We start from the raw sequence: 116,270 nt of genomic DNA, 5'->3' as shown, positions 1-116,270 counted from the left end.
AATGTGGGAGGAAACAGGAGTATTTGGACGGAACCCACACAGTCCTGGGCAGAATGTACAATCTCCGTACCGACAACGGCAGGAATTAATTATTTTGGTTTTTTTTGATTGCCTCTGTTTTTGAATGAAAATATCCACTCTGATATTGTCCGCAGAGTGGGTGTAACCAGAAGCTAGAACACCCTGATTCCCTTCTATAATGATGGGAGATCATTTTTCTACTCCTGCTATCAATTACCGCTGTCTATTGGTTAGATGGACAATGCGTTGAGTTTACAAAGATTCTGTGGCTCTCTATCCATTTCATTATCAATGGTGCATATATAAAGCTTCATTTCCTGTGTATAATACCTTGCTCCACATTGATTTTCACCTGCGATTAATCTGCAGCTTCCCTTATTTGCTCAGCTCGCTTTAATTCTGAGCTGCTCTGGCCTCTTGTGCTTTGAAGTACGGCAAGCAAGGCAATCACTGGCTTTGAGTCATGAACAAACAGCTGCCATTCCAGCATCCAGCGCTGGACTCTCCACCCTGTCACTCCCATCGCCTTCAACAACTGTACTTTCCACGTGTAGTCCATGCCCGTGGGGTAGCAGAGCAGCTTTGCAGAGACAGTTGTAAGATCGGTGTTCAGCTTCTGCTGCTGTCGGTAAGGAGTTTGTGCATTCTCCCTGTGACCGCGTGGGTTTCCTCCTGGTGCTCTGGTTTCCTCCCACATTCCGAAGACGTATGGTTAGGGTTCGTGACTTGTGGGCAGGCTACGTTAGTGCCAGAAGCTTGGCAACACTTGCGGGCTGCCCAGTACCATCCTCGCTGATTTGATTTGATGCAGGACGATGCATTTCTCTGTATGTTTCATTGCACATCTGACAAATAAAGCTCATCTTAAATTAAGTTTTTTAGTCATTTCCCCCTCCTCCTGTACTATTTCAATACCAAGGGAGTAAGCGTGCTGTACAGTGACCTATAGCACCTCACACTGGTTTGAATTCCATCAGTCTACGTGCATGTAAGGTACAGTTCTGCCAGATGACAGAGAGATAAGGTCTCTCTGATGTTCTTGCATGAGCGGTTGTACACGGTTAAAGTGGGTAAGATCTTGTTGTTGGAAAAAGGAAAGCACAACAATGTACCAGAAATCTGAAATAAAAACCACTCACCACTTTTGTGGAGAATTAGCATTTCAGGCTGAACCGGCAGGGGAAAGTTAGAGAGAAATGGCTTAAAACCTAGTGGAAGAGAGAGAACTAAAAGGAAAGAGCACAAAAGCGAGGAAGCAGAAGTTCAAGGGTCTGGATAGGAACATGGATGGTAGGGGTATGGAGGGCTATGGTCCTGGTGCAGGTCGATGGGAGTGGGCAGTTTCGATCATTCAGCATGGAGTAGATGGGCCGAAGGGCCGTTTCTGTGCTGTACTTTTCTACAAGTCTGTCACTCTAACAAAAGGAAGATGGTTCAAGGTGACAGAGGCTGATAATAGGACAAGACACAAAAGGTTGGTTACAAAGACGTTTAAATAGAGAAAGCAAAATTAATCTCTGAAAGTACTGAAGGAAAATACCATGAATGCTGAAAATCTGAAATTAAAGTGCCATTGACGGTGAGAATTACTTGTAGAAAGTAAAGTAAGGTCCAGAATGGAGAAAATGGCCAGTGAAAAAACGAGGTACTATATAATAACGAATGATGAAATGTCCTCTGAACCATCAACAGTTCCTCTCTTCACAGATGCTGTCTGACTAGCTGAGTATTGTAGAATTGTACAGCATGGAAACAGGCCATTCAGCTCGACAATAACGGCACCATGGTTAGCACAAAGCCTTACAGTACCAGCGACCCGGGTTCAATCCCCGCCACTGCCTGTAAGGAGTTTGTATGTACTCCCACAGTCCAAAGACATACCGGTTGGCAGGTTAATTGGTCATTGTAGATTGTTCTGGGATTAGGCTCGGGTTAAATTGGGGGTTGCTGGGCAGCAGGGTTCGAAGGGTTGGAAGAGCCTGTTCCATGCTGTTTTTCAAAAAAATAAAATATTAACCACATCACCAGGCACTTGGTCCACAGCCTCCATGTTTAAGCTGTTCAAGAGTTCATCTCAACATTTTAGAGATTAGCTTTACTTGTCACAGGTACATCAAAACACTGAGGTGTGTTGTTTGCGTCAATGACCAACACAATCTGAGGAAGTGCAGCCCACAAGTGTCACCCTGCCTCTGGCACCAACGTAGCATGCCCACAGCTTACCAACCCGTACGACTTTGGAACGTGAGAGGAGCCCGGCACATCGTGGGGATAACGTACAAACTCCTTACACACAGTGGTGGCAATCGAACTTGTGCCACTGGGGCTGTAAAAGGTTGTGCTAACCACGACGCCACTGTGCCGCCCATTTCTTAAATGCGGTCAATAACTCAGCTTCAATTGCTTTCTCAGGCAGGGCATTCCAGGAGCTTGCCACTCTCTGGTCAAAGTTGGCCCCTCTCGTAAACCTGTGCCCTCTAGTTTTCTCTGTACTGTGATGGCGGCGTTTCTTACAGACTACCCTAGCTATTCACCTTATAATTGGAATAAAACTCAACCATGCCCTCTCTTAACTTCCTCCAGGGGAAAAAAAAAGATCTAAAGACATAGATCTCCAATTTCTCTTTTGAACTGCTCCATCCCACATAATGTCCTTGTGAGTCTCTTCTGTACCCTCTCTGGCACTGCCACAGCCTTCCCATACTTTGTGATAAGAATTGCACACAGAAATCCAGCTGAGGTCTGACCAGGGTTTTATAAAGTTGACAATAATCTCCCTATTTCTGTATAGTATGCCCTGACGAATGAAGGCCAGCATTCCACATGCCTTCCTAACCACATTGTAGAGCACGGAACCGATAAACAGTATCCGTGTTCCCACCCTCAAGGATCCATGAACCTGTTCTTCAAGGTTGCCCTGTTCCTCAGACCCTTCTGTCCATGGTGCATCATTCTAGCCTCATTAATATTCCCAAAATGCATCACCTCACATTTGTCTGAGGTAAGCTTTATCTGATATTTCACTAAAACATGAGGAAAGGTTGAGCAAACTAGGGCTTTTTTCTGTGGAGCGAAAGAGGAGACTCCATCATCATCATCAGGTGCCATGCCCAGTTTGAGCTTTGACTGCCATGGCCCACACACTCCTGTTTCGGGTCAAGTGGATCAATTCATTGGTATTCATTTCCAGTTCTCTGGCTGCTGTCTCCATCATCATTTGTCTTTGTCTTCCTCTTGCTTTCTTCCCTTCAATCTTTCCCATAATTACCGTGCATTCTAACTCCTCTTCCCTAATCACATGTCCAATGAAGTTATGTTGCCTTTTCATGATCTCATACATTATTTCTCTTTTTGTCTTTACTCTGTTCATAATATCCTTGTTAGATATTTGTTTCGTCCATGATATCCTTCGCATCTTCCTCAAAAACCACATTTCTGCTGCTACAATTCATTTCCTCATGTTACTAGATATTGTCCAACATTCTGAGCCATATAACATAACTGAATAAACGTAACATTTCTGTACTCTGAGGCGGGTTGTCATGCCTAGTTTAGTATTGGTCAGTATACTCTTCATTCTCGTAAAGGTGTCTTTTGCCATCTCTATTCTTCCTTTGATGTCCATGCCACACGTCCCATCTGATGTCACCCAGCTTCCTAAGTAGCAAAAGTTCTGTACTTACTTGTTTTATGTCTTCCCATTTATTCTCAGCCTGCAGATAGGATTCTCCTTCTTTTTGGATATCAACATACATTCTGTCTTTTTGCAGTTGACAGATAGACCCATTTTTGCACTTTCTTCAACAATTATATTAATTAAGTTTTGTAGTTCTTCCTCCGTACTTGCAATGAACACAGTGTCATCTGCATATCTGAAATTATTGATGTTTTCACCGCCAACTTTGATTCTCAAGATGTCTCTTATTTTTTGTAATATTGTTTCATTGTACATATTAAATAAATCAGGGGAGAAAACACGCCCTCGACTAACGCCCCATAGACTTGATAGAGATGATAAAAGTGGGCAGCAAGTACCTTTTACCCAGGGCGGAAATGGTTCATACCAAGAGGCAAAATTTTAAAGTAATTGGAGGAAAGTATGGGGGCGGGGGATGTCAGGTAGGTTTTTTTTAACGTGGAGAGTGGTGAGTGCTTGGATTGCAATACAGTACTAGGAGTGGAGGTAGAGGCAGATATGTTAGGGACATTTGAAAGACTCTTAGATAGGCACGTGGATGAAAGAAAACTGGATGGCTGTGTATGTGAGGGAAGGGTTAGATTGATCTTAGTGTAGATTAAAAAGTCAGCACCAGATTATGAGCCATAGGGACTGTACTGTTCTATGTTCTAAAACATCAATATATATTTCTAGATTACTTTCCACACTGTCAACAACTCCATCGACCTCTGTGTCATCTGTGAACTTAGTGATCTACCTCCCACATCAACATCCAAGTGTAACAACACAACTGAACTCCTCCACTTATGGACACCTGCACTAGACTTTCACCTAACCCGTCGCCATCTAGAGGCTTACTTTATGTATAAATGCTTACAGTTCTGATAAAATTCATCCTTCTGAAATAATAACCCCTGTTCTCTCTCCAAACATTGACTAGTATCTCCAGTACTGGCTGGGCCCAGCAAGCATTACATTTGAAGAAATTCTGGAAGGATGATAGAGGGAAAAAAATGAATACGTCCTCTCACTTCCAGTTTAGGGGCAGTCTGCGAGCTTTTGCCAGCATCCAGAATATTACGGTCCAGCGGCGTAGTCAGTAGTTCCGCCCGCATGAAATATGGCGCAGAGCACGTGGCGACCCACAAGCGATGATGTCATCCAGCGGCGCCGGGTCGCGGGGAATTGGTGTGAGGCAGAGGCAATGGCAATGGCGAGGTCCGGGCTGACGGCGCTAGGACTTCAAGCTTGGCTTTCGGAGCAGGGAGAGCGGCTCGGCATCCGGCAGCCCACGCCGGTACAGGAGAACTGCATCCCCGCCATCCTCCGGGGTGAGCTCCCCTGCCAGACACCCTCGGCCTTCCCATCGTAACCTCTCACCCCCCTTCCCCGATCCTCGCCACAGCATTCCCCTCCCGTCGTGCCCCCTTGTCCCCCCGTTCTCTTCTATCCCCTTGTCCCCCCGTTCTCTTCTACCCCCTTGTCCCCCCGTTCTCTTCTATCCCCTTGTCCCCCCGTTCTCTTCTACCCCCTTGTCCCCCCGTTCTCTTCTACCCCCTTGTCCCCCCGTTCTCTTCTACCCCCTTGTCCCCCCGTTCTCTTCTACCCCCTTGTCCCCCCGTTCTCTTCTACCCCCTTGTCCCCCCGTTCTCTTCTACCCCCTTGTCCCCCCGTTCTCTTTTACCCCCTTGTCCCCCCGTTCTCTTCTACCCCCTTGTCCCCCCGTTCTCTTCTACCCCCTTGTCCCCCCGTTCTCTTCTACCCCCTTGTCCCCCCGTTCTCTTCTACCCCCTTGTCCCCCCGTTCTCTTCTACCCCCTTGTCCCCCCGTTCTCTTCTACCCCCTTGTCCCCCCGTTCTCTTCTACCCCCTTGTCCCCCCGTTCTCTTCTACCCCCTTGTCCCCCCGTTCTCTTCTACCCCCTTGTCCCCCCGTTCTCTTCTACCCCCTTGTCCCCCCGTTCTCTTCTACCCCCTTGTCCCCCCGTTCTCTTCTACCCCCTTGTCCCTCCCCGTTCTCTTTTACCCCTTGTCCCCCCGTTCTCTTTTACCCCCTTGTCCCCCCGTTCTCTTCTACCCCCTTGTCCCCCCGTTCTCTTCTACCCCCTTGTCCCCCCGTTCTCTTCTACCCCCTTGTCCCCCCGTTCTCTTCTACCCCCTTGTCCCCCCGTTCTCTTTTACCCCCTTGTCCCCCCGTTCTCTTTTACCCCCTTGTCCCCCCGTTCTCTTTTACCCCTTGTCCCCCCGTTCTCTTTTACCCCTTGTCCCCCCGTTCTCTTCTACCCCCTTGTCCCCCGTTCTCTTCTACCCCCTTGTCCCCCCGTTCTCTTCTACCCCCTTGTCCCCCCGTTCTCTTCTACCCCCTTGTCCCCCCGTTCTCTTCTACCCCCTTGTCCCCCCGTTCTCTTCTACCCCCTTGTCCCCCCGTTCTCTTCTACCCCCTTGTCCCCCCGTTCTCTTCTACCCCCTTGTCCCCCCGTTCTCTTCTACCCCCTTGTCCCCCCGTTCTCTTCTACCCCCTTGTCCCCCCGTTCTCTTCTACCCCCTTGTCCCCCCGTTCTCTTCTACCCCCTTGTCCCCCCGTTCTCTTCTACCCCCTTGTCCCCCCGTTCTCTTCTACCCCCTTGTCCCCCCGTTCTCTTCTACCCCCTTGTCCCCCGTTCTCTTCTACCCCCTTGTCCCCCCGTTCTCTTCTACCCCCTTGTCCCCCCGTTCTCTTCTACCCCCTTGTCCCCCCGTTCTCTTCTACCCCCTTGTCCCCCCGTTCTCTTCTACCCCCTTGTCCCCCCGTTCTCTTCTACCCCCTTGTCCCTCCCCGTTCTCTTCTACCCCCTTGTCCCTCCCCGTTCTCTTCTACCCCCTTGTCCCTCCCCGTTCTCTTTTACCCCTTGTCCCTCCCCGTTCTCTTTTACCCCCTTGTCCCTCCCCGTTCTCTTTTACCCCTTGTCCCTCCCCGTTCTCTTTTACCCCTGACTCTCCCCGTTCTCTTTTACCCCTGACTCTCCCCGTTCTCTTTTACCCCTGACCCTCCCCGTTCTCTTTTACCCCTGACCCTCCCCGTTCTCTTTTACTCCTGACCCTCCCCGTTCTCTTTTACTCCCTCGTCCTTCCCCGTTCTCTTTTACTCCTGACCCTCCCCGTTCTCTTTTACTCCCTCGTCCTTCCCCGTTCTCTTTTCCCTCTTGTCCTTCCCCGTTCTCTTTTACCCCCTTGTCCCTCCCCGTTCTCTTTTACCCCCTTGTCCCTCCCCGTTCTCTTTTACCCCTTGTCCCTCCCCGTTCTCTTTTCCCCCTTGTCCCTCCCCGTTCTCTTTTCCCTCTTGTCCCTCCCCGTTCTCTTTTACCCCTTGTCCCTCCCCGTTCTCTTTTACCCCTTGTCCCTCCCCGTTCTCTTTTACCCCTTGTCCCTCCCCGTTCTCTTTTACCCCTTGTCCCTCCCCGTTCTCTTTTACCCCTTGTCCCTCCCCGTTCTCTTTTACCCCTTGTCCCTCCCCGTTCTCTTTTACCCCCTTGTCCCTCCCCGTTCTCTTTTACCCCCTTGTCCCTCCCCGTTCTCTTTTCCCTCTTGTCCCTCCCCGTTCTCTTTTACCCCCTTGTCCCTCCCCGTTCTCTTTTACCCCCTTGCCCCTCCCTGTTCTCTTTTACTCCCTTGTCCCTCCCCATTCTCTTCTACCCCCCTTCTCTTCCATTTGAGTCTAACCTAGGCTTGCGTGCTTCTATCTCAGGACAGGACTGTCTCGGCTGTGCTAAAACTGGCAGTGGCAAAACAGCAGCTTTCGTGCTGCCCATCCTCCAGAAGTTGTCCGAGGATCCATATGGAATATTCTGCTTGGTACTGGCTCCGACCAGGTAACTGTCTCTAATTCATCACTGGGAGCCCGTGCACTCTATTCCTTTTACTGCGCGGAAAGCCGGAATCTGGAACAAACAGCACAGAACGCCAGGAGAACTCGGGGCCAAAAAGAATCAGTGCAGGCAGAAGTTGTAGGTTGACGTTGCAGATCGAGATCCTGCATCGGTTCTGTTGAGGAGTCTCAAAGTCTGAAACGTTGACTTTGTTTTTCTTCTCACATTCGCAGCCTGACCTGCTAAGGATTTCTGGCCTTTTCTGTTTTTGTTTTAGAAAGCTCAACCACTATTGAACTTGGGACTGATTCTTCCTTTGAAGGCCCCTTCTCAACTCTCAGGGGAGGTTGCGTATTGTTAGTTCTGCCCAGGAGTGTTGGGTACAAGGTTCCCAGGGCCTTCTGCAGGTGAAGGGGTAGGTGTGGGTCCTACCCCATGGCAGTGGGTGGGTGGGAGTGCTGGGCATTTGCTACCCAGGGAGAGTGTGTTCAGGACTGGCTGCTGTTGTGGGAAATGTCCACAGTCATCAATTAGGATTCCCCATATCCAGGAGTGATCCGTCCCAATACTTGCCACGTTCAGTAAAGTGTAGTCTGGCTTTTTTAAAATGGCAGAATCTGTGGCCAGGCAACAGTCAAGGAGATGGTAGAGACCAGAAGTGTTAATTCCCACTGAAGCTAACTAACACTAACCACAGTCTGCGGTTTGCCTCTTGCAGAGAATTGGTCTATCAGATCGCAGAACAGTTCCGAGTCCTGGGGAAGCCACTGTCCTTGAAGGATTGTGTAATTGTTGGAGGAATGGGTGAGTATATGACACATGGTGTGCACCGTGCTCTGTCTTGCTTACTTGTCAAGCATATTTCAATGCAAGAGTATTGTAGGAAAGGCAGATGAGCTCAGGGCGTGGATCAACAACTCCTCCCTTGGAGGGTCAGACACCCTGAGCCAATAGACTGGTCCTGGACTTATTTCCTGGCATAATTTACATATTACTATTTAATTATTTATGGTTTTATTACTATTTAATTACTTATGGTGCAACTGTAACGAAAACCAATTTCCCCCGGGATCAATAAAGTATGACTATGACTAACACATGGACTTATGATATTGTTACCATTAGTGAGACTTGGTTGCAGGAAGGGCAGGACTGGCAACTCAATATTCTGGGGGTTTTGGACACAAAAGATCCGGAGGAATTAAGGAGATGTGACATTACTAGTCAGAGAAAATGTCACGGCAGTGCTCAGTCAGGACAGACTGGAGAACACATCTACTGAGGCTTTATAGGGTGGAACTGAGGAATAAGAAAGATACGACCTTGTTAGTGGACTATATTACAGACCACCCGCACAGCAGCCCTAAGGATCCAGAGGAACACATTTGCAGAGAGATTGCAGACTGATGCAAGAAACAAAAGGTTGTTATAGTAGGCGATTTTAACTTTCCACATATTGACTGGGACTCCCATACTGTGGAAGAACTAGATTGGATTGAGTTTGTTAAATGTGTTCAGAAACGTTTTCTTAATCAGTACTTAGAAGTCCCAAAGAGAGAGTGTGATTCTTGATCTCCTAATAGGGAATGAGACAGGGCAGGTGACAGAAGTTTGTTAGTGAACATTTTGCCCCTAGTTGAAATTCTAAGTTGGGGAAAGGCCAATTTTGACGGTATCAGGAAGGAATGGGCAAGTGTAGATGGGGACAGGTTGTCTTCTGGTAAAGGTGTACTGGGTAAGTGGGAGACCTTCAAAAGTGAAATTTTGAGAGTACAAAGCTTGTATGTGCCAGTCAGAATAAAAGGTAAAGATAACCCAAGTGTGGAGAACCTTGGTTTTCAAGAGATATTGAAGAGATAGGAGTTGCTCAATAGGTGTAGGCAGGTAGGAACAAATGAGATACTAATGGAGTGTAAGAAATGCAAGAGAACACTTGAATCAATCAGGAAGGCTAAGAGAAGGCACAAAGTTGCCTTAGCAGACAAGGTGAAGAGGAATCCTAAGCAATTCTACAGATATGTTGAGAACAAAAGGATTACAAGGGACAAAATCGGTGCTCTGGAAGATCAGAACCCATGCATGAAGTCAGAAGAGATGGAGGAGAACTTAAACACATCTGTATTTACTCAGGAGATGGATACAGAGTCTACAGAAGTGAGGCAAAACAGCATCCTTAGCAACAGGTGTGGTACCAGAGGACTGGAAGATAGCCAATGTTGTTCCACTGTTTAGGAAAGGGTCTAAAAATAAACCAGGAATTTGTAGGCCAGTGAGCCTGACATCAGTTGTGGGAAAATTACTGGAAGGTATTCTAAGGGACTGGATATATAAGTATTTGGATAGACAGGGACTGATTAAGGATAGTCAACATGGCTTCGTGCGTGGCACTTCATCTCTAACCAATCTTATAGAGTTTTTCAAGGAAGTTACCAGGAAAGTGGATGTAGGCAAGGCAGTGGATGTTGCCTGCATGGACTTTAGCAAGATCCCACATGGGGGTTAGTTAAGAAGTTTCAGTCACTCGGCAATCAGGATGAGGTAGTAAATTGGATTAGATGTTGGCTTTGTGGGTGAAGCCAGAGAGTGGTAGTAGATGGTTGCGCCTCTGGCCCATGACTAGTGGAGTGCCGCAGGGATCGGCGCTGGGTCCGTTGTTTGTCATCTGTATCAATGATCTGGATGATAACGTGGTGAACTGAATCAGCAAATTTGCGGGTGACACCAAGATAGGGGGTGTAGTGGTCAGCAGCGGGATCAGGACCAGCTGGAAAAATGGGCTGAAAAATGGCAAATGGAACTTACTGCAGACAGTGCGAGGTGTTGTACTTCGGTCGGACCAACCAGGGTAGGTTTTACACAGTGAACGTTAGGGCACTGAGCAGTGCAATGGAACAGAGGGATCTGCGAATACAGGTCCATGATTCATGGAAAGTGGCATCACAGAAAGATAGGGAAAGCCTTTGGCACATTGACCTTCATATTCTTGGAGATAGGATCTCTGGGCGTTTAGACAATCATGGTCTGATCAGGGACAGTCAGCATGGCTTTGTGAAGGGCAGATTGTGTCTAACAAGCCTGATAGAGTTCTTTGAGGAGGTGACCAGGCATATAGATGAGGGCAGTGCAGTGGATGTGATCTATATGGCATTTGACAAGGTCCCACACGGTAGGCTTATTCAGAAAGTTAGAAGACATGGGATCGAGGGAAGTTTGGCCAGGTGGATTCAGAATTGGCTTGCCTGCAGAGGGTGGTGGTGGTGGAGGGAGTACATTCAGATTGGAGGATTGTGACTAGTGGTGTCCCACAAGGATCTGTTCTGGGACCTCTACTTTTCGTGATTTTTATTAACGACCTGGATGTGGGGGTAGAAGGGTGGGTTAGCAAGTTTGCAGACAATACAAAGGTTGGTGGTGTTGTAGATAGTGTAGAGGATTGTCAAAGATTGCAGAGAGACGTTGATAGGATGCAGAAGTGGGCTGAGAAGTGGCAGATGGAGTTCAGCCCGGAGAAGTGTGAGGTGGTACACTTTGGAAGGAGAAACTCCAAGGCAGAGTAGAAAGTAAATGGCAGGATACTTGGTAGTGTTGAGGAGCAGAGGGATCTGGGGGTACATGTCCACAGATCCCTGAAAGTTGCCTCACAGGTGGATAGGGTAGTTAAGAAAGCTTATGGGGTGTTAGCTTTCATAAATTGAGGGATAGAGTTTAGGAGTGGCGATGTAATGATGCAGCTCTATAAAACTCCGGTTAGGCCACACTTGGAGTGCTGTGACCATTTCTGGTTGCCTCACTATAGGAAGGATGTAGAAGTATTGGAAAGGGTACAGAGGAGAATTACCAGGATGCTGCCTGGTTTAGAGAGTATGGATTATGATCAGAGATTAAGGGAGATTAAGGCTTTACTCTTTGGAGAGAAGGAGGATGAGAAGAGACATGATAGAGGTGTACAAGACAATACGAGGAATAGATAGAGTGGATAGCCAGCGCCTCTTCCCCAGGGCACCACTGCTCAAAACAAGAGGAGATGGCTTTAAGGTAAGGGGTGGGAAGTTCAAGGGGGATATTAGAGGAAGGTTTTTTACTCAGAGAGTGGTTGGTGCGTGGAATGCACTGCCTGAGTCAGTGGTGGAGGCAGATACACTAGTGAAGTTTAAGAGACTACTAGACAGTTTGTCTTAACTGTTCTACTTTTTTTATTCTTTTACTGTTTTATAACTAGCTGATCTTTTTTATATTTACACTTTTTTTAGTGAGCGTCTATCGGAAGTCATGCGGGTAGTTTTAGTGCTTCTTTCTGGTGGGTCTGCTTCAGATTTAGCCTTGGGGTTATGGGGTGGGTGGGGGGTGGTGGGAGGGGCTTCACGTTTTTAGTTTTTTTCTTCTTGGGCTATTTACATTACTGAAGCTTTGGTTGTGTTCTCCTACCCGTTATCTCTGGTTTGTTCTGTTCCCTTTCCCAGTTCGTGGGTCGAACCTATCGTCAATCCTCTTTTTTGCGGGTTAACTTTAGGGTTTATGGAGTCTATTATTAATTTTGTCTCCTGGAATACTAATGGTCTTAATCATCCTATTAAAAGGAAAAAAGTTTTTAAAGTATTCCGGAGACTTAAAGCACATGTTCTATTTTTACAAGAGACCCATGTGCGGAGGGGGGACAGACTACGTTTTTTTAAATTCTGGAAGGGAAAAACAGTTTCATTCGAATTCTAACGCTAAGGTTCGAGGCGTCTCTATTTTTATAGACTCCTCAGTTACTTTTGTACAATATGATACTATCTCTGATCCGAATGGTAGATTTCTACTGGTTAGTGGTCTACTATTTAATAAAAAGGTAGTTTTGGTTAACGTTTATGCTCGCAATATGGACTGTCCGGAATTTAATCGGTTCCCGAATTTGAATGAGTTTTCATTGATCTGGGGCGGAGATCTTAATACCTGTTTATCTCCAGCTTTGGACCGTTCGGCTCCTCTACTGACCTTACCTAATAAATCTGCAACTTTGATTAACTCATTCCTCTCTGATTCTGGATCGACGGACATTTGGCGTTTTTTGCATCCTCAGGAAAAAGAATTTTCTTTTTTTTCACATGTTCACCATTCCTATTCAAGAATTGATTATTTTTTTATTGACTCTCGGTTTATCTCTTCAGTGATTAAATGTGATTATGATTCAATAACCATTTCGGATCATGCTCCACTTAAGCTTTCTATTAAAATTCAGGTCAATACACAAAATAACAGACAATGGCGTTTTAACTCGTTGCTGCTTCAGGACTCGGATTTTGTTAACTTTATGAATGAACAGATTGATCTCTTTTTTTTACAATCAACTACACAGAGGATATTTCTGTGAACATTCTTTGGGATACTTTTAAAGCTTATATTCGTGGTCAGATTATCTCGTATTCTGCTGCTTTGAGGAAGAAGTTGAAGCAGGAGGAGTTGGTAATTGTGGACAAGATTAAGGAAATTGATAAGAAATATGTTACAGCTCCCTCTGAGGAGCTGTATAAACAAAGAACTAAACTTCAAATGGAGCACAGCTTATTACTTTCGTCCTCGATTGTAAACCAACTAAAGAAAACAAGAAGTGAATTTTATGTACACAGTGACAAAGTTGGTAAACTGTTGGCTAACCAACTGAAGTCTAATTATACTAAATCTCAAATTAATCAGATTTATAATCAAAATGATCGACTGATATTTGATCATGTGGAGATCAATCAAACCTCCTTTGATTTTTATTCTTCCTTATATCAATCTGAGTCTTTACGAGACTCTAAATATATGAATGACTTTTTAGATAACCTAGATTTCCCTGAGATTTCACAGGATATGTCTTCTATGCTTGATACTCCCATTACTACTGATGAGATTAAGAATGTTATTTCTTCTATGAACCTGGGGAAAGCTCCTGGCCCTGATGGGTTTACCGTGGAAATTTATAAGTTTTTTGCACCTTCATTAATCCCTTGGTTCTGTAGGGTTTTGGAGGCTTCATTAAAACTTGGTAAACTTCCCGAATCCTTTTATAGAGCGTCAATCTCTCTAATATTAAAGAATGATAAAGATCCTGCTCAATGTGCATCTTATAGACCAATATCTTTATTAAATGTTGATTCTAAAATTTTTTCTAAGTTATTAGCAAACAGATTAGAAAAAGTACTCCCTTTTATTATTTCGGAAGACCAGACGGGTTTTATTAAAGGTCGTTACTCTTTCTATAACATTCGCACACTGTTAAATATTGTTTATACCCCCTCAGAAAATGTTCCTGAGTGTGTTATCTCTTTAGATGCTGAAAAAGCTTTTGATAGAGTAGAATGGCCTTACATATTTAAGGTGCTTGAAATGTTTAATTTTAGCTCGAAATTTATATCCTGGATTAAACTGTTATATCATTCTCCTATGGCCTCGGTCTGTACTAACTCTTTAAGCTCACCTTTTTTCCCTCTTTTTCGAGGTACTCGACAAGGTTGTCCTCTTAGTCCTTTATTATTTGATATTGCATTAGAACCTCTTGCAATTGCCATTCGAGAATCTCCAAATATTATTGGGATAACTCAGGGCTTAAAGTCCCATAAAATATCACTCTAAGCTGATGACTTACTTTTATATATTTCTAATCCTCAAAAATCTATCCCTGCTGCTTTAGATTTATTAGCACAACTTGGCCTCTTTTCAGGTTATAAATTAAATCTTAGTAAGAGTGAACTTTTTCCGATTAATAAACAACTTCCCTTGTATCATAACTTTCCGTTTAAATTGATTAATAATTATTTCTCATATCTTGGGATTAAAATTACTTGTAAATACAAAGATTTATTTAAGACTAATTTTTTACCCTTAATTGATCATATTACTCAACTTTCATCTAAATGGTTTCCTTTATATTTAACTTTGATTGGTCGTATTAATGCAGTTAAGATGTTTATTCTGCCAAAATTTTTATATATATTTCAGGCATTACCGATTTTTGTTCCAAAATCTTTTTTTGATAAAGTTGACTCTAAAATTTCTTCATTTATTTGGCAAAATAAAAACCCGAGATTGGGTAAAATACATTTACAGAAAGCTAAGAGAGATGGAGGTTTAGCATTACCTAACCTTAGATTCTATTATTGGGCAATTAATATTCGACATATGAAATTTTGGTTACTTGACCAAGATACACTATCCATCCCTAAATGGGTAGTTTTGGAATTACAATCTGCTCAGGGCTATGCACTTGGCTCTATTTTAGGTTCCTCTCTTCCTTTTGATTTGAAACGCCTCAAACTGGTCTCTAACCCGATAGTTAAATATACCTTGCATATTTGGTTTCAATTCAGAAAATTTTTTGATCTCAACCAATTTGGGCTAGCGATTCCTATTTTAGGTAACATATTTTTTCCTCCCTCTTTCACGGATCGTGCTTTTCAAATTTGGAAGACTAAGGGTATTTCACGGTTTTTGGATTTATTTTTAGATGGTTCCCTTATGTCTTTTGAACAATTATCTAATAAATATAATTTATCAAGAATACATTTTTTTAGATATCTTCAAGTTAGAAATTTCCTAAGTACTATACTTTCTTCCTTTCCAATGCTCCCTCCTACATATATTTTAGGTATTATAATTAACCTTAATCCATGTCAGAAAGGTGCAACGGCTATTATTTATAATATTATTATGAAACTTAGGAAAGCTGCATTTGATAAGATTAGGTCAGATTGGGAACAAGAATTGGGTTCTATTATTTCCGTGGATGACTGGGGGCAGATTTTACAATTAGTCAATACTTCCTCTATCTGTGCTAAACATTCCCTAATTCAATTTAAAGTTGTTCATAGAGCACATATGTCCAAAGATAAATTAGCTTGTTTTTATTCTCATATTAATGCTTTTTGTGATAGATATCCGGGGCAGATAGCCTCTTTAACTCATATGTTTTGGTCTTGTCCTACTCTGGAAACTTTTTGGAGAGACATTTTTAATATTATCTCAAAGATATTGAATATAGATATCTCTCCTCACCCTATTACTGCTATCTTTGGATTACCTAAAATTTCCAGTAATCTTTCTCCTTCAGCCCGTAGAATGATTGCATTTCTTACTTTAATGGGGAAAAGATGTATTTTACAACATTGGAAAGAGCCTAATGCTCCAACTACCTTTTTTTGGTTTTCTCAGACGATATTATGCTTAAATTTGGAGAAAATTAGAAGTAATCTTTATGATTCCTCACTTAAATTTGAACAGACCTGGAGATCTTTTATTCAATGTTTTCATTTAATGTAATTTTTTTTCTCTTTTGCTTCATATTTATATACCCTTCTTGCCTTTTTTAAACTGTTTTTAATGGAGGTCGGGTTTGAGGACGTGATTTTAAGTTCTTTAACTCTACCTGTTTCCAAGTTAGCCCATTGCTTTGCTTTGCTTTTAGTTTAGTTGCATGGTGGGTTTTTTTTTGGTTTTTTTTTCCTTTTCTCTATTGATATATATATATAAATTAGTATACTATTATGTTACCATATTATTTTATGTTTAAATTGCACTGTTTGTATCAATTTTTTCTTCTGTATTAATATCTCCTGTAATTTGTAACAGTGTATTAGTGCCTTTATGGTTTACCCTTTGTATACTTATTCAATAAAAAGATTTAAAAAGAAAGAGACTACTAGATAGGTATATGGGAGTCAGAGTTTGAGGGTCAGCACAACATTGTGGGCCGAAGGGCCTGTACTGTGCTGTACTATTCTATGTTCTATAAATCAGAGTACAGGAGAAGGGATGTTTTGCTGAAGTTGTGTAAGATATTGGTGAGGCCTAATTGGAGTATCATGTACAGTTCTGGTCACCTACCTGCAGGGTAGATCTAAATGAGGTTGAAAGAGTACAGAGAAAATTTACAAGGATGTTGCTGGGTCTGGAGAACCTGAGTTATATGGAACGATTGAATAGGTTAGGACTTTATTCCTTGGTATATAGACGATTGAGAGGAGATTTGATAGAGGTATACAAAATTATGGGGGAATAGATCGGGTAAATGCAAGCAGGCTTCTTCCACTGAGCTTGCGTGGGAGTACAACGAGAGGTCATGGGTTGAGGGTGAAAGGCAAAATGTTTAAGGGGAACACGAGGGGAAACTTCTTCACTCAGAGGGTCGTGAGAGTGTGGAACGAGCTGCCAGTGCCAGTGGTGCATGTGAGCTCGATTTCAATGTTGAAGAGAAGTTTGGATAGGTAGGGGTAAGAAGGCTGTAATTCCAATGCAGGTGGATGGGAGTAGGCAGTTTAAATGGCTCAGCACAGATTAGATGGGCCGAAGAGCCTGTTTCTGTGCTGTACTTTTCTATGACTCTAAGACAAATCCCCTTACTGTCTTGCTGTTCGCTCTTTAGACATGGTCAAACAGGCAGTCGAACTTGCCAGAAAACCTCATGTTGTTATTGCAACTCCAGGCCGCCTGGCGGATCACATCCGGAGTTCCAACACCTTCAGCCTGAAGAAAATTAAGTTTCTGGTAGGTAAGAGTTTGACGAAATGTGGCTGGGGTTTGCCAAGTACTGCCTGCTTTGATTGGAGTTAGACATGTTGGAGCTGGTGGGTGTGGGGAGTTCCTGGGGTTCGTGGGGAGGTTAGGAGCTAGGATCGAGTTCCCGCTTGCAGTGACCTGCTTAGGGCCTCGTGGTGAAATTGATGTAGTTTATTTATTTCATTTGGAGATACGGCATGGGGACCAGTCCTTCCAGCCCCTCGAGCCTGTGCTGCCCGATTTCACCCACGTGACCTGGATATCTTCGGAATTAGGGAGAAAACCAGACCACCCCAAGGAATCCCACACCATCACAGGGAGAACGTACAAACTCCTTCCAGACGGTGGTGGGACTGAACCCAAGTCACTAAACAGCTAGGCTGCCCATTTTCTGGGTTATGCTCACGTTCTGATAACCAGCTGTTAAAAGGGGCCATTGATCAAATCCCAGACAGATCTTTGCTCTCTCCCAAAGCCCTGTATCAACTCAAAACCAATTGCAGAAAATATAATCCTGAGTCAGACTTCAACAAAATTGGTCATTGGATGATTATTGTCACATGTACTGCGATACAGTGAAATGCTTTGTTGTGCTTCCCAATTAAAGTTCAAAGTAAATTTATTACCAAAGCACAAGTACAACCTTGAGATGCGCAACTATAGAAAAACAAAAAGAAAGAAATAATAGTAATAAATAAGCAATAAATACTGAGAACATGAGATGAAGAGTCCTGGAAAGTGAGTCCATAGGTTATGGGAACATTTCTATGATGGGGCAAGTGAAGTTAAGTGAGGTTATCTTTCGCCTTTTGTTCAAGAGCCTGATGGCTGAGGGGTAGTAACTGTTCTTGAACTTGGTGGTGTCAGTATTAAGGCCCCTGTACCACCTTCCTGATGGCAGCAGCGAGAAGAGAGCATAGACTGGGTCCCTGACGACTGGTCATTCCCAATATAAATGCATTGAGGTTGTACAAAGGGAAAAATAACAGGATACAAAGAGTGTTACAGTTCCAGAAGTTGGGCAGCACAGGTAGACAATGAGGTACAAGGGTCTTGACGTGGTAAACAATGAGTTCATTTCAGAAGCTGTCCTTGAGCCTGGATGTACACGTTTCAGCTTTTTGTATCTTCCTCCCACTGGGAGGGGGGAGAAGAGGCAGAGACTGGCGTGGGAGGGGACTTTGTATAACAAAAATATTTTAAAATCCGTTCCTTGTTCTTGCCTGATTCAGCAGCAAGAGGTATCTTCAAATAAGAGAGCCATGTTAAAGTTTTTAAGTTATTACTTAAAGTTACATAAAGAGTAAAATCCAAAAAGATAGAATACTAAAACAGTAAAAGACACAAATAATACTTATCAGCCAGTCACTAATCTACACAATATGCTGCTGGAGGGAACTCAAGTGTCCAACAGTTTTTCCCTCCAAGTGTCCTTGTCTCTGTATCCAGCTCTGAATTCTAGTCATGACCCTGCCAAAAAGATTCTCATTTGCACAACAAAATCGCCCCTTTTTATACCCTTCAAAAATATAACATAACTTTTACCCCAGAGCTTTTCCATCCCTTCATGATACCATCCTGTACTCCCTTATCCCTGCGACCTTCGATCTAGGCACAAAACTTAGAAACAGAGACAACAGGTTTGTAAGGAGAAAAATGTTCTCCGCCAGTATCTAATCTCAAGGATGTATGTTCGTGCACATCCGCAGAGTGTCACCACATTCAGAGATTAAAACATTTTGTCTTACAAACTTACATTTTGTGTTTTATATCCCAGCATGTACAAGGGAGGAATGAAATTGTAACTCATTCCTTACAATTGGCTGCTTTCCCAAGGCTGCGGGAGTACCCCAAGGTTGTTCAGAAAGGCGTATGGTGTGTTGGCCTTCTTTAGTTGAGGGATTGAGTTCAAGAGCTGTGAGGTAATGTAGATCTGTAAAATCGTGGTGCAGTATTGTGTTCACTTCTGGTTGTCCCATTATAGGATGAATATGGAACCTTAGAGAGAGTGCAGCGGAGATTTGCCAGAATGCTGCCTGGATTGGAGAGCATGTTTAATGAGGTTAGGGTGAGAGAGAGACCTGGTGCTTTTTGGAGCGAGGGAAGATGAGAGGTGATTTGATAGAGGTGTGCAAGATCAGAACCAGGTTTAATATCCCTGGCATACGTCGTGGAATTTGTTGTTTTGCTGCTGCAGTACAGTGCAAGTCATAAGATAAGAAAAAACATATAAATTACAATTTTATATATATATATATAAAGAATAAATTAAATAGCTCAAAGGTGGCATCCATCAATAACTCAAAAATAGAGCAAAAAATAGCAAGGTAGGGTTTATGGTTTTGTTCATTGTCTGGTTAGAAATCTGATGGTGGAGCGGAAGAAGCTATTTCCCCCTCCCCTCCCAACCCCTGCCATTTTGGACACAGCTCTACATAAGATATAGGAGCAGAAATAGGCCATTTGGCCCATTGAATCTGCTCCACCGTTCAATCATGGGCTGATCCAATTCTTCCAGTCATTCCCACTCCCCCACCTTCTCCCCACATCCTTTGATGCCCTGGCTAATCAAGAACCTATCTATCTCTGCCTTAAATGCACCCAATGACTTGGCCTCCACAACCACTCGTGGCAACAAATTCCACAGATTTACCACCCTCTGACTAAAGTAATTTCTTTGCATCTCTGCTCTAAATGGACGTCCTTCAATCCTGAAGTCATGCCCTCTTTGTCCTGGACTCCCCGACCATGGGAAATATCTTTGACATATCTAATCTGTTCAGACCTTTTAACATTGGGAATGTTTCTATGAGATCCCCCATCATTCTCCTGAACTTCAGGAAATACAGCCCCAGAGCTGCCAGACGTTCCTCATACAGTAACCCTTTCATTCCTGGAACCTTTCTGTGAATCTTCTCTGAACCCTCTCCAATGTCAGTATATCCTTTCTAAAATAAGGAGCCCAAAACTGCACACAATACTCCAAGTGTGGTCTCACAAGTGCCTTATAGAGCCTCAATATCACATCCCTGCTCTTATATTCTATATTCAAGATTATTGTCAATATTAAACCGGTCCGCAGTGCAAAAAAGGTTGGGGACCCCTGATCTAAGTGTCTCTGCAGGCTCTCTGTTTCCTCAACACTGCCTGCTCCTCCACCTGTCTTTGTATCATTGGCAAATTTAGCCACAAATCCATTGATCTCATAGTCCAAATCATTGACCTACATTGTAAAAAGTAGCGGTCCCGACACCGATCCCTGTGGAACTTCGGTGGTAACTGGCAGCCAGCCAGAATAGGATCCCTTTATTCCCACTCTGTTTTCTGTTGATCAGCCAATGCTCCACCCATGCTAGTAACTTCCTTGTAATTCCGTGGGATCTTATCTTGCTAAGCAGCCTCATGTGCGGCACCTTGTAAAAGGTCTTCTGAAAATCCAAGTACACCACATCTACTGCATTTTTGTCTCCCTGCTTGTAATTTCCTCAAAAAATTGCAGCAGGTTAGTCAGGCAGGATTTTCCTTTCAGGAAACCATGCTGGCTTTGGCCTATCTTGTCATGTGCCTCCAGGTATTCCGTAATCTCATCCCTAACAATCTATTCCAACAACTTCCCAACCACTGGTGTCAGGCTAACAGGTCTATAGTTTCCTTTCTGCTGCCTCCCACCCTTCTTAAATAGCAGAGTAACATTTGCAGTTTTCCAGTCATCCGGTACAATGCCAGAATCTATGGATTCTTGAAAGATCATTGTTAATACCTCCACAATCTCTCCAGCTACTTCCTTCAGTACCCGAGGGTGCATTCCATCAGGTCCAGGAGATTTATTCCCCCTCAGACCATTCAGCTGCCTGAGCACCTTCTCATTCGTAATTGTCACTGCACATACTTCACTTCCCTGACACTCTTGAATGTCCGGTACATGGCAGATGTTTTCCACTGTGAAGACTGAAGCAAAATACATTCAGTTCCTCTGCCATCTCTGCATCTCTCATTACAATATCTCCAGCTTCATTTTCTATTGGTCCTATATCTACCCTCAACTCTTTTACCCTTTATATACTTAAAAAGCTTTTAGTATACTCTTCGAAATTAGTCGCCAGCTTCCTTTCATAATTTATCTTTCCTTCCTAATGACCTTCTTAGTTTCCTTCTGCAAGTTTTTAAAAGCTTCCCAATCCTCTATCTTCCCACTAGCTTTGGCTTCCTTGTATGCCCTCCCTTTAGCTTTTACTTTGGCTCTGACTTCACTTGTCAGCCACGGTAGTGTCCTTCTTCCCTTTGAAAATTTTTCTTATTTGGAATATATCTGTCTTGCACTTCCCTCATTTTTCACAGAAACTCCAGCCATTGCTGCTCTGCTGTCCTTCCTGCTAGTGTCTCTTTCCAGTCAACTTTAGTCAGTTCCCCTCTCATGCCATTGTAATTTCCTTTATTCTACTGAAATAATGACACATTGGAACTTAGTTTCTCCTTCTCAAATTTCAAAGTGAACTTGATCATATTGTGATCACTGTTCCCTAAGGGTTCCTTAACTTTAAGCTCTCTTATCATCTCTGGATCATTGCACAACAGCCAATCCAGTACAGCCGATCCCCTAGTGGGCTCAACAACAAGCTGTTCTAAAAAGCCATCCCTTAGACATTCTACAAATTCTCTCTCTTGAGGTCCAGTATTGGCCTGGTTTTCCCAATCCACTTTCATGTTAAAATCACCGACGATTATCATGACTTTTGCCCTTCTGACACACCTTTTCTATCTCCTGTTGTAATTTGTAATCCGCATCCCGACTGCTGTTTGGAGGCCTGTATACAACTGCCATTAGAGTCCTTTTACCCTTGCCTTTTCTTAACTCAATCCATAGAGACTCTACACCTTCTGATCCTATGTCATCTCTTTCCAATGATTTAATATTATTTCTTATTCTCAGGGTCACACCACCCCCTCTGCCTACTAACCTATCTTTCCGACACACCGTATATCCTTGGACATTCAGCTCCCAATGACAGCCATCCTTCAGCCAAGTTTCAGAGTTGGCCACAACGTCATACTTGCCAATCTGTAGCTTAATTTCAAGATCGTCCATTCTCTTGTTATGCTGCGTGCTGCATTCAAATATAACATTTTCAGTCCAGTATTTGTTGCTTTGTGTTTTAACTGCACCACGCCTCTATTGTCCTGTAACTCATCCCACTGGCTGTGATTATGCCTCATCTCCTGCCTGTCCTTTCTATCATCTCTGTTGCATGCTATCTTTGATTTATTTTTGTTTTCCCCTTCCTCAACCCTATCACTCTGGTTTCCATCCCCCTGCCAAATTAGTTTAAACCCTCCCTAACAGCTGTATTAAACCTGCCTACTGGGGTATTGGACCCCTTTGGGTTCAGGTGTAACCCGTCATTTTTGTACAGGTCGTACCTCCACAGAAGAGGCCCCAATGATCCAGGAACCCAAAGCCCTGCCCCCTACACCAGTCTCTCAGCCAGGCATTAATATGCCTGATTATGCTATTCTTACAACACACATCAAAGTTGCTGGTGAATGCAGCAGGCCAGGCAGCCTCTCTAGGAAGAGGTACAGTCGACGTTTCAGGCCGAGACCCTTCAGCCAGGCATTAATATGTCTGATCATGCTATTCTTGCACTCGTTAGCACGTGGCACAGGCAGCAATCCTGAGATTACTATCCCCGAGGTCCTGCTTTTCAGCTTTCTACCCAACTCCCTGAATTCTTTCTTCAGGACCTCCTGCCCAATCCAGAATAGCTGATCCCATCATGGGCTCAACCACAAGCTACTCATAAAAGCCATCTTGTAGGCATTCTAGAAATTCCCCCCTCTTGGGATCCAGTACCAACATGATTTTCCCAATCTACCTGCTTATTGAAATTCCCCATGACTAATGTAACATTGCCCTTTTGACATATATTTTCTCTATCACCCATTGTAATTTGTAGACCACATCTTTAGTTCTATTTGGGGTTATGTATATAACTTCCACCAGGGTCTTTTTATCCTTGCCGTTCCTTATGTTTACCCACGATTCAACACCTTCCTGTCTCACCTCTTTCTAATGATTTGATTCCATCTTTTACCAACAGAGCCACTCCACCCCCTCGGCCTACCTGCCTGTCCTTTCGATACAATGTATAGCCTTGGGTGCTAAGATCTCAGCTATAATCTTTTGGCCGCAATTCAGTGATGCCCACAATGTCATACATCCCTATCTATAACTGTGCTACAGGTTAATCTGCCTTATTCCATACACTGTGCATTCAACTAGAACAACTCAGTCCTGTATTCAACTTTTTTGATCTTGCCCACCTTCTGCATTGCAACTCATCCTGTTGACTGCAACTTTGCCTTATCACCAGCCTCTCCTTGTTAGCAGTCTCATTGCACACTGCCTCTGTTTGTAAACTGACTATCTCACCATCAGTACTCTCTCTCTAGTTCCCACCCCCCTGGCAAACTAGTCTAAATCCTCCCAAACAATAGCAAACCTGCCCATAAAGATATTGGTCCCCTTCCATCTCGGGTGTAACTGGTCCCTTTTGTAAGACCAGTTCCTTGGACTTACTGATGTTGAGTGCAAGGCTGCTGTTGCGACACCACTCAACCAGCTGATCTGTCTCACTCCTGTACGCCTCCTCGTCGAGTGGACAGCCAGAAAATTTTTCCCCTAGGGTGGAAATGGCTAATACGAGGTGATTGGAGGAAAGTATAGGAGGATGCCAGAGGGAGGTTTTAGAGTGGTGGGTTCATGGGTCAATTAGTTGAGGCAGATACATTGGGGACATTTAAGAAGCTTTTACATAGGAACATGAATGTAAGAACATTATTGCAATATTGAAGCAGAGGGGCCTGTACTATGCTGTAATTTCTATATTCCATTGACGGAATCAGTGGACGAGAGGCTGATTTTCAGGATTGACGGGACAAGTGAGTGCAGGAGGTTGCTGAGACTGAGGATGAGAGAGGGGACTTGATGCTTATTTTGTCTGTGAATTGGTTGTTTCATTTGATTAACTGTGTACCTTTGATCTAGGTACTGGACGAAGCCGATCGGTTGTTAGAGCAAGGTTGTACTGATTTCACACAAGACCTGGAGGTGATTCTAGGTGCCGTTCCAGCACAGCGACAGACTTTGCTCTTCAGCGCCACCCTCACCGACACTTTGCAGGAGCTCAAAGCGATTGCAATGAACAAGCCCTTCTTCTGGGAGGCAAAGACTGAGTTAGTACAGATACCATTCGGCTAAGATACAGAGTAAAGCTCCCTCAACACTGTCTCACAAGACAATTCCAGGGCAGGGAAAGCACAGATTAAATTTTTAAAAAATGCTCCTTTTCATCGTCCTCACTTTGCTTCATGACATGTTGGTATTTTGAGTAATTGCTGTGTGAATTCAGCAGTTTTACGGTGTTTTTTTCAGGTTGGGTGGTGGAGGTCCAGGGAATTTTATCTGATTTATTTATTTATCTCTTAATCTTGCCAATCTGACCAGTGTGATGTTGTCATAAAGCTGGAGGTTTGCCCCGAACAGGATGTTGCTGGGTGGATGGATTTAGGCTGTGGGGAATATGGGCTGGATACTTTGGGATTGGGGGAAGTTGTTGGGATAGGGCTGGGGAAAAGGGGCGAGTGTTTGGGCCATTTGACACATCTGACCCTCCCCTGCCTAGAGTTCGCACAGTGGCGGAGCTCGAACAGCGGTACCTCCTGATACCAGAGCGAGTGAAGGAAGCTTACCTTGTGCACATTGTCCAGAAGTTCCACGATGAACATGACGACTGGTCCATTATTATTTTCACAAGCACCTGCAAGTAAGTTCCATAAATACATGCACCGATGTATTATTGTCAGAGGCTGGATAGACTCCAGTGAGAACGAGACCTCAGTGGATTACTCTTGGTGGCTCAGTGTTTGCTACTGTAATCTCCACTCCTGTTTTGCAGAATGTGTCAGATTCTGACCATGATGCTCCGGAGATTCAACTTCCCATGTGGAGCACTTCACTCGATGATGAAGCAGGTGAGTTAGAGATTGCAGTACACGTTTAGATACAGAATAAAACTCCCTGCGTGGTGGACGGAGGCCAGTTGTCTCAAGTCAAAGACATTGATGCACGATTACCTTAGGGCATTGTCTGAGCCCAGCCACCGAAATCTCTTCCATCAATAGTCCTCCTTCACCTCAAGGTCTGAAGTAAGGATGTTTGCTAAAATTAGGTAAAATATTCATACAATTAAAAACAAAGCCGATCTTACCTGAACAGGTTACGCTACAGAATTTCCCCAAGGCTTCCTTGTCAGCAGCTCTTGAACCTAGAGCGACTGGTTAATGGGAACAAGTTCTCCGAGTTGCCTACCACCTTATCTGCTGTTTCTTCTTCGTCATGGGGTCAAAATCCTGGAGATTCCATGTCTCTCGTAGTGGTAACACTGAATGGACTACATGGTTCATGAAGGCAAACTTGCCATTGACTGAAGGGGTAGTTAGAGACTAACAACAAATGCTGGCCCTCACCTCATGAATGAATGAAAGAAAATAACATCAACAAACCAGACACTTGCAGGGCAGGTAAGTGGATATGGCCCAGTCCATACCAGGTAAAGGTCTCCCCACCACTGAGTATATCTGCATGGAGCGCTGTCACAGGAAAGCAGCATCCATCATCAAGGACCCCCACCAGCCGGGCCATGTTCTCTTCTCGCTACTGCCATCAGGAAGGATTGACAGGAGCCTCAGGACCCATAACCGGGTTCAAGAACAGTTACTACCCATCAATCATCAGATTCTTGAACCACCCTGACACTGAACTGTTCCCACAACCTATTGATTCACTTTCAAGGACTCTTCATCTCATGTTTTCAATAGCTATTATTTTTTTCTCTCTCTGCACATTGGCTGTTTGTCTAACTATGTGTGGTCTTTCATTGATTCTATTGTTTTTGTATTTACTGTAAATGCCCACAAGAAAATGAATCTAATGGCTGTAATAGTGATGTATATGTACCTTGATAATAAATTTTCTTTGAACTTTGTAAGGGAAATTGCCAGGACTTTGGGATATTTTGGGGATGACTAAAACTGGTGTGAGCTGTGGTCTGATTGGTTGTTTTCCCTTTACAGAAGGACAGGTTTTCCACACTCTCCAAGTTCAAGTCGAGTATCTTCAAGATCCTCGTGGCCACAGATGTTGCTTCTCGGTATTGAATCCTGGGTCCATTTCTTGTGCTTGGTGGTGGGGTTTGCGCAGGAGGCTGTGGTTGTCATAGTGGAGTTCTGTTCTCGGAGAAGCAGCTGTGACTGACCACTGATGTTTGTACTCTATCCTTGCAGAGGACTTGATATTCCCACAGTCCAGGTTGTCATTAACCACAACACACCTGGGTTGCCCAAAATCTACATCCATCGGGTGGGCCGCACAGCAAGAGCAGGTACGCAAGGCCCTCCACTGCCTAAAACTCACCGTGTTCTCTGGAGCAAACTGGACAGTCAATGTTTCAGGTCAAGTCTTGAGTGAAGAGAAAGGAGGGGGACTAATGTATAAACATCCAATTATTTTCCTCCATAGATGCTGCCTTATTCACCGAGTTCTTCCAACACTTTTTTGTTATTCCGGATTCCAGTATCTACGGCTTGGTCTCCATCTATACTATTATCCTTCCCCTTCCCAAGCTGCTGTAATGGAGCATAAAACAAACTGTGGAAGAACTCAATGTATTTGAGGATCTTGGCCCAAAACATTGACCATCTCTGTGGCCTTACAGAGAGGACTTGCTGTATCCTTGCAGCAGTCTGTTTAATTTTCTTAGATTCTAGCACATATGGTCTCTTGAATCTTTATGCTGTAGTGGTTTGTTTTCCTTCTGCAGGTCGAAATGGTATCTCTGTTACTCTCGTCACCCAGTATGACATTCACCTTGTTCATGCAATCGAGGAGGAAATAAGTGAGTTTAACCTGGTGCTGGGGTATCAGTTCCCGATTTGAGTGCAGGATGGAAGGGGTACTTCAGTCCTTAATATAAAACGTGTAACTATTTTGTTAACAGAGACCAAATTGCAGGAGTTTCCTGTGGTTGAAGATGAGGTGCTGAAGATTCTTACCCACGTCAATGTAACCCGGCGACAGTGTGAGAGTGTGAGTAGTGGGAGCACCTCCTGGGGCTTTGGGTTTGTGTTTAGTGGGTTGAGGGTTGTAGGAGCTAGAGGGACCCAGAATCAGCTTCCTGTGGGGGGATGCACTGTTGCTTAACCAAGGTCATGCACCTTCAATGATCCCAGCCTACTGTATTTTGCATTGCTCATTTCAGTAATGAAACTGTTTTATTTGCAGGAACTTGAGTCAACTAACTTTGACGAAAAGAAAGAAATCAATAAACGGAAGCAAATGATTCTTGAAGGACGGGTAAATAGGGCAATGCTTTCAAATGTTTCCTTCAGTGGAGTCTATAACATGGTATTTGACACCCCTTGTCTCCAACTGTTTATACTGTCTTTCTTGTTCGAAGGACCCAGACCTGGAGGCGAAGAGGAGAAAGGAACTGGAAAAGCTAAAGGAGAAGCAGCGAAAATTTCAGCAGAGAATGCATGAAACTCTAGAGAGAGAGGCAGCCGCACGACTCAAACACAGACTGCTGAAAAAGCGAAGAAAACAAGAAAAGAATTCACTGAGGGGCTCTGGTCCAGAACAAGATCAAATGTAGAATTATTTATACTTGCCATTCAAAATGGGACTGTTCTCTTTCATCCAAGCAGGAGTGTGCTTGTATGAAAATCTTGTGCATTGTAAAATACCAGTTGTATAGACATTTGTTTGTTATGCTCACCCACTTTCCAGAAACATCCTTTTGTTACCACAGTGACTGTTTGATACAGTATAAATTGAATTATGGAGTTTCATATTATACCGTTCTTGTCTGTCCTTGAACTAAGAAGTTCCTTCATGTCACCCTAACCATTTGGACCCATTCTTGTGTTGTAGCCTATTGTGTACGATGGAGGTGATGACAGGAATATCAATTATTTTTGCATTTAATCAAGACAGTATAAGTGGAAGAGAAATTCCCTCACCTGTTGGTAGCAACCAGAAGTAAAATGGACAGGTATTGATGCCAGACAGTGGAAGGACTTCAGTGTTCAGAAAGGAAACAGAGCAAACCCAGAAATTTCAAGTTCATGGTAAGGAAGCTGCTGGAAACTATAGCAGGGACAATAACTTAAGTAGTTTTTGATTTCTTCGCCATTGAGTATGCAACAAGGATTCAAATTTTTATGATGGCTGGACTACTACAGATTAAAATGGGTCAGTTAAACACAAATTTAGAATGTGAAGGGATCCAATTGAAATACACAAAACTGACTGTAGAGGGGATAAGGCCCTGGAAGGGTGGGTCTCAAGATTCACAGTAGTAATTTGATTAGGTGGAAGAGGCAATAGAATGCTTTGGCAGGAGAACAATTGCAGGCCAAATGCTAAATATTTGGGGTATGTGAATAGATTTTTAAACCATGTTTGTGTGTGTGTGTATATATATATATATATATATATATATATACATAGAGAGAGAGAGAGAGAAATCAGGAATATGGTATTGGAATAATCATTGATTTGACAAAGGCTGAGGGCTGTACAACCTCTTGTTTTTCCATTGCCCTCGCAATGCAAGGATTAAAATATGAAAGTCAGCAAGAATTTATTGAAGTTTGTCCATAAATCAGACATTTGCAACGTGAAATGTACCCAGACTTTTAAAAAAAGGTGTTTCATTAAATGAAGTCTAGTGATATAGCTCAAGGAGTGAGACTTATTTTACTGATGGTATTTTCCAAAACCTCTAGAATTTTTTTTGATTATAAACTAGAAGTTTAAAATGTGCAGCTGAGTAAGCAATAAATATATTGATAAGACTTCTGGACCACCTGGAAAGACTGGTGGTAAAGGTGTAGAGAGAATTGATGAAATTAAATTCCCCAAAATGTGAAGGTATAAATTTTAGCAGAAATGAAGCAAAATATGAACAATTCAGACAGACACACAAACATCTTTCTCATTGGCAGGACAGTCAGTGAGAGGTATACAAGACCAGCCGTTCACACAAATTATATAAATTACAGGAAATAAAATTACATCAATGGGAATGATGTAAGTAGGTCAAAGGTCTTGTATCTACACTGTGACTCCATTAGACAATGGAACTATTTTAGCCTGTTCTTGCCAACTCAAATGTTAAGCCAACTACACCAATGCTTTGTCAAGGTTGGCCAAGTTCAGATGTTATATTTTCTGGCCACTCAGCTGTATGTACAGAATAGCTCAAGTATCGGCAAGGCACCTTTTCTATATATAAAAAAAGGATCCTGAACCGTGGAGACAGAACTTATCAACTGAAACTATGATGGAGAGTGTTAATTCTCCATTTTTTTAATTGGTAAAGTCTGACACAATTGTTTAAAAGGGAACTGATACACATTTGATTGAATGACTGTTACAGATGGCCTCCTTTATTATGGTTGTAATATTTGAAGACAGCACTGGTAGGATCATCAGCAGGACAGGTGGCTTTGATGGAACAATTTGTGGATGGAAACTAAATGGCTAAAGAATGCTGGAACATGTAATGAAATTAATTTGAATGCATAGCTAATGCATCCCATGTGGTATTGAGGTACCCCCTCACCCATGACTGAAGAGTCACAAGCAGATCCTCCGGAATGGGGAGCAAAATGAAAGGTGCAAATACTTCAACTCTTGTCTGGAGCTCAAGGCATTGCTCCATTTCCAATAATGGCACATAACTAATTGTGCAGTTTAGTTATTGACAGATTAGATGTATTTGGTTTAAACGATGGCAAAAAGTGTATAGTTTGATGTTGACAATGTACAATTACCTTCTTGATGTCACGAGGATAAAACAAGCAGCCATTAACTAGCTCCTCACATCAATCGAGTAAAATGTTTTCTCTGCAAGTATTTCATTTACTAAACTCAGTATTAGTTTATTTAATTTGGGGGCTGAGGGGCTCCAATTTTCCCACCCTTCTTAGTCTTGGCTATTCAATTGAACTGATGGCAAGTTCAGTATAACACTTTGCATGATGAAACCAAAAACAGGTTGAAACTGAGTTACAGGTTGAATCTGATCCAAAGTGTAAATATTTCAAAGTTAAGAGGCACAATTTTCCTTTCATGATACGAGACAAACTGAAAACAGTGTGTGCAGAGCTAATTTTATTAATGGTGCATGTTACAGAGGCAAAATAGATTAAAATAAAAATCCAGACAGGATTAGAAAAAAACACTATTTTCCACTCAACAGATGCAGAACCAGCACCAGGTTTGTAAAGGATTTAAAAATCAGAAATTCCTCTTCCTGCTACATAAAATTAAACAGCACAAAGCAGAAGTCAGTCATTGAGGGGAGGGTGAATGAAAGTGATCTCCAATATTCATCTTTAATGGAGGACTCACAGGTGGATAGAATGAACTACCAGAAACAAATGCAACTATGAACTTTTAACAATTCTGCCAGGAAGCCAAATAAAAAAAAAGTTTCTTAAAGGAGAAGTCCCGTCAGCCAGACCCTGTGCCTTAAAACATCGACCATTTGACAGGAGGGTCTGCAGTACTTGCCCCCGTCCTGAGCCCACAGTAGCTGGCGTCAGACCGTTGGCCATCAGCAAGGTTGGCACTGCTGAGTAATGAGATCACTGCAGGAGGCAGAGCTGCCCAAACCTGCACTTCAACTTGTGGCCAGTGGACATAACCAGCTAAACCCAACGCATTCCTCAGCCACGGAGCCTTAGTCTTCACATCATTGCTGTTCATACCACAGAACTAATGGGATCGAGGCCTAGCAAAAAGGAGTTGGGTAGTGAGGGGTGAGGACAGTGTGGGACAGGCATCACTCCCATGCAGCTGTTGCCATCAGTGGATCAGAGGTCAATGAAAGTGAGACAATGGCCAAAAGTCAAGGCCTGTGGTCACACTTAAATCAGTTCTGCCTTTGGCAGTAAAACTGAATTTCTGGACAGCTGCAAGAGTTCTCCACATTCTGCAACACAGCACTCTCAGAATTAATTGCAAGGCTCGCTCAAATTGCTGGTGATGTTCTGCAGATAGCTTTGCCTGTGCTGCTCCACCTGGTAGTTTTTTTTTGCTTGAATTTCGTGGGACAGAATTTGTAGACTTTCTCTGTACAACAGCAACTTGGCAGTGTAATACCCACAGTGGCACAGAGAATATGTTCAGGAACAATACACCCTCTCCAGGCTGATCCAAATGCTGTTGGTGTAAAATCCCAGCATTTATTATTCAGTGTTTTAGACTGTAATCTGAAGCATCATACACCAGCTGAAGAGAATCATACACATTTTCTGCCATTAGCTATCTGCTTTCTGCTTGTGGTGGAATTCCCTGACCCCCCCCCCCAAGAAAAACTTTGGTTTACTTTAAGTGAGCTTCTGTTAGACTGGGGTCCAGTAGGAGCCACTGCCAGTTTCTGCCCTGGCACCAATGTCTAAACAAAAGCCTCTCTAAATGCTCATTTGAAATAATCGAGGAATCAATAGAGTGCCCTCAAAACTAACAAAAATCAGTATTCTAAAAAGTTTTTCTATCTGATTATAGTTTAACAAATAGACAAGACTTAAACAGACACCCATTCCTCTTCATCCTCCTTCACTTAGATCCATGGAGTCAGCACACCGAGCCCAACCCAGCACCACAGTGTATGAAAACATCCTTGCAGCCTCTCCTGCCACTGACTGCTTCACTAAAGCCACTTCCTACCAAATAGAATAGTGCAAACACCATCAACCCCCATCACCCAGCTCACTTTCTGTATCAGGGAATCTGGAGTCTGTGCCAATGAGCCACTGGTCAATGCCTTTATGGTTTTTTCATTGTGACAGGCAGTAGCTAAAACAAGCTGTTTGGAAGCAGGTTATAAAAACAGAACACCGGGTGAATGGGGAAGAAGAACATCAAGTAGCTGCTGACGTGGGTTCAATCACCTCTTTGCACTGACTTGAGAACTCTATCGGGAGAGGTGATCTACATGAGCTTTCCCCAAATTCTGGGCGTTTCTAATTAAAGTACAAACTTTGCAGAAAGAATACTGAGAGGCAGAATTCTCTCACAGCCCAGTGCTGGAATCTGACAGATAGTCCACAGTTAACCCTTCACAAACCCCAACTCTGCATGCATATGCATTTAAACCAATTACTGTGAAAGATTTGAGAAAGCGTGTGAAATGATAGCATTAGGCAGAAAGCCTACACTTCAGGATCAACCTTCAAGTGAACAAAGGGGGTGGAGGCAGAAGGCAGCTGTGTGTCAACTGGGTTTTGCCAGAAATTAATCTTCACTTCGATGCTCTAACTGCTGGAATTTACAGTTTAATCGCTAATTGTAGCGTCCAGAGAACAACTGAGAGATATAATGTTCCCCTTTTATTCCCAAAACCAAGGTCTCCCACTTCCTCCAGGAAGCAGGCAGTTCAGATGTAGCAGGTAACTTATTTGAGTGCGAGCCCCTCCTCTCTCTCTCCCTTGTTCGACGAGGTGGGAGCAGGGTCTCAGCGGCGTGGGCGAGTTGCGTGGTAACAGCAATAGAGTTTAGTAGATGTGTGAGACCAGGCCTGGCCTGGCTGACAAGGCACACAAGTGCCCTCTATTACTTCATTCCTCCAGACAATCTCCTCGTCTCAAACTGCTAGCAGTGGTCTCTCTCTTTCTCTCTTTTTCCTCCTTCTACTCTCTCCCTTTTCTCTTCTCTTCCTCTGGTTTGGTTGGTTTCTCTCTCCTGTTGCTCTCTCACAGTTGATGCCTCAGTAGTCGCAGTGGAAACAGGTATCCATTTATGTTTTTTTTCCCCAGATTGAATTACTGTTGAACTAAGCTTGGCTCAAGCCTAGCTCTCCTCTCCTTAACCTGGCAAGATAAAGGACAAACATTAATCAACAACTCGCAACCCTCACTTCACATTCAACTTTCATCCTTTAGCAGCAAGATTCATTGGTTAAAAAAAATACAAGTAATCAGTTAGGTCCAATCTAACTCTTCTTCTCCCAAGCAAAACTACCTGACACCCACCCCAAAATCCAACCTAACCTTCCATCCCAATATTGTGCCAATTCTCCTCCAAACCTAACACACTAATCAAGATGCCACCAACCCCAATGACATGCCACTGTCCATGCCACTCTCTCTCTCTCTCAGCCTAGAACCGATATAATACCCTAGCTTTCCTCTGCTCCATTCCTAATCTTAGCCATTGCTCTGGCTTCCATTCCCTCTATCTAATGTTACTTTCATTCCCAATCCCATTACCACACTTCCTGACCTCCAACTTATTCCACAGCCCACCATATCCTTCCATTTAATTCTGCCCTTCATTAACATGATAAATGCCCCAGAAACTCAATTAGCACAGTTTCAACAGCAACTATCTGGAGCCAGCTTAAGCTAGCTGAAGATGAAAGCTTTATGTGAATGGGCAGACACCAGTCCCCAGTACCGTTTATGATCAATAATGAGAAACTTGCTCACGTTCTAATACTGTGACAGCCCGGTCACTCCATGTTGATACGCACGTTCTCCCTGGTAAGTGGAATCCTGCGACAAGGCCACATCGATCTGAGACTTGAATTCATCTCCCAGATAACTGTCCTGCAATTAGAGTTAATTACAAAATACAAATAAAAACTAGGAACAATATTGTGCCAAATAATTAAAAACAGAGCCATGAATAAAAGATCCCAGAGGATCTTGACAGTTCTGACCCAAAGTGCACCAATAAGACTATACAGTGCCTATACTATAAAAAGTATTCAACCCCCCCCCCAAAGTTTTCATGTTTTATTATTTTACAACAATGAACCACAGTGGATTTAATTTGGCTTTTTGACACCGATTTAAAAAAATCTCGTCTCAAAATGAAAACAGATCTCTACAAAGTGATCTAAATTAATTTCAAATATGAAACACAAAATAATTGATTGCTTAAGTGTTCAATATGATACATGAAATCATCACTGGTGTAGCCAATTGGTTTTAGAAGTCACATTAATTAGTTAAATGAAGATCTGGTTTTGAAGACCTGTGCACAGCCAAGGTGTTTCAATTGACTGCAGTAAAAATACACTTCAATAGCAGTTGGAAGGTCCAACTGCTGGTGAGTCAGTATCCTGGCAAAATCTACAGCACGAAGACAAAAGAACACTCCAAGCAATTCTGCAAAAAGGTTACTGAAAAGCACAGGTCAAGAAATGGATACAAGAAAATTTCCAAGCCACCGAATATCCCTTGTCAGCCCTCAGGAAATGGAAAGAATATGGCACAGCTGTCTATCTGCCTAAAGCAGGTCGTCCTCAAAAACTGGGGCAGCGTGCAAGAAGGGGACTAACGATGAAGGCCAGCAAGAGACCTATGACACCTCTGGAGGAGTTTACTAGCTTCAGTGGCTGAGATGTGAGAGTGCGCATACAACTGTTGCCCGGGTGCTTCACCAGTTGCAGCTTCATGGGAGAGCGGCAAAGAGAAAGCCACTGTTGAAAACACAACTCACATGAAACCTCGGCTAGAGTTTGCCAGAAGTCATGTGGGAGACTCTAAAGTCAGCTGGAAGAAAATTCTATGGTCTGATGAAACCAAAATTGAGCTTTTTGGCTATCGGACTAAACACTATGTTTGGCATAAGCCAAACACTGCACATGATCAAAAACACACCATTCCTACCGTGAAGCATCATGCACCAGACCCTGGAAGGCTTCTGAAGGTAGAGGGCAAAATGAATGCAGCAAAATACAGGGAAATCCTGATGCAGTCTGCAAGAGAACTGCAACTTGGGAGATATGTTTTCCAGCAAGATAATGAACCCAAGCATAAAGCCAAAGTTACACAGGAATTGCTTAAAGACGACAAAGTTAATGTCCTGGAGTGGTCAAGTCAGAGTCCAGACCTCAATCCAATTGAGAATTCGTGGCTGAACTTGAAAAGGGCTGTTCACTCATGATCCCCATGCAATCTGACAGAGCTTGAGCAGTTTTGAAAAGAAAAAGAGAAAAAATTGCAGTGTCCAGATGTAGAAAACTGATAGAAACCTATTCATACACACTCAAAGTTGTAACTGCTGTCAAAGATGCATCCACTGAATACTGATTTGGAGAGTGAAAATTTGTTCAATGAATTATTTTGTGTTTAATATTTGTATTTACTTTAGATCACTTTGCACTTTTTCACAAGTCTTTTTCTGTTTATCAGTGTCAAACAAAACCCGATGTGCTTCAATGTTGTAAAACAATAAAACATGAAAAGTTCCAAGGAGGAGGAGTTAATTAAGATGGCTATGGTGCTTGTAAGGGAGATGAGGAGATGGAAGTTTGCTACGCTTTGAGGAAGTTTCTCATACAGGACGTGGTTCACAATCCAGCCTGCAGCACAAAATTGTTCTCCTCTACAAGTTTCCATTATCAGTGTAAGCTGAGTTGAGATTTACCTGTGAGAGTTCTGGCTGAGACAGGCCTGGCTGGCTCATTTGTGAAGGCTGGCTCATGGAGATGTATCCCTGGGTAAGCGGGCCCTGAGAGAAAGGCTGCGACACCACATCTTGACTGGCCTGGCTATTGGGTAGGTTGGCCTGGTTGTTCAGCTGATTCCCCAGGCCACGGTTTCTCTGACGAGCCCCACGGCTCAGCTTCCCTTTTGCAATTCCACGACCTTCAAACAACAGTAAGTTTTAATACTGGTTGAGCGCGGAAGACTGATACAAAAACCATCATCCCTCTGTGACCCAGTTTCTTTGTGATATCCCCATGGTTAGATAAAGGAACAAGCTGCATTTACCTGCTGCAGGACCATTTGCCTGTCCAAAATAGCCAGGTGGAGGCATTGGAGGCATCATCAGGTTGAAGGGGATAGGGATGTTCATTGCAGCAACGTGGCTGGGACTGGCTCCAATCATTCCAATCTGATCATGGGTCTGGAAGTACATGTTGGAAGGGCGACCCGCTGGTGGTAGTGGAGATGAGAGATGAAAATATGAGAAATATGACAGACACTCAAAAATCTTAGTGACCTGACAAACAAATACATCCCTTTGCAAGATTTAATTTAATCTAGCCTCTGCAACACTCCTTCTGATCCTGCACTCCTCTCTTAATCCCATTCTGGAAGTGTACCATTTTCACATCGGCACAGAAAACACAAATAAAAGAAAGCAGCCACATGGCCCTCCAGCAGTGTCTCAATCTTCTCCCCATTCTCTTTTGCTTCCGATCCTCACATCCTTTTGGATATTGAAATCAATCACCCATGGCCTTCCATCCTTCCGAATTGGAAAATTTCAAAGATCTACAAATCAGCTCATCCACTTCCAAACAGATGACCTTTACTCAAAATTTCTAGATTCACTAGCAAAAGGAAATCGCCTTTTGCAATCTTTTATGTCTCACTGAAATCAGCTCATTAAACTTCAGGGAATTTAGTCTATCACCATATTTCATCTTACACAGCCCCTTCATTCCTGGATTCAAACAGGTAAATCTGCAATGCAGTAGCAATATAGAATACTATAACATACAGTTTTTAGTGTGTGGTTACAGTCTGAAGCAAAGGGATGAGAAACTCTTCAGCTAATTACAGGAAAATGTTACGATAGTGGTTGCCAAACTTTTTAAGCCCAAGATCCCCTACCTCAGCCTCAGTGAAAGGCAAGATCGACCTACTAAATTGTTCAGTCACACGCATGCGCACCAGGCAGAAAAAACCCCACAACCCAGAAACAACCTCTCTCCACAAAAAGCCTTCCTTCCGCAGCGGGAGCACCACTATATTACTATTATCTTAATTAGTATTACTTATTTTTATAATGCTCACATTACAACACCTTTAATTTTATGTTTCATTATTTAATTTTATTTCAAAACAAAAAATAAATGAATAAAAATTGACTATTGCACTCAGTGTGATGACTGGGGCTGAACACTTTCTGCTAGTTCCCCGAAATTTGGCTCATAACTACAGACAGCCAGTTTGAGACAGTCTGTGAGGTGTAAGTCAGCTCCCGTACTTAGATTTCATAATTTTCATCTGTTGCAGCACAACGGTCTCGCAAACCTCCTGACAGACTGAATATTTGAATGGACAGTTTCCTTCGTTAGACTGAATGTTGAATCTGCCACGTTTTTCAGGTGTCTTGTATTGGTAAGCTTTTATTGAGACACTAGTATAACTTTCAGAGGTATGCAAGATAATAACGCCACTGTTTTTTGTTTCCCAGTTATTTACATTTGGGGAATGTTGGAATTTAAAGGGGGAGAAGTGTTGTAATGTGAACATTATAAAGATAAGTTAACAGACATCCCGCCCTGCAAAAACTCATTTCAGGGAGGTAGCACCATCAATTTGCGGGAGACTCCCAGAACTTCCAGGAGAGGTGGGATGTCTGCAATACAGTAGCTCCTTAGCAGCTAGCCAGCTAGTTTAAATAACGTTAGCTATGCTAATGAACGAATGACACCTGTTAAGCTCACCTCAACATGTCTTTTACAGTCTTAACCCACCATGGGCAATAGAAAAGTCACTGTTGCAAACAGCGCAGCGAGCAACACTCATTATCTTTGACCCCTATTAGGCAGGGGTACACTTTAGTGTAGTCTGGGGTAACGTACGTTTTATATTTTCTTCTTTTGGAACACTCTGGCATGGCGCTCTCTCTCTCACTCGCTCTCTTGCTCTCTCTCAAAAAAATCGATTTCCAGGATATTGTATATAATTTGCGAGCACCAGGGAGCCACTATCAATATGCGGGAGACTCCCGGAACTTCCAGGAGAGGTGGGACGTCTGAGCTAATACAAATTAGGATAATGGCAATACAGCAACATTCCCACCACGGAAAGCCACCTGCAAAGAGAGGCTGCCCCCGGGCCACGGGGCCCCACCTCCGGTCCCTCCTACCATGGTGCATGGCGGGGGAGCTATACACACACGCACACTCCGCAGAAAGAACGGAAGCAAAACCCCGCAACCCAGAACCCCCCCCCCCGCAAACAGCCCTCAGCAGTGGGAGCACTACCACACCATCATCATCCTAATTCGCATTACTTATTTTTATAATGCTCACATTACAACAGTATTTGTGTATTTATTTTTCATTTTTTTCAGGATCTACTGGGAAAGTCTCAAAGATCGACTGGTTGGCGACCACTATGTTACGAGATCATACTTTGACTTCACAATCGTGAATCCCATGATCACAGTTAAGAAGTCAACCAACTTGAGCCAAGCTTTGATTAGTTGAACATTCATATTAATCAAGCTTTCAATGCCAACAGTTCTGAATTCAAACAAAATTACCTTGGCCACTCCGATCATACACAGAGCCTGGGATGATGGCTTCTCGAGCATCATACATGGCCGTGGTCATGAATCTAGCTCCCTGAAACACAGGAATATTCATTAATACAAATCACATCCCACTAAAAAACTAGTTTCAGTTTGAAGAACACTATTTAACTCCAGACCCAAAAATAATGATGAGTTTGAGTACAGAGAGGAAATTAAAAACCTGGTGGCATGGTGCAAAGACAATAACCTATCCCTCAATGTCAGCAAGACGAAGGAATTGGTTGTTGACTTCAGAAGGAGTAGCGGACCGCACGACTCCATTTACATCAGTGGTGTGCAAGTGGAACAGGTCAAAAGCTTTAAGTTCCTCGGGGTCAATATTACAAATGACCTGACTTGGTCCAACCAAGCAGAGTCCACTGCCAAGAAGGCCCACCAGCGCCTTTACTTCCTGAGAAAGCTAAAGAAATTTGGCCTGTCCCCTAAAACCCTCGCTAATTTTTATAGATGCACCGTAGAAAGCATTCTTCTAGAGTGCATCACAACCTGGTATGGAAGTTGTCCTGTCCAAGACCGGAAGAAGCTGCAGAAAATCATGAATACAGCGCAGCACATCACACAAACCAATCTTCTGTCCTTGGACTCACTTTACACCGCATGCTGTCGGAGCAGTGCTGCCAGGATAATCAAGGACACGACCCACCCAGCCAACACACTTTTCATCCCTCTTCCCTCCGGGAGAAGGCTCAGGAGCTTGAAAACTCGTACGGCCAGATTTGGGAACAGCTTCTTTCCAACTGTGATAAGATTGCTGAACGGATCCTGACCCGGATCTGGGTTGTATCCTCCAAGTATCTGGACCTGCCTCTCGGTTTTTTTGCACTACCTTACTTTCCCTTTTCTATTTATGATCTATAATTTAAATTTTTAATATTTACTATCAATTTGTACTCCAGGGAGCGGGAAGCACAGAATCAAATATTGCTGTGATGATTGTACGCTCTAGTATCAATTGTTTGGCGACAATAAAGTAACACCATTAGAAATACATACAACAGCCAACAGTTAAGCAGCATATAGACAGGTACACGAACAGGCAAGGAAGAGAGGGATACAGACCTTTTACAGGCAGGTGGAATCAGTTTAAACTGGCATCATGGTCAGCACAGACATGGTGGCTGAAGGACCATTACCGTGCTGTTTGCATAAGCAAACTGACAGTTTGCCAGAAGGGACCAGAGTGCCGTCTCTCTAATCAGACTCAGACATCACCCAAGTACAGACAACACTGCTTGTAAGCTGCCAGTTGCCTGCAGAAATTTCACACAAAGAAATGGAACCAACAAAATTGTACATAGGGAAGCTTTATAAAACTCCAGTTTAAAACAACAGTGGTCAAAGAAACCAGCTGCGAGGAGTTTAACTGTTTCAGACCACTTCTGTGTAAACAACCTGCCACAACCATCTGCCCATGTCAAGAGAAATTGCTGTGTCTACATCACAGATGGGTGAGGACAGAGCGACACCGTCCTTACCGGGTTGATGGTATTGACCAGCTTCCGTGGTTTGCTGAACTGCATCAAGCTCTCACGTAGATTATTCAGTGGTCCCTCCACCAGCACTTTCTGCTCCTTGTAATAGTTCAGCAGGTGATTCCACAGCGGCTGTTTAGACAGAGCCTTTGGATTCCCCACAATAATTACACCATATCTGTATACCAGAGGGTTACATAAAACCTTTTGATTACATTTCAAAAGGAACTGAAAAAATTACCAACAGAATTCCCCACCTTACAAAGTTCCCATCCATCCCACAAACTTAATTTTCCTATCTGTCCACACCTCCCCAGATCTTTTCTGCTACAGAAACTAAATGGCTACTTGTTTCTCCCAAATTATATTATTTACAGACCTTGGATATTAGGCAAGAATGAGCAGCTGTATGACACCCAATCTTAGCATTTAACATGGAACAGGAATGCAAAGGGTGTGATGCAAATGCCTACATAATAGCACATTATAGACTTGTGACATACCATTGCATAACACAATACAATACAAACTCAACCTCACATACGCCTAATTCTGAGAGCCATCAGAACAAATATATTCCCTCTCAAGAGCTCATTTAGCCACATAATGCTACCAAATACCTCTACTTGATTATGCACTCTGCTTTTAATATCTTTTTGCAATACCACCTCTTCCCATAACTTCTCACCTTGCTCTTGTCAGGGCCACATTCAGACGGCGAGGGTCATTGAGAAATCCAATGCCCTGATGTTCATTTGCTCGAACACACGATAGGATAATGAAATCCTTTTCTCGACCCTGGAACGCATCCACACTTGCAATCTCCACCTCCTAGAAGATGCACACATAATTTTACAACACAGCGATTCTAACTACCGAACGAATAGAGAAACTCTATGTACTCAACTTTGCCATGATAAAATGTTCTACTGATTTTTACCGTAGCGATTCCCTGCTGCTAAGAAACCCTCAACTCTATTTTGCTAATTTGTGACAGACCATAGCCTTGAAGGCATTGCCTAAACTACCACAAAGGTGTTAGTAAACAGTACCTGATAGAGCTTGGTGTGCAGAGAACCACTGAACTGCATGTACTGCACCAGGTATGACCGCTGCCCCTCATACGGAGTAATGATGCCAATCTGATCTGGTTTGGCACCTGCTTTCAGAAGTTTGGTGGTGATCTTCTCTACATTGGCTGCCTCAGTCCTGAAAATAGAAGAAATTTCAGCTTTGAGGTACTAGATGTGACAAATGTTGGTGGTAAATCCCTGGCCATCATTCCAATGTTATAATATTGTTTAGCACAGCCCCTACATTCCTGCTTCATTGCCAAGATGAACAAATAATTTTTGATGCCCAGATATGTATATGCTTACTCAAATTATTGCTGTGCTTTGCCATTATAATAGCAATTGCACTAAACACAGCTAATAGATTGGTTTTGTCTCCTGTTCCTGCCAAAACAAAAGCTCAAGAAATCAAAAATATTAAAGAATTGCCTTTAAAAGATCTAAAGTAGCTGAAAGAAAGTGTATGATTTGGCAAAGATCTATTAACTCTGTACTCACCTATTAAGGTATGAAGTGCCTGAACTGGCGATTTCCTCCTGTCCTTGAGTCACATAGAAGAACATTGGCTTGTCAGGCTGTGGCCACTGGAAGTCGAAACCTTTCTTGATACGATCCGCTGTGAACCAGAAATAAACCATCAAAGAAACAAACCCACAATGCAGAATGATCTCTCATTGCCTATCTATACACCTATCAGCATACACTGTATTTCTACACATATTGAGTGACAATTCTTTCTTGAGATTTTAGTACACTACCAACTAGGCAATAAACAACTTTGCTGAGTGAATCTACTGGACATTAATCTACTTTCAGATCTGTTAACTATACAAAGTCAACAGGGAGTGAGTTAGTGCCAACCATTAAAAGCCAAGATTAACTCTAACCTAATAAGGATATAGAGATAGACAGCTAGGCTTAATTCTGAACCAAATGTGATCCACTGGTATATTTATGACTGATTAGTTTTTGGGGAAATTAGATTTTTGTTTTCACCAGGTCACCTGCATCTTTCACTAATCATAATAATACAGGAATAACACTGAGAAATTACATATAATATTAACATATATTTAAAAACTCAGAAGGTTTTTTGTTTGAAAGTGGTAATGAAACTTCTACTAATAGTCATACTCGCTGTGACCAATGTACCATGTTCTAAAAATCACACAAACAAAACAAAATTCTAGAGAATAGGCCTGACTGCAGAAACTGTCACTACACACACTACTGAAAATGCCACATTAAAGTAAAATCAATGACAGACCCTTGGGTTCAAGAAAACGGATGTTATTTTGTAAACTGTCTTTTCCTCCAATAATTTTACCTGCAGTAACACCATTTTGCAGTGAGCCCTCATAGAAAATGTTGGATGGAAAGGCACTGAGGGCTGGGTGCATCCGGTACTGGACTTGCAGACGTATTGGCCGAATCCCCAGAACAACCAGGCGCTCAAACAGTGACTGAGACAGACCAGCTTTTGCAGCTTTCTTGCACATAACCACTGGACCTAGTTGGCAATGATCGCCAACCAAGATCAGCTATAAAGAGAAACAAATCAAATTCAAAATTGGACCCACTTACTTTGTGGTTGATTCCCAAAAAAATCAAGTAACCTCACTTGGTTCGGCTCAATTTGGTTGTCTTACCCAATGGTAACTAGCTGATTTGCTCCAAATGGTTAAGCAATGTTTGTTCACACAATGCAAGAAACAAAATGCACATCTAATTTGAAAAAAAATCAGCCACTTGAGGTGAGTCAATGACATCAATGAATTGGTATTGCCTGCCTTGAGCTGAAGTTTATTATAGTTCCACCCTCTCAAGTTCAAGAAAATTACTTGGAAGGACCCAAAGAAAATCAGTTCATCAACAGCATTACGTCTAATTTCAGCCCAAATAAAATCTTTCCCACACTTCCAAACTCAAGATGGATCATAACCAATAAACGAAATTATTAGTCTTCACAGGAAAATTCAGTGTTAGGCTCACTCATCTTTTAGAGAGTCTCAGTCCTGAACTTTATGATATGGTCTTTAGTATTCTTCATTATACAAAGTCTTCACTTCAATTTGCAAATCAAAAAAAAAAAGACTGCACAAACTGTCAATGCACATAACATACCTGCTTTGCTCCCAAGACCACAGGGACCATACATTCTGGCTCTGTGGCCTGGGTGCTCTCATCAATTAGAATGGAACGAAACTGCATCTTAGCCAAACGAGGATCGCCAGCTCCCACACAAGTGCAGCAAATAACATCCGCATTCTATAAAAGAACATAACACAATTGTTTACAGGCAAAAAAAACAGTGGCTTTGAGTAGAACTGCAACAGAGCAAACAAAATTAATATTACATTTATCCACATTTAATTCTAGAGCAAGGGCAGTCAATAATCTTCTGCTGGGATTTGCTAAGCAGGGACATTCAGACATTGCTGTCAACCTCAACACTATTGCCATCCATGAGATCTTCAATGACTTGTCTCCCAAATAATAACAAATTCATTAACATGCAGTATAACGTTTACAAGTACCATTTCACCAGCAGGTATGTAAGTAGGTGATCTTTGAGAACTATGAAGCACATGATTCAATGCAATAAAATGATGAGCTTCTTACCATCAACAGCTCACGCTCTGCTGTCCTTTTAAGGGCACGGTAGCGTTTTTCATCTGCGGATGACAGCTCACCAGTCTCGTCCTTCAGCTGCTGCAGCTTCTGCAATTCAGGCATGCTGGAGAGCAGAGCAAATGGATATTACGTGCCATAAATGCACTGCTGACCACAGCAAGAACTACATGCACAAGCCAGAGAGGTGAGCCACCTTAAGTTACAGCAAAGCTCCAAGCATTGGATGCTAATGCACATGGCCAATATGGTTGGCCATTTTAGTTACTGGTGGGTCCCTCAGGAGCAGATAACCACAAGCAGCCATCCTTCAACTTTTACTGAAACCAGGACCACCCGTACTCCATAGATAATCCTTATCTGGACACTGATGCTGGTTTAGCTCAGTGTCTAAATTCTCAAATGCAAGAACCTAAACCATGCAGGTCAGGAATGACCCAGGAATACTCTAAACCAGTTTAAAATATGCACCAAGATCTCAGTATTTATTGCCATTCAAAGGGGCAAGGAAAGGACAGAGTTTGTAGTCAAATACTGTATTAGACCTACACCAGATGTAGTAACTGGGTAGACAATGGTATTTAAGCAAACGGACACAAGCCTACCACCTTCTAACTGGCTTTGGTTAGAAACCATTTCAGTTCACTGTTTGAGCTTTGAAAATTAATGGAAGGAACCATATTATTTTTAGTGCATTCACCATTCTCATAACACCAAAAAAAAAAGCGCCCAGGTTCTAGAAAATGTTAGCAGGAAAAATGGGTTCTGTGTTCAGTCTTAAAATTTGAAACAAATAGAACTTGATTAAAACCAGCAGTTGTAAACCATAAGCGTCTGTAAATGACAGAATTTGCAAACCATGGACAGGTCAATGCCTACATCTCAACTAGCTTCCTGATGTTTCAGCTCCAATCGAGAAGCCAACATCAGTGCACAGTTGAGGGTGTTGTCTCCTCAGTATCAGTTTATACACTCCTCTGGGGTCCGAAAAAAAAAGATATAATACTGGGAAAAAAAAGATAATACTTTTGTTGGGAGGTATTCTGGAGCACAGATGTTGAAAGGCAGAATCAATTAGTCTTTATTTATTTAGAGATATAACACAGTAACAAGCTCTTCTGTCAGGGCACTTCACCCTGCATTGTAAGTTCACACAACTGCAATGCAAACACAGGACGGTATACAGTGCCTTGCACTTTGCATGACCAATAAATTGGTGCACCATGCAATAGCTACTTACCTGTCCATGTTACGGATCTGATTATGCAAAGCCAAGAACGAGACTGGTGAATCAATAGCCTCACGACTCTTGGCGCATAACCGCACCACTTTCAAGCCCGTGTGGTGGATCTTCTCAGTCAACTGGTCCACTGCAATGTTACTTGGAGCACACACTAGAACAGGGCTACAAGTAAAGAAAAGCATATTAAAGCTGCATAGCAGTACTCCAACCAACTGAATCTATAGTACAAGTGCACCTAGTACAAAATTCAGATCACACTAATTAAAAGAAACCATTAAGTAGCTTGCACAAACAGCACCCCCCCCCGAAGTAAATTTTTAGGAAGTCTTCCATTTCAACATTAGACACTCATGAACAATTAAACCCTTTGTTAGCTAAGTTAATATATCTTTGAAATGGCCCATTTTATTGGGAACCCTGTATATGGATCCAATTTCTTAAATTCATGATTATAAAGCAAGAGAAGCAGTAAAAGAATATTGCAGAGTGATCACAGGACAATTTCATATCTGCAAACAAAATAACAGTATCATCTTGTGTAATTGTGAATTTTATTGCATTACTATGCCTTCAGCAGTGAATGCTTTAAGTTTGGTAACTAGCTCTAAAATTTTCTGGTTCTGTTCTGCTCCTTCTCCCTAAGATATCTTAAGTTTATGTTCATGCATCCTATTAATTGTACAATTATTTGATCAAAAGAGTTGATAAAGTGATTAATGCTGTAGTCGAAGTCTACCAATTGTTTAAAATAAGGAAAAATCTCAAGTGCTTATACAAGTGTTGCTATGGACAGTAAAAAAAAAATTGATTAAACAGCCGTGCTTAAAATAAGAAAAAATGACAGATAATATATTTTCTCATGGTATAGGTGGTCATTAGGTCTATATGCCAGCTCACAACTGCCGCATTCCCCATGTCTCCAACATCCTATTCTCTCCTAATATGCCCATCAATTCACCCCTATTCTCCTATCACCTACTAATACCAAGGGCAATATATATAGTAGGCATTATATCAATATTGAATTGTTGAACCCTTGTAGAAACCCACAGACATATGGAACACACGCAGACTCCTGGATGCTGCTACTTCTGTTGGAGGGTATAGTAAAACAGAATGTGCAACAAAATGTTAAAAATAGAGAAAGACAAGAAATAGATTATGCTGACTCTAATCATCTCTAAGTAGTAATCAGTACAGAACCTAAACCTGTCCTCCCTGAACCAAAAGCTATAATATTACTACTAGTATCAGAAGTAGCACAGCATCTCAAAATGTTTCCCCAGTTTTGTACAAGCTCAGATGCCGGCAATACTTACCCATTGCCCTGTCTAGCCAAGTGGTAGACTATAGTGGCAGAGGTGACAGTTTTGCCAGTGCCTGGTGGTCCCTGGATCAGGCTGAGGGGGCGCTGAAGAACAGTCTTCACAGCATAGACCTGTTGGAGAGATTACAAAGAATCTCAGTGATCTTTCAAGATTTATATTGCAGCTTTGCCAAGACAACTCAATGCACTAATTACATACCACTTTCAGTACATCACTTCAAAAAGCAGTATTTAGTTTACTAGTGTTTCACGGTTCAAGTGAGCAGAATATCACCTGCACAATATTTACATAGGACTTAAAACACTAAATATTGTTGTAAACAGAGTTTAAGTGGACTGCAAACACACGTCTTACTGCCGTGAGTCACTTAATGTAAAATTTTGTACTATTCTTCATAGAGAGTTTCACTGGCCAACTACCATACACAGGAAAATTTTGAAGTTTAAAACTTGCAATGTGAAGCAGATTGGGAAAACCACTGTTCATAAAATACAGTAGCCATAAAATGCACAAGGTCAAATCACTGCCTGCTCTTGCTGCAACAACAGATATCTTTTTGGTGTTTAAACTGATCAGAGACCAGAGGAACTCATGCTACTGCACAAATGTACACCAGGTACCGTGGAGTTGAAAGACCAGAACATACTTGAAGCAAAGCTACCAATTTCCTCCCAGCAGCAACATCAAAAGTGAACTATGACATTTGCTGGTAACTGGCAGATCAGAAGTTTTATTTTGTGAATACAGAACAAAAAACACATTCTTGGTTGCCTTGGTGTCGGCCTCAATTCCAGTAAATACTGCAAATCAGAACATAGCAAAACTGCCTTCTTCCCCTCTATTCTGGAACCTGTGAAGCATGTAAGGGACACTACCAAGAGATTCTGAATATCATATAGTGGCAATGCAATACATTGACAAAGCATCTGCAGCAGGCTTGTGATGAATATGTTATGGAATTGCTTCATCTCCAGGTCAAATGGCCTTTAAAGCCATCAGATACAATTTACAATTGGAGCAGATTAATACACACAGCCTGAAACAATCTGAGGGACTGCTACCTTGATATGCTTTAATACCAAATTAAGTAGCAACTATATACAAGTCTATTTTAGCGAAAAGGGAATTAACAAGCCAGGTACAATTTTAAAGGAAAATTACTCAAAACATCTACCTGTGAGTGATTGAGATCAGGCAGCCCATGAGCGGTGAAACGTTTGGGTAGCTGGCATTTAATAATCACATCCTCAACCTCGTGACCAAGCAACTTGTGGTAAATGTAGCCAGAGACAGAGGTCTCATCCACAGCAAAGGTTTTCAGTGCACTCTGCATTCTGTAATGGGCAAAATGCACAAGTGAATACGAACATCTGAAAGGAAGATCTTGTAAAGAATGACAAAACAAAAAATACAGGTGGAGTTCTATTTCTGTGGGACTATTGTTGGACTGATATTTTAGCTTTTTTGAACTCGACCCAACAGTGGCCACATTGCAGTAAATGATGTCATTCTGTATTATTAAAATTTGTTGTTTTTTTTAGATGTGAGGCCCTGTATTTTCAACAGAGAACTTTCATTATCACACAGTAAAAACAGCATTCACTTCAAATTACAAAGTAAGCATTCTATGGCTTCACATACTTCATCTTATAGAATGAATTTTTCTTCCACACTATCAGCACTGGGATCAGGTGCTGACAGCTAACAGTCTATAAAGGAGAACTCTGTTTCACAGGCAACATTCTGACAGCTTGGGGCTAACCTTACTAAGGGTATGTCAGTGTCTTTTTGATTCCAGCATCACTTTCATTGTACAACTGAAATGTCCATACTTTTTTTTTAAAAAAAGCAGTTTATAATTTTTATACAAATCAAAAAACCATTGATAAAAATATTGGTTATCCTCACCAGTTGCATGGAAACAGAAGTGATTAAACTAAAGCTATCCTGCGACACTGTATTTGCACTTGTTACTACTGGAGTGGGGCAGCTTTACTGCTGCAGCCTTCACACCCAAGGCAGAAAGGTTCATTATGCTACTTTTAAGAGATTAAGAGAAGAGGGCAGGCAAATTGGCAGCTTACCGATCAAATGAAGTTGATTTCCAGACAAAATCCACCTGGAAGTTGTGAGTGACTTCAACTGGGGCTCCAACACTGCTGCGAAGTTCAATGGCGATCTCATCCCCATAATCTGCATAGGCAAGTTAGAGACAACTCCCAGCCTGATCAGGTCAGTCCTAACAACGTCACTCATACTGCCTACAACTGGTTTCATTTTAAAATGGCCTGAATCATACAAGTTACAGGTGCTTGAAAGGAATATGCGAAGCCCAAAGCAAACAGTTTGAAGCCAGATGCAACAAAGGATAGAGAATAGACAATAGTGAAACTTGATTACTCTTAATGAACGAAAGGCAAAGTCACACACGGGAAGGGTGATAATCCAGCTATTATTGAAACATGTCTTAGAGCAGCATAAAAACAAAAGTCCAAATTATTTCAGTGTTTACAGACCAGCCAGATTGGCACAAAATGTGATGGGATCTCAACACTGGTTAAAAACATATTGTAATAGCAAGGGATTATGTGTTATAAAAATTAACCGTTGAAATGAGGGCCACATTGCTAGGAGCATACCATTGGGGTCTGAAACAGGAGGCAGCAAATATGAAGGGAAATCTGAGCAGTGCTAAAGTATGGCAATAAAACTAAGATTCCAGACGCAGAATTTGTAAAATGCAGTGAGAACTCAGAACACAGTAGTGGGGCTAGGGACAAATTAGTTCTGCACACATTTAGGCTTTGACGATGGGTAGGCGATTATAGAAGGTCAGTATGCGGCAGAGATCGTTATTCACTTTTACTATTTAAAAAGGAATAACGGGTGAACAAAGCGGCACACAAGATAATTAGAGGTCTATTAGGTCATCAGTGGGGAAAATTGATAAGACTGTACTAATTTACATTAAAATAGGGAGAAATCAAGGTGTCACTATGAAATTATCAGGGAAGGTCACGTCTAATTTGAGAGTGAATTACTTAAGACGATGATGAGGAAGCTTAAAAAAAGTGTTGGAAACTGCCTACACCAAGGTTCACCAGGGGTTAGTGCCAGTTCCAGTACATTTGATTTGCTATCAAGCCATAGTTAGGTACCAGAGGCAGTTTTAGTGACTTAAATGCAGGTCCACTCGCATCAACAAGGATGCTTGTAGTATGATAAAATATAAGATGGGGAGAAACTGAACCTTTCCCCTCCTTATTTGCTTGATAAGGATACAATACAATTTTAAGGATAAGCTTCCAGCAATTGTGGGGGGTGGGGAAGGAGCAGTGAAGAGTCATTGAACAAAGAATAGACAAATGTTCTATTTTCCATCTTCTTAAAAAAGAGATGAGAGTTGGGGAGAATACACAAAAAATATATCAATGATTAACCCCCCCCCACAGCTGATAGGCTGTGTAGGATGCTCGACTGAATATGCCTTTGTGTTACAAGTTTCAATTGAAATTGGATAAAAAGGACCTCAAAAGTAATAAACTACTCCCATTGCCCCTTGCAGACAAATTCACAGATGGTAGTGAGCCCTTCACAATAATAGGATAAGCCAGTGAAATACTGAACTTAATATTTTGATTTGTAATGTAGGGAATTGCAAACTCAACTTGTGCAACCAGGTGTCAAAAGCAGTCACATAATAAATGGTCTGATCTGTTTTAAGGATACATATTCATTTGGGACACAAGGGAGAATATTGTTGTTCTTATTTCATTGATATGACAGGCAGAATGAGAAGGTGTGAGCCAAACTTAAACTGTGTGCTCTTCATATCTCTCCCTAATCTTGAATCTGCTTAACCCTCCACCTTGTCAAACTGTGTATATTCATTTATCCAATTTCCCACTGAAAGTTATGATTGAATTAGCTTCCACCATTCTCAAGAGTAGATTTTTTGAAAGGACCATGAGACTTATTGCTCCACAAGATACCTGACAGAACCAAGCACATTTAATCTAAAAGCTGGCATTTCTGATACTTAGCAGAGCAGGATTCAGCAGACAGAGGTTAGAGGCAGTATTGTGGAAACTTCAGTAGTACAACGTCCATAAATTAAATTAGTAAGATACAAAGGATACTGTCCGGGACTTTGATCACGTGTCCAATTCCTTTCCAGAGAGGTGCAAGGTCACCCTTGTAGCGTAAACAGATCTCATCTCCTTGCATCAGGCGCATATCTGAAGAGTAAGTGATGGGAATCAGATTATGACCACAGCATACAAGAGTATACCTCCAAACTGTCTTCAGTGTTCATTAGCTGCTCTAACTGATCCACACATATTTAAAGGCTGCCAAGATCATGGCTAAGTATTCTGAGTGAGTGTGTACCAACTTAAAATAATTTTGTTAATACATAGTTTCTTGTTCTAGAGATCCAGGCCATCCAAGCACATGCCTATGATTTGTGTGGTATGAGCTTTGACTTTGAATCTAATGAGTATAGATTACCAAACTACAGAAGCATTCATTAAAATAAGATTTCCACCTGGAAAATCTGAACAGCAAGGATAATGAAGCTAAACATTCTTCTCCAGATTGAGCCAGCGCCCATTGTTCTCATGCCACTACCAGATTGGGAGGGGGTGTGGGAGTTAGTTATCCTCTTCGAAACTACTTTTTTGGCCTGGGCAACTCAATGAATAAATTCATGCATTTCAATCAGAGGCATCTTTAGAGATTATTTAACAATAAAGCTAACATTGTCACTCAGTTAACTTCCCACATATTTATTATCCCTTTATTTCATAAAACTGAAACTTTACAAACAGTTGCAAGAAAAAGTTTGTGAATTCTTTGCAATTACCTGGTTTTCTGCATGAATTACTCATAAAGTGTGGTCTGATCTTCATCCGTCACAATAACAAACACAATCTGCCCAAACTAATAACACAAACGACTGTACTTCTCGTCAATACTTAGTACACCATATAACCAATTACAGTCTAGGTACAAAAAAGCATGTGAACCTCTGGGTTAATGCCTTCTATAGAAGCTATTTGGAGTCATGAGTTCCAATCAACGAATGTTGAAAGAGGTGAAAAATAACCCAAGGGTAACAGCAAAAGACTTGCAGAAATTTCTAGAACTTTCTAAAGTCTCTGTTCATGTGTCAATAGACAATAGATGCAGGAGTAGGCCATTCAACCCTTCAAGCCAGCACTGGCATTCACTGTGATCATGGCTGATCACCCACAATCAGTACCCCGTTCCTGCCTTCTCCCTATATCCCTTCACTCCGCTATCATTAAGAGCTCTATCTCACTTTTTCTTGAAAGCATCCAGAGAATTGGCCTCCACTGCCTTCTGAGTCCACTATAAGAAAAACACTAAACAAGAATGGTGTTCATGGAAGGACAGCAGAGGAAACCACTGTTCTCCAAAAATAAAAGACAACAGAACAAAACATTGTTTCACGTCTCAAGTTCGCAAAAGACCACCAGATGTTCCATAACACTTCTGGAACATTCTGGGGACAGTTGAGATAAAAGTTCATTTTTTTGGGCAGAAATGAACTCTGCTATACTTGGAGGAAAAAGGACACTGCACACCAACACCTCATCTCAACTGTGAGGTATGGTGAAGGGAGCATCATGGTTTGGGGCTGCTTTGCCGCCTCAGGACCTGGACAACTTACAATCGTTGAGGGAACAATGATTTCAAAATTGTAACAAAATAGTTTACAGGAGAATGTCAGGGTAGTCTGTCACCTGAAGCTTAATAGAAGTTAGATGATGCAACAAGACAAGGTTGAAACAGACGACAATCTGTGTTTCGGAATAGCCAGGTCAGAGTCCAAACCCAATTAAATGGTATGGTATTGGCATGACCTGAAGAGGGCTGTTCATGCAAGGCATCCCAGAAATACTGATGGACTAAAACAGTTTTATATGGAGAAATGGTTTAAAATTCCTCCTTGCCTTTGTGCAGAGTCTGATCAACAGGTACAAGAATAATCTGGTGGAGGTTATTGCCCAAAAAGGAGGTTCTAACAGTGATTAAATACAAGGGTTCACATACCTTTTCCCAGCCTGGACTGTGAATGATTAAATAATGTGTGAAATAAAGTTATGAAAAGTACAACCATGTGTTATTAGTTTAGGCAGTTTGTGTTTGTCTATTATTGTGACTTAGATGAAGATCAGACCATTTTATGAGTAATTATTGCAGTAAGTCATGTAATTGCATGGAAGTCACAAACTTATTCTTGCAACTGTAAGCTGGCACCCGATTCAGTAAATATGTAAGCTTCACAATATTTACTTTGAACAACTTCAAAGAATGACTGGCTTGGGAATTACCCATCTTTGAATGGAGAGCGGTTGTGTTCAGCAGCAAACAACACCTATGCAATGCAAAAAACAGTCAAGCTTTTACATTACACAAAGCATTTCTCATTAGCCTCAGAATTGACTACAACTTACTGATATTATAAGGACTTTGTACTCGTCATTACTCTCTGGCGTAGAGAACTTTTGTATTTCTACACTAGTGCCCTTTGCATAAGGTGCAATACATTCAGAATACAAACGCTTACTTACAGCATCTGATGCCCATTAATAAAGGAGATCCAAACATTAATCAGGTCCACACTTACCAGAGTCTGTTTTGGGAAGAGTAAAATAAGCAATCCGTTTCTTGTTGAGACCCAAGTCCCATCTGACAGTGATGTTGTCTTGAGTCTAAAGTCAGAAACATAAATGGACTCATTAACAAAAATCAAGTCATGGAATCACTGTGTCAATGAAAAGGTCACTCCATGTGAAATAAATAAAAAGAGAAACTATCAGTTAACTCCAGATACATTATGATTTCATGTGTCTTAAGAGCCTTAACCAACTCACTCTTATGGGGAACGCAACAGGAACCTTTTGTAATCTTTGTCATTGAAACACTGGAATGCGGGTGTCGCTGTGATAAATACATGCTACAGGATCTCCAGGTTTTATACCTTGAGTTAATTAGAATGGTCTAACCATGAATTTATACCAGTGGTCACACAATATCCATTCCCTTGTCTTCAGATCCTCTAGATGCAAAGGTCAAAATTCCTATAAATTTTGACCGTGTACCCACCCAAATAATTTTAATGACCCACATATAATTATCACTGTATTCATAAAACCATCAAACTAGATCAGCCTAATCAGCAAAAAAAAACTAACCAGAGACCCACTGGGCTGCATGAATATTTGGCTCAGTTAAGTATACTTAGTGCCACAGACACCACTCTCTTCATAGCCACTTGAGAAAGAGATGGAATGAGCAAAGCCTGATAGCACAAATGATTTTAAAAAATTCTTTGGGGCAGAGGTTTATTCTGTACAATACCTGTGATTCCTTCAGCTTTTTGTCATAATCAGCCTCCAATTTGACCAGTGGCCCAAAGATGTTCTGATACTGATAAGCATCTTCATACCGAAGGAGAACATGCTGGGGTTCTTCATCTACTCCGGGCTTCTCCAAATCCTCAAGGGTTGCAGATGGATTATCCTAAACACAAAGAGTAATATACAAACATTAAAGAGTGTGAATGAAGTGATTTGAAGCATAACTAGGATATTTTATCCATTCTGATATTTCATTTTCTAACATAAGAATAAATTATTCTAATGAAGCAGCAAATTTGTAGTCAATGTTTTAGATAAATAGATACAGATAGATACTGCAGTGCATATCAAATGCACGCCATGCCCATATTTGCATATCCTGCAATGGGTACTTTACTTTTAGGTTTTAGTGGTTTAAATTACAGTAAAGAAAGAAAGGTACATCACATCCGGAATTTTCTGGTTAGCGGGCGATTTCCTTCCACGCCACTCTGACGTATTGGGAAATCGTGTACGAAGCAAGTTACAGCAGTGGTTTGCCATTGCCTTCTGCCCGGTGAGTTTTTAAAAAAAAAAAAAAGACATCACCAGCTCCTAACCCAGCACAGATGGAGAGCGTGCAAGGGTGCCAGCCGGATTCAAACTCGGGACCTCTCGCCCCAAAGTCCAGCGCTGATGCCACTACGCCACCAGCCGGCACACAGTACCGCACTCAAATTCCTTTATGTTCCCTCAAGTCTGGAAAGCTGGCTACACATTCTCACTTTAGCAGACTGCTCAATACCGTTTCAACAATGTACCAGGCAATGGTCCTAGACTACATTCTCTATATCTAGATAGTCAGCATCAGTATCTGGCGCATGGTTGGAATGACAATGAACTCTTTGTTTGCATCTGTGTACTGAAAACAAAAATCAGGATGCACACCTAGTTAACATTTCATCTGGATGTTCTCATTCCAGTAATTACAAATTATTTTGGAATGCAACATTGGGAGTCCATTGTATCAAATGGCACAATACATATACCTTCCAGAGTTCCTCCAGCTTGTTGATCTGCTGTGCTGTGATCTGACGGGCTCGTAATTGTTCCTGCTCAGAAGGAATCTTCACCAGCCAGGATAAAAAGCAACGATCCTGGATTAATGGCTGCCATTGTGAACTATCCCAATTTATGTCCTTCAGGCTGCTCTGACTGGCACATGGTTGCCTGTGGAAGAAAAGTGTGTACACCATTTTAGAAATTATTTCTGCTCCCTTTTAAAGACACTAAGAAACAAGAATGAGATTATACACAATTCTTCAGGAAGAGTTAACTGAATTAAACTATCCTTCAATCATGGTAAACTTTTATTACAATTCTTGTTAAAAACACCCTAATTGGTTTGACGAATATGTTACGTTGCAAATTCTAAGATTACATCATATGCACAAACTATTGCTTCAACAGCTTCTTTCGTGAAAATGAGTCCTACTTCCCAATAACCATATAACAATTACAACACGGAAACAGGCCATCTCAGTCTTTCTAGTCCGTGCCGAACTCTTACTCTCACTTAGTCCCACCAACCTGCACTCAGCCCATAACCCTCCATTCCTTTCCTGTCCATATATCTATCTAATTTAACTTTAAGCGACAACATCGAACCTGCCTCAACCACTTCTGCTGGAAGCTCGTTCCATACAGCTAACCACTCTCTGAGTAAAGAAGTTCCCCCTCATGTTACCCCTAAACTTTTGCCCTTTAACTCTCAACTCATGTCCTCTTGTTTGAATCTCCCCCATGCTCAATGGAAAAAGCCTATCCACGTCAACTCTATCAATCCCCCTCATAATTTTAAATACCTCTATCAAGTCCCCCCTGTACTCTCTCAATTTTATTGACATCTTTCCTATAATTCTGTGACCAGAACTGTACACAACACTTCAAATTTGGCCTTACCAATACTACAGCAACATTAAAGCTCTGCTGGAAGTTATTAGATGTTAATTTTCTGAGAAACATTTTATTATAAAACTTAACATTCCATGGGCAAAAGTTAATTTTAATTTTAGTTTACAAATGCCATACAAATAGCTTTATCCCCAAGTATTGGAAAGTGAGATGTCTTCATTACTCAAAAGATAAGGAAATTTACTTTCCATTTCAATTGTAATTTGTCTGCCTTTTACAACAGCATTCCACCACAGACACAAATTCATGTGGAACCCATTTGATAAAGGACTAAAAGAGGTCAAATCTAAGCTAACAATCAGTCACAGGCTTATCAGCTGGACTACACCGGCATGCGAGTCCAGCAAATCATAAACACAAGAGATTCTGCAGATGCTGGAAATTCAGAGTCTTGATGAAGGGCCTCGGCCCGAAATGCTGATTATTCCTTTCCACACATGCTGAGTTTCTCCAACATTTTGTGTGTTATGCAGGTTTCAGCATGTCTTGAAGATGCAAAGTGCAAAGTAAATTTATTATCAAAATACATATGTCACCATATACAATCCTGAGATTCATTTTCCTGCAGGGGTACACAATACATCCATAATAGAACAGCTCCAACTTGGGCGTTCAACTAGTGTACAAAACTTGTGCAAATACAAAAAGAAAGTAGTAATAATAATCAGTAAATAAGCAATAACTAGAGAACATGATTGAAGAGTGCAGATCGGTGGGACTAGGTGAGAGTAAGAGTTCAGCACGGACTAGAAGGGCCGAGATGGCCTGTTTCCGTGCTGTAATTGTTATACGGTTATAAGAGCACTGTATGGAAAAAGGCATTCTTTACTTGATAAAGCAGTGATCTTACAAAGCTTGCAATTTTAATGGAAAAAGTGCTTAAAGCCAGAGTGCAAATTACTGGTGCTATGGACATTTAAAATACATAAATAAGGAAAAGGGGAGCAGTGCTGATAGTTAGAGACAGAGAGAAGCCAAGGAAGGGAATTTAAAATGAACTGCGAGGAACAACGAGCTATAAAGCAAACTCGGCAACCAAAATTAGTGCGGTATAAGATTTGAACAGCAAAGTTTTAAAAGTACTGCAATTTTGTGAAAGATAAAGATACTCAGGTGAACTTGAATAGAGACAGATATAAAGATTTCAGTGTCAGATATCTGCAGGTGAAGCAGTCAAGACGATGCAGCAGTGCAGGAAACAGACCGATTTTATAAAGAGAAGAAAAAAACATAGGAAAAGCAGGACACATTTAAAAGTGTGACAGCCAGGGGAATTTCTGGTATCGGCTTAAAGACCGTAGCTTCAGTACTCCCACTATTTAGCAGAAGTAATTATGGCTCATTCACAACAAACCATCTAAACAACCAGAGAATATTAAACATGACCACAGAACTACTGGTCAAGGAAAGCCACTAGTATGTTGGGATCAGTCTGTGTCCAATGAATATGGAGTGATTAGGTGGATTAATTTATTTACAGATTGATCTTTCAAACCCAGAACAGAATGAAGGGATAGCACGTCAAATGACATCTACCAAAGATGTTTATCACTCTCGGGTTGCAGATTATTAAATGGACTTCAGAGTTTCTTTCTACACTTTTCATTCTACACAGAAGCAATGTATGTAAACACAAGATGGCCAAGTTTCTCTCTCCCCAGATGCCACATGATTTGAGTATTTCCAGTATTTTCTTTATTTGTAAATGTGAAATACAAATATAAAACAGTTAGGAAGGAAGCAACTGCTATTTTAATTGACTTCACCTGTCCAATAACACCAGTACCTGGGAAATTTGGCCCTTCCATTGCTGAAATAATCATTCCCAATTTAGATAAAGTTTCAACAGTTAACACTGGTTTCACAGTAGCATAATCAGTAGCTAGTTTGTAAGAGTGAATCCTGCTGGCAGTCCTTGTTCATAATCTATTCATGCATATCATGCATGATTTCCCCAAAATGCATCGGCTCAATACCCTGACAAAACTGGCTTGGCTCCCTGATGAGAATATTTTCCCATAAGAAAAATAAGCAAATTCAGGATAGCCATACTTAAACCTAAGGTCATATTACAGACTTTACAGATATAAAACAAATTGTCTACATTAACACACCAGAATACTTCTTAATGTTTATTTCATCCCATGCTCACTAATTTCCTTTTGCTGAACTGCGGAGACCCACCAGCATTATTTGTTTGTTTATTTATTGATACAGAACAGAGTGGCCATTTTGGCCCTTCGAGCTACAATGCCCCAGCAACATCTCAACCCCAATTACCCCTAAACTAATTACAGGACAATTTACAATAAACCTACCTGGTATATCTCTGCACTATGTGAGCAAACTGGAGCACATGGGGAAAATCCATGCATTTTACGGGAAGGACAAAGAATCCTTACAGAACGGCATCAGAGCTGAACTCTGAAACACCCCGAGCTACAATGGTCCCCAAATTATTGTAGTGTATGTGTTATTCTGAATTTCCGGCGTCTGCAGAATTCGTGTGTTTGGTTTCCTCTTAAACAAACCCAGATTATTAGCCTCAACCATGCCATAAGGTAGACATTTTCACCTTGTCACTGTTCTGTTTTCTGTTGAATTCTGACTTCTATCCCATGCTATTTTCAAGGATTGCTTTCTACAAATGGAAATGTGATGGCTTTTATGGAATAGACTTTCATCACTTAAAAGGTTTATACTGAAAGAATTAGAAAATTTGTAACACCAAAGGCCATTTGATCCATCAGCTCTGTACTGCTATCAACTCAATATCAATTATCCCAGTTGATGCCATCTACAACATCAGAAACTGTATTTTGATTTTGTAATTGAAATTCTGAATATAAATTTTAAACAGAATCACCGCCAATTCTGGCAAGACCTTATTTTCACCTTCTCTATAGCTGAATAATAGTTTTTGCCATCCTCTGCTGTCTTAAAATCAGATGGCTATCCTCTCTAGTAACTAGCATTCCCAGAACGTTCTCGACTCCAGGTTTGTTTAACGATCTTTCTTAAACACTGTTATAACATTAGCTATCTGTCAGTCCTCCCCCACTACATTTTTTAAAATTAGTTACTAATTTACAAAGTATAATAGTGCACGTTATTTCTGCTCCAGATGTTTTTTTTAAAACCTGCAATTAATCAAAGGCAGGTTCTTTATCTTCTTAGTTTAATTAATATTCACCTCTGACCAAATTCTAGTTTGTCAGTCTCAACTATTAATGTCATTCTCACCTGTTCATTCTCCTGGAATTTCTCCACATCCACCACAACCCCAAGATTAAGTCTGAACATTTTTATCAGCTGACTCTTAAATTTTCTATTCTCTGTAGCCTCACACCAAACTCACTCACCTGCAGAGTAGCACAACTACAGAATCAGCCTTGGCAGGGATAAAACCAAGAAGAAATACATTCCTGCAGCCACAGTTGTAGCACTCCAGGACAGTCTCCCCGAGCGGTCCATCTTTATGGAGAGTCACCTCCTTACATTTGGCTCTCACCAGGTGGTTTACAATATGACTGTAAAAGAACAAGGTTAGAATGAAAAGAACAGTTACAAAACTTCAGAACTGAAAGGCAGGCTTTTACCCAACAAATTAAACTCAATGTTTCTTAACACCAAGACTAAAAATGATTTCAACTTTAATTCACAGAGCAACCTTCACATCTTCTGGAAGTCTCAAGGGGCCACAATTAATCAAATATTTTTTTCCGGGCAAATAGTTCAACCAGTTTACAAACAGACAGCTTTTAGACAAACTAGTTAAACTGTTTTGATGATGTTGGTTGAGAGATAAATATTAGCCTGGGCACAAGGGAAAACACTCTGTTCATTTTCCAAATGTGACATGGGATTAGTTACCAGACAGATGGGCTTTGCTTCAGTATTGCAACTGAAAGCTGGCATCACAGCATGCAGCATCTCCCCAGTATTGTATGGAAATGTCACTAGATTATGCACTCAAATCTCTTTTGACTCGAATCAGAGTGCTACTGATGTCACAGTGGCCTACAAGAACATAAGAAACGTCAGTAACTACTGGGCCCCTAGCCCTTGTTCCACGATTCATTATGATGACAGATCTATAACCTTAGCATCCCTATCCTATACCAACCCCAGAATCATGTGATTCCCTTAATATTCAATATATACAAAGATGTTTTCAAATGTACTTCACAATTTAATATATAGTATTTCTGTTTTTTGCACAATTTTTAATCTATTCAGTATATGTATACTGTATAAAGTATACTGAATAAGATTTGTTTATTATTACTATTTTTTTTTCTCCTATATTATGTATTGCATGTAACTGCTGCTACTAAGTTAACAAATTTCATGTCACATGCTGGAGATAATGGACCTGATTTTGATGAGCAATATTTAATAAAACTCTGAAGCCTCGAAGTTGCTTGGACACAAACTTAGTACAGAGATTTAATCTCATGAATTATTTACTCAATGCTGTAAGCATCCCACAACAGCAAGTTTGCCAACTCCAAGGCATATAGAATAAAGCTAAACTTATTTATATCCTTTCATTACAATTTTGAAAAATCCTTCAAGAAGAAAGTTCATCATTCTTAGTTTAGTTCTCCTCCTCCACTGTCCTATCAGTCACTGCTCCCACAGCTGATATGACAGCATACACTCCCCTCACCATCTGCCACACAATCACCATCACCCAACACCTTGAAGCAATGCAGCAATACCAGTGATCTATATTAGATTAACCATTAAATGCTAATGTCTTAATTTCATGACACTTTAGCTGTCAAATGAAAATATTAAAATAAAGGAATGCTTTTGTGAACAAACCAAACTGTGGATGGATTTTTTTTATTGTAATCAAAAGATAAATAAATTTAGCTTTATTCCATTCTATGTACCTTGGAGTTGCCAAACAAGCTGCAGTGGGACGCTTACAGCATTGATTAACACTTTGTTCAGTATAAATATTTAGTATATAAAAAATAAGGCACATAGGAAGCAGAACTTTAAAATGTCAAAATGCAAACAGTGTACTCATTATACATGATCGTAAAAGGCAAGCTTGTCACAATAAGATAAAACATAGCATGGTTAAATCCAGGGGAAATTAGTTGATGCCACTGTACAAAATGCCTCATTAATTCTGTTTTTCACTGGCATGACAGCAATCTACCTATATAAATTCCAACAGATGGGTGTGACTAATTTAGCTTTAGTAGTTGGGACCAACCAGTAAACAGCAATTCCCTACTCCTACAGGATAGTCAAACCTCAAACCATTGAGTTAGGCCTGAATTCAAACCACTGACTCAAACTCAAGAGTTGCTCAATGTGCCAAGTGGACTAACATTTCCTTCGGAAACCAGTTCAAGTTGTTTAAAAACAAAACTCCCAACTCACCTGCCAGAAGTGTTTCCACGGCCATTACAGAACCATTTCTTGCTGGTATTGCAATAAACTACACAGGCTGGGTCATGAATCCCACAGTAACTGAAAACAAAAGAATGAATGAAATTAACTGTGTTCAAAAGATCTATAATTATAGGGGTCCGCACATTTCTGAATGATTAAAAAAAAATCTGAAGAGGATTGGGTGCTTGTGTGGAAGAGAAAACTGGAGGCACATGGTCACCTCATTAATTTAGAAGCCAACAAGGAAACATTTTATTAAAACTGCTCATTTAAACAGCTTTCTCCCCACTCAACCAATGAGTCTGATGTATTAGGATTAACTTCTGCTTAAGAATTAGTTCAGGGGAATGCTTTCTTGTTTAGGGCAGTGGAGTTCTTTATTCTTCTAATATCACAATCTCTACACAGATTGGAAAAATATACTAATAACATACCAGATATGAAGTTTATACCCAGCAAAATATTATATTCAGACAAACTTAGAAAATCACACAATTTAGCTGTTACAACAACAGGACATTTATTGAATGCATCCAATAGTATCAACGGACCACTTTTCAACTGGAGTTGGTTAAATCCTAGAGGGAGAGCCACATACTGGGCTACACCCCGTAGGGAATTTGACTATAAATACAAACTGGTTACTTTGACCTCACATAGTTATAAGTGAAGGTACAGCATGTACCAAGATGTTCCTTTAGAAACACTGCAGGTGACTGATGCATGAAATTCAGAAACAAATTGATAAATTTGTGTAGTAACCTTTTGCCAAGTTCAAACCTTAAAGCAGATTATAGGTATAGAGGGACCACAGTGCAAATTTCTAAATTTGTTTTGATGAAACTTCATCTAGATTCAACTAAAGCCCTTCAGCAATTAAAAACTGGAATTTAAAATTCTTTTGTAATAAAAATAATCACATTCATTGTTAATTTCTTAACAAACTATCCAAACATCCAAGTGCACATTAACCTATTTTCTTGGTGCTAGCCAGGAGAAGATATGGCAATAAGCCAGGGGTTCCTTATGATTAACCAAGCAGTCTGGGAACCCCAGTACTAAGTTGAGTGTTCAACAAACTGCAAATGCAAAATGACAAACCATAAATTAGGTTCAGAATTCGCAAAGTAACTGACTGTTTCACAGTAGATGATTACATGGAATGGAGCAGGGTAAACAAGAAATTAGTTTGAGCTTCCATGGTCAGATTGCAGTTGGCATTACTAAAATTATGGATATGATCTGTGGGATGTATCAGGACATTACATTGATCAGGAAAATTAATTAATAGTTTGTAACTACCTTGACTTCTCTGAAGTTTAGTCAAAGCCTCCTAACAAAATGCTCAGAATTGCCTGACTGACTAGAGGATAAAAGGCTCATTTTCATCCAACACCACAAAATGAATTAAACAATTTATGGCATCTACATGCTGAACTATGCAAAGTAGAGGTCAATTAGCAGATTCATTCTGTCTCAGTGCATAATTCTACCAAATGTTTAAATTATTAACTGAAGAATCAGATTATGGCACCTGCAGGCATGCAGAGGCAGATCCTTGGTGTAGTATGTATCCTCTTCATCCTCTTCAAAGTTCAGTTCTGGTAATAACTGACTTGCTTTGGCGACTGCATCATCAACTGCTCCATTTTGGAGAACACCATCTGGTCCATTCACCTGAGTGAAGATGAAGAATCATTATCAAAATACAATCTATAGGCCAAAAGGTTTTCATTCACAATGATCAATGAGGAAAATGAAAATGAAATTTGCTTCTATTTTACATGTAACTTGTTTCATGTTGTAGTCACCTCTCCAGTCAGGATGTTTCCACAGCACAAAAGTGAGCCCGATTATTGTTCGGTACAGTTTCTTTAACTATTCCACCACATTTGACTAAGTCAGAAATAGGAAATGGTTCCAGTGAGATGGCTGGCAAACCAGCAGTGTATATACAATCTCAAATCCTTCAAGAACATGCCAGCAACAGGTACTTGGACAACTGTCATCACCCTTACAATCAAAACAAGTGCACAGCTCATCAGAACAAGATGGAAAATTGCCAGTCAGAAACTGCACTCCCTAACTATAACATAAATGCATTTAACTAACAATCTCTATTAATCTGAAACCTTTTACATCATTGACTGAAAGCAATCAATGTTCAAATTAATTTGAGAAAACAGAGATGATCACCTAAATAGTCACTAGTTTCTCACATAAGAGTGCCTGCTTTAGGTCTCTGCAATTCACAACAGAATGAAGGTTCTTCGAAACCAAGTTAAAACAATACAAGTTAATAAGTCCAGGTAAATCAGAAATATACCTTTTGGGGCATTTAAGAACAAAATTTATTCTGCATAAGTAAACAACACATGACTAAATGTCTGCCTGATCACAAGAAGGTCTCTGCAGTAACTGAACTCCCTTCTCAGTCAGACCACATGGTTGTTATGACAACCATTACTGATGCAACGGAACTCTCACAAAATTCTGACAGCTTTTCATTTGCTCTGAGTTAATGAACCAACTGGTAATTTATAAGATATAATGGTGTGTACCAGTAACTATATACTTGCAAGTTCTTCACAGAAATAATTTTAAAATGCCCCAGTCACTAATGAAAATAATTATGCCAATTTCTCTATCATAGCACCATGGTTTAGAAGTACAAAAATATCTGGTCATTCACAAAAGTTTCTTCCCCTTAGCCAATACTAGTGTCCTTGGCAATAATCTATTGCCAACTGAACAAATACTCAAGTTGTACAAAGTACAACTGGTAATTCAAGCATTCTGCACCACCTTTCAAAGCCGTATATGGAGTCTTAATTCACTTCACATTTAAAGCTCAAAGTTCAGCAGAAATAAGGCCTATTGCTAGTAGTACTCTAGTTAAAAACCAGTTCTAAGAATGAGAAGTTAGAAAAGCTGTCCTAACACTGCCAAAGAGCAGATGGCACCTAAAAGATAGTTTTCAGTTTTCCAGATGTTTTGTCATATTATTTTAAATGACTAACAATGACTTCCATCAGAAAGTAAAAATAGTCTAGAGACAGAAAAAAGGAACAGAAAATGCTAGAATAAATCTAACAATCAGATAGGACAAAAACATAGTACAGGCCCTTCAGACCACAATGTTTTGCTGACCTTTAAACTAACTCCAAGATCAATCTAACTCTTCCATCTCACATAAACCACCACCATTTTTTTTTCATCTATGTGCCTATCTGAGTCTCTTAAATGCTCCTAATGTATCTGCTTTTACCACCAACCCTGGCAGTGCATTCAATGCACTCACCACTGTGTAAAAACAATCTGACAACCCCAACCATACTTTCCTCCTTTCACCTTGAAATTATGCCCTTTTATATTAGCCATTACCACCTTGTGAAAAAGGTTCTGGCTATCCACTCTATCAATGCCTCTTATCATCTTACACACCTCTATCAAGTCATCTCTCATCCACCTTTACTTCAAAGAGAAAAGCTCTAGCTCACTCAACCTTCACCCAATAAGACACGCTCTGTAATCCAGGCAGCATCCTGGTAAAACTCCTCTGCACCCTAAAGCGTCCACATCCTTCCTATAATACCGGGGTTCCCAAACTTTATGCATGGACCAATGTCATTAAGCATGGGGTTCTTGGACCCCAAGCTGGGAATCCCTGCTAATTAAACAACCAAATAAAAACTTGTTTGCTTGCTATCTAGGGTGATCATGCCATATTAAGTACATAGAGGTAGTAAAAAAGAAAACAGTGCAGAATATAGTGCAGCAGCAGCAGAGAAAGAGCAGTGCAGGTAAACAAATGAAGTGTAATAGTCACACCAGGAACCAATAGGTTAGTTATTACCTGGGAGGGTGTGAGCTGTGAGGATTAGAGATCTAGAACAAGTACATCAATAAAAGTTGCACAAAACTATCAAGGCCAAAACCAAATCACACACAAGGGTTTATTTTTAGAGGGATAGAAAAGTAACAAGTTATCTACATCTGTTTTGAACTTTGGTAATGTATGCCAAATAGTTTTGGTTGTCACGGTGCAAAAATATGGAGCCAGTGGAGAGTGGACAGATACCAGAAAAGAAAGTATATGCATATCCTGGAATTGATTAACAGACTGAGTCTCTTCTGTGGAGGAAAGGCTGAAGGGCATCTGACATATTAGGAGTGTGAAGCTTTTGGTAAAATGGATGCAAGGTGAATGCTTTCACTCGTGGAGAATAAGCTAATTATCAATCATCAATTTAAGACAGTCATTCAGAAATCCAGTAAGAAATTCAGAAGAAACTTCTTCACCCAAAGAATAGCGAGAAAGTAGAATGCATGTCATTACTACAGGTAGCGGTTGAAGTCAACAGTAGAGATGCAATTTAAGCATCTCCATTAGCACTCAGGATGTTTCCCAGGAATTAAATGTTAATGGAGTTCACTGCAATGCTCCAAGCGATTTGCTGATTACCAAAAACAATTCCTAAATATTCCATTTCTGTTGTGTTATAATCTGTAGAGGTTAGATTTACAGCTTGGTACCTAGCAATACGCCAAAACCCAACACATTTTGCACGTTAACCTCATTTAGCATTGGAAAGGATGGTCCTTTGAAACTCATGGCGCTCATCCTCGGTGATCACCACCACCTCAATCAATACAGCATCTGTTACAACTTTAAGATTAACACCAGTGCAAAAACAGGCAAACTACAACACAATTTTTCAAACAAAAGCAACCAGAAACAATAGGGGCAATGTGGCTGAAAGCAGAATGGATGTCACAAAAGAGCTTGCATACCAGAACTAGTATCACATGAACTCCGGGATATTTACTACAGATTAATACAAAACAGTATCTGAACACATTGCATAGTAATATCTGGCTGTTTGAGGAATTATTTGACAGAGACTTCAATCCTTAGATGACACAAGAATACAGTAACTAAATGCACCAAGCTCAACATATTCTTAATACTTGTAGCACTGAAAAGCAAACTATCCAAGCATTTTTTGCAAATTACAGAGCCACAGATCTAAAAGCGACAACCAAATAATCTAATTTAGTTATGCAGACTGGGTTAACAGAGTCACAATACTTGAACTGTGTCACCTTCAGCTGGGCAGCACTCCTTCAGAGTCACATCAGATTTAGAGCTTGACCATAACTCTACAACAGATGCAACAGTGCAACTATTAAACAGTACGTTCTTGTGTTCATAATTGCAAGCCCTTTCTCAATTAAAGGTAAAATATTGCCAGAGGGTTTACTGAGATCTTCAAAAGACCTTGGTTTACACTGAAAAATAACAAACGTTGCAGGTCTGTTAAAGGCAAACTGCCATAACAAGCTCCTGTCAAATAAAACAGAAAAAACTCTGGTAAGGCAGCACTTGGCAGAAAGAAGAATCTGACTTAAAAGTTTCAAGTTAATGTCCTCTCTGAAGCTTTCTTTCTTTAAAGATGCTGTTGAGAATGAGTACTTCAGCAGCATGGATTATAAACTGGCAAGAAATAAAAAGTTTGAATAATAGGCATTTCAAAGTTGCTGGTGAACGCAGCAGGCCAGGCAGCATCTCTGTTGCTTGAATTTCCAGCATCTGCAGAATTCCTCGTGCTTGCGTTTTTAAATAATAGGCATTGCTAGGATTATATATGAGCTGATTTTCAATATACAAATGGACAGTGGAGGTTATTTGGTGGAGATAATGAGGTTCACACTAATAGCATGACTAGCATTGGGTAAACAATGGAAGGGATGTGGTGCACAAAAACCTTTTTTGAATTTCAGAGTCCTCTGGATTTGACAGAACAGACAATACGATACAAGCTTTATAAATGAGTACATGTACAATATTTGCAATTTTTATACAAAATAGGCTCCAGTAAAGGTGCTATGATTCAGGTACCAAAGAGGGATTAAAAATAGATAGAGACAGACATTCCAATTCTGCAATTTGATGTTATCAAGAGGACATTGCCTACCCATCCCATCCCAAAACAAACACTGAAGATACCCAAATCTAGTCAAAGCATTCCCAGATACTTAGCTTGTTCCAACAGCTATACTTTTAGGCCTAAATATTACTATCATGCACATAGTATACCACCTTCTACTATCGTTACTCATTTTGTCCTCATATTAAGCAAATACAAGGCCTTTAGATCCACATTACAGCTCCAATAGCTGATGTTTCTACAAGATAGCTGACAGGAACAAAGTTCATCGCAAAGAGGTGATCGAATCATCAAGCACACACCTGATTTTATGATATTGAGATCCGATACACCATACAATCAGCTACCTAGCAATATTGAATAAATGAACTTACAATAATTGCTGGTTCTTGCTTTATGATTTATAGTTGTTGCTGAACAATATGATTCAGCCCATGCATTGCTTTTGACCTTGTATGATGCCTGTAGGGAGCTTGCATATTGTCCCAGTAACTTCATGGGTTTCTAATAAATGCTTTGGTTCCTTCTCAATCTCTTAATCCCAAAGATACATTGACAGATTAATCATTTCAGTATAGGGAGGATGTAAAATTAAATCAAAAGGGATTTGAGTCATGAGGGAATAAGCTACAGGGGAACAGGGAAACAAGGAGAGGCAATAGGACAAAATTGCAATGCTCTGCTGGGTACTACCCTGGGTTGAATGACCTCCATAAAAATGATTAGTGAATTTAACATAAATACAAACAATTGTACTAATAGTTTGATTTTTCACTCCTTGGCTTCCATTAAATATTATTTCCCATATTGCCATAATATACTAGATGACTGAATACTTGGCATAGTAAATAATGAAAGCAATACCTGTGCCGTACCTCAGTAAGGCCCCACTATTCCTGCTATTATCAGCACTGTACAAAGAGGATTTTTGTCAGCTTTAGTGCACTTTGTCCAATGTTGATAGGCAAGAATGCGTAATCAAACTCTAAGCAGAAGACAGGAATCACCAAGCCAAACTATTATTTAAGGTACACAAACACAAGAGATTCTGCATATCTGGAAATCCAGAGTAACACACAAAATGCTGCAGGAACTCAGCAGGTCAGGCAGCATATATGGAAATGATGCTATGCAATGTTTCATGCCAAGATCCTTCTTCTGGACCGGAAAGGGGAAGGAGCCTGAATAAAAAGGTGGGGGGGAAGGGAAGGAGGACCAGCTATAAGGTGATAAGTCAAGACAGGTGGGTGAGAAGAGACAGGGCTGGAGAAAATGGATGGGGAAAAAGGAAGAAAGGATGGGCACCAGAGGGAGGTGACAGACAGGTGAGGAGAAGATTCAAGGATTCAGAGTGGGGAATATAAGAGGGAAAAGGGAGAATGGGAAGGAGAAATTGATATTCATGTAATCAGGTTGGAGGCTACCCAGAATAAGAGGTGTTGCTCCTCCACCGAGTGGCATCATCATGGCAAAAGAGAAGGCTATGTCAGAATGGGAATGAGGATAGGAATAGGAATAGGAATTGGAATTAAGATGGTTGGCCATTGGGAAAATCAACTTCTGGTGATAGAGCAGAGGTGCTCGACCAAGCACTATTTACTACCCCCGCCCCCAACTTCGTGCTTTCAGTAACAATTGTTCCCTCCATGATTTGCTTGTCCATTCATCCCTCCCCACTAACCTTCCTGCTGGCATACATCTCCACAAGCAAGAGAAATACTACAGCTGTCCATTCACCTCCTCCCTTACCTCCATTCAGGGCCCCAAACCGCCCTTCCAGGTGAGGCAACACTTCACCTGAAAATTTGTTGGGGTCGTCTATTCTATCCGGTGTTCTTGATATGGCCTCCTCTACATTGGTGAAACCGGACATAAATTGGGGGACCACTTTTATCAAGCACCTTCACTCCATCTGCCAAAAGCAGAATTTCTCAGTGGCCAACCACTTTAATTCCCATCCCTATTCTTGTTCAAGATGTCAGCTCATGACCTCCTCTTTAGCCACTCTCAGGATAGAGGAACAATACCCCAATCTGCCTAGGTGGCCACCAACTTGATTGCATGAACGCCAATTTTTCTTCCAGTATTGTTCCCCTCCTCTTCTGTTCCCCATTCTGGCATCTTATCTTTTCTTGTCTGCCATCACCTCCCTCTAGTGCCCCTGCTTCTTCCTTTTCTCCCATGGTCCACTATGCTCTATTACATTCCTTCTTCTCCAGCGCTTTACTTTTCTCACCCACCTGGCTTCACCTGTTACCTTGCAAATCCCCCTTCCCTCCTCCCACCTTTCTATTCTGGCACCTTCCCCCTTCCTTTCCAGTCCTGAAGAAAGGTGGCAGCCCGAAACATCGACAGTTTATTCATTTCCATAGAAGCTGCCTGACCTGCTGAGCTCCTCCGTTTTGTGTATGCTACTTAAGTTACACAAGGCTTATTATAGATCTTAAAAAACAAGCTTGCAGCCAAATGGTAAAACCTGTAATACAATACGAGTAACAAGAACTACATTTTACTCTTCAGAACCTCTGCTACATAACAGCTTTAACATTGTGCTAGACCATGTAAAATGAGAATTGCGCAACAGTTCCAAGGGGTCAAATATAACCAATCTAAAAACCACAAGGCTATTAGATCATATAGCTGCTGTTCATTCAGTAACATCTTTAAGTATGAATGTCCAAAGGGCTCATTGATATAAAAGATAGATTCTAATATTGTAAAGAACTAACATAAAATTGAATCTAGATAACAGAACATAGCGACTGTGATTCAATAGCTAGAGTTTCAATTTCTTTTGACCCACTGGTACTTTGACGTCATTGGAACTTGGCCAAGGCAAACAGAAACGTTACTCTGAGGATCATTTGTAAAACTGCAGTGAGAAAGTTCATCCTTCAATTACTCTAACCGCTTCACAAGATTTTCAGAACTCGCTGTTCAATCAAAATAAATTTAATGGGTTTATTTCTACAAACTGGAAACATAAAACATGGCTTTATTCCACAGTACCCACTATGTTCACACCTGCTATATGTGTCACTGTCTGTGGTCAGGATTTTGATTAGCGTCCTTCCATCTGTTCCTTCAAAGTGGCTTAGAGCATAAAGAATAGATGGATTATTTGATCTGGAATATGTTGTGATGGTATAACATGTTGATTAAGTATACAATAAGGTCATGTGACAATTATAGTCAGAATACAGTGCATGAAGATGTAGTCTGTAATGTAGTGCCCAGCTTCTGACTAAACACAACAGTCATTTTGTTTGGAGCCAAAACTGGCACCAGTTTTCTTCTTTCACCTGAAATGGCAAGCAGATTTTCATCTACCAGCTACTTAAAACAAAATTACCATTGACCAATTCAGTCAATCAAGACTGGAACACTAACTTTTAATGATCAAAACTTAGCATTCAAAGATCAAATGGTCAAAATTTCTTAAAATGTGAAGTTGTCAAGATATTTGCTCCTCAAACTGAGAGAACATAAAACATTTCTTGTATTAAAGCCACAATATATACTCAAGAGACTTCATGCCCAATTTTTAAAACAAAGGTCTGCCTTTCAAAGATCAAACAAGCCATAGGTAAAAAGCGAATATGATAAACTCATTAGCAGCAGTCCAGATGAAAGAACAACAATGCACTAAACTAGGAATCTTTTCAAATTTCTAGATTCAACAGGGGAACATGTTTAAATGTCTTCACAAAGGGTGTAGAACATCCATGAAAGGCAACAGATTGTAGTTCAGATAACAACTTTATTTTAACCCAGACAAGAAAATTGTTAATATGGAACTGAAGCAGGCTGATGGAGTTAAGATATACATCAGCAAAAACTGTGCCTTAGCAATCATGAACAGAAAGTGCACAAGGTTTATTTACATTCCTGAAGTCAAATGACTGAATAATTGGCGGCTTTGTGTTTTATTTGGTGGCGCTAGGAAGTTTGTGACCCTGTAAAATTTTCTCTATTTCTGCATAAATATGACCCAACATGTGATCAGATCTTCGCACAAGTCCAAAAATTAGATAGAGAACTCAATTAAATAACAAAAAACATTATACTTGCTCAGTTATTTATTGAGGAAAAATTATCCAATATTACATGTATTTGTTGGGAAGAAGTATGTGAACCTCTGGGGTAATGTCTTCTACAAAAGCTATTTGGAGTCAGGTATTCCCATCAATGAGATGAGACTGGAGGTGTGGGTTGTCGAGGTGCCCTGCCCTATTTAAAAAAACACACAAAGTCAGGTTACTGAGAGAGCCTGCTCTTCTGAAGAAAGATATATCTATGTGCACCACGTCTCAATCAAAACAACTTTAAAGACATAGGAAGAAGAATTGTAGAGACGCACCAAACTGGAAAAGGCTACAAAGGCATTTCCAAAGACCTGAGTGTTCATCAATCCACAGTAAGAGAAATTGTCTACAAATTGAGGAAACTCAGTACTGTTGCTACTCTCCCTAGGAGTGGGCATCCTGCAAGTATCACACCAACAGCATAACATGTAATGCTGAATGAAGTGAAAAGAACCCAAGGGTAACAGCAAAAGACCTGCAGAAATCTCTAGAACTTGCTGAAGTCTTTGTTCATGTGTCAACTATAAGAAAAACACTGAACAAGAATGGTTTTCATGGAAGGACACCATGGAGGAAACCACCGCTCTCCCATAAAAAAACATTGCTGTACATCAAGTTTATAAGAGACTACTGAATGTTCCATAACGCTTCTGGGCTATTGTTCAATGGACAGATGAAATAAAAGTTAAACTTTTTGGAAGAAATGCACTCTGCTATGCTTTGAGGAAAAAAGGCACTGCACATCAACACGAAAACCTCAAACCAACTGTGAAGCATGGTAGAAGGAGCATCATGGTTTGGGGCTCCTTTGCTGCTTCAGGACCTGGACAGTTGAAGTAACAATGAATTCAAAATTGTATCAAGACATTTTACAGGAGAATGTCAGGGTAGCAGTCCATCACCTGAAGCTTAATAGAAGTTAGATAATGCAACAAGACAATCTGAAAAAAAAAGAGTAAATCAACCGAGTTTAAAAAGAAGAAAATTTGTGTTTTGTAATGGCTAGTCAAAGTCCTGGCTTTAATCCTATAGAAATGTTGTGGGAGGACCTGAAGCGAGCAGTTCATGCAAGGAAGCCAACCAACATCCCAGAATTGAAGCAGTTTTGTAAGGAGGATTGGCATAAAATTCCTCCAAGGCAATGTGCAGGACTGATCAACAGTTCCGGAAATGTTTGGTTGAAGTTATTGCCATACAAGGGAGTCACATCAGTTACTGAAAGCAAAGGTTCACATATTTTTTCTAAAAATTACATGAAATATTGCATCATTTTTCTCAGTAAATAAATGAACAAGTATAATGTTTTTGTGATATTTAATTGTGTTTTCTTTACCTAGTTTTAGGACTTACGAGAAGATAGAACACAGAAATCTACAGCACATTACAGGTCCTTCAGCCCACAATGTTGTGCTGACCATGTAATCTACTCTAGAAACTGCCTAGAATTTCCCTAGTGCATAGCCCTCTATTTTTCTAAGCTCCATGTACCTATCTAGGAGACTCTTAGAAGACCCTATTGTATCCGTTTCCACCACCGCCACCCACCACTCCTCTGTGTGAAAAACTTACCCCTGACACCCCCCCCCCGCCCGGTATCTATTTCTAAGCACCTTAAAACTATGCCCCTCGTGTTAGCCATTTCAGCCTTGGAAAAAAAGCCTCTAGCTATCCACACAATCAATGCTCCTCATCATCTTATACACCTCCATCAAGTCAACTGTCATCCTCCATCGCTCCAACAAGAAAAGGCCAAGTTCACTCAACCTATTCTTATAAGGTACCATCCTGGTACTATCTTTGTAAATCTCCTCTGCACTCTCTCTATATATCCACATCCTTCCTATAATGAGGTAACCAGAACTGAACACAGTACTCCATGTGGGGTCTGACCAAGATCTTATATAGCTGTAACATTACCTCACGGCTCTTGAACTTAATCCAGGGATATCAACATAGACCCCAAGATCTCTCAGATCCTCCACACTGCCAAGAGTCTTATCATTCATATTATATTCTGTCTTCAAATTTGACCTACCAAAATGAACCAACTCACACTTATCTGGGTTGAAGTCTATCTGTCACTTCTCAGCCCATTTCTGCATCCTATCAATGTTCCACTGTAACCTCTGACAACCCTCTAGACTACCCACAACACCCTCAACCCTTGTGTCATCAGCAAATTTACTAACAACCCCTTCTACTTCTTCTTCCAGGTTAATAATAAAAATCACAACGAGGAGGGGTCCCAGAAAAAATCCCTGCAGAACACCACTGGTCACCGACCTCCATGTAGAATCCAAACCATCTACAACCACACTTTGCCTTCTGTGGGCAAGCCAATCTAGATCCACAAAGCAAGGTCTCCTTGGATCCCATGCCTCCTTACTTTCTGGAGAAGGCTTGAATGGGGAACCGTATCAAATGCCTTAATGAAATCCATATACACTACATCCACTGCTCTACCTTCAACGTGTTTTGTTACATCCTCAAATAATTCAATTAGGCTCGTAAGGCATGACCTGCCCTTGACAAAGCCACGTTGACTATCCCTAATCAGATTACGTTTCACCAAATGCTCATAAATCCCACCTCTTGGGATCTTCTCCAACAACTTGCCCACCAATGAAGTCAGACTCACTGGTCTATAATTTCCTGGGCTATCTCTACTCCCTTTCTTGAACAAGGGAACAACATTTGAAACCCTCCAATCCTCCGGTACTTCCACCGTCCTTATTAATGACGCAAAGATCATCTCGAGACTCAGAAATCTCCTCCCTCACTTCCCACAGTCCCAGGGGTATATCTCATCTGGTCCCAGTGACTTATCTAACTTAATGCTTTTCAAAAGCTCCATCACATCCTCTTTCTTTGTCTATATGCCCAAGCATTTCAGTCCACTGTAGTCATCCACACAATTGCCAAGTTCTTTTCCCCCAGTGAATACTGAAGCAAAGTATTCATTAAGTACCTCCAGTACCTCCTCTGACTCCATGCACAAATTTCCACTATGGCACCTTATTGGTTGCATTCTCATATGGCTCATCCTCTTGCTCATCACATACTTGTAGAATGCCTTGGGATTTTCCTTAATCCTGCTCATTAAGGCCTTCTCATGGCCTCTTCTGGCTTTCCTAAATCCATTCTTAAGCTCCTTCCTAGCAACCTTGTAATTTTCTAGAGCTCTAACAGTACCTAGTTTCTTGAACGTTTTGTAAGCATTTCTTTTATTCTTAACTGGATTTTCTACATCCTTTGTATACCATGGTTCTTTAATCCTACCACCCTTTCCCTGCCTCAATGGAACATACCAATGCAGAACTCCATGCAAATGTTCCCTGAACATGTGCCCCATTTCCGCCGTGCATTTCCCTGAGAACATCTATTCCCGATTCATGCTCCTAAGTTCCTGCCTAATAGCATTATTTCCCCCACCCCAATTAAATATTTTCCCATATTGTCTGCTCCTATCCCTCTCCAGCGCTACGGTGAAGGAGATAATGAGTTGTGGTCACTACCTCCAAAATGCTCTCCCACTGAGAGACCTGACACCTGACCAGGTTCATTTCCAATACCAGATCAAGTACAGTCTCTCCTCTAGTTGGCTTATCGACATATGGTGTCAGGAAATCTTCCCGAGCAGACCTAAAAAACTCCACCCCATCTAAACCCTTTGCACTAAGGAGATGCTAATCAACTATTAGAAAAGTTAAAATCTCCCATCACAACACCCTATTATTATTGCACCGATCCAGAATCTGTCTCCCTGTCTGCTCCTCAATATCCCTGTTACTATGGGGGATCTATAAAAACCACCCAGTAGAGTTACTGCCCCTTTCCTGTTTCTGACTTCCACTCACACTGAGTAGACCATCCCTTCATGACTTCCTCCTTTTCTGCAGCCGTGACACTAAGCGTAATTAGCAATGCCATGCCCCCACCTCTTTTGCCTCCCTCTGTTCTTTCTGAAACATCTAAAGCCTGGCACACTCAGCAGCCTTTCCTACTCCCGAGACACCCAAGTCTCTGTAATGGCCACAACGTCATAGTTTCACATATTGATCCACGCTCTAAGTTCATCTGCCTTGTTTATGATACTCCTTGTATTAAAATAGACACATCTCAAACCATCAGGCTGAGAGCATCTTTGCTCTAACATCTGCCTATCCTTCCTTACAAACTCCCTACAAGCTGTCTCTACTTGTGCTCCAACCTCCCCATCCTCTGCCTCTTCACTTAGGTTCCCACCCCACTGCATATCTAGTTTAAACCCTTCCCAACAGCATCAGCAAACCTCCCCACCAGGATATTGGACCCCCTCAGATTCAAGTGCAACCCACCCTTTTTGTACAGGTCACACCTGCCCCAATGATCCAAAGATCTGAATCCCTGTCCCCTGCTCCAATCCTTCAGCCACACATTCATCCTCCACCTCATTCTACTCCTATACTCACTGTTATGTGGCACAGGCAGCAATCCTGAGATTACTATACCTTTGAGGTCCTGCTTCTCAGCTTCCTTCCTAACTCCCTGTATTCTGCTTTCAGGACCTCCACCCTTTTTCTACCCACATCATTGGTACCAATAGGTGTCACAACCTCTGGCTGCTCACCTTCCCATTTCAGGATATTGTGGACGCACTCAGAAACATCACGAAACCTGGCACCTGGGAGGGAGCAAACTACCATCCTCATTTCTTTTTCTTACCCACAGAATCGCCTATCTGTCCCTCCAACTATACAGTCCCCTATTACCGCTGCCATCCTCTTCCGTTCCTTACCCTTCTGAGCTACAGGGCCAGAGGCACAGCCACTGTTGCATCTCCCAGGTACGTCATCCCCCCCCCCCCCCAAAACAGGACTCAAAATGGAGTACTATTGTTAAGGGGGACAGACACAGGGATGCTCTCCACTACCTGGCGCCCTCCCTTCCTTCTCCTGACGGTCACCCACTTACCTGTCGCCTGTGGCCCCGGGATGACTACTTCTGTCTATCACCTCCTCACTCTCCCTAACAAGCCAAAGGTAATCAAGGTGTAGCTCCAGTTCTCTAACTCTTTCTTTAAGGAGCTGCAGATAGATGCACCTGGCACAGATATAACCATCAGGGAGGCTGGAAATCTGGCATCTGACATTCAGAACAGAAAACTGGCCTCGCAGTCATACCCACTATTCTTGTTCGGGGGGGAGGAGGAGGAGTAACCTACTTCACCTAGGCTCGTCCTTGCCGAAGCCCCGATGAACCTAAGCCCAACTACTCTGACTTACACTACTCTGACAGCTGCTCCACTAGACAGTCTCTCTCTCTTATTTCGGAACTTTCTCAGCATCCTGCACACTTCTCCCCGACCTGTGCGAAGGTCACTGTCTCTTCAAATTGATTGGTCTGCCACTAATCTGATCACATTTTAGGTCATATTTATGCAGAAATAGAAAATTCTACAGGGTTCAGAAACTGTCTAGCACCAATTTATTTATTCATTTTTCAGGATCTAGATATCACTGACAATTTCTCATCATTAATTGCCCTTGCGAGGATGCTGATTAGCCACCTTGAACTGCTGCAACTTTTCTGAGCATATTATTCTCTGAATACAGTCAGATGGAAAGTTCCAGCATTTAGACCTAATGATATCCAATCTATCAAAAGCATAACTGATGTTCTAATGCCATTACTGCATAACTACCAGAGTTCAAAACAAGGACCTTCAGGCACAGGGCAGAAAACAGTTCAGTAGGCTGGTTCAATTGGTAACATTCATTCCTTGGAGTTTCAAAGCCTTCAAGATGAGTAAAGAAGACTGCTCATGCATAGCGAAGGAAAAACACATTAAGAGCTATCAATTCAACTACCACAGCACTGGAAGGCAGAAATTCTATTTTCAAGGTATGAATTCACGAGAAGAATAAACCAATTTCCAGGGTATTACTGCCCAATAATGGATGACCATTGTAAATGCTCCACTGCACTAAAGTCACCCCCAGCCCCTCAATAAACTGACATGTATGAACTCTATCCTACTGCATAAAAAGAATGATCTGGGTCCAGCACAAAAGTGCAATTATGAAGAAAGCACATCGGTGTTCTACTTCCTTAGAGTTTGCAGGAATTCAGCATGGCATCTAAAACTTTGACAAACTTCTATAGATGTGTAGTGGAGAGTATATTGACTGGTTGCATCACAGCCTGGAATACCAATGCTCTTGAATGGAAAATCCTACAAACGAAGTGGATACGACCCAGTCCATCATGACCCCCCCCCGCAAACATTGAGCACATCTAAATGAAATGCAGTCCCAGAAAAGCAGCCCCTATCATCAGGAACCCACCATGACCCCCAGGACACACTCTCTTCTCACTGCCATCAGGCAGGTGATACAAGAGCCTCAGGGCACACACCACCAGATTGAGGAACAGTTACTACCCCTCAACCATTGGACTCTTGAACCAAAAAATAAACTTTACTCAATTTCACTTGCCCTGTCATTGAAATGTTCGCACAACCAATTGACTTTCAAGGACTTTCATCTCATTCTCGATATGAATTGCTTATTTATTATTTTTTTTTATATCTGCACAGTTTGTCGTCTTCTGCACTCTGGTTAAACGCCACAGTTGGCTAGCCTTTCATTGATTCTGTTATGGTTATTATTCTATAGATTTATTGAGTATTCCAACAAGAAAATGAATCTTAAGGTTGTATGTGGTGATATACATGCACTTTAATAATAAAATTTACTTTGACTTTGAAGGCAACAGTAACTCAGCCACGTGTTAAAATAGTGTTGTGGAGAAGAGCATCTCTGAACGTACAACACATCGAACCTTGTAGTACATTGGCTACAGAAGCAGAAGACCTCCAACACACTCAGTGATCACTTTATTAGGTACAACAAGTATACCGTATACCGCATTGGATACTGTTGGGGGGGATGACTTACCTGGGACTAGCTGCAGTAGCCAGATCTCTGGCACTGAGTCTGGCTCTGCAGTGCAGAAGGGAGGGGGGAGAAAGAGGAGAGCGGTAATGATAGGGGACTCGATAGTTAGAGGTGCAGATAGAAGGTTCTGTGGTCGTGAAAGAGAACCCAGGATGGTTTGTTGCCTCCCAGGTGCCAGGGTCAAGGATGTCTCTGATCGATTGCATGACATTCTGAAGTGGGAGGGTGATCAGCCAGATGTCGTGGTGCACATTGGTACCAATGACATAGCAAGGAAGAGTGAAGAGGTCCTGGACAATGAGTATAGAGAGCTTGGTAGGAAGTTGAAAAGCAGGACCTCAAGGGTGGTAATCTCAGGATTGCTACCTGTGCTAGCTGCCAGTGAGGGTAGGAATAGGATGCTCTGGAGGAGGAACAAGTAGCTGAGGAACTGGTGTAGGGAGCAGGGTTTCAGATTTCAGGATCATTGGGACCTCTTCTGGGGCAGGTGGGACCTGTACAAGAGAGACGGGTTACACTTGAACCACAGGGGGACCAATATCCTTTCAGGGAGGTTTGTTAGTGCTATTGGGGAGGCTTTAAACTAGATTTGCAGGGGGATGGGAACCAGAGTGCCAGAGCTGACAGTGTGGCTGGGGTGAAATGATATTGCAAGTTTAAGCAAATCCGCTGATAGAAAGGTTGTGAGTGGTGGTAAAAATCTTCTGAGGTGTATATATTTCAATGATAGGAGTATTGCGGGGAAGGCAGATGAGCTGAGGGCGTGGATTGACACGTGGAATTATGATGTTGTAGCAATTAGTGAAACTTGGCTACAGGAGGGGCAGGACTGGCAGCTTAATATTCCAGGGTTCCGATGTTTCAGATGTGATCGAGGCAGAGGAATGAAAGGTGGGGGAGTAGCATTGCTTGTTAGGGAAAATATTACAGCAGTGCTCAGGCAGGACAGATTACAGGGCTTGTCTACTGAGTCCTTATGGGTGGAGCTGAGAAACAGGAAAGGTATGGCCACATTAGTGGGATTGTATTACAGACCACCCAATAGTCAACGAGACTTGGAGGAGTAAATCTGCAGAGAGATAGCAGGCAACTGCAGGAAACGAAGTTGTGGTGGTAGGGGATTTTAATTTTCCATACATTGATTGGGACTCCCATACTGTTAGGGATCTAGATGGTTTAGAGTTTGTAAAATGTGTTCAGGAAAGTTTTCTAAATCAACATATAGAGGGACCAACTAGAGGGGATGCAATATTGGATCTCCTGTTAGGAAAAGAATTAGGGCAAGTGACAGAAGTCTGTGTAGGGGAGCACTTTGGTTCCAGTGATCATAACACCATTAGTTTCAATTTGATCATGGACAAGGATAGATCTGGTCCTAGGGTTGAGGTTCTGAACTGGAAGAAGGCCAAATTTGAAGAAATGAGAAAGGATCTAAAAAGCGTGGATTGGGAAAGGTTGTTCTCTGGCAAAGATGTGATTGGTAGGTGGGAAGCCTTCAAAGGGGAAATTTTGAGAGTGCAGAGTTTGTATGTTCCTGTCAGGATTAAAGGCAAATTGAATAGGAATAAGGAATCTTGGTTCTCAAGGGATATTGCAACTCTGATAAAGAAGAAGAGGGAGTTGTATGAAATGTATAGGAAACAGGGGGTAAATCAGGTGCTTGAGGAGTATAAGAAGTGCAAGAAAATACTTAAGAAAGAAATCAGGAGGGCTAAAAGAAGACATGAGGTTGCCTTGGCAGTCAAAGTGAAGGATAATCCAAAGAACTTTTACAAGTATATTAAGAGCAAAAGGATTGTAAGGGATAAAATTGGTCCTCTTGAAGATCAGAGTGGTCGGCTTTGTGCGGAACCAAAAGAAATGGGGGAGATCTTAAATAGGTTTTTTGCATCTGTATTTACTAAGGAAGCTGGCATGAAGTCTATGGAATTGAGGGAATCAAGTAGTGAGACCATGGAAACTGTACAGATTGAAAAGGAGGAGGTGCTTGCTGTCTTGAGGAAAATTAAAGTGGATAAATCCCTGGGACCTGACAGTGTCCCCTCAGACCTTGAAGGAGACTAGTGTTGAAATTGCGGGGGCCCTGGCAGAAATATTTAAAATGTCGCTGTCTACGGGTGAAGTGCCGGAGGATTGGAGGGTGGCTCATGTTGTTCCGTTGTTTAAAAAAGGATCGAAAAGTAATCCGGGAAATTATAGGCCAGTGAGTTTAACGTCAGTAGTAGGTAAATTATTGGAGGGAGTACTAAGAGACAGAATCTACAAGCATTTGGATAGACAGGGGCTTATTAGGGAGAGTCAACATGGCTTTGTGCGTGGTAGGTCATGTTTGACCAATCTGTTGGAGTTTTTCGAGGAGGTTACCAGGAAAGTGGATGAAGGGAAGGCAGTGGATATTGTCTACATGGACTTCAGTAAGGCCTTTGACAAGGTCCCACATGGGAGGTTAGTTAGGAAAATTCAGTCGCTAGGTATACATGAAGAGGTGGTAAATTGGATTAGACATTGGCTCGATGGAAGAAGCCAGAGAGTGGTCGTAGAGAATTGCTTCTCTGAGTGGAGGCCTGTGACTAGTGGTGTGCCACAGGGTCCATTGTCATTTGTCATCTATATCAATGATCTGGATGATAATGTGGTAAATTGGATCAGCAAGTTTGCTGATGATACAAAGATTGGAGGTGTAGTAGACAGTGAGGAAGGTTTTCAGAGCCTGCAGAGGGACTTGGACCAGCTGGAAAAATGGGCTAAAAAATAGCAGATGGAGTTTAATACTGACAAGTGTGAGGTATTGCACGTTGGAAGGACAAACCAACGTAGAACATACAGGGTTAATGGTAAGGCACTGAGGAGTGCAGTGGAACAGAGGGATCTGGGAATACAGATACAAAATTCCCTAAAAGTGTCGTCACAGGTAGATAGGGTCGTAAAGAGAGCTTTTGGTACATTGGCCTTTATTAATCAAAGTATTGAGTATAAGAGCTGGAATGTTATGATGAGGTTGTATAAGGCATTGGTGAGGCCGAATCTGGAGTATTGTGTTCAGTTTTGGTCACCAAATTACAGGAAGGATATAAATAAGGTTGAAAGAGTGCAGAGAAGGTTTACAAGGATGTTGCCGGGACTTGAGAAACCCAGTCACAGAGAAAGGTTGAATAGGTTAGGACTTTATTCCCTGGAGCGTAGAAGAATGAAGGGAGATTTGATAGAGGTATATAAAATTATGATGGGTATAGATAGAGTGAATGCAAGCAGGCTTTTTCCACTGAGGCAAGGGGAGAAAAAAAACCAGAGGACATGGGTTAAGGGTGAGGGGGGAAAGTTTAAAGGGAACATTAGGGGGGGCTTCTTCACACAGAGAGTGGTGGGAGTATGGAATGAGCTGCCAGACGAGGTGGTAAATGCGGGTTCTTTTTTAACATTTAAGAATAAATTGGACAAATACATGGATGGGAGGTGCATGGAGGGATATGGTCCGTGTGCAGGTCAGTGGGACTAGGCAGAAGATGGTTCGGCACAGCCAAGAAGGGCCAAAGGGCCTGTTTCTGTGCTGTAGTTTCTATGGTTCTATGGTACAAGAGTTACCTAATAAAAGCGTCCATTGAGTGTATGTCTCATTCACTTTGAAAATGAACATTGATTTTGTTTGTGTCTTTCAAAGGTTGAGGCGGACCCTCATGGCCACAAATACTAACACAGCTTGCCTATCTGCTTCCATTCATGTTGTTTTTCTGATTCTGACCATCTTTATCCAATTGCACTCTCCTGCAATATGAGCTCTTAGTTGTTAAAACTCATGTATTACCTAAGAGGTCATTGAAAATACATACATGTACATTCATTCTTGTTATTTCTCCTGTTGGTACAGATTTCAGTAGTTCTGCTCCTAATGAGAGCAGTTTCCCCATCTTCTCTCAGATAATGAGACATATCTATTATCTTCTAAACTGCAATGACTTTACAAAACTTAAGGAATGCTCAACTTTGTCACCTCAAAATCCCAAAACAAAAGCTATCAGAATTGTTTACCTTCTAATTATTTTTTTCTTAAACTAATACATAAGCACATCCTTCACTTCACCATAATTTATAGAAAACTTGTATCAAGCTGTGGAGATGCAATTAATGTCTCTGCCATTTCCTTATTCACAATATTTGTCTTCCTGCAAATTACCCATGTTTATTTTTGCAAATATCCAAACCAAAGATCAGTTTATAATCAGTTCTTATTGTATTCATTTTTGAAGGGGTTCTGTGCACCACTGGCAAAGCTGACATTTGCTGTTCCATCCCTACTATCCTTGAACTGCGTGGCTTCTTGGAGACTTCAGAAGTAATGTTAAGAGTTAGTCACACTGGTCGTAGAGAGTAAGACAGTCACAGGCTCTCCAACGTAAATGATATGACCATCTATGTTATTCCCATACCCCTCAATTCCATACGCTTATCCAATGTGTCTTAACCAGTGACTGTATTGGCTTCTTACACCACCTCCGGCAAGTGATACTATAAACCCCATGTGGGAAGAACTTGCCCCCCCCCCCATCTCCTTTAAATATTTTACCTCTGCCCTCAAGCCCATATCTTCTCACTTTAGACTCTACCATTGGAAAAAGACTACCTACCATATCTACACCACTCAGTTCTGCAAATCATTTGGTCACCCCTCAGCTTCCTGCACTCCAGTAAGAATAATCCTAACCTTTCCAATCTCCCCTTGTAACTACTGCCCTCCACCGCAGGTGCCATCCTGGTGAATCTCTTCAGCACTTCTTCTAGCTACCACATCCTTTCTAATGTGATCAGAACACACAAAATATTCCAAATGTGACCCAACCGAATTCTTCTACACTACAGCACAATTACCTGAATCTTTTACTACACGCTTCCTTCACCACCCTATCTGCCCATGTCACCATTTCCAGGGAGCTATGAACCTGCACCTCTAAGCTCCTCTGAATATCAATCCTTGTAAGTTTCCTGCTGTTTACTGTACATACACTGCCAGTATTAAATGACCTAAAACACATTACCTCATGCTCGTCTGGATTAAATTCCACCTGCACTGCTCCGCCCAACTTTCCAGTTCAACTATATCTATCTGTATACTTGGGCAATCACCCTCCATCTACTACTCCAGCAACCTTTCTCTCATAAGCAAACGCAAGTGACATTCTCAACCAAGTCACTTTTATATAAAAGCAGTCCCTGGGATATTCAAAGGATCTGCTGCTGAGAGCTGTCTATTACCTAATTTTTTTGTAAGTCAGAAGTGTCCATTTTCTATAATCTGTTGAATTTTATTCAAATTATATTCATTCTAGTACTACCCAGAATACAATTTAACATAGTTGATACATGTGCAGTTATTAACGAATGCAGAACATTACTACCCTGAAAAAATTCTTCTAAAATGCAAGTTGTACTTCCACTAGTGAAGTCTTCCATAACCCAGGTAGACCTATAAGAAACAAAGTTTCCAGCACCAACTCGCCGCAATATAGTACTTATTAAAGATCTGGCCTGATAAACAACCCACCACCACTACCCTCTGCATCTTATCACCAATTTTGGACCCAGATTCCCTTGTATCCCACTACTCTAACTTTCCAGTGAGCAGAACTTCAAAAAGCCTTACCAAATAAAGCTCGTGGACTTCTTCATACGTCTGTCTTATATTCATTTGGTTTCTTCGAAACCTCAACAAAACAATCAGATTTGTGAGGTAGAACTTCACATGTACAAAATCATGCAGATATCCCTTAATCAATCGCTACATTACCATGGAATTATAGATTCTATCCTTTAAGAATTTTTCCAATAGTTTCCCTACTGCTGATTCAAGACTGATTGATTTGTAGTTTTTAGGCTTTTATGAATATAAGAACATCAATTCTCTCCAGTCTTCCGGTACATAACCCATGCCTAAAGATGATGCAGAAACCTTCACTGTGGTCCAGCAAGTTCCTCCTATGCTTCCTATCACAATTTTATCAGGCCTTGGGGATCCATCCACCTTAAAGAGAATCAAAAGCTCTAACACTTCTTCATTCCTGATGCACACATGTTCAGCACTATCCCAACTAGGTGAGAAACCTGCCCTAATTTTCCATTCTTCTCATTTTATCTCCTGAATACTCTTCTCTTCACTGCACTGAGGCCGTGGCCTGCTCAGAGCTTTGTATCCGCAGGCTCTACATGTTTACTCTGCTACGTGCTGAACTGAGGCTGCAGCTGTGGTGGGCTCTAGGCTTCGTGTCTGAGGACTCACTTTTGTTCTAAATGCTATTTGCTTACTTCTATTGGTTACAGAGTTTGCTTTCTTTCTCCCTCATATTTGGTGTCTGTCGGTCATTTTTTATGGGTTCTTTTGGGTTTCTTGTTGTGTGGCTGCCTGTAAAGAGACAAATCTAAAGGTTGTATAATGTATACATACTTTGAACTTTAAAATATTAATTTAGGACAACACACAAAGAGAATTCCAAAATATTTTATAAATTTTTTGGAAGATAATAGCTACTAAAAGATTAGGTCCTGGGTTCCACACCAAGATTTTCTTTTAGCCTCTGAGAAAGCAGTCTTTACCCAACTTTCATCTTAATTCTAATACATTTCTAAAGGGCTTTGGAATTCTCATTCTGTTGACCAGTGCACTTCACATCCTTTTTGCTCTACTGCTTTAAGATTTTTCCTATATGCTCCATGAATCTCAATTCACTTGGTAACAACTTCCCATACCTGACATCCACTTCCTGAAGATCTGCAGTCACATACAGTTCACTCGAGAGTGGAAAATTCAAAAGCCTGGAAACTACAAATCAATAAGCCTTGAATCAGTAGTAGGGAAATTACTGGAAAAATTCTTAAGAATGGAATTTATAATTCCATGGTAATGTATCAATTGATATGGGGAATCAGTATGTTTTCAGACAGTATGTCTTATCTCATGAATCTGTTTTTTGGACAGCAAATTTGTCCCAATTCAGATCATTAATGAACAGAATGTTTTCTATGACAATACTGTAGCTATTTACCCGCATATTTTCTTATTTTATTCTGTTAATCACTTGGAATTACAAACCAACAACTGGAAGATTTGAAATTTCAGATGTGAACACTGTCCTCTCAGTTGTTAGTCCAGGCCTCTGGATAAACAGCATGGTCATTTCACCATATCGCTATCATACCTCTATCATACCTCTTGTTAGTTCTTCTCTTGAACATTCTTTTCCAAACTGAAATGCTTCCAATGCTCAGGTTAATCACACTTCTTGAAATATTTATAAATACTTTCCTTAATCCAGCATTTTTATTTACTCTTAAATGGTCAGACGAGGTTTTCTTTGCAAAATCATATTGATCGCAAACTATAAATAAATTGTGTGAGACAACTTACAACACAACACTGAAAGGCCTGAAATAAGATGAATATCAGAGAATGTTCATGAAATAGAGAGCAATGGACATACCATTGACAAAGGGACTTAAAGAAGCAAAACATAAAAATTAATAGATTTTAAACAGTACAGCTCAAGTAGTTAATAACAATGTTTGAAAATCATGTACATCCGGTTGACCAGCCAGAAGCCAAAAGCTGCTGCACATCACATTCTCGGCACTGTCACAAATCAAACATTTTTGCAACTTTAAACCAAGAAATCTTCCAATTGACAAACATGTTATAATCAATCAATAAAGACTGAATATAAAAGTTACAGTTTCCCTAACAGTTAGTGATATGACACAGATGAAATTTGTGATAAACGAGAGCAATGGATACATACTATCGGCAGAGGGAGGTACAAGTGGTTAATGAACTTCAGGAAAGTACACTGAAGCAACTCACCTATAGATTACAATAACCATATGCACTACAATTCCTTGCATACAAGTATTAGTCATTCATAACATTGTGCTTGTTCAGACACCAAGTTTTTACTTGATAGCACAGACATATCCTGGAATGAGCTGCTATTTCTCAGAACATGCCACTACTTTTGTTTGAAAACAGTTGAGATTTGTTCGACATAACGTGGACCCTCCACAAGAACAATTAGATTAGCCATAGGCAGTCTGCTTCTGGGAATCTTTATAAATCTAGCTCAACTATGGGTTGAATATTAGTGGCAATCTTTCAGTGAGGTGACACCATGGGCATACCTTGACACAAACTGACAGCGTCACAAGTACCAATGTAGAAGGTAGAAACTTTGCTGGGTAGGAAAACACAAGTTTTATTAAACTGGATTTTCAAAGAGCAAGCAGGAAAACTAAGTAAATATATCAAAAAGGAACCTATACTGCAAACCAGAGGTCCTTTAGCATTGCTCTGCTATCATAGTACCTGTCACACGACAAGTCAAACACACTCACAGCTCTGAGCATACACTTGAGACAAGCTTTACAATTCCCAGCACTGTAATATGTTAAGTGTGTTATATGGTATTTGTGTTTGTCTGCTTAATAGTAATTCATAAAATCACAACCACAACTGCAAATTACCATGGTCTACAACAACTAATGATCACCTGGGAAGGAGTCATGGTTCCTTCAAGTCTGCATGTCACTGTTGGAGTAAAGTGTAACTTTGAAACCAGGTGTGACAGTAGCCTAATCTTTGCCTTGTCTGGAGAGTCCAATACCCTAACATTTTGAATGATTAAAATCCAAATAAAAAAACCTTCCATATCGTTAGTACATATTCCAATAGCCTCACCAAAATGCTAAATCTATCAAGAGAACTTTCAATTACTCCAGCAAATCCACTGCTAAATTTCCATGCAGTACTCCCTCACCTCAGTTACTTCGTGCTCACTCCTGTACTACCACCCACTCTCCTGTATTTCCAGGAGGCACATGGAAAAAGACATAGTATGGTAACGATGAGGCCTGATTCACACCAATTAAATTAGCCACCTAAAGCTATGGCGCTATCATAACAGCTAAAATAAATGTTCAGTTAACTTCCCACCTGTATGTTGATACCACGTGCTACTAGAATGTACAATACCCAAGACAACTACGGTACTGATTCAGCTAATCGTCCAGAATCTTTACATGGAATTTTAATTTTTCTTCTACTCTTACCGCTAATGCAACTAACCGTCACTTTTAAACATTAACAGGCATTTAGTAACTTTCCTTGCACAATGTTTGATTTGGATGAGAGAAACGTTCATGGAAATGCACAATTCCTAAGCCTTCAGCCAAAACTTAACTCACTTAAATCATGACCTGGACGATATGTAGGCATATGCCAAATAGCAAGCAACTTTTCACAAACATTTCTGCTGAGCTCCTCCAGCCCATAAAACATTCCTCACAAGACCATCATCACGATTGCACCCTCCTACAACAAATGAGAACTGCAGCCGTCCGGGGGCAAAAGTCAGAGGAAAGAGGAAGGACGGGGAAGATCATCCAATGAGGAAGGGGTGAATAGAAAGCGTGCGTGGGGAGATGGAGCAGAAACAGCCGGGGCTTGGGGGGGGGGTGAAAGAAAGTTCGCATGCAGTTTAGGGCGAAGGAGAGGAAGAATGTACACCACACGCCCTTTTTGTAAACCCGTTCCAACCCTTCGATCCTTTCTCCGGCCCAGGACCGCTTCCTGCTGCCATGTGCGTCTCCTCCGGGCGCCGAGGCCCAGGCCACGCTGTAAGCCAGGAAACGCTGGGCGGTGGTGCCAGGGCTCGGCGTGAGATCACACCGCCTCGGGTTGTTGGCGTGCGAAACACCCCCCCTCCCCCAACCACTCGCTCTCACCCAATCACCAGCGCTCTCCTCACCTGTCCGTCGCTGGGGCCCTGGCTCTGGCCTTGAGTCTGCGTTTGGGACGGCAAAGTGAAGTCGGTGAACTCGAACTCGGAGCCCTGCGTGTCGGCCCCGAGCAGCTCGGCCTCCTCGGTGTCCAGGAAGGTCAGCGTCTGCGAGCTGGGCCCGTACGCGTCCACACTCATGGCGGCCACGGCGCGGGAGCGCGCACTCGCCCCCGGCGCGATTCAAACTCACGGGGGGCAACAACCGCTGCGCAGCGCGGCGCGCGCCGGCCGAGGAACAGGCGAAGAGTTCGCGCTGGGGTGGACGTCCGCGGGTTCGAGGCCAGCTGCTGGGCCTCGGGCTTGGGCCGGGCGAAGGGCCGTGGGGTTTTGTATCCGTCCGAGCGCCTTCGTGGCTAGGCGAGAGACCTTGAGATCGGGGCCGGATGAATGACCAGAGAACCGGGGGCCAGATTGAGCGGGTGGGCGGCAATCGATCACCAGACACACAAACCCAGCAACAGCGCGAGAGCCGCAACTCCCCCGCAGCACTGACGTACTGCACAGAACGCCCTGACGTAGAAACGCAGTTGGGTTCGCGGTGACGTAATTCACCGGCAAGGAGAGGTGACGTAATACACAGGAGAGCGGCGGAGCGGAGGCAGGGAGCCGAGAGTCTCCGGATTCGCGCTTCCGCCTCCTCCTTCACCGCCAGCCTTCTCCATGCCTCAGCGGCACTGCAACTGTTGGCGGGCTGCGATGGGAGGAGGAAGTAAGGCCACTCGAGGCCGCCTGCTGTCCTTGGCGTGCGGGTTGCCATTTTAGACCCAGTGCTGACACGTCCATTAAGTACCATTGCCTTCCTGTCACATCACGGCTGTTGGCCTTGATTATTACAGTCCCTGAGGCGGTTACACAGGATCAGTGTACTTTTCTGAAATTGCCTGCCCCGGTCAGTGCAAATCAATGCTGTTCTGAGAGGCCATCTCCATCGGACCAACATTACTGCTGGCTAATCCCAGCTCTGTTCGAATCTGGATGCTATACACTGTCCAAAAGGGAGAGAGGATGGATCAGATATCCACGGCAAATGAAAATTTTAAAAAAATGTAGATGCTGGAAAGGTGAAAAAGGGGATCTTTCTCATGCAACAAACACAGAATGTTGGAGGAACTCAGGAGGTCAGGCAGCATCTATGGAAAAGAGTAAACAGTCGACGTTTTGGGCTGAGATCCTTCAGGACTGAGAGGGAAGGGGTGAGATGTCTGAATTAAACATGGGGGGGGGGCTGGAGGAGGCTGGCTGGAAGGAGCTAGGTGAAGCCAGGTGAGTGGGAAAGGTCAAGGGCTAGAGAAGAAAGAATGGGATAGGAGAGGAGAATGGTCAATAGGAGGAGGGGACCCAGGAGAAAGTAATAGGCAGGTGAGAAGAAGTAACGGGTTTTGTTCACCAGAGGGAGAAATCGATATTCATACTATCAGGTTGGAGGATACCCAGACAGAATATAAGGTAGAATCACAAACACAAGAAAATCTGCAGATGCCAGAAATCCAGGGCCACACACACATCTTCTCATCTTTGTTTCCAGTCCCGATGAGGGGTCTCGGCCAGAAGCATCGAATGTTTATTCCTTTTCATAGGTGCTGCCTTGTCTGCTAAGTACCTCCAGCATTTTGTGTGTGAATATAATGTGTTGCTGCTCCACCCTGGGGGTGGCCTCATTTTGGCACAAGAAGAGGCCATGGATCAACGTGTTGGAATGGAAATTGGAATTTAAATGCTTGGCCACTGGGAAGCCCCACCTGTGGCGGATGTGCAGAGGCCCCCGACAAAGCAGTCCCCCAATGTACAACGGGTCTCACCAGTGTAAAGGAGACCGCACTGGGAGCATTGGACACAATAGACAACCCCTGCAGATCCGCAGTGAAGTGTTGCCTCCCCTGGAAGAACTGTCTAGGGCCCTAAATGGAGGTGAGGGAGGAAGTGTATGGGCAGATGTAGCACTAAGGCCACCTGCAGGGATAAGTGCCTGGAGGGAGATTAGTGGGGAGGAACGAACGGACAAGGGAATCTTTCTCATGTTCTGATGAAGGAACATGAGCTTGAAATGTTAACTGCTTCTCTCACAGAAGCTATCTGATTTGTTTTTGCCAGCATTTTCTGTTTTATTTTAGACACTCAAAGAACAGAGATATGGATTGTGAGAAAATTAATGTAATACCAACAGGGGTAGCAAACCCATGGCGTGCATGCCCGAGGTGGCACGTGCAAAATTTTAGTTGCCACACAGAATGTAGGGCCAACCTTAATTCTTTGAACCTCCACCTACTATTTACCTTATTATCTTATTTTTCCAATTGCCTTTTTAATGGATTAATACTAATTTTGAACAGTTTGTTTAATTTTTAAATCCTTCCCAGCATTTTTCCCTGCAAGCAGCCCAAGTGTTACACCTACCCATCCACCTCCTCCCCAACTCCATTCAAAGCCCCAAACGGTACTTCCAGGTCAGGCAACACTTCACTGTGGATCTGCTGGTGTCATCTATTGTGGCCAGTTCTCCCAACGCAGCCTCCTCCACATTGGTGAGACTTGAATGGCAAGTTAGGGAACTGCTTTGTTTTACCTTTATTGATGGCAAAACAATGTAAAGAAGCAACAAGACTCATCCTTTTTTCCTTAAGGAAGTCCATAAGTATCGTTACTCATTAATTAATGATAAATCTCTGCTCAAAATTAATGTGAGAGAATTTTTTTTAGAAGAATTTTTCCAATTTGGGCAGACTCTCAAAAAGGTTCACCACCCTTGGACTAGAACATAAACTAAAACCAGAGTAGACAATATTGTCCCTAATCCACTATTCAATACAATCACAGAGGTCCTTTATTTCAAATCCACCTTCCTGCACAATCCACATACACAGATTATCTGCGGAGAGCAAATTTTTAAAATCAATGTTAGTCTTGAATATATTCAAATATTGAGCATCTACATCAATCTGGGGTAGAGAATGGAAAGGATGTACAACCTTCTGAAAAAAAATTCTTTGTCCTAAATAATTTACCTCTTAAAAGACCATCAGACATAGGAGCAGAATTCAGCCATTAGGCCCATCAAGTTTGCTCTGCCATTCAATCTTGGCTGATCCATTTTTTTCCCCTTCTCCCCATAACCTTTGATGCCATGTCCAATCAAGAACCTGTCAAGCTCTGCCTTAAATACATCCAACAATCTGGCCTCCACAGCTGCCTGTGGTAATAAAATAAGACCATAAGATATAGGAACAGAATTAGGCCATTTGGCCCATCGAGTCAGCTTAAGATGAGCCTCTGCCTTCTAGTTTGGGACTCTCCAGTCTAAAGAAACAAGCTCTTAGCGTCTACCCTGTCTCTCCCAGAATCATATGCGTTTATCTGAGGTCTCCTCTTTTCAAACCTTATGAGTGTAGGCCTTGCTACCCAATGTTTCCTCCCATCACCTTGTCCCAAATATTAAAATAATGAATGTCTGCTGCTCTCCCTCCAAGACAAGTATATCAAGAGCCATAGAGAAGTACAGCACTGAAACAGGCCCTTTGGCCCAACTAGTCCAAGCAAAAAAACCACTTAAACTGCCCGCTCCCAAAGACCGGCACCTGGAACATTGCACTCCATATCCCTACTATCCATGTACCTATATAAACTTCTCTTAAACGTTGAAATTGAGCTCAGATGAAGCACTTGTGCTGGCAGCTCGTTCCGCACTCTCACAACCCTCTGAGTGATGAGGTTTCCCCTCGTGTTTCCCTTAACCTCTCATTCCTTTGGTACAGAGACCAAAACTGCATAGTATAGTCAGGTATAGTCTCACTGTATCTTAAAGTAGCAATGCTTTAAGATACGCATTGAACAACTTCTCCTTCAACTTCACTCATGATTTCCAGATCAAATTTGTATCTAGGGAAACGTGTGAAGGCCCAGGCTATGTCTCTGGGCTATGTGGACTATTGGTTACTCCTAATCGGGTCTCTAATGAAGGATATTTGACCTGCAATGTTAACTGTTTTTTTTCCTTTCTCTAGATAGTGTCTGAGTGTTTTCAGCATTTTCTGTGTTCGCTTTTTCATATTTCCTGTATCTGCAGTCTTTTTTAAATTTCTAGTTAATCAAATTGTGTAGTGCAGAGGGAAGCTTTGGATCATGAGACTCAAGTGTGCGACATCTCTGCACGTGAAGCAGACTGGGAATGATGTGAATCCTGGTGCAAAGCATGTTTCATGCTCCTTTTGCTATTTGAGAATGTACATTTGCTGCAAAGAAAGCAGGCCCAAATAGAAAGAAATGGAACCTATTGAACATGTATTCTATTTACAAACACAAGAAAATCTGCAGATGCTGGAGATCCAAAGCAACACACACAAAGTGCCGGAGGAACTCAGCAGGCCAGGCGGCATCTATGGAAAAGAGTAAACAGTCAATGTTTCGGGCCGAGACCCTTCTTATAGAAAAGAGTAAACAGTCGACGTTTCAGGCAGAGGCCCCTCTGTATTTACGTTAGGTTTGGCTGAAGTATCTGTAACAGAAGACACAAATAGGAGCATCCCAGATTAAATAATGGACGGGAATTCCATTTACTGTTCGGGTGAAACCTTATTTTTTTCTGGTGGAGGGTGTTGATGTTTATCCCCGGGCATTCGAGTTTACCCGGTGATGGCCCTCTGCACCAACTTCAGGCTGAGCTGCAGAGTGGTGTGATTGTTTTCAGGTCTGCCCTGAACCTTCACACCATTACTTCCAGCAGAGATTCCAGTCAACAAGCTGCACTTTAAGAACTCCAGCTACAGCAAGAGATCGCACTTTTTGCTCTCCTGCTCATGCTGACATTGGCATTACATACATTTAATGTGCATGAGATTATGAATCGCTCTGATTGCATGTACAAATAGCTTTCATGTCTGGCTTTGCTAAAAATTGTCATCCTCTGTGGATCTGTATGATCTCACAGAAGTATTCTACCACAGGTGAACCAGAATTTTTTAGGCCATAGACGTTATGGAATCAAATGATGATGGAATTGTAGTAGATATCAAACATGATGTCCCTTCAGAAATAGAAGTTGGACATTCTGTCCCTTGTGCCTTCTTTGCCATTTAATAATATCATGGCTGATTATTTTCACCTCAGCTTCACCAATCCCTTGTTCCCTTTATATCCAAACATCACTCCATTTCCATCTTAGCCATAGACATCAAATCAGCTTCTACATCCCCCGTGGGTACAGAATTCTGAAGCTTCACTTACGTTTAGACTGTGACCTCCCGCCCAGGTAAACATTATTCCTGCATCTACCTGTCAAACCTCAGAAGATGTTTGTACATTTCCATGATATCACTCACCATTCTTTTAAACTCAGGAGGGTGTAGGACTAGGTAGATTAATCTCTTCTCATAAAATAATTCCACCCCGCCCCCCACCATTCCAAGAATCAGTTTGACAAAGGGGTGGGGGAGCTGAGTTTCCTCCAGTTAATCCTTTTTCCAGCATTCTTGTTTCTTGTCTTTCACATCAGCAAATGACAAGAGCACTTTGCAGCTGGTGAAGTCCTTGTTTGAAATATGGCAACTATTATACCACAAGGAAATGCTGCAGCTAATTTGTCCTCAACAGTGTGATAATGCGTTAAGACAATAGGAATGCAATGTTTACACCACTGGACCAGTAATTAGAAGCTGGGGTTAATGATGCTGCAACATGTTTGAATCCTACCACAGCAGATGGGGAATTTAAATTAAATAAATCTGGAATAAAAGCTAGTATCAGTGATACTATTACCACAAGACTGGCTTGAGGTGGGAAAAGTGCTATTCTTATCTGGTCTGGCCTCCATTAACTCCTAACCCAGATCAATATTGTTGTCTCCTCCTGCTCCCTGAAATGATTTAGCAAGCCAATCACTTGTATCAAACTTACAGCACAAATAATAATAATACTGATTGACCAACCAGCATCAACCTTTGTCCAAGGTTCAAGCCCACTTTGATGCTGCAATGTCCCCCTCGTGGCCATCTGGAGATGTGTCAATGTTTAAAGAGCTGTCCCAGGAGGTGTAGTTACAAGCACCTGATATAATTCTACTCACAGAATCGTATGCTTCAATATCACAGGCTGTGGTTCTGTCCTGTTCCGTTGGAGTCTGTGATATTGTGGTGTACAGTAGGAGTCATCAGTTCTGACTGCACTCTCCATGTCGAATGGAATCAAATCAAAGAAGTATCAAGAAATCTGTTGCACCCACCTACTGCTGTCCTTCAACTGATAAATCAGTAATAATCCATTTTGAATATTGTTTGGGAAAACACTAACAGAATATGTTTAAATATTTATCTTTAAGTGGGACTATTTGAGTTCTAAGAGATAACACTGTGAGAAGGGGTAACAGCATGAGAAATATACCAAAGTGACTTTGCCCTGAACAATCTACCTGTTGCAGAAGCATTTTTCTATGACTGCAGTGGCAGGAGAGGCACTCTTACTGTGAAGTCTGGTCTTCACAGAGAGAGCACCTCCATCAAGCTGTGTGGCATTTCCATCAGGGAAAATGCCACAAACACAAGATAAATCTGGAAAGACTAAATTGGGCGTCCATGAAACACTGTGAACCATCAACAGATTAGATGCTGTAGCAAGATAATGCTGTGTCTTAGCATAAATCTCCTTCTATCTTTACATCAAGTCATGGGACCAACCCCAGTTCAGAAACGAGTGCCGGGAATGGCAGCAGCTTACCTAAATAGACTCACAGACCTAATGAAGCTGCTTAGTTGTAAGCAGTGAAAACAACAAGCAATGCACAGAACACCACACATCGCTTGCCCCCCAGCAAACAAATAAAATTACCTCTCCGCAATCTGCCGTGTTTGGTCATGAATGATAGCAGAGCAACTAAAAGATTGACTGGAGAGGAACAGCCAAGAACATTGCTATTCTCAACAATCATGGGATCTAGCAGATGAGAGCCAAAGACAAGGTTAAGGTTTTTGGCACCCTTTTCAGCCTGAAGTGTTGAGTACATGATCCATCCTTCTGAGATCTTCACCATCAGACAAACTAATCTTAAGCCGATTTGATTCACTCCACATCACTTCAAAATCTGGTTTAGAGAACCAGATACTGTTAGGTAGCAGCTCATGCCAACAGCAGCAATGACATTCTTTGAGCTACAGTAGCTGCATCTCTGAATGAACTCTTGCATACAACAACACCTCCGACATCTGCCCAACAATTATATATTGTATTTAAGCAGAAGGATGAAGCCATACTGACCAATTACTCAGGTCACTGTCAATTATCAGCAAAATGCTGGAGGGAATGTCATTAAAGAAACAACGCAAGATGATTGGTCCCAGGACATGGCTCTGAGGAGCTTCAAGACACTCAGGGGCAGAAGCAATTGAACTCCAACAAACAAACCATCCAACTTTCTGCTGGGTATGCCTTCAGCTAGTGTGGAGCTTTGTCCTTGACTTCCATTTCTGTCAATTATATGAAGACTCCTTGATGCCACAGCCTAATGCTAAGTAGATGGCAAAGACAGTTACTATTACAACCCCTGGAATTCAGCATTTTTGTGCAAGTTTATACCAAGATTTTATTAAATCCTGGCAGAACCCAAACTAGGCATTCAGATTATTGGTGAATACTATTCCTCACCATCATTCCCTTCGTCATGCTTTCAGTAAGTTACCACATAAAAGGCTATTGCACAAGGTAAAAACTTTCAACATTGTGGAAATTTATTGGTATGGATAGAACTTTGGCTAACTAACACAAGATAGGATCAGGATCCAGCAACACACATAAAAGTTGCTGGTGAACGCAGCAGGCCAGGCAGCATCTCTAGGAAGAAGTACTGTTGACATTGTCGACTGTACCTCTTCCAATAGATGCTGCCTAGCCTGCTGTGTTCACCAGCAACTTTTATGTGTGTTGCTTGAAATTCCAGCATCTGCAGATTTCCTCATGTTTAGGATCAGGATCAATGGGTAATTTTCATGTTGGCAAGCTGTAACTAATGGGAAGACACAGGAATCAGTACCGGGACCTCAGTTATTAAAGATGAAGTATAGCCATATTTGCTGAAAATACCCAAATAGTTGGAAAAACAAATTATGAAGAGGGCTCAAAAGTATTGGTAAAGGGATATGGATAGGTTATGTAAAAGAGCATCATGTACAGCATATCGCATTATGTACAGAAAAGTGAGCTTATCACTTTGGTAGAAAGAACAGAAAAGTGAAATTTTACTGACAGGAAGAGTGACTGCAGAATGCTTGCTGTCTAGAGGATTAGGGATGTCCTTAGAACAGAATCATAGAGTAAAACAGCATGGAAACGGGTCCTTTGGCCCAACCAGTCCATGCCAACCCCAGCATCCCAATTGTCTGTATTCAGCCCAAACCCTCTAAGCCCTTTCCCTATGTGTACCTATCCAGATGCCTGTTAAATTTTGCAATTGTACCCACCTTGACCACTTCCTCTGGCAGCTCATTCCAGACACTCACTACTCTTTGTGTAAAGAAGTTAAGATTCAGGTCTCTTTTAAACCTCTCCCCTCTTGTGCTATACCTGTGCCTTCTAGTTTTGGACTTCCCAATCCTGGAGAGAAGACTGGCTGTCCAACTTGTCCAGACCCCTCATGATTTTATTAACTTCCATGAGCTCACTCTTCATTATCCTGCACTCCAAGGAATAAAGATCCAGCATGGTCAACCCCACCCTATAAGTCAGGCCCTCTAGTCCACTTCTACTAAACTCTACTTCTCCCTTTTCAGCTTGACAATGTCTTTCCTATGACAAGGTGAATGAAACTGTGCACGATACTCCAAGTGCAGCTTCACCAATGACTTTGAGGCCCCCTCCATTGGTCAGGGTCAACGATGGACGTTGCGTCCTAGCTAATTACACGATAAGCAAGGCAGGGCAGTACAATATTGGAGAGCAAGCTGTTGCCTATGCAGCAGGCTGTCCCCCCCCACCCCCCACACACATTTGCTGGATCCAAAGGAACGGCAGAAACCAATATAATTTGGTTCCAGCGGTATTGCAGGAGCTGCCAGTCAGTGTTGAGCTCAACTGCCTTAGGGACTCCAGCTCCAGATTTTTCCCTGGAGTTTACTCCTGAAGCCTTCCCCATGGGTAGGAATAGCTGTAAGGCAGCAGAGGTTTGAGTTCAGAGTATTACTAACTCTGTTAGGAAATTGTAAGCCATTCTTACCAATGACGTACAAAATTGAATATAATGTCTCAACTCCTAAACCTGATGCTCCGACTGATGAAGGCCAACATTCTAAACGTCTCCTTCACCATCCCATCTACCTGTGAGGCCACTTTAGCGACCGTGCACTTGTACTCCAAAGTCCCTCTGTTCCTCAACACTCATCCGTAATCGGCAATTGATTGTTTAAGCCTTAGCTTGGTTTGACTGTCCAAAATGCATCACCGCACTCTTACCTAAATTGAAATCTATCTGCCATTCATCAGCCCGTCTTCCTAACTGATAAAAATCTCTTTGAAATTCATTGTGATCTGCTTCATTATCAGCAAGACTCCCCAATACAGAATCGTCAACAAACTTGCATGTTCATTCGTATCCAAATTATTTACATAAATAGTGAATAACATTTGTCCCAACAATAACCCCTAGGGTACCTCCCTAGTTACAGGCCTCCAGTCAGAGATTTCATTTTCAACCATTACCCTCTGCTTCCAATCATTGAGTTCTTGTACTCATGAAACACAGAAGGTTAGCTTGCAATTACAGCAGATAATTAGGAAGGTGAATTGAATTGTTAGCCTTTTTGGAAGGGGGCAGAAATGAAATGTAGCAAAGTCTTTCTGCAGCTGTTTAGAGACTGCATGTACTGACATCTGGAGCAATACAAAAAATACTGGAGGAATTCAGCAGGTCCCACTTGTGTGTTATTTATTGAACTGTAGATCAGGCCCAAGGGGACAAATGGCCATGTCCTGCACTTTTGCTGATCCTACGCAACAATTAATTCCATTTGCAAATTTTTTCAGATAATGAGGCAGTCCACACACACAGAAAGACCTTGACAACATTTAGGTGTGATAAGTGGCAAAGAAAAGTCAATCCACACTTTCTTCCATCATCGGTGCAACGCACTTTGAGTGTGCCTCGTCTGCAAAATGTACATAGCAGGTCATTCCAACCTCCAAGATGACCACAACTTTGTCATAGGGTTTGGAGGCTTGTATGCCTCAAAGACCCAGAGGGCTATGTTGGCTGGAATCAGGTCTTTATGCTTTGGCTCTTGGTAGGGTCACCCATGCTGAACAGTTCAAAAGGTAGAGGCCAGACTAATAGTGGTCCACCAGTCTTCCAGATTCAGGGATACAGCTCAGGGCTAACAACCCTGACTAGTAAAACAAAATAATTATGGAAACTGCAATGAAGATTCCCTCTACATTTGAGTCCTGAGTTTGCACCCGGGACTCGCATGACTGACAGTAGTGAAAACCAAGAAGAAGATGAAGGAAGCCCTGAACACTGCTAGAGGTGGAGGACCTTCATTGCTGCCCTAAGCACCAGCGGCATAATGGGCAGTAAGGAGTGAGTAAGTAATTCATTCCGAGCACCTCCCTTACTTGCAGCCTCTGGATAAGCAAAGGCAGCAGAAATGGAAATGCAATCAGTTCCCGGTTCCCCTTTAGGTGATGTATCATTGTGACATATAAATATATCGGCATACCTGTGTCATCTCTGGGTCCAAATTCTTCTTCAGAGCATTGTTTTAGTGCTCAACAGTCGCTTAAGAAGGTAGACAAATAAAATTGGACTAAATACTAGTCTTATCAGTAATCCTGTAAATAAGTATTTTAAAAAACTCACCCATTCTGCTACACACTTGCTCACAAACATTGACACATGATTTATTTTAAGGTAATTGGCAGAAGATTTAGCGGGAAGATAAGAATTTTTATCAAGCTGTGAAGTGTTGTGTTTTAGAGTGAAAGCAGAATTAATAGGACTTTTCAAAAGGGATTGGATAAATAGTTGCAGGAGAGAAATTTGTAAAGAGCTTGGTGAAATGAAACCTAATGCTTCTTTCCAAGAGTGGCTTGAATGTATACAATCACTGAGGCAACAGTGGTATAATGATGTTGGCAGAAATATCAAATATTGCAGATGTGGGAATTTGAAATTGAAGGACAAAATTTTGGAAATACTGACTAAATTACCAGGGATGTATAGAATATATCATAGACTCTTAAGGAAGCAAGATAGGAATCATCACAGGCTCTAATTATCATTTTCTAATCTTCTTTGTCTGCAGCTTGGTGCTAGAATCTGAAAGATGACCTATGAAGTGCTGTTGAACAGAAAGAGAGAACAGGCTAGGTGAAGCATCAGCAAGCTAGTGAAGCTAATGCCGATGCTGGGCAATGCCCAAACATCAGTTAGAGGGATGAGTTAATCACGAACCGTGGCAAAGATTTGTTGAGTCTGACTAACTCTTCTGAGGAGACATTAAGGAGTTCAATGAGCTCACATACTTGATGCAGTCTACTTTGATTTTAACAAGATCGATTGATTACAATGCCGTAGATCCAGAAGAAAGTGGGCAATTGGATCCTGAGTCACTCAGAGGAAGAAAGCAAAAGGTAACAGCCTACAAGTTTTAGTGACCGGAGTACTGATTGCAATAGAGCTCTGCCAGGTCTCTTGTATTTGTAGTACACTTTCACGGTTTGTAATAAGTGTTGAGGGTGCTGATACCACAATTGGCACTGTGGTTGATAGTGAGAAATGCTTCTGTACTGTGAAACACTATCAGTGGGCAAAGTAGTAAATTTAATTCAGTGCAGGGAAGTGTGCAATAAATGTATTTGGGGAGGGCAGACCTGTCTATATATGATATCCAGTGGGGTATTAAGAAGAATAGTGGAACAGAGAGATGTCAGGATATAATTGTAGATATACTCAGGTCTTGGAAGTAGCAGGACTGGCAGATAAGGTGGTTAAGAAGGTTCACAAGATACTTGCTTTCATTGGCTGAGGTTTTAGAACATCTGGGCTCACCCCAACTTCCCACTGCCTTAACCGTGAAAGAGTTCCTCTTGTACTTACCTACCACCCCATCAGCCTCCACATCCAACACGACTTCCACCATCTCCAATAGATCCTACCTTCAACATATCTTTACCTTGTTCCCCCACTTTCTGTAGGGATTACTCCCTCTGTGATTCCCTTGTCCGTTTGTCCCTTCCCACTGGTCTTCCTGGCACTTATCCCTGCAAGTGACCAAAGTGCCACACCTGCCCATTCACCTCTTCCCTCACCTCCATTCAGGGCCCCAAACTATCCATACAGGCGAGGCAACACTTCACCTGTGAATCTACTAGGGTCATCTATTGTGTCCAATGCTGCCGATGAGGCCTCCTCTGCATTGGTAAGACCTATCGTAAATTGGGGGAATGCTCATCGAGCACCTCCACTCGATCCACCAAAAGTGGAACTTCCCAGTGGCCAAACTTTTTAATTCCAATTCCCATTCCCATTGCAACATGCCGGTCCATGTCCTCCTCTGTGCCAAGATGAGGCCACCCTCAGGGTGGAGGCGCAACACCTTATTTTCCATCTGGGTACCCTCCGACCTGATGGCATGAATATGAATTTCTCTTTCTGGTTAAAATAAATTCCTTCCCCCTCCCCTCATCTTCTAATCCCCACTCTTGTCTCTTACCTCTTCTCACCTGCCTATCACTTCCCCCCGGTGCCCCTCCTCCTTCCCTTTCTCCTATGGTCCACTCTCCTCTCCTAACAGATTCCTTCCTCTCCAGTCCCTCATCTTTCCCACCCACCTGGCTTCGCCTATCACCTTCTAGCTATCTTCCTTCCCCTTCCCCGCCTTCTTATTCTGACATTCTCCCCCTTCCTTTCCAGTCCTGATGAAGGGTCTTGGCCTGAAATATTGACTGTTTATTCACTTCCGTAGATGCTGCCTGACCTGCTGAGTTTCTCCAGCATTTTGATTGTGTTGCTTAGAATATAAGAGGTGTGAGGCCATGCGAGAACTGAATTCCAAAGAAAACCATTAATTTGTTCACATGTATAGGGTTGAGTACCGTTATGTCACCACGATACTGGAATGATATGATAACACCAAACCAGGACAGAGATGATTTGTGGTTGTTGCCAGGACTGAAGAATTATAGTTATGAGGAGAGACTGCCTAGAATGGACTAACACTCTATGGAAAATAGTTTAATATTTAATTGAGGTGAATGTTGTTATGAAAGTACTAGTTAGGCAGACAGGAAGGAACTATTTCCCTTGGCAGAAAGGTCAATAATAAGATCAGACATGTGGTAGTGATCAGGTGTATTGGACTGAACTGATGTCTGATTGTGAGCAGATGTGTTGGATTGAGTTGAAATGTGATTGTGTACAGATGTGCTGAAGTAGGTTTGTATGGTTCCTGCATGACCACAAGTCCAAGAGCCAAGGCATTGGTCTATCTGATGCTTAATTGACAAGCCTTTCCAGAACTAGTGGCAGCCCAGTCTCCTGCCACCAAATTTTACTCAATGATTAACTCATTTAGTCCCCAAACAAGGACATCCTTCAGCCGCTTGTTTTTTTCTGCTACAGATCCCTGCATCTGCAGTTCCTTGTGTCCCTCTGTGCATGTATTAATTCTGAATACACTAAATGTAATATCAGTTAAAAGTTAAGAGAGTTGATTTTTGCAAAGTTAAAGTACTGCTGGTGTATTCCCAGCGACCATTATTATAACTAGGAGATGGAGTGGATCAGGTCCTAACTGTTCAGTACCCAACCAGCAGGTGGTAGTACTGTTCCATCAAAGTACCGTTATCCTTGCTACATCAATGGCTTGGGGTTGAGAGGGTGAATAGCCAAGTTCCACGGCATCCCCATCGCCGAGGACTTCACGTGGTTTGTACGTACCCGCTGTGTGGTGAAAAAGTACAACAGTGCCTCTTTCACCTCAGACAGTTGAAGAAGTTTGGTATGGGCCCCCAAATCCTAAGAACTTTCTACAGGGGCACAATTGAGAGCATCCTGACTGGCTGCATCACTGCCTGGCATGGGAACTGTGCCTCCCTTAATCTCAGGACTCTGCAGAGAGTGGTGCGGACAGCCCAGCTCATCTGTAGATATGAACTTCCCACGATTCAGGACATTTACGAAGACAGATGTGTAAAAAAAGATTATTGGGGACCCGAGTCACCCCAACCACAAACTGTTCCAGCTAGGACTTTAAATTTATAAATAGTTGCAGAACTAATTATACTGAATGGGCAAATTAGTTTGAAGGACGGAGGGATTCAAGATGCAACAACAGACATTTTTTGGGATCATTAAGAATACGCGGAATAGATGTATTCCAAAACGAAAGAGGAAATTCCATATGTAGGACACATCATCCATAGTTCATCAATGTTGTTAGAGATAGTATCCAACGTCAAGAACCAGCAAAACCAGATGACAGGACAAACTGTCAGACAGAATATTAATAATAAAGCAACACTCACAACACGCTGGAGGAACTCAGCAGGTCGGGCAGCATCCGTGGAAAAGATCGGTCGACGTTTCGGGCCAGAACCCTTAACGTCGACCGATCTTTTCCACAGATGCTGCCCGACCTGCTGAGTTCCTCCAGTGTGCTGTGAGTGTTGCTTTGACCCCGGCATCTGCAGATTATTTTGTTCTTTTGATATTAATAATAAAGACTGGCAATGTGTGCATGGAGCCGGAGATAAACGGCTGCTTCTCACATACATTTATTACGGACAAGGACATTGTAGCCGGAGGGGACAGTGAGATTGTAGAACTAATTGCCGTTGAAAAGAATAGTGTTGGATCTCCTAATGGGCTTACAGATGGATAAGACCTCAGGGCCCGATGAGATGTACTCAGGTTCCAAAGGCAGGTGAGGGAGTAGATTCCTGGGGCACTGATAGAAATATTAGTATTTGGCTGGGCCACAGAAGAAATGCCAGCTAGCAGGAGGTGGGCAAATGTTTTCTTCTGGGAAGGGCAACAGGCATCTGCCTAGTAATTATATGCCAGTGAGTCTAATATCAATAGACTTTTTGATACTTTATACTTTATTGTCACCAAATGATACTAGAACGTACAATCATTACAGCGATATTTGATTCTGCGCTTCCCGCTCCCTGGATTACAAATTGATAGTAAATATTAAAAAGTTAAATTATAGATCATAAATAGAAAAATGGAAAGTAAGGTAGTGCAAAAAAAACCGCGAGGCAGGTCCGGATACTTGGAGGGTACGGCCCAGGGAGGGCGGTAATCCGCATTTGGATTGATCAAGAACAGTGTGGTTTGGGACAGTATTTTTCAAGGAGGTAACTAAGCTGTCGATGAATGTAGAGTAGTTGATGTAGCAGATAAGGACTTCTGTAAGGCATTTGGCATCTGCGTGGGACACTGTCTGGCCCATAAGGTAATAAGATTTAAGGGAAGGGATAGAAAGTATAGAGGGGATTTAGGAAGAAAATTCTCACACAAGGAGTGGTTGATGTGGAACTCTCTGCCTGAGGGGTTGGTGAAGGTAGGTGCTCTTATTTAAGAGATACTCAGATGAGTGCTTGAAGGACACAATTAGCCACGTGCTGGAGAGAGGTCTATACATAATTAGGAGGCTAAAGTGCCTTCTGCTGTGATGCACACACAAAAAAGTTGCTGGTGAATGCAGTAGGCCAGGCAGCATCTACAGGAAGAGGTACAGTCGACGTTTCGGATCAAGACCCTTCATCAGGACTAAGGGTCTCGGCCAGAAACGTCGACTGTACCTCTTCCTATAGATGCTGCCTGGCCTGCTGCATTCCACCAGCATTTTGTGTGTGTTGCTTGCATTTCCAGCATCTGCAGATTTCCTGGTGTTCTGCTGTGCTGGCTAACTCTGTAACTCTAACAAGCAAAGGATTAACAAGAAAGGGAAAAATTGGACAATATAAAGGTAGTGAGAAATATATATAAAAAGAGATTTTGACAGATATCTTTAAAGGGAAAGTTAACAAAGTAAGTGTTTCTCCAATAGAAAGTGACTCTAGGATATTAATAATAGAAAACAGGGAAATGGCAGCCAAATTAAAATCAGTATTTTGCATCACTTTCACTACAAAAATTAAAAATAACACTCCAGCAAATGCTGTAAACCAGGAATTCAAAGGGAGGGGCAATCTTGGAAGAATTGCACAGCCCTGGTGTTTGTAACTTCACCAGTTTTTGGAACTGTGGAATGATAGACTTCATTCACAAGCCTTCAGAGAAATGGCTGGTGAGATTGTTGAGGCCTTGGCTTTAACTTACTAAAATTCCCTATATTGGGGGAAGGTTTCAGAAGACTAGAAAGTAGAAAATGTAGCCCTTTTATTCAAACAGGGGTGAAGCAGAAAGCATGGAACTACAGGCCAGTTAGCCTAGCATCTGCCACAGAGAAAATGTTTGAAGCTATTATTAAAGACATTATAGCAAGCCTTGTGGAAAAAAAATCAAGATAGTTAGGAAATGTCATCGTGACTTTGTTAAAGGGAAATCACCTTACACCAATTTATTGGCGATCTTTGAAGAAATAACAAACACTGTGGATAAAGGGTCACTGGTAAATGTCCTGTTCTTAGATTTTCAGAGGCTTTTGCTAAGACGTTAACACAGAGAATCAAATTTCATGGTGTAGGAGGTGACGTTGGAATGGAGAGAAGATTTGATTGACTGTCAGGAATCAGAGAGTAGACATAAGTGGGTGTTCTGGTTGTCAGGGTGCCATGAAAGGTGTGGTCTATGGGATTGGTGCTGGGGCCTCAATCTTTTATAATTATACCAATGACTTGGTTAAAGATATTATTCCTTAATTTACTGACAATGTAAAGTCAGGCAGGAAAGTAAATTGTCAAGAAGGTCAGAGGACTTGTATGTGTCCTGGACAAAGAAGAATGCAGGAAAATCATTGCGGACACTACCTACCCAACAAACTGCCTTTTCCAGATGCTCCCTTTGCAAAGCTCCATAGAACAAAAACTTCATGCCGTTTTAAAAGTTTCTTCCCCCAGGCAGTTAATCTGATTAACTATTCTAGTTAGGCTTCCATACCCGCCCCCCCCCATTCCCTGGCCAATCTATTACCTCAGTCACTGCACTGTAAACACTTTAAAGCACTTTTTAAAGATGCAATATACATTGCAAATATATGCTAATATTTATGTATTTAAGGATATTTTATTCCATTTCTGTGCACCTAACATTATTTTATGGATTTTTTTATTCTTTATAATTATTGAATGCTGTTTTGTTGTTGCATTTAGTGCCAAAGCACCACACCAAATTCCTAATATATGTAATATGTATATGGTGAATAAAGTTGTTCCCTGATCCTAAATAAGGAGAGATTAAGTGAGTGGGCAGATAACAGCCACAACACCTTCCTTTGTACGACACACATAAAAAATGCTGGTGAACCAGGCAGCATCTCTAGGAAGAGGTACATATGGTCGATGTTTCGGGCCGAGACCCTTCGTCAGGACTAACTGAAAGAAGAGCTAGTAAGAGATTTGAAAGTAGGAGGAGGAGGGGGAGATCTGAAATGATAGGAGAAGACAGGAGGGGGAACGGATGAAGCTAAGAGCTGGAAAGTTGATTGGCAAAGGGGATACAAGGCTGGAGAAGGGAGAGGATCATGAGATGAGAGGCCTAGGGAGAAAGAAAGGTGGGGGGGAGCCCAGAGGATGGGCAAGGAGTTATAGTGAGAGGGACAGAGGGAGAAAAAAAAGAGGAAAAAAAGGGAAAAGATAGATAGATAGATAAATAAATAAATAAGTAAATAAATAGATAGATAGATAGATAGATAAGGGATGGGGTATGAAGGGGAGGTGGGGCACTAACGGAAGTTAGAGAAGTCAAAGTTCATGCCATCAGGTTGGAGGCTACCCAGACGGAATATAAGGTGTTGTTCCTCCAATCTGAGTGTGGCTTCATCTTTTCAGTAGAGGAGGCCGTGGATAGACATGTCAGAATGGGAATGGGATGTGGAATTAAAATGTGTGGCCACTGGGAGATCCTGCTTTCCCTGGCGGACAGAGCGTAGGTGCTCAGTGAAACGGTTTCCCAGCCTGCGTCGGGTCTCACCAATATATAGAAGGCCACACCGGGAGCACCGGACACAGTATATCACCCCAGCCGACTCATAGGTGAAGTGTCGCCTCACCTGGAAGGACTGTCTGGGACCCTGAATGGTAGTGAGGGAGACAGTGTAAGGGCATGTGTAGCACTTGTTCCGCTTAGAAGGATAAGTGCCGGGAGGGAGATCGGAGGGAAGGGATGGGGAGGAATGAATGGACAAGGGTATTGTATAGGGAGCGATCCCTGCAGAAAGCAGTGGGGGTGGGGGAGGGAAAGATGTGCTTAGTGGTGGGATCCCGTTGGAGGTGGCGGAAGTTATGGAGAATTATATGTTGGACCTGGAGGCTGGTGGGGTGGTAGGTGAGGACAAGGGGAACCCTATTCCTAGTGAGGTGACAGGAGGATGGGGTGAGAGCAGATGTGCATGAAATGAGAGAGATGCGTTTGAGAGCAGAGTTGATGGTGGAGGAAGGGATAGTCTGCAGAGAATTTTCCTCACAATTAAGCTTTTTTTTTCCAGTTTTGGATAAGGACTGTAATAAGATCTGGAGCTGAGTGGTCCTGACAGATTGTGAGTGAGAAAATGCAGTTTGATAACACGGTCAACAGCGTTGTCTAGCGTGTTGTTGATGATTGAGAATGGGCATATGAGACGGTAATAAGTGGGATTAATTTTGCCCTGCTAGGACATATCTAAGCAATTTTCCATATTGCTGAGTAGATGCCACTGCTCCATCTGTATTTCAACAACTTGGCCAGAGCTGTGTCTAATTCTGAAGGATTTCTCTGGTACTAGAGCTAGAATGTTGGGTTAAACAGCCATTGCTGCATCTTGGCCTCTTAGGTATTTCTTGATGTCATGTGGAGTCTATCAGTTGGACTAAAGATTGATTATCTGATGATGTGAACCTCAGGGGGTCACGATGGATCTTTCACTCAACAGTTGGACGAGTTTGGTTGCAAACACTTCAATCTTGTCTTTGACATGCCTGTGCTGGGTCGACCATAGTGGAAAATAGAACAGCTTTGAAGCCACTTGTTACCATTAATTCTTTCATTATCCACCACTCTTTAGAGGACTGCAAACTGCAACTGTATCTGTTGTCTGGAGCTCATTTTAGCTCTATTCATTGTTATTAACAGAAGTATCAAGTCAAGGTTACTGTCATTTAACTATATACATGACTACCATCAAATGAGACAACATTTCTCCAAACCAGGGTGTAAACATAGCACACATGAAACACACAATAACTTATGAAAGTAAGGGAAAAATCTACAGATGAATCACACATAAATAAGCAAAGTGCATAAATTAAATGTTCTAGATTAACCAGTGACACTTCGAATGCAATGCAGCAGGGAGTTCAGAAGCCTAATGGCCTGAGGGAAGAAGCTGTCTCTCGTCCTGACCGTTCTTGTTTTTATGGATCAGAAAAAAACAAGATCTGCCTGAAAGTCAAAGAAATTCTGGATGGATGGGTGGGATCCTTAATAATAATAAGGGCCCGGCTCGCACAATGCTGATCAATGTCTCCGATGGATGGTAGGAAGACCTCTGTGATCCCCTCAGCCGATCTCACAGACCTTTGTGGGTGTGCTCCCATACCAGGTGGAGATGCAGCTTGTCAGGATGCCCTCAATGGTATGAGTGGCGTAGTATGTATGTTTGTAATCCTGATTGTAGCAGGACCAGGTTGGCAGCCCGTCAATAGCTATGCTTGGTAATGTTTCTGGTCAACTCCACTACCACCTTCATTCAACTCGGGTTGGTCCCCGGGCTTGATGGCACGACTATAAAGATAAGTATGGCCAATCCTCCCTCTTCTTCGCCATTTCTGATTGCCTTCCGTGTCCACCATGATGCAGAGAAGGAGGCATCATTTCTTCTGGTTGCTCAGAAGTGTGGATCTCAGCACTGAACAGACTAACTGAACACGTACGGCACTCTAAGGTCAAGGCGATCAAAGGTTTACAACTTCATGTGTCACAAAAAAATCTTTTGATCTCAGTCCTAAACTGTCATTCCCCTATCCTGAAAATATGCCACTCCAGACTGGGTAAAGAGCCTCTTCACCCCTACCCTGTCAATTGCTCCTAAATCCTGTTGAGATGGCCCACCTGTCTCCAAAACACTAGTGATTAAAAAGCAGTTTTACTCAGTCCCTGTTCAAAAGACCAGGTTCTCACCTTAGGAATTAATGTTATGAATCTATACCGCACTTTTTTCCCCTAAGGCAAGTTTATCTTCCTAAGATGGAAAAACCAAAGTTCACACAGTATTCTGATCCAGATCTAGTCTTACCAAACCCTTTACAGGCTCCTCTCCTGAACGCAAGCCGACCTCTTTGCAATAAAGGCAACAATTTCCTTGTTGGTTTACTTTCTGTGAACGTTGAAGTGTTACACCAAGACCTGTCTATACACCAGTAATGGTAGAGTGAGGGATATGCTGGGCTAGAGAGGTTACAGGTTGTGGTGGGACGCCATTCTGCTGCTGACGATGGATCACTATGCCCCGTAGATGCTCAGTTTTCAAGCTGCTAGTTACCCTCTGTTTGAATCCCCTGTGTCCCCATGCTGGTACATGGGGCAATTCTCAAACTCTAACTCTCACACAAGCACATGTTGAAACCTGCACTCTGTGTCAAGATATAACTGGGGTTTGGAGGCAAGGATGTGGTTGCTATTGGTAACTGTGATTTCAGTATGATTCACTGTTGTTTAGGAATTCAGAACTAGTAATGGAGAGCATTTATTGCCTGCTTTGCTGAACGTGTTCCCAGCTGTCTGCTGCAGTTAAGGATCTGACTGCAAGCTTCATTTATTGAACATCTGATTAACGCCAAAAACTGTACTCATTTAATGTAACATTTGGCGAGGGGGAAATCCATCTGAAGTGACTTTTATTTTATTATTTCCTGCAATTGTACCTCACATGAGACCTTTAATGAAATTCCATGAGCATCCTTTCAACTCCAGTGGGAGTTGAACAAGTAATTGTCTCTATATACTGTGAACAGGCAGCAAGAGAGGTTCGGCAACTTGGAAGCGGATCAGAGTACAGGGGCTCTGAAGGTTCAGAGGTTTGTAAACTTGAAAGAATTTGCATGGGTACATAATGTACCATTCTTTCCGACTTGCTGGCTACACAGTAATAAGGTACTGAGAGATTATTCATTGAAAATTAGGGGGATAATTTTGCACAGAGGGTTATCGCAAAGTGGAAAAGGATAAAGATTAATGATTAGGATTATTTATCATATGAGCATCAAAACATCCAAACATGCAACGAAATGCGTCATTTGCAGCAACAGCCAACACAGTCCAATAATGTGCTGGGTCGCTACGCTTACAGTGCCAACACAGCATGCCCACAGTTTACTAACCCTTACTAACCTGTAAGGCAGTATTGTAACAGTGAGCCCCTGTCAGAGATGCTGACAGAAGAGTCTACCACAAGCAACACACACACACACACACATTGCTGGAGGAACTCAGCAGGCCAGGCAGCACCTATGGAAAAGAGTGAACACGTGCACGTTTTGGACCAGAACCCTCATAACCTAAATCTAAATCCTAACAGTGTGTGTATTTATTTAATAGCAATAATAACAATTGCATTCTTTTTGACATTTGATAACAAAACATGAGACAGCTCCGACAGCTGGGTGAAGCTAATTTCACACTGTGAAACTATGGATGGTCGGAACAACAGAAGATCGGTGGGAAGTCTTCAGAAAATATTTAGTGAGGTACAGGGCTAGTTTATATATCCCTAAGGGGTGTGGTTGCTCTTTGGCACAAATAAAAGGAATTGTCTATCTAAAGAGATAAGGGCTAACATAAAAATGAAAGAAAAAGCACAAAGAAAGACAAAGATTATTGCAGTTCCTTGAGGGCAAGGGAGATATAAGGAACAGAAAAGTAACAAACCAGCTAGTGAGAGCTGCCAAAGGGAGTATTAAAGTAAGTAAGTGGGTAAAATTTATTATCGAAGTACACATATATTACCCCGAGATTCATTCTTTGCAGGTATTCATGGGGAAAAAGGAAATACAATAGAATTTATTGAAAACTATACATGTACAAAGACTGACAAGCAAGCAATGTGCAAAAGAAGCACAGCCTGAAAGTTTTCAACAGAAACTTGCAAGAGATATCCAAGTAAACACAAAATAGTTTATATTAGAAAGGGTATTACAGCAAGGAGAAATGGTTAATACTGCATATGAAAATGGAAAAAATAGTGAATGGTTACTTTTTTACAAGTATTCATGGTGTAGGAAGAGCTCGCTATTTGGTAAAATGAAAGCAAGCATGGATTAGTAAAGGGCCAATTTTACCTTCATTACAGAATTGAACTTTTTGAGGACAGTCTAAGACAAAGAAGAGAGGTGAATCAGCTGAAGTAGCTTATATCCACTGACTAAAAGTGTTAGATAAAATCATTTTAATAATTTAAGTTTCATAGAGACTGTTGAAGGAATTGAAGGCAGTTTCTTGAACTAGTCAGATGCAAATTATAGAGAAGGGGTGTTCGAATTGGTAAAATATGACACTATGCAAGGAGCTCTGTTGGGGCGATTTTTACTGACCTAGGTTGGGATAGAAAGGAAGCCACGGGTATGAATCTGACAATGACATAAGCATATTTTTGGCAATGTAGAAAGTAGCATTAAAACAGAGTGAAGTGAATAGACTAAACAATGACAAAAGGCATGGCAAATGTGAGATTCAACGAGCCTTGGGAATCATGCATAGATCATTAAATTATTAAATTACTTCAGGAGTGAAGGACAATGTGGTAGAAGTTTGGAACTCTTATCAAAATGACAGTCAATACTCAGCTGATTGCTAATTATAAATTTACATTCTTAGCTTTTGCTATGCACAGATATGCAGGTATGTAGGGTTGTGGTCTTGTTACAGGGAGAACAAACACAAAAAGCTGGAGGATCTCCTTCCTGTTCATATGTTTCAGTAATGCAAAATGACCTCATGCAGTGCCAGATAGTGCAGTGGATTCCATTCCCCCTTTTCTTCCTCCCTCCCACACAACGAGATGGGTCGCTCATTTGAGACTGTCTCACGTCGGAGTTGATGTAGCTGTGATTTCACTCGCGGAGGCCGACGTGAGAGCATCCGTCAGGAGGGTGAACCCACAGAAGGCAGCCCGCCCAGACAGGGCACCTGGCCAAGTACCAAAGACCTGTGCCGGTCAACCAGCTGGAGTGTTCACCGATATCTTCAACCCCTCGCTTTGGCAGTCTGAGGCGCCCACCTGCTTCAAGCAGACTTCAATTATACCAGTGCCTAGGAAGAACGTGGTAACCTGCCCCAATGGCGGCCATCCAGCAGCACTTGCATCCACTGTGATGGAGGGCTTTGAGAGGTTCTGCTGAAACACATCAACTCCTGCCTGAGAAGTGACATGAGTCTGCTCCAATTTGCCTACTGTCACTACAGGTCCACAGCAGGTGCCATTTCATCAGCTCTTCACTCAACCCAGGAACATCTGGACAGTGAAGGTGCATACATCAGGATGCTCTTCAATGATACAGCTCGGCATTCAATATCATCCCCTCAAAAGCTTCAAGGCCTTTGCCTCAACACTTCCTTGTGCAACTGGATCCTCGATTTTCTCGTATTCAGATCCCAGTCAGTTCGGATTGGCAGCAACATTTCCTCCACAATCTCCATGAGTACAGGTGCACCACAAGGCTATGTGCTTGCCTTCGCCTCCTCTTCTACTCGCTTTATACGTACGACCGTGAGGCTAAGCACAGCTCCAGTGCCATGTTTCATTTGCTGGTAACACCACTGTCGTTGGCCAAAGTAAAGGTGGTGACAAATCAGCATATAGGAGGAAGATTAAAACTCTGGTCAAGTGGTGCCAGAATGACAACCTCTTGCTCAATGTCCACAAGACCAAGGAGCTGATTATTGACTTCAGGAGGGGGAAACCGGAGGTCTTGAGCCAGTCCTCATCAGGGGATCAGAAGTGGAGAGGGTCAGTAACTTTAATTTCCTCGATGTTATCATTTCAGGGGACCTGTCCTAGCTCCAGCACATGACATCTAAATCTTTGACAAACTTCTACAGATATGTGGTGGAGAGTATATTAACTCTTTGCGTTATGGCCTGGAATGGAAACACCAATGCCCTTGAGCAGAAAATCCTACAAAAGGAGGGAGGAGAAGATGGCAACACGACGCAGCACACGCAGCCATTCCGAATGAATATCGATATGTGTAACTAGGGGTGCCATGCACAATCTGGATTTGATGGGGACAGCCATCAGAAGCGCAGAGGAACATCTGGAGTAACTTCTGAAATGCCCACTTCACTGCCGCTGCTACTGTGCGAGCGAGGATCTCCAGAGGGGAAGGCCCCAAATCCTCGGCTTTGCGTATCGCCTGTTGCTGGGGTTGAAACGCTCGGCAGAGATGGTGCTCGGTGCTCGGTGTTGAGTAGGTGGTCGGAAGCTCGGAGTTTTTCAGACGGACTCAGAGTCGCACTGTGGTCGGATGCTTCTGGGATCGGCATGTTGGCGGCACTGGAGGTTTACTGTCTGTGTGAGATGATGGGGCTTTCGAGAGACTCTCAGATTTTTACTGTGCCATGGTCTATTCTTATCAAATTACGGTATTGCTTTGCACTGTTGTAACTATATGTTATAATTATGTGGTTTTTGTTAGTTTTTAAGTCGGTTTGTCATGTGCTTTCATGATAACATTCTGGAAAAACATTTTTATCATTTCTTAATGCATGCATTACTAAATGACAATAAAAGGGGACTGTGTGTCCTCATAATCATAATCATAATCGTAGAAAGTGATGGACAGGGCCCAGTCCATCACAGGTAAAGGTCTCCCCACCATAGAACACATCTAAACAGGGTGCTGTTGCCAGAAAGCAGCATCTGTTGTCAAATACCCCCACCTTCCAGGCTAGGCTCTCTTCTCGCTGCTGCCATCAGGAAGAAGATACAGGAATCTCAGAACTCACACCACCAGGTTCAGGAACAGTTATTACCCCTCAACCGTCTGGCTTCTGAACCAGAGGGGACAGGGGTTCCCAATTCTTTTTTTATGCCGAGGAGCCTTACCATTAGCCTTACGAGGAGTCCATGAACCCCAGGTTGGGAATGCCTGAGAGGGGATAACCACTCGTCTCATCACTGAACTGTTCCCACATCCTATAGGCTCACTTTCAAGGACTCTTCATCTCATGTTCTCAATATATATTGCTTACTTATTTATTATTACTATTTCTTGTTTTCTTTATATTTTCACATTTTGTGGTCTTTTGCCCATTGGTTGCTTGTCCGTTCTGTTGAGTGCAGTCTTTCATTGATTCTGCTGTGTTTCTTGGCTTTACTGTATATGCCCACAAGAAAATGAATCTCAGGGTTGTATATGTATGTACTTTGATAATAAATTTTGAACTTTGAACTTTGATGTATAGAGAGTATGTGATAGCCATGTTGGAGATTTCCCTGAAAAAAATCCCCTTATCCACCATCTGCACCATCTGCACCATCTGCTTACATAATCCCTCCACTGGGTGACGCAAGGGTCCATTCTTTGATGTAAATTATTCTAGGCATCTTCTTTTTCAATCTCTCTCTGGAGAGACAAAAGCAGTGCCACCACAACCCACTACTTTCCTTCTCTCTCACTCCTACTATCCTCTCAGCTCCCTCCCAGGAGTTTCTTTGCTTGCCCACACAAAGGACATCTCGCACAAAGTTCCCCACACCTCCAATCACCCCCATCTTGCAGGGACTCGCTTCCCACCCCAGCATTCCCCAATCTTCTTGAAGAATTTTCCCTCTGTGACCCCCGGAAGAACGGTGTGGGCAGCTTTGAGTTTCCAAAACTCTGGGACTGTCTTGGAAACTCAGGGAGTTAAAAACTGCAGATCACTGAGACGTTTGGGGTCCCATCATCTGCAAGTCCAGCATTCAAGGCCTGGAATTTGGGCTCTCATCCAGGGTTCTTTATCACGTCCTGGGTCAGTACTGAAGAGCAAAGCCTGAAGGTCAATTGCAAGACCAGATCGAAGCCCGTAGGTTGATTTCAGGTCCAGACTGAAGCCTGAAAATTCGATTGGAGGTCCAGCTGGCTGGGAGGCCCAATGGCTGGAGCCTGTGTTTGCAAATCTCTGTGAGCCCACTGGAGAGGTTGGAGCCCAGCGTTTGCGAATCCATGAGTCCATGAGGGCCAAAGAAGATGGCTTGTCTTGGGATCAGAGGACTGTGCATGTCGGTGGGTGGGCGGAAGGGAGGGAGAAATGGGGATTTTTTTCCTGCTGCTATTGCTTTGTTGCTGGGTATGTTTTGTTTTGGCCGCGTTACTCTGCCAAGCATTGCGGGCATGCTACGTTGGTGCCAAAATGTGTGGCGACACTTGCAGCTGCCCCCAGCGCACCTTTGGGTGCGTTGGTTGTTAACCCAAATGACGCTTTTCGCTGTCTGTTTCGATGTACACGTGATAAATTCATCTGAATCTGAATCGGAAAAGGTTAATGTACTGGAGTCTGCTGTGGGCTACCACTAGACAGTGACCACCCCAGCCCTTCAAAGCACGTTCATTGGCTGCTATAGCTGTTGGGTTCCTAAGATCATACAATATGCAGTCTGATTCTAGCTTGGAACATGGGGCAAAACTGATGCTGAATGATCCAAGAAGTAATCCATATACTATATATCCATATCCAATTGGCCAGAAGTTGATTTAGTATGAGGATGGACTTATTTTGTCACCAAGAATGCAAGTGTTGGGGGTGGGGAAAGGGAGGAGGTTAGGGAGGTAAGTGGTCAAAGGGAGAGGTTGCACAATGAATTCTCTGGGAATATCCCCTTTTGGTCATCAGAAAAGGCATTTAACATGATGAACATATAGCAGGTGGAAAAAACTATCTCTTCAGATAAACACACACAAAATGCTGGAGGAACTCAGCAGGCCAGGCAGCATCTATTGAAAAAAACTACAGTCAACGTTTCAGGCCAAGATCCTTCGGCGGGTCTTGGCCTGAAATGTCAACTGTACTTTTTTCCATAGATGCTGCCTGGCCTACCGAGGTCCTCCAGCATTTTGTGTGTGTTGCTTGGATTTCCAGCATCTGCAGATTCTCTCTTGTTTATCACTTTAAAGAATTTGAGTACAGAACAGGTGTAACCTTAAAATTTGAGCTAGTCATTTAGGAGTAAGGGGCAGAAAACACTAAAAGTTCATCTCTTAGAGTAGAGCCTGCAGATACTAAAGACCAAATGAAACTTTCAAAACTGATATCAATAGATTTTTTTTTGGATATCAAAGCACATGGGAGCAGAGATCTCTATGATCAAGTTGATTGGTGATATAGGACTGAGGAGACACAAGGCTTTGAATTTGCATTTATATATCTTATCCACATGAAAAATATATCCTAATATGTTTCACAGTCAATCTTTCTTGCAGTAATGCAGAGAATTTGTGCACAGCAACGCTGTATAAGTGCTGAGCAGCTGGCAGGTTTGAATTCTGATGGCTGCTGTTGCCAAGGAACAATATCTCCAAACTTATTAGGCATTTAAGGGGCAAATGAACTCTAACACTGGTGAATGTAAAGTTTATACTGTGAACAAGTATATTACTGCACTCTGGTAAGTACAACAAAGCATTTCAGAAAATAAGAATTGTAATGCCCTGGATCATATTTTTACTGTTATGCTGTATGTGTTTCATTTTGGCAGTTCTGTGAGAGCAGCTTGTTTTCAGCTTGCTCCAGTTTCAGCTTGTTTGGGTTATGGTTGAAGATAAGAGAGAGGAGAAATGTGTGCCATCCAATTAGGATAGTCGGACTAAGGGGAGTTTTCTCTGGTGAGGGACACTAAGGTTGGTCTTGGGCTTTGGTTCGTCGGGAGATGGAGAGAGACGATGCTGGGGAGGACCGGACGTGGAATACGATCCGGTGGGAGACCCATTTGTTTGAGATGGATTGTGAGTGACGTTCGGAAGGTGGTGTGGGCGTTCACGCTGACCGAGGGCCCAGCGTGTGAGTGACAGAGAAGTTCAAGGTGAGCTCCAACTTGTGCAGATTTGACCGTTTAATTAGAATGGACCCTTTTCTTTTTGTTATTCTTGACTAACCCTTTAGTTAAATTAAGATTCATAAATACAATTCCTTTAATCGTATGCAGTGTGCTGTCTGTCATTTTGTGGCGTTAATTTGTAACAGTGTAGCGAATTACACTGCATCCACACAAACCGGGGTTTGGGTGGGATCGAGCATGCCTCAGTCTCAGGAGTCTGTCGGGGTCAGAAGTTGTCATCCCGAGATTCACACAGCCAAGGAAACCAGGGGGTTTCAGAACCTTGAACAGAGCAGGGTGATTAAGTGGGACACAATTAT

At 42.0% G+C, this 116,270-nt stretch overlaps 2 protein-coding genes across 3 annotated transcripts; one reads left to right on the top strand and one right to left on the bottom strand.

Annotated features, from left to right (window-relative positions):
- Positions 1–4,779: 4,779 nt before the first annotated feature.
- On the top strand, positions 4,780–29,992 carry ddx49 (DEAD (Asp-Glu-Ala-Asp) box polypeptide 49). Its single transcript, XM_072243924.1, has 13 exons — positions 4,780–5,031; positions 7,423–7,546; positions 8,262–8,347; positions 16,926–17,047; positions 24,105–24,292; positions 24,742–24,882; positions 25,015–25,090; positions 26,192–26,268; positions 26,402–26,499; positions 26,938–27,012; positions 27,115–27,203; positions 27,399–27,470; positions 27,574–29,992. Exons 1-13 carry the CDS (start codon positions 4,821–4,823, stop codon positions 27,766–27,768), a joined length of 1,554 nt encoding a protein of 517 aa, XP_072100025.1. The 5' UTR covers positions 4,780–4,820; the 3' UTR covers positions 27,769–29,992.
- Positions 29,993–30,275: 283 nt separating this feature from the next.
- On the bottom strand, positions 30,276–88,266 carry upf1 (UPF1 RNA helicase and ATPase). Of its 2 annotated transcripts, none has more exons than XM_072244568.1 (24): positions 87,731–88,266; positions 62,509–62,651; positions 60,963–61,052; positions 58,922–59,089; positions 54,635–54,815; positions 53,608–53,769; positions 52,874–52,958; positions 50,349–50,456; positions 48,303–48,411; positions 47,393–47,552; positions 46,210–46,328; positions 44,888–45,052; positions 43,639–43,753; positions 43,141–43,284; positions 42,344–42,557; positions 41,515–41,632; positions 40,996–41,152; positions 40,632–40,774; positions 39,947–40,121; positions 38,421–38,502; positions 35,909–36,073; positions 35,562–35,782; positions 33,614–33,733; positions 30,276–32,995 (listed from the first exon to the last, which is right to left on the bottom strand). In XM_072244568.1, the coding sequence occupies exons 1-23, from the start codon at positions 87,899–87,901 to the stop codon at positions 33,617–33,619; spliced, it is 3,312 nt and encodes a 1,103-aa protein (XP_072100669.1). In that variant the 5' UTR covers positions 87,902–88,266; the 3' UTR covers positions 30,276–32,995; positions 33,614–33,616. The 2 variants fall into 2 exon arrangements, with proteins under 2 accessions (XP_072100669.1, XP_072100670.1); XM_072244569.1 differs by having other exon boundaries at positions 50,358–50,456.
- Between the last annotated feature and the right edge of the window lie 28,004 nt (positions 88,267–116,270).

The sequence above is a fragment of the Mobula birostris genome, chromosome 26, assembly GCF_030028105.1.
Source record: "Mobula birostris isolate sMobBir1 chromosome 26, sMobBir1.hap1, whole genome shotgun sequence".
NCBI classification, from domain to species: domain Eukaryota; kingdom Metazoa; phylum Chordata; class Chondrichthyes; order Myliobatiformes; family Myliobatidae; genus Mobula; species Mobula birostris.
Note: the sequence above shows the minus strand (reverse complement) of the source record. Positions and strands in the feature narration are given on the sequence as shown.

Excerpts from the sequence above, each read along its gene's own strand:
- upf1 (XM_072244568.1), bottom strand. The coding sequence starts at position 87,901 with ATGAGTGTGGACGCGTACGGGCCCAGCTCGCAGACGCTGACCTTCCTG. Across the intron at positions 59,090-60,962 it reads CGTGGAAACACTTCTGGCAG|TCATATTGTAAACCACCTGG; the intron begins GTGAGTTGGGAG and ends GTTCTTTTACAG. Across the intron at positions 53,770-54,634 it reads AGCTGGAGGAACTCTGGAAG|GATAATCCATCTGCAACCCT; the intron begins GTATATGTATTG and ends CTTTGTGTTTAG.
- ddx49 (XM_072243924.1), top strand. The coding sequence starts at position 4,821 with ATGGCGCAGAGCACGTGGCGACCCACAAGCGATGATGTCATCCAGCGG. Across the intron at positions 17,048-24,104 it reads TGAAGAAAATTAAGTTTCTG|GTACTGGACGAAGCCGATCG; the intron begins GTAGGTAAGAGT and ends CCTTTGATCTAG. Across the intron at positions 26,269-26,401 it reads GCCACAGATGTTGCTTCTCG|AGGACTTGATATTCCCACAG; the intron begins GTATTGAATCCT and ends CTATCCTTGCAG.